General features: G+C 43.7%; 3 protein-coding genes across 3 annotated transcripts in view; 1 reads left to right on the top strand and 2 right to left on the bottom strand.

Annotated features, from left to right (window-relative positions):
- Positions 1-17,693: 17,693 nt before the first annotated feature.
- On the bottom strand, positions 17,694-23,389 carry bpnt2 (3'(2'), 5'-bisphosphate nucleotidase 2; the record flags this gene model as incomplete). The annotated part of the gene is given in 11 exon segments (XM_084182768.1): positions 17,694-20,452; positions 20,756-20,839; positions 21,699-21,717; positions 21,721-21,763; positions 21,765-21,792; positions 22,264-22,329; positions 22,332-22,358; positions 22,440-22,453; positions 23,152-23,320; positions 23,323-23,338; positions 23,342-23,389. Coding segments are annotated over 11 exon segments (927 nt in total). The 3' UTR covers positions 17,694-20,039.
- Positions 23,390-43,504: 20,115 nt separating this feature from the next.
- On the bottom strand, positions 43,505-92,538 carry LOC311146582 (protein FAM110B-like). The gene is made up of 3 exons (XM_084183099.1): positions 92,438-92,538; positions 54,667-54,766; positions 43,505-46,163 (listed from the first exon to the last, which is right to left on the bottom strand). Exon 3 carries the CDS (start codon positions 45,809-45,811, stop codon positions 44,576-44,578), a length of 1,236 nt encoding a protein of 411 aa, XP_084039225.1. The 5' UTR covers positions 45,812-46,163; positions 54,667-54,766; positions 92,438-92,538; the 3' UTR covers positions 43,505-44,575.
- Positions 92,539-140,125: 47,587 nt separating this feature from the next.
- LOC311147256 (cytochrome P450 7A1-like) overlaps positions 140,126-144,179 on the top strand; it is a 4,329-nt gene continuing 275 nt past the window's right edge. Inside the window, exons 1-6 of the mRNA XM_084183926.1 lie at positions 140,126-140,400; positions 141,115-141,355; positions 141,483-142,087; positions 142,907-143,037; positions 143,178-143,356; positions 143,480-144,179. The exon at positions 143,480-144,179 is cut by the window's right edge and continues 275 nt beyond it. Coding sequence (XP_084040052.1) covers positions 140,318-140,400; positions 141,115-141,355; positions 141,483-142,087; positions 142,907-143,037; positions 143,178-143,356; positions 143,480-143,779 — 1,539 coding nt within the window. The 5' untranslated portion in view covers positions 140,126-140,317 and the 3' untranslated portion in view covers positions 143,780-144,179. The remainder of the gene's footprint in view (positions 140,401-141,114; positions 141,356-141,482; positions 142,088-142,906; positions 143,038-143,177; positions 143,357-143,479) is intronic.

Genomic DNA, 144,179 nt, shown 5'->3' with positions numbered 1-144,179 from the left:
ACAAAGGGTATATAACAAAGTATTGAGAAACTTTTGTTATTGACCAAATACTTATTTTCCACAATAATTTGCAAATAAATTCATTAAAAATCCTACAATGTGATTTTCTGGAAAAAAATTATCGTTTTGTCTGTCATAGTTGACGTGTACCTATGATGAAAATTACAGGCCTCTCTCATCTTTTTAAGTGGGAGAACTTGCACAATTGGTGGCTGACTAAATACTTTTTTCCCCCACTGTATTTCTGTCGTACTGCTTTTCTGTATTTCTGTCATACTCTCTTTCTGTCTTTCTGTCGTACTGTCTTTCTGTCTTTCTGTTGTTCTGTCTTTCTGTCGTTCTGTTTTTCTGTCATACTGTCTTTCTGTATTTCTATCTGTCTTTCTGTATTTCTGTCTGTATTTCTGTCGGTATTTCTGTCTTTCTGTATTTCTTTATTTCTGTCTTTCTGTTGTACTGTCTTTCTGTTTTTCTGTCATACTGTCTTTCTGTATTTCTATCTGTCTTTCTGTATTTCTGTCTTTCTCTATTTCTGTATATCTGTCTTTCTGTATTTTTGTCAATCTGTATTTATTTCTGTCATACTGTCTTTCTGTCTTTCTGTCGTACTATCTTTCTTTCTTTCTGTCTTTCTGTATATCTGTATTTCTGTATTTCTGTATTTCTGTCTTTCTGTCTTTCTGTATTTCTGTCTTCTGTATTTTTGTCTTTCTGTATTTCTGTCTTACTGAATTTCTCTTTCTGTCTTTCTGTCTTTCTGTCTTCCTGTTGTACTGTCTTTCTGTCTTCCTGTTGTACTGTCTTTCTGTCATACTGTCTTTCTGTATTTCTGTATTTCTGTCTGTATTTCTGTCTGTATTTCTGTCTGTATTTCTGTATTTCTGTCTTTCTGTATTTCTATCTTTCTGTATATCTGTCTTTCTGTATATCTGTATTTCTGTATTTCTGTATTTCTGTCTTTCTGTTTTTCTGTCATACTGTCTTTTTGTATTTCTATCTGTTTTTTTGTATTTCTGTCTGTATTTCTGTCTGTATTTCTGTCTTTGTCTTCCTGACGTACTGCGGTACTGTCTTTCTGTCGTTATGTCTTTCTGTATTTCTGTCTTTCTGTATATCTGTCTTTCTTTCTTTCTGTCTTTCTGTATTTCTGTATTTCTGTATTTCTGTCGTACTGTCTTTCCGTATTTCTGTCTTTCTGTTGTACTGTCTTTCTGTATTTCTGTATTTCTGTATTTCTGTCTTACTGAATTTCTGTATTTTTGTCGTGCTGTCTTTCTGTTGTGCTGTCTTTCTGTTGTACTGTCTTCCTGTTTTTCTGTCATATACTGTCTTTCTGTTTTTCTGTCTGTCTATCTGTATTTCTGTCTTTCTGTATATCTGTCTTTCTGTATTTTTATCTATCTGTATTTGTTTCTGTCGTACTGTCTTTCTGTCTTTCTGTCGTACTGTCTTCATGTATTTCTGTCAGTCTTTTTGTATTTCTGTATTTCTTTCTTTCTGTAATTCTATATTTCTGTCTTTCTGTCTTTCTGTCTTTCTGTCTTACTGTTTTCGTTCTTTCTGACGTACTGTCTTTCTGTCATACTGTCTTTCTGTATTTCTTTATTTCTATCTTTCTGTCTTTCTGTCGTTCTGTCGTTCCGTCGTTCCGTCTTTCTGTCATACTGTCTTTCTGTCTTTCTGACTGTCTTTCTGTATTTCTGTCTTTCTGTCGTACTGTTTTTCTGTCTTTCTGTCGTACTGTCGTACTGTCTTTCTGTATTTCTGTATTTCTGTATTTCTGTATTTCTGTATTTCTGTCTTTCTGTCATTCTTTATTTCTGTCTTTATGTTGTTCTGTCTTTCTGTCGTACTGTCGTTCTGTTTTTCTGTCATTCTGTCTTTCTATCTGTCTTTCTGTATTTCTTTATTTCTGTCTTTCTGTATTACTGTCTTTCTTTATTTCTGTCTTTCTGTTGTACTTGTGACACTCTGGCTCCGGGACTTTTGTATTTGAGCCAGGGTGTATTTTGTGTTGTTGGGTTTTGGTTTGGTTATGTTGGGCATTTGGGTGTATTTCTATGTTGGTAGTTCTGTTGTGTGTATTTCTAGCTTTGGTCATTGACTCCCAATCGGAGGTAACGAGTGTCAGCTGTCGGCTCGTTATCTCTGATTGGGAGCCATATTTATTCTGTATGTTTTCTTGTGGGAATTGTGGGTTTTTGTTCCAAGTTCAGTCATTGTCATTGTCACTGTTGGACTTCACGTTCGTCTTTTGTTTTGTATTGACGTGCTTTTCTAATTAAAGTCATCATGTTCACTCGCAACGCTGCGTATTGGTCCGCTTCCTCAGATGATCGTGACAGAAAAACCCACCCTAAAAGGACCAAGCAGCATGTCAAGCGGCAACAGGATTTATGGACGCCTATCAAGGATTCATGGACTTGGGAGGAGATTCTGGATGGAAAGGGTCCTTGGGCACAACCGGGAGAGTATCGCCGCCCTCGTGAAGAGCTGGAGGCAGCTAAAGCCGAGAGGAGGCGGTATGAGGAGGCAGCACGGAGTCAAGGCTGGAAGCCCGTGGGTACTACCCAAAAATGTCTTGGGGGGGGGGCTAAAAGGGAGTGTGGCGAAGTCAGGTAGGAGACCTGCGCCTACTCCCTGGACTTACCGTGGAGAGCGAGAGTACGGGCAGACACCGTGTTACGCAGTAGAGCGCATGGTGTCTCCTGTACGCAGGCATAGCCCGGTTCGACACATTCCAGCTCCACGTATCGGCCGGGCTAGATTGAGCATTGAGCCGGATGTCATGAAGCCGGCCCAACGCATCAGGCCACCAGTGCGTCTTCTCGGGCCGGTGTACATGGCACCAACCTTACGCATGGTGTTCCCGGTTCGCCCTCATAGGCCGGTGCGGGTTATTCCACCTCCCCGTACTGGTCGGGCGACGGGGAGCATCAACCCGGGTAAGGTTGGGCAGGCTCAGTGCTCATGGGGGCCAGTAAGCCTGCACGGTCCGGTATGTCCGGCGCCACCTCCCCGCTCCAGCCCAGTACCACCAGTGCCTACACCACGCACTAGGCTTCCTGTAAGTCTGCAGAGCCCTGTGTCTCCTTCACGCACTAGCTGTATGGTGCGTGTCTCCAGCCTTTTCCCACCAGTGCCTACACCACGCACCAAGTCTCCTGTGTGTCCCCCGAGTCCTGTGCGTCCTGTTGCTGCTCTCCGCACTAGGCCTTATGTGCGTCCCCAGGGTCCAGCATGCCCTGTTCCTGCTCTCCGCACTAGGCCTTATGTGCGTCCCCAGGGCCCAGCATGCCCTGTTGCTTCTCCCCGCACTAGCCCTGAGATGCGTGTCCTCAGCCCGGTACCTCCAGTTCCGGCACCACGCATCAGGCCTACGGTGCGCCTCAGACGGCCAGAGTCTGCCGTCTGCCCAACGGGGCCTGAACTGCCCGTCTGCCCTAAGGCGTTTGAACTGGCCGTCTGGACTGAGCCTGCAAAGCCGCCCGTCTGCCATGAGCCGTCAGAGCCGTCCGCCAGACCGGAGCCGCTAGAGCCTTCCGCCAGACAGGATCAGCCAGAGCCTTCCGCCAGACAGGATCAGCCAGAGCCTTCCGCCAGACAGGATCAGCCAGAGCCTTCCGCCAGCCATGAGCAGCCAGATCCGTCAGCCAGCCATGAGCAGCCAGATCCGTCAGCCAGCCATGAGCAGCCAGATCCGTCGGCCAGCCATGAGCAGCCAGGTCCGTCAGCCAGCCATGAGCAGCCAGATCCGTCAGCCAGCCATGAGCAGCCAGATCCGTCAGCCAGCCATGAGCAGCCAGATCCGTCAGCCAGCCATGAGCAGCCAGATCCGTCAGCCAGCCATGAGCAGCCAGATCCGTCAGCCAGCCATGAGCAGCCAGATCCGTCAGCCAGCCATGAGCAGCCAGATCTTTCAGCCAGCCATGAGCCGTCCAGCCAGGATCCGCCAGAGCCGTCCAGCCAGGATCCGCCAGAGCCAGCCAGCCAGGATCCACCATTGAGTCCGGTGCTGCCCCTTAGCCAGGTGCTGTCCCGTATCCTGGTGCTGCCCCTTATCCTGGTGCTGCCTCTTAGTCCGGTGCTGCCCCTTAGCCAGGTGCTGTCCCTTAGCCCGGTGCTGCCCCTAAATCCAGGTGGGGTAAGTTGGAGGGTGGTCATGTGGAGGAGGCTAGGGAAGCGGGTGGTGACTAAGGTGGGGTGGGGACCACGACCAGGGCCAGAACCGCCACCGTGGACAGACGCCCACCCAGACCCTCCCCTAGACTGTATGCTGGTGCGCCCGGAGTGCGCACCTTTAGGGGGGGGTACTGTGACACTCTGGCTCTGGGACTTTTGTATTTGAGCCAGGGTGTATTTTGTGTTGTTGGGTTTTGGTTTGGTTATGTTGGGCATTTGGGTGTATTTCTATGTTGGTAGTTCTGTTGTGTGTATTTCTAGCTTTGGTCATTGACTCCCAATCGGAGGTAACGAGTGTCAGCTGTCTGCTCGTTATCTCTGATTGGGAGCCATATTTATTCTGTATGTTTTCTTGTGGGAATTGTGGGTTTTTGTTCCAAGTTCAGTCATTGTCACTGTTGGACTTCACTTTCGTCTTTTGTTTTGTATTGACGTGCTTTTCTAATTAAAGTCATCATGTTCACTCGCAACGCTGCGTATTGGTCCGCTTCCTCAGACGATCGTGACAGTACTGTCTTTCTGTATTTCTGTATTTCTGTATTTCTGTATTTCTTTCTTACCGAATTTCTGTATTTTTGTCGTGCTGTCTTTCTGTTTTTCTGTCATACTGTCTTTCTGTATTTCTGTCTGTCTTTCTGTGTTTCTGTCTTTCTCTATTTCTGTATATCTGTATTTTTGTCAATCTGTATTTATTTCTGTCATACTGTCTTTCTGTCTTTCTGTCGTACTATCTTTCTGTATTTCTGTCTTTCTGTCATTCTTTATTTCTGTCTTTCTGTTCTTCTGTCTTTCTGTCGTACTGTCTTTCTGTTTTTCTGTCATACTGTCTTTCTGTATTTCTATCTGTCTTTCTGTATTTCTGTCTTCTGTATTTTTGTCTTTCTGTATTTCTGTCTTCTGTGTTTCTGTATTTCTGTCGTACTGTCTTTCCGTATTTCTGTCTTTCTGTTGTACTGCCTTTCTGTATTTCTGTATTTCTGTCTTACTGAATTTCTCTTTCTGTCTTTCTGTCTTTCTGTCTTTCTGTCTTTCTGTCTTCCTGTTGTACTGTCTTTCTGTCATACTGTCTGTCTGTATTTCTGTCTTTCTGTCTTTGTCTTTCTGTCGTACTGCGGTACTGTCTTTCAGTCGTTTTGTCATTCTGTATTTCTGTATTTCTGTTTTTCTGTGTTTCTGTCTTTCTGTATATCTGTCTTTCTGTATTTTTGTCTATCTGTATTTATTTATGTCGTACTGCCTTTCTGTATTTCTGTCATACTGTCTTTCTGTCTTTCTGTCGTACTGTCTTTCTGTTGTTCTTTCTTTCTGTCGTACTGTCTTTATGTCTGTATTTCTGTCTGTATTTCTGTCTGTCTTTCTGTCTTTCTGTCTTTCTGTCTTTCTGTCTTTCTGTCTTTCTGTATTTCTGTATTTCTGTATATCTGTCTTTCTGTATTTTTGTCTATCTGTCTTTGTCTTTCTGTCGTACTGCGGTACTGTCTTTCAGTCGTTTTGTCATTCTGTCTTTCTGTCTTTCTGTCGTTCTGTCGTACTGTCTTTCTGTTGTTCTTTCTTTCTGTCGTACTGTCTTTCTGTTTTTCTGTCATACTGTCTTTCTGTATTTCTATCTGTCTTTCTGTATTTCTGTATTTCTGTCTTTCTTTATTTCTGTCTTTCTGTATTTCTGTCTTTCCGTCTTTCTGTCATACTGTCTTTCTGTATTTCTATCTGTTTTTATTTTATTTCTGTCTGTATTTCTGTCTATATTTCTGTCTTTGTCTTCCTGACGTACTGCGGTTCTGTCGTTCTGTCGTTCTGTATTTCTGTCTTTCTGTATATCTGTATATCTGTATTTCTGTATTTCTGTCTTTCTGTTGTACTGTCTTTAAGTCTTCCTGTTGTACTGTCTTTCTGTCATACTGTCTTTCTTTATTTCTGTATTTCTGTCTGTATTTCTGTCTGTATTTCTGTCTGTATTTCTGTATATCTGTCTTACTGAATTTCTCTTTCTGTCTTTCTGTCTTTCTGTCTTTCTGTCTTTCTGTCATACTGTCATACTGTCTTTCTGTCTTTCTGTCTTTCTGTATTTCTGTATTTCTGTATTTCTGTCTGTATTTCTGTCTGTATTTCTGTATTTCTGTATTTCTGTCTTTGTCTTTCTTTCGTACTGCGGTACTGTCTTTCAGTCGTTTTGTCATTCTGTATTTCTGTCTTTCTGTATTTTTGTCTATCTGTATTTATTTCTGTTGTACTGCCTTTCTGTATTTCTGTCTTTCTGTTGTTCTTTCTTTCTGTCATACTGTCTTTCTGTTTTTCAGTCATACTGTCTTTCTGTATTTCTGTATTTCTGTATTTTTGTCTATCTGTATTTATTTCTGTCGTACTGCCTTTCTGTCTTTCTGTCTTTCTGTCTTTCTGTCGTACTGTCTTCCTGTTGTTCTTTCTTTCTGTCGTACTGTCTTTCTGTATTTCTATCTGTCTTTCTGTTTTTCTGTCTTTCTGTCTTTCTGTATTTCTGTATATCTGTCTTTCTGTATTTTTGTCTATCTGTATTTATTTATGTCGTACTGCCTTTCTGTATTTCTGTCATACTGTCTTTCTGTTGTTCTGTCTTTCTGTCGTACTGTCTTCCTGTTTTTCTGTCATAATGTCTTTCTGTCTTTCTGTCTTTCTGTCTTTCTGTCTTTCTGTCTTTCTGTCTTTCTGTCTTTCTTTATTTCTGTCTTTCTGTTGTACTGTCTTTCAGTTTTTCTGTCATACTGTCTTTCTGTATTTCTATCAGTTTTTTTGTATTTCTGTCTGTATTTCTGTCTGTATTTCTGTCTTTGTCTTCCTGACGTACTGCGGTAATTGTATTTCTGTCGTTCTGTCTTTCTGTCGTTCTGTCTTTCTGTATATCTGTCTTTGTCACGCCCTGACTCTGGGGACTCTTATTTATTGAGTCAGGGTGTGATTTTCTATGTTGTATTTTCTATGTTATCTATCTAGTATGTCTAGATCTATGTTGGCCGGTGTGGTTCCCAATCAGAGCCAGCTGTCGCTCGTTGTCTCTGATTGGGGACCATACTTAGGCAGCCTATTGGCACTAGTGGGTTGTGGGATCTTGTTCCGTATGAGGTACTACCTTGGACTTCACATTTCATTTATTGTTTTGTCGAGTGTTTATTAAGTTTAAATAAACATGTATGCATATCACGCTGCGCCTTGGTCTGACCCGTCCTTCAACGAGCGTGACAGTCTTTCTGTCTTTCTGTATTTCTGTCTGTAATTATGTCTTTGTCTTTTTGTCTTTTTGTCTGTATTTCTGTCTGTAATTATGTATTTCTGTCTGTAATTATGTCTTTGTCTTTTTGTATTTCTGTCTGTATTTCTGTCTGTAATTATGTCTTTGTCTTTTTGTATTTCTGTATTTTTGTCTTCCTGTAATTATGTATTTCTGTTGTACTGTCTTTCTGTATTTTTGTCTATCTGTATTCATTTATGTCGTACTGCCTTTCTGTATTTCTGTCATACTGTCTTTCTGTTGTTCTGTCTTTCTGTCGTACTGTCTTTCTGTTTTTCTGTCATAATGTCTTTCTGTATTTCTATCTGTCTTTCTGTCTTTCTGTCTTTCTGTATTTCTGTCTTTCTGTCTTTCTGTTGTACTGTCTTTCAGTTTTTCTGTCATACTGTCTTTCTGTATTTCTATCAGTTTTTTTGTATTTCTGTCTGTATTTCTGTCTGTATTTCTGTCTTTGTCTTCCTGACGTACTGCGGTAATTGTCTTTCTGTCGTTCTGTCTTTCTGTCCTTCTGTCTTTCTGTATATCTGTCTTTGTCACGCCCTGACTCTGGGGACTCTTATTTATTGAGTCAGGGTGTGATTTTCTATGTTGTATTTTCTATGTTATCTATCTAGTATGTCTAGATCTATGTTGGCCGGTGTGGTTCCCAATCAGAGCCAGCTGTCGCTCGTTGTCTCTGATTGGGGACCATACTTAGGCAGCCTATTGGCACTAGTGGGTTGTGGGATCTTGTTCCGTATGAGGTATGTTGTTTGTGTCTACCTTGGACTTCACGTTTCGTTTATTGTTTTGTCGAGTGTTTATTAAGTTTAAATAAACATGTATGCATATCACGCTGCGCCTTGGTCTGACCCGTCCTTCAACGAGCGTGACAGTCTTTCTGTCTTTTTGTATTTCTGTCTGTAATTATGTATTTCTGTCTGTAATTATGTCTTTGTCTTTTTGTATTTCTGTCTGTATTTCTGTCTGTAATTATGTCTTTGTCTTTTTGTATTTCTGTCTTTTTGTCTTCCTGTAATTATGTCTTTCTGTTGTACTGTCTTTCTCTCTTTCTGTATATCTGTATTTATTTATGTCGAACTGTCTTTCTGTATTTCGTTCTTACTGTCTTTCTGTTGTACTGTCTTTCTGTTCTTTCTGTATTTCTCTCTTTTTGTCTTTCTGTATTTCTGTCTGTATTTCTGTCTCTTTTTTTGTATTTTTGTCTATTTCTGTCTGTAATTATGTCTTTCTGTAATTATGTCTTTCTGTTGTACTGTCTTTCTGTTGTACTGTCTTTCTGTTGTACTGTCTTTCTGTTGTACTGTCTTTCTGTTGTACTGTCTTTCTGTTGTACTGTCTTTCTGTTGTACTGTCTTTCTGTTGTACTGTCTTTCTGTTGTACTGTCTTTCTGTTGTACTGTCTTTCTGTTGTACTGTCTTTCTGTTGTACTGTCTTTCTGTTGTACTGTCTTTCTGTTGTACTGTCTTTCTGTCTTTCTGTCTTTCTGTCTTTCTGTCTTTCTGTCTTTCTGTCTTTCTGTTGTACTGTCTTTCTGTCTTTCTGTCTTTCTGTCTTTCTTTATTTCTTTCTGTTTTCCTGTCATACTGTCTTTCTGTATTTCTCTCTTTCTCTGGTGCGTGTTCCCAGTCCAGCTCCGGTCAGCTGCTCCACTCCGGAGCCAGAGCAGTCCGTTCCACTGGGGTTCAGCTCCGGTCAGCGGCTCCACTCCGGATCCAGAGCAGTCCGCTCCACCGGGGTCCAGTTCAGCTCCGGTCAGCGGCTCCACTCCGGAGCCAGAGCAGTCCGCTCCACCGGTGCCCAATCCAGCTCCGGTCAGCGGCTCTACTCCGGAGCCAGAGCAGTCCGCTCCACCGGGGTCCAGTTCAGCTCCGGGCAGCGGCTCTACTCCAGACCCAGACGTCAGCCCGTCTCCAGGGTCGGGGCCTCCCACACCAGGGTCCATACAGGGCTTGGTGCATCGTGGGAGGATTGCAGATCCAGGCCCAGACGTCAGCCTCTCTCCAGGTTCGGGGTCTCCCACACCAGGGTCCAGACAGGGCTTGGTGCATTGTGGGAGGAAGGAGAGGGGAAGCATCGCACCGAGGTCCAGACCAGACCAGGGGAGCAACGGGGAGGCAGAGAGGGAGAGGTCGTCACGCCCGGAGCCGGATCCACCTCTGAGGCTGAATGCCCACCCGGACCCTCCCCTAATGAGTCAGGTTAGTGCGGCCGGAGTACGCACCTTTGGGGGGGTACTGTCACGCCCTGATCGAGAGAACTCTTGTTGGTTGGGTCAGGGTGTGAGTTTTCTGTTGAGATCTATGTTAGTGTATTTCTATGTTGTAGATTTAGGTTGATCTTTCTATGTTTGGCCGGGTGTGATTCCCAATCAGAGGAGGCTGTCGCTCGTTGTCTCTGATTGGGGATCATACTTAAGTAGCCTGGTTGCCTACCTTAGTTGTGGGATCTTGACTCGTGTTTGTGTTCCTGTTAGGCTTGTGAGTATAGCCCATAGGACTTCACGTTACGTTGCTTTTGTTGTTTTGTCAAGTGTTTATCTTCTTTAATAAATATGTACGCATACCACGGTGCACCTTGGTCTGACCCGTCTCTCAACAATCGTGACTGTCTTTCTGTATTTCAGTCTTTCTGTTGTACTGTCTTTCTGTCGTACAGTTTTTCTGTATTTATGTATTTTTTATTTCTGTATTTCTGTCGCACTGTCTTTATTTCTGTCTTTATGTATTTCTGTCGCACTGTCTTTCTTTCTTTTTGTCTTTCTGTATTTCTATATTTATTTCTTACTGTCATACTGTCTTTCTGTATTTCGGTCTTTCCGTGTTTCTGTCTATCTGTATTTATTTCTGTCGTCTGTCTTTATTTATTTCTGTCTTTTTGTATTTCTATATTTATTTCTTACTGTCTTTCCGTCTTTCTGACTCTGTCTTTCTGGGTTTCTGTCGTACTGTTGTAGTGTCTTAGAGTCTAGAATATGCTGACCGTTGCAGAAAGTGTGTTAGAGGAAACTTGGCTCTAAGATTTTGCTGATGTGGCAAAATGGTGTAATAGATGAACTGTATTCTACTCTGCTGAAAACATCTGGAAATCATTACTCATGGAAAGATGATATGGGGAGCGAGGTAAAAAAGGCCAGGGATTGGTTTTTAGAATCACACCATATTACGTCATAAATTATATAAAACCATGTCTTGAACAATAGGAGTTGGAATAGCGAATTACAGAATTTGGCTTCTGCTGTCCCCAGATATCTGCAGGTGTCTGTCAAATTCCGATGCTGAGTATCCTTTGTTATAATAAACCTTTATAAACAGAGTACAGTGTCGGCGGATTCCTTATCATCACAAGCATGGACCAGCAAAGGTGTGTCTTTTAGACACTACACTGTCTTTCTGTATTTCTTTATTTATTTCTGTCTTTCTGTCATACTGTCTTTCGGTCTTTCTTTATTTTTGTCTTTTTTGTTGTACTGTCTTTCTATATTTCTGTCATACTGTCTTTCTTTATTTCTGTGTTTATGTATTTTTGTCTTTCTGGGTTTCTGTCTATCTGTATTTATTTCTGTCTGTCTGTCACACTGCCTTTCTGTATAAAACTAGATCGACCACACAATATAAAACACTAGATCCATACAATATCCCTCATCAGGAGACAACAGTTGCAAGGTTTTCTTGCCATCGGCCTCTAGAGAAGATCGGTGTATATAGTAGGGAGTAGGTCCAGGAAGGAGCATGGTGTTCATTTTCTGTTTGTTTCAGTCAAGGCATAAATGATGACGGAAACACCCTATCCTTTCTCACTCATGTCCCTCCTCTCCATGGAAGAGCAAAGAGTTTACCGGTCCCCCATTGCTAATATCTCTTTATGGTTCCTCCCCATGAAAAGCAAACAGCAGCACAGGAGGAAGTTAATTACTAGTTACAGTGAGGGGCCAATAAAGTGATGGACCGTGTCACCTGTACGATTATCATCTCTAAACGTGTGGCCAGGCACATTCAAATGTGTGTTTTGTCACTATCCAGGTGGCCTCCACCTTTGCTTAGCCTGTGAGGATGTGGAAATTTTCATTTAAAGAAGGGACGACATCATCTCAACTATCGGGCCGGGGCAATATTTAATTAAGCACGGTTAAAATATCAGCGCTTCAAAGCTGCTGTACTGTAGTATTAAAAATGTATGTCACCGGACAGATAGGACAGTCTCAGTGCTCAAGGCCCTGGAATGGGGACAGTATTGTAATGTAGTTCTAATGAACTTTAATGCCTGGAGCATGATAAAAGGAAATAGTGTTAAATAAGGTATTTCCACTTTGTAGGTGTAGGCTATCGAATACAGTCACCCACCAAAGCTCTTTGGGTGACTCTGTTGCTTAGAGAGCCATACTGTTGGATAAAACTAAATAAGTGAAAAATAGACTTACCTGATTGCATTTTGACTTGAGAGGATCACTGATCAGGTTGTTTATGGGGATCCCAGCAATTAAACAGAACACGTTCACTGAAACAAAGCTAGGAAACAGGCTAAACAGGTTAACAAAGGTTAACACATACAGTAGGTTGTCTTGATGTTTAAAAAAAAAAATCACCTCAGCTTTGCATGAACAGGTCAACAAGGTCTTGATAGGGGAATTGAGGGTGACTCATGGCCCTTAGCGACCTGAGCTCTTCACTCCTTGAAGCAGGGGGTTATGGTGGAGGGTGAAGGAGGGCTCACCCCCGCTGCTTCACCCCTCTCCCCCTCAGGCCACAGAGAGCTCTTCCACCCTCCTCATCCATCGGATTCTCCATCTCAAGAAGACCTCACCCTATGATTACAGTCCCTCTTCAGCTACGATTTTTCAGAGATGTTCCACACATGAAAATTTTAATTGTTTTCTTCCTTGGGAAAGGCCCCCTGGGAAGGTGATTGAATTCAATGGAATCACTTACAATAGCCACTTATGAATGAAGGATAAATAAGACAAGATCAATAAATAAAATCAAAAAGACCTTGGGGCCAAATTTGGGGGGGTATATCAAATTGAGACTTGTTTTAAATCACAGAATACAAAAACAATCCCTCCCGATAACAGATCAAGTCAGATTTTACAGTACCAGTCAAAAGTGTGGACACACCTATTCATTCATATTTCTTTATTTTTAAAATGTTTTACATTGAGGTATAATAGTGAAGACATCAAAACTATGAAATAACACATATGGATTCATGTAGTAACCAAAAAAGTGTTAAACAAATCAAAATATATTTTATATTTGTGATTCTTCAAATAGCCACCCTTTGCCTTGATGACCGCATTGCACATGGATCTCGCATTGTGCACGGGTCTTTGTGCATGCTGAAACAGGAAAGGGCCTTCTCCAAACTGTTACCACAAAGTTGGAAGCACAGAATCGTTAAGAATCCCCTTCACTGGAACTAAGGGGCCTAGCCCGAACAATGAAAAACAGCCCCAGACCATTATTCCTCCTCCACCAAACTTTACAGTTGGCACTATGCATTCGGGCAGGTAGTGTACTCCTGGCATCCACCAAACCCAGATTAGTCCGCCGGACTGCCAGATGGGGAAATGTGATTCATCACTCCAGAGAATGCGTTTCCACTGCTCCAGAGTCCAATGGTGGCAAGCTTTACACCATTCCAGCCGACGCTTGGCATTGCGCATGGTGATTTAAGGCTTGTGCGGCTGCTCGGCCATGGAAACCCATTTCATGAAGCTCCCGACGAACAGTTCTTGTGCTGAAATTGCATCCAGAGGCAGTTTGGAACTCGATAGTGAGTGTTGCAACCGAGGACAGACAATTTTTATGTGCTACGCGCTTCAGCACTCTGCAGTCCCCTTCTGTGAGTTTGTGTGGCCTACCACTTCGTGGCTGAGCCATTGTTGCTCCTAGATGTTTCCATTTCACAATAACAGCACTTACAGTTGACCAGGAAAGCTCTAGCAGGGCAGGAATTTGACGAACTGACTTGTTGGAAAGGTGGCAGCCTATAACGGTGCCACATTGAAAGTCACTGAGCTCTTCAGTAAGGCCATTCTACTGCCAATGTTTGTCTATGGAGATTGCATGGTGGTGTGCTCGATTCTATACACCTGTCAGCAACGGGTGTGTCTGATATAGCCGAATCCACTAATTTCACATACTTTTGGCCATGTAGTGTACCTCTGGACAGGTGGATGAGAGATAGGATTGGACAAGAGCCTGTCAATAATTTCAGATTAAGAAGATACATATTGAGCGCAATAATAATAAAATGGACAGCAATCACAACAAGAACTCCTCACAGAATCGAACATGATTTGTGTTCAGGGATAATTTCAGCAGCCATTAATGAAAGCATAAAACCTGTGTGCTGAAATCAATGACAACAACACGTCAATGATAGATAGACAGGGCATGTTCAATGACGGAAACATCTATAGACTAAATCGGATAGATTTAAACATTGCCCGACACAGTGACCTGGGTTTTGTTGCCAGGCAACAAACATACACTCCAGTCGATTGTTTTACCAGACCAGACCATTGTTTGCTGGTTTCTCGCTATTAGTGTTATAAAAAGGTATTCAGGGTTGAAACACTGAACCTCTGACATATACAGTGGGGGAAAAAAGTATTTAGTCAGCCACCAATTGTGCAAGTTCCCCCACTTAAAAAGATGAGAGAGGCCTGTAATTTTCATCGTAGGTACACGTCAACTATGACAGACAAAATGAGAAAAAACAATCCAGAAAATCACATTGTAGGATTTTTAATGAATTTATTTGCAAATTATGGTGGAAAATAAGTATTTGGTCAATAACAAAAGTTTCTCAATACTTTGTTATATACCCTTTGTTGGCAATGACACAGGTCAAACGTTTTCTGTAAGTCTTCACAAGGTTTTCACACACTGTTGCTGGTATTTTGGCCCATTCCTCCATGCAGATCTCCTCTAGAGCAGTGATGTTTTGGGGCTGTCGCTGGGCAACACGGACTTTCAACTCCCTCCAAAGATTTTCTATGGGGTTGAGATCTGGAGACTGGCTAGGCCACTCCAGGACCTTGAAATGCTTCTAACGAAGCCACTCCTTCGTTGCCCGGGCGGTGTGTTTGGGATCATTGTCATGCTGAAAGACCCAGCCACGTTTCATCTTCAATGCCCTTGCTGATGGAAGGAGGTTTTCACTCAAAATCTCACGATACATGGCTCCATTCATTCTTTCCTTTACACGGATCAGTCGTCCTGGTCCCTTTGCAGAAAAACAGCCCCAAAGCATGATGTTTCCACCCCCATGCTTCACAGTAGGTATGGTGTTCTTTGGATGCAACTCAGCATTCTTTGTCCTCCAAACACGACGAGTTGAGTTTTTACCAAAAAGTTATATTTTGGTTTCATCTGACCATATGACATTCTCCCAATCCTCTTCTGGATCATCCAAATGTACTCTAGCAAACTTCAGACGGGCCTGGACATGTACTGGCTTAAGCAGGGGGATACGTCTGGCACTGCAGGATTTGAGTCCCTGGCGGCATAGTGTGTTACTGATGGTAGGCTTTGTTAATTTGGTCCCAGCTCTCTGCAGGTCATTGACTAGGTCCCGCCGTGTGGTTCTGGGATTTTTGCTCACCGTTCTTGTGATCACTTTGACCCCACGGGGTGAGATCTTGCGTGGAGCCCCAGATCGAGGGAGATTATCAGTGGTCTTGTATGTCTTCCATTTCCTAATAATTGCTCCCACAGTTGATTTCTTCAAACCAAGCTGCTTACCTATTGCAGATTCAGACTTCCCAGCCTGGTGCAGGTCTACAATTTTGTTTCTGGTGTCCTTTGACAGCTCTTTGGTCTTGGCCATAGTGGAGTTCGGAGTGTGACTGTTTGAGGTTGTGGACAGGTGTCTTTTATACTGATAACAAGTTCAAACAGGTGCTATTAATACAGGTAACGAATGGAGGACAGAGGAGCCTCTTAAAGAAGAAGTTACAGGTCTGTGAGAGCCAGAAATCTTGCTTGTTTGTAGGTGACCAAATACTTATTTTCCACCATAATTTACAAATAAATTCATTAAAAATCCTACAATGTGATTTTCTGGATTTTTTTTTGTCAATTTGTCTGTCATAGTTGACGTGTACCTATGATGAAAATGACAGACCTCTCATCTTTTTAAGTGGGAGAACTTGCACAATTGGTGGCTGACTAAATACTTTTTTCCCCCACTGTAGCTGCATAGAGAGACAATGGGAGAGAGAGAGTCAGAGAGAGACAGACCGATACGAGAGAGATATAGACAGAGAGATGACAGAGACGAGAGACAGACAGAGAGACAGAGACATAGAGACGAGAGACAGAGAGAGAAAAGAGAGAGAGAGAGAGAGAGACAGAGATGAGAGAGAGACAGACAGTGAGACGAGAGAGTCGAGAGATGTAGACAGACACAAGACAGAGACAGAGACAGAGAGACCAAGCTAGAAAGAAGCCTTTTAACTCTACAGGAAAGTTGTTTCAATTAAACTTTGATGACAATTGTACTTTTTATCCACCCAAAAAGTTACCATCACTGTATGAACAAAATCACAGTAGATAAACCACTCTTTCGGTCCAAAAAGGGTATGAAAAACCAACCAATTTAATTCAACAAATTAATTTATTTAAAAGGACATTAATCTTGCTCAATTTCAGACATGGCAAGAAGAAAAATTGAGTGCTTCTGATATTCACAGTCAATCCATTCCATGCAAATCCACTCTATTCATATTTTTGGGCACATTTTAAGACAACCTGTCATCACAGCAGTTTCTAATTAACTTGTTCCATTCGAGGGCTATTGTGGAAGCAGAGAATGAAAGCACTTAAAAGCGAGCCAGGGTTCAGAGGGCGTGCGTGGGTTGGGGTTTGGTGTGTAAATTGAAATGAGAGAATACAGTATTGAAAAATGGTAGTCTGTGCCTCATAAACCAGAGATGGGTGCTGGAAGGTAGGACTTCGTAAGTGAATAGCTGTTGTTTGGGTCATTCATGAGTTTAGTTTTACCATGGCACGTCATGTGATTGTGTGCCTATACAGGGTTATGGTAAGATCTGCTACTTAAATACAGAGTTCAACCTTGAACAACAATAGGGTCATAAAATAGATGGACTCCAGTCCACTGAGAACTCAGCTAAACCAATTTCGTTTGATAAACAGAATGGGCATGTAAATCTCTCCATCTTCTGGTAAAACAGTCCACATTCTACTGTATTTTGGCCTTTTTTATGGTTTTACACTGAGTTGTTATTCAGTTGTTGGATTCCACCTTACATTGAGTGGAACTACTGTATGGAAGACATGTTTGTAACATTTCTTTATTTTGCTGTAATCCCTTCACAAAAATACATTATCTTTTCAAAACATGACCAGTACTTATAGCAAAGGGTTAAATTAATAGACAGGGATAGCTTTGAACCTGTAATTCTCATCAACAGTGCAACATAACCATTAATGCATGTAGTAGTAGTAGTAGTAACACCACACATCAAACAATCTAGATCACGTATGAAGTAGTCATAACCCAGTCACTGATTTCATGCACAGCACCACTTCATTTAAAACACAGAGTTGGAGAGAGACAGTTACATCATGACAGCTACATGTACAGGCTTAACATACACACATCCAGTTCAGATGCACAACATACACTCATGCTGTATAAAAATAGTCATCATTTTGAGAAAGCACAGTTGGACAATTAAGTTGAATCTCAAACTGAACACTTGGCCCCTGAGCCCTCTATCGATTGGCCACTTGCTGCATGTGTTCGATAGTGATCACTAGAGTCTGCAAATGTTTAGGCCTAAATGAGCATTGAGACGATGTGCACTCAACGTCCCAACTGCCACTTATCAATATTCCAAAATTATTTCTTTCAATTTATGTTTACTTATTCTATTTTTGAGGGCAAAGAAGTAATGACTGTAGTTCATTGGTGACAGATTCATGGGAAGAATCCCATGCCAAGGGCACCAAGACGGCACAGGATGCCCACATGATAGTGAGGCTTCCGAAGGGAGCAGTGGAGCCCTTCATGACTCGCCAACTAGCGTTTGAGATTGACTCCTGAGTGAGAGTGTAATGGAGTGCTCAAAGTGGTCGGTTTGACATTCAGCCTTAGTATTCACAGTGCTAGTGTGCTAGAGCAGGGATATCCATGTCTGAATGGTCTACTGTGAATCTGAACACCCCTACTGTATATGGACAAATCATCATTAATAAACATCTCAAAAATATTGATAAATTAGCATGTTTACCTAATAATCAAAGTATTTTTTATTGTAACATACCTTCAACAGAATGGTTTCTTATTTCCAAATATAGCGACTACACTAGCCACATATGGATTTAACACACTGTATAGCTTTTTCCCAGAGGTGGAGAGGCAGGAAGGCTCACACAGATGATCTTCATTTTTTACAAATGTGGAAATTGTACTTTCACATACATACAGTAGTACAGTAATGGTAAAAGGTTTTGAGAATGACACAAATACTAATTTTCACAAAGTCTGCTGCCTCAGTTTTGATGATGGCAATTTGCATATACTCCAGAATGTCATGAAGAGTGATCAGATGAATTGCAATGAATTGCAAAGTCCCTCTTTGCCATGAAAATGAACTTAATCCCCAAAAAACATTTCCACTGCATTTCAGCCCTGCCACAAAAGGACCAGCTGCCATCATGTCAGTGATTCTCTCGTTAACACAGGTGAGAGTGTTGACGAGGACAAGGCTGGAGATCACTCTGTCATGCTGATTGAGTTAGAATAACAGACTGGAAGCTTTAAAAGGAGGGTGGTGCTTGAAATCATTGTTCTTCCTCTGTTAACCATGGTTACCTGCAAGGAAACACGTGCCGTCATCATTGCTTTGCACAAAAAGGGCTTCACAGGCAAGGATATTGCTGCTAGTAAGATTGCACCTAAATCAACCATTTATCGGATCATCAAGAACTTCAAGGAGAGAGGTTTAATTGTTGTGAAGAAGGCGTCAGGGCGACCAAGAAAGTCCAGCAAGCGCCAGGACCATCTCCTAAAGTTGATTCAGCTGCGGGATCGGGGGCACCACCAGTGCAGAGCTTGCTCAGGAATGGCAGCAGGCAGGTGTGAGTGCATCTGCACGTACAGTGAGGTGAAGACTTTTGTAGGATGGTGTCAAGAAGGGCAGCAAAGAAGCCACTTATATCCAGGAAAAATATCAGGGACAGACTGATATTCTGCAAAAGGTACAGGGATTGGACTGCTGAGGACTGGGGTAAAGTCATTTTCTCTGATGAATCCCCTTTCCGATTGTTTGGGGCATCCGGAAAACACCTTGTCCGGAGAAGACAAGGTGAGCGCTACCATCAGTCCTGTGTCATGCCAACAGTAAAGCATCCGGAGACCATTCATGTGTGGGGTTGCTTCTCAGCCAAGGGAGTGGGCTCACTCACAATTTTGCCTAAGAACACAGCCATGAATAAAGAATGGTACCAACACATCCTCCGAGAGCAACTTCTCCCAACCATCCAAGAACAGTTTGGTGACGACCAATGCCTTTTCCAGCATGATGGAGCACCTTGCCATAAGGCAAAAGTGATAACTAAGTGGCTCGGGGAACAAAACATCGACATTTTGGGTCCATGGCCAGGAAACTCCCCAGACCTTAATCCCATTGAGAACTTGTGGTCGATCCTCAAGAGGTGGGTAGACAAACAAAAACCCACAAATTCTAACAAACTCCAAGCATTGATTATGCAAGAATGGGCTGCCATCAGTCAGGATGTGGCCCAGAAGTTAATTGACAGCATGCCAGGGCAGATTGCAGAGGTCTTGAAAAATAATGGTCAACACTGCAAATATTGACTCTTTGCATAAACTTAATGTAATTGTCAATAAAAGCCTTTGACACTTATGGAATGCTTGTAATTATACTTCAGTATACCATAGTAACATCTGACAAAAATATCTCAACACTGAAACAGCGAACTTTGAAGACCAATACTTGTGTCACTCAGAACTTTTGACCACAAATGTACACTAAAACCTATGTGAATATGAAGGAAGTACCATGCTTTTAAAAACAACCATTCAGACCCTCAAATTCAATTCACATTGTAGCAGCCCAAATCCCGCCCCTATTATGTAATGTGTTAAGCTATAGTTAAACAAATGATCCCCTCATAGTTACCCTGCCTAGCGTAATTTCAATGCTCTGTAGGAATGAGCAACTAAAAGAAGAAACCTATTCACAGGATCAAGGTTATTGTGCTACAATGAAAATAGCTTCTATTAAGAAAAATCAAATTGATTCATCCCTGTACCTTCACCAGCAATCATATCCCACAGGTGTCAAAAATAATGACAACTATAGAGCGCTCCAACACATTTGTTCCTTTTCACACTAGGCATTGACAAAGGTTTCATGTCAATCAAAGGCACCCATCTATTAGCAACAAACTGTTGAGCACATGGCTTTTCCTTATCCAACTTATTAGGACTTTCTATGACAGAGAATTCGAGGACTGAACTGTCTTTTTACAAATATTATTTTAAAAAATAGTGAAAGGAGATAGAAGGAGAAACTGGTGGGCTTTGTAATATATTGCATTATTGTCTTGTCCCAGATTGTGCGGTCCTCTCGTCTGGGTTTGTTTGGTCTTCAAGGCTTGTGGTCATCTTGTCTGTTTGTCCTTGATCATCTGTGTGCATGTGTATGCACATATGGGAGTGAGTGTAAATATCTATGTGTGTGTGTTTGTCAGCAGAGTCCCATGCCGGCAGTTTCTCCACCAGGGCTTGGTGGTCCACCTTGACGCTGGCTAGCAGACTGCCCGTGTTGCACGCCGCGCCCGAGTAGTCCATCTCCTTGCCCTTCAGCGTGGTCATGTGACCTCCCAGGGCTGTGAACAGGGCGTTGCCGGCACAGATGTCCCACTTCTTGATGAAGGTCACGTGGATGTACATGTCAGCCTTCTCAATGTCCTCATCACTGGGGTCCAGCAAAGCCAGCACCTTATAGCCTATGGAGATTGGAAAATACAAGATCATCACCCACAAAACAGTGAAATAAGTTGTGTAAATACCTGACAGGGTGAAATTCCAATCATATAACACATATAAAAAAACTGAAGCCCACAGAAATAGGTATGCTTCTAAAACAAAATAGAAATAGGTATACTTATAAATAAATGGCAAATGAAAGCCTAATCGTATGACGATTTCACGGCTCGCCCAATAGACTACTTCCATGGCCAGATAATGATTAAGAAATTATACATTTGGGTGAACTATTTTCTCACACACACACACACAAAATGCCGTACATGCGCCCCCTGCTGGGAGGATGACTATTGTGTTCCCAAAGGCCTCCTTGATGAAACCATTTACACAAGCAGCCCAATTCTGATCTTTCTAATTGGTCTTTTCCGCAATCAGAACAGCTCTGAAAAAGATCTGATGTGAAAAAGATGTGACATGATTGGTCAAAAGACAGTGGGAAAAATATAAGAATTGGGCTGCCTGTGTAAGTATCCCAGGTCTAAATCCTGATTAGAGGTTAAAATGAAATAATTTGCTTTGGGCCTTGACTGGACACCTGAATAGCAGAGCTGTGCTCTATGGCCAGTCTATGCCTCCTGTACCATCAGGACACAATGCAGCCATTCACCAACGAAGCCACCTTATAGTGACCTCCCCTCCTGGGTGATGTCTCAAAGGAGTGACTTAGCCCCTGATGTCACTAGTGGTGAACGACTCGATGATTTTTGGAGTCGACTCCGACTCTTGCTAACGGAGTCGACAATCTCTCGACAGACTCAAATTTGACAAAACAGACAAAGACTAGCTAAAATTAGCTACAGCTGCAATGTCAGAGTGTGTGCACGCACACTAATGAACTGGCTGATTGAGTAGCAATGCATATGGAGCCATCTGACAATCTCCACTAAGCAAAATATTCAAGGCTAATCAGTAGCCTACGTCAGCCTAGCTGCCAAGGCAGGTGGTCAAGGAGTTTGAGGAATCTACTCTTTTGGAGTAGACTCTCCACCACTAGCTGTCAACAGTCCACTCACTGGTATTTCATTCAGTAGAACAGTGTTGCTCTGTCCTGAGCCCTAATTATGTCTCGCCCCCCTTCTCTCCAAAACTTGCACTCGTTCACTCCCCTCACAGATGTAAAAGCACTAGACTGGTGTAGAAAATATGGTAGACATTTTGTCTACTCACCAATCCAATGCTTTAAACCATTGAGGGGGAGTGACACACCTGTGTATCCTGTGAAAGGTTAGTGGATCACGCCTATGACAGGTTTCCCATCGACAGCCACACACCATGGTCGTGACATACTTGAGCAGGTTCTCTTTCAAAGGGATACAGAGAAAACAATGGGATCAAGAAACAGGACACAGCTTAGGAAACAGAACACTGCTCAGGAAACAGGACACTACTAACATGGCTACACTGTACCAGACTCTAGGTAACAACCCCAGTCTCATTTGAAACACCCACATAAAGAGCAGTGGAGCTCACTCTTAGGCTGTGTCTAAATTGTCTTCTTTTCATTGTCCTTATCTACATTGAACACCGGAACAACAAGACTGGTGAAAGCTAGCCCATCTGTTGGCCTCCATATTGTTTTGACAGTAGGGCCCCATTTTGACATGGCATTTAACATTCACATTGGAGCCCTGAAAGGCTCTGCATTTGGCCAAAACATTGAATGGTCAAAAGCTGCCCTGAGGGCAGACTTATGTGATCCAGTCCATCCATACCAGTGTGTACTCCTGTAAAAATGCAAGCCTTGAGAGTGGATTTCTGCACAATACCATACCTGTGTACTCTTGAGTGGCGTCCAGGGGGTCTATCCAGACGGTGATAGGCACCTCCCTGCCCCCTCCATGCTTTGCAAAATGTCAGCTGGGATGTCTCATCATGCCCATCAGAGTTCACCTGCAAGGGGACAGAACATATTATTACACATCAGCTTGTAAAACACATTATGAATACTATGAAGACTAAGGCTGTCCTGTTAGACACGTGGTTATGTTAGTAGGGATGCCATTGACAACCTAAAAGAGAGACCAATGCCTATTATGGTGATTGATGCTGTAAAATAAAAGGGGCAAATATTGCCATATTACCTCAACTCCACGATGATTTCATCATAGAGTTTTTATGCAGTCGATAATGAAAATTATTAAACGCTTACTTTTTATGAAAAAGTATGGATTTCAGCAAACAAAGGAAGGCACACAACAACAGAGGACAACCATAGGTACAAAGTACGGGTTTAAGATCTGAAATGTTTTAAGTATTGACTGCATAGCGAGTCGGAAGTTCATTTAAAAAACTCTAGTCGGCGCTCAACTCCGTGGATAAAATCATTGTAGAGCTGAGATACTTCGCAAGGGCAAATAAGGGTGTGCCTTTGATTATATTACAACTCTCTGGGGCATAGGCTAGTGGTGTACCATAATCTTATATTGTTTACTTACCGGTAGTCAATGGAACTACTATCAGTTGTTGTATGAATCAGTAAGTAAAGAACAATTTGTGGTACATAGCTAAGTGAGAGCATCAACAAGCTACTCATGTCTCTATTGATTAACATAAATAGTATCTATTTGAGGTCCAATAACGTCCTCCTTACCTGTACATATGGATAGGTGTTCTTGATAAGGTAGTAATGTTACATCTGTCTGTGAGAGTTCAAGTCCGCCAGAGTGAGCTTTTCCCCTTGGTCTTCTCTTCTAAAGTGTTCTCTTCTCGGACTCTCTTCACCTCGCGAACGCCCAGAACTGCAGCCTCTACTGACAGCGCAAGCAGGTCACGGAGGTCCACGGTTCTCTTGGAAGTGTAAGCAGCTATCCGGCTGGATATCACTCCAGGTGGTAGATCACGCTGAGTCACAATAAGCAAAACACGGCCACTCCAAAACGGATTCCCATTGGAGCCATTGGTTTAGTGCATTAGCTAGCTAACGTAGGGTTTTGACCAGAGGTGGCGCCTCCTCTTGACAATGCTTTGCTCCGCTTGAAATTTGCATAAAGTAGAGCAGAGCTCAACTTTTTAGTTCCACTAGCAGGGTTCTCGGCGCTCACCCGCCCACAATCCCCCATATACACTGCTCAAAAAAATAAAGGGAACACTAAAATAACACATCCTAGATCTGAATGAATGAAATAATCTTATTAAATACTTTTTTCTTTATATAGTTGAATGTGCTGACAACAAAATCACACAAAAAATATCAATGGAAATCAAATGTATCAACCCATGGAGGTCTGGATTTGGAGTCACCCTCAAAATTAAAGTGGAAAACCACACTACAGGCTGATCCAACTTTGATGTAATGTCCTTAAAACAAGTCAAAATGAGGCTCAGTAGTGTGTGTGGCCTCCACGTGCCTGTATGACCTCCCTACAACGCCTGGGCATGCTCCTGATGAGGTGGCGGATGGTCTCCTGAGGGATCTCCTCCCAGACCTGGACTAAAGCATCCGCCAACTCCTGGACAGTCTGTGGTGCAACGTGGCGTTGGTGGATGGAGCGAGACATGATGTCCCAGATGTGCTCAATTGGATTCAGGTCTGGGGAACGGGCGGGCCAGTCCATAGCATCAATGCCTTCCTCTTGCAGGAACTGCTGACACACTCCAGCCACATGAGGTCTAGCACTGTCTTGCATTAGGAGGAACCCAGGGCCAACCGCACCAGCATATGGTCTCACAAGGGGTCTGAGGATCTCATCTCGGTACCTAATGGCAGTCAGGCTACCTCTGGCGAGCACATGGAGGTCCTCAGACCCTGTGTGAGTGAATTCCTAGATATTAGCTATACAAATTATTGCATTTTATTTAACCGTGCTTCCAACCACTAGATGTCAGCAAATACTACAAGGTCTATCACCAGTGTCCACTTATTTTACATTATTTGTAGAAGAGGACAGACTTGGCAGAGAGCAAACACTATATTGAGTTACCATGATCCATATGCAGGCTTGATTGATTCAGCAATACCTTCAATACATCATCCCTGTACATGACTCCCTGTCAAAAAATAAAAGGTTAAATATAAACCCCTCGTGTCTATTAGGATACATCAAATTTCACCAAGGCTGGAAACTCGACTCCTTCCCAGAATGGGTTAATTTGTGTCTTAGCACATAGTGATTCGTAAGGAAGGAAAACAAATTGATCCTGGCCTAAGACAATTCCCTACCTGGTCTGAACCTGTGTAGCTCATTTGTAAAAAATATATATATATATATATATATATATATATATATATATATATATATATATATATATATATATACAGTGAGGGAAAAAAGTATTTGATCCCCTGCTGATTTTGTACGTTTGCCCACTGACAAAGAAATGATCAGTCTATAATTGTAATGGTAGGTTTATTTGAACAGTGAGAGACAGAATAACAACAAAAACATCCAGAAGAACGCATGTCAAAAATGTTATAAATTGATTTTCATTTTAATGAGGGAAATAAGTATTTGACCCCCTCTCAATCAGAAAGGTTTCTGGCTCCCAGGTGTCTTTTATACAGGTATCGAGCTGAGATTAGGAGCACACTCTTAAAGGGAGTGCTCCTAATCTCAGTTTGTTACCTGTATAAAAGACACCTGTCCACAGAAGCAATCAATCAATCAGATTCCAAACTTTCCACCATGGCCAAGACCAAAGAGCTCTCCAAGGATGTCAAGGACAAGATTGTAGACCTACACAAGGCTGGAATGGGCTACAAGACCATCGCCAAGCAGCTTGGTGAGAAGGTGACAACAGTTGGTGCGATTATTCGCAAATGGAAGAAACACAAAAGAACTGTCAATCTCCCTCGGCCTGGGGCTCCATGCAAGATCTCACCTCGTGGAGTTGCAATGATCATGAGAACAGTGAGGAATCAGCCCAGAACTACACGGGAGGACCTTGTCAATGAGCTCAAGGCAGCTGGGACCATAGTCACCAAGAAAACAATTGGTAACACACTACGCCGGGAAGGACTGAAATCCTGCAGCGCCCGCAAGGTCCCCCTGCTCAAGAAAGCACATATACAGGGCCGTCTGAAGTTTGCCAATGAACATCTGAATGATTCAGAGGAGAACTGGGTGAAAGTGTTGTGGTCAGATGAGACCAAAATGGAGCTCTTTGGCATCAACTCAACTCGCCGTGTTTGGAGGAGGAGGAATGCTGCCTATGACCCGAAGAACACCATCTCCACCGTCAAAAATGGAGGTGGAAACATTATGCTTTGGGGGTGTTTTTCTGTTAAGGGGACAGGACAACTTCACCGCATCAAAGGGACAATGGATGGGGCCATGTACCGTCAAATCTTGGGTGAGAACATCCTTCCCTCAGCCAGGGCATTGAAAATGGGTCGTGGATGGGTATTCCAGCATGACAATGACCCAAAACACACGGCCAAGGCAACAAAGGAGTGGCTCAAGAAGAAGCAGTTTAGCCAGTCTCCAGACTTTAATCCCATAGAAAATCTGTAGAGGGAGCTGAAGGTTCGAGTTGCCAAACGTCAGCCTCGAAACCTTAATGACTTGGAGAAGATCTGCAAAGTGGAGTGGAACAAAATCCCTCCTGAGATGTGTGCAAACCTGGTGGCCAACTACAAGAAACGTCTGACCTCTGTGATTGCCAACAAGGGTTTTGCCACCAAGTACTAAGTCATGTTTTGCAGAGGGGTCAAATACTTATTTCCCTCATTAAAATGCAAATCAATTTATAACATTTTTGACATGCGTTTTTCTGGATTTTTTTGTTGTTATTCTGTCTCTCACTGTTCAAATAAACCTACCATTAAAATTATAGACTGATCATGTCTTTGTCAGTGGGCAAACGTACAAAATCAGCAGGGGATCAAATACTTTTTTCCCTCACTGTATATATATTTAAAAAACAGTATTTAATCTGAATGTCAAGCACAAATGCCGGCCTACGTGGGCCTCTCTATAATGATGCTATATAGGTTACCCCATGGGGATAGGGGCATCTTTTACTGTGTCTGTGGTAAACAGTCATTTGTCTGTTTCAGCCTCTTCCTGGCCTCCTGTCTTCCAGCCCCAGACATGTCATCCCAAGGAGGGTGCTGTGTGAAGAGGGGGTTTGATCTGTGTGTGTGTGTGTGTGACAGAGAGAGAGGGGACCATGTGTTTGCTGGTGTGATCAAGGAACAGTCTCGAGTCATTGAAGCAGTGTAGCCGTCAGGATTTCATAGCAATGATTGAGGCAGGAATAAGGTGAAATATGCACCCCTGCACCCATAGAAATGTGTATGGGTTTTTGACTTACAATCCTTTCAGCTGATGTAAAAGGGTCATAAGTCAAAAACCCATACACATTTCTATGGGTGCAGGGGTGCATATTTCACCTCATTCCTGCCTCAATCATTGCTATGTGAGAAGCTGTTGCTGAAAAGGGGGCTCTACTCAATTTGTTGACACACGGATGTCAAAATCATGTTGTACTCATCCTTACAGCATCACGTCATCTCTACAAGAGCTAGATTTTTACACTAAATATGCTACCAAGGGAAACTAGACATTCCCTCTATCCCAGTGGTTTTCAAACTGTGGTCTGCAAATTTCTTTAAAGATTATTTTGTAGAATTTTAATTTTAGTGTGTGATTTTCTTTCTTCCAATAATAATAAAAGTTGGGAGTATTAATGTCTCTCATAGCACCCTCCTTGGGATGACATGTCAAGCAATTTTACATTACTTTTCACAATACAAATTGTTTATAATAACAATAATAGGTATTTAATATGTTACATTCCCTGATCAAATTTAGTCTAAATTTGTTCGGCAAGATATTTAATGTTAAAAAAATTCTGCGACTCCGCGATAGTGGTTCTCTAGAGCTTTTGACGGTGATTTGTTGGCCCCGGAACAGAAAATGTTGGGAACCGCTGTTCTATCCATTACACATAGGAATGTTATGAAAGATACATCCTTAGAGATTCAACTTTTGAACCTGAGACCTTTGATTTCTTCATTGTTTACATCAAAGGAACACACATTTGGGTGCAACAGAGACCATAAAGTATCATCCGAACACTGGTATTGTCTACCCTCCTATGGTTCACATGACCTGCTCACCTGATGGCAAAATACCCTATCACTAGGACCTAGAGTTTTTCCTGGTCAGTTAATTTGGTCAGGCATAACTCTTGGCCTTACTTATAAGACGTCTCATTATATATGGAGCCTTCTCAACAGCTAAAACCTGACTGAGTGACTGGGGCCCTAAAGCAATAGTGTAGGGAACCTCAATGGTTAAAGTAACTGTCCAGTGTTTCCAGATTTCTATGAAATATTATCTTTAATTAATTACAATATGAGTGAAATAGTTTTCCTTTCAATTAGTTTTAATTAAGTACGTACAGTGCATTCTGAAAGTATTCTGACCTTCACTTTTCCACATTTTCTTACATTACAGCCTTATTCTAAAATTGATTAAATACATGTTTTTCCTCAATCTACACACAATACCCCATAATGATGAAGCAAAAACAGGTTTTTAGAAATGTTCGCAAATGTATTAAAAATAAAAAACAGAAATACCTTATTTACATAAGTATTCAGACCCTTTGCTATGTGTCACGATCGTCGTAAGAAGCGGACCAAGGCACAGCGTGATATGCGTACATATTTTAATGAGTACTTTCAACACGAACAACAAAACAACAAAACGATACGTGAAGTCCTAAGGTTAACAAACACAAACCTCTCCGGAACAAGATCCCACAAATGACAAGTGCAAAACAGGCTGCCTATGTATGGTTCCCAATCAGAGACAACAAGACACAGCTGCCTCCGATTGGGAACCACCCCGGCCAACACAGAAACACACGATCTAGAAAAGAACACATAGAAAACAAAACATAGACACTACACATATAAACTAACACCCTGGCTCAACATATAAGAGTCCCCAGAGCCAGGGCGTGACAGTACCCCCCCCCCCAAAGGCGCGGACTGCGACCGCGCCAACTAAACCCAACAGGGGAGGGGCCGGGTGGGCATTCCGCCTCGGAGGGGGATCCGGCTCCGGGCGTGACCACCACCCTCTAACTACCCCCCCCCCCCCCGTAGCGCCCCTGGTCTGGTCCCGCTGGCTGGAGCTGGACTGGACATCGGTGGAGCGGATTGCTTAGGCTCCGGTGTGGAGCAGCTGACCGGTACCTGACCAGGGGGGGGTACTTTGGGGGGGGGGGGGGGGGGTACTGTCACGCCCTGGCTCTAGGGACTCTTATATGTTGAGCCAGGGTGTTAGTTTCGATGTGTAGTTTCTATGTTTCGTTTTCTATGTTCTTGTTCTAGTTTATGTGTTTCTATGTTGGCCTGGGTGGTTCCCAATTAGAGACAGCTGTGGCTCGTTGTCTCTGATTGGGAACCATACTTAGGCAGCCTTTTGTGCACTTGTCATTTGTGGGATCTTGTTCCGTGTAGGTTTGTGTTCATGACCGAGGACTTCACGTTTCGTTTTGTTGTTTTGTAATTGTTGTTTAAGTACTCATTAAAAGATGTACGCATATCGCGCTGCGCCTTGGTCCGTTGCTTACAACGATCGTGACACTATGAGTCTCGAAATTGAGCTCAGGTGCATCCTGTTTCCATTGATCATCCTTGAGATGTTTCTACAACTTCATTGGAGTCCACCTGTGGTAAATCCAATTGATTGGACATGATTTGGAAAGGCACACCTGTCTATATAAGGTCCCACAGTTGACAGTGCATGTCAGAGCAAAAACCAAGCCATGAGGTATAAGGAATTGTCCATAGACCTCTGAGACAGGATTGTGATGAGGCACAGATCTGGGGAAGGATACAAAAACATTTCTGCAGCATTGAAGGTCCCCAAGAACACAGTAGCCTCCATCATTCTTAAATGGAAGAAGTTTGGAACCACCAAGACTCTTCCTAGAGCTGGCCGCCCGGCCAAACTGAGAAATCGGGGGAGAAGGTCCTTGGTCAGGGAGGTGACCAAGAACCCAATGGTCACTCTGACAGAGCTCCAGAGTTCCTCTGTGGAGATGGAAGAACCCTCCAGAAGGGCAACCATCTCTGCAGCACTCCACCAATCAGGCCTTTATGGTAGAGTGGCCAGAAGGAAGCCACTCCTCAGTAAAAGGCACATGACAGCCCGCACCAAAAGGACTCTCAGACCATGAGAAACAAGATTCTCTGGTCTGATGAAACCAAGATTGAACACTTTGGCCTGAATGCCAAGCGTCATTTCTGGAGGAAACCTGGCACCATCCCTACGGTGAAGCATGGTGGCGGCAGCATCATGCTGTGGGAATGTTTTTCAGCGGCAGGGACTGGGAGACTAGTCAGAATCGAGGGGAAGATGAACGGAGCAAAGTACAGAGAGATCCTTGATGAAAACCTGCTCCAGAGCACTCAGGACCTCAGACTGGGGCGTAGGTTCACCTTCCAACAGGACAACGACCTTAAGCACACAGCCAAGACAACGCAGGAGTTGCTTCGGGACAAGTCTCAATGTCCTTGAGTGGCCCAGCCAGAGCCCGATCAAACATCTCTGGAGAGACCTGAAAATAGCTGTGCAGCGACGTTCCCCGTCCAACCTGACAGAGCTTGAGAGGATCTGCAGAGAAGAATGAGAGAAACTCCCCAAATACAGGGGTGCCAAGCTTGTAGCATCATACCCAATAAGACTCGAGGCTGTAATCGCTGCCAAAGGTGCCTCAACAAATTACTGAGTAAACGGTCTGAATACTTACGTAAATGTGATATTTCAGTTTTGTATTTTTAATACATTTGCAAAGATTTCTAAACCTGTTTTTGCTTTGTCATTATGGGGTATGGTGTGTAGATTGATGAGGGGGAAAAAATAATTGAATCCATTTTAAAATGAGGCTGTAACGTAAAAAATTGTTTGGAAAAAGTCAAGGGGTCTGAATACTTTCCGAATGCATTGGATATATATATTTTTTTACCCTTATTTTACCAGGTAGATTAAGTATGTTAAAAAGCATCTTTTCTGTGTTGGAATGGTGTGGGCATACTCTAACGACAGAATGGCGTGGGCCTATACAAGTTATAAAAAAATATTCATACGAGTAGACCGCTGATTGGCCAGCTCATTTTCCTCGATGACATCATCCTCTATGAGAAAATAGCAAGCATTTTTGAAATGGTCTGTTTGAGATACAAGTTTGAGGTGGGTTTAAAAAAAAAAAGAAAATCTCTGATTTTATGCTTTGGCCACAAATACGAGCATAGGATGAGTCAACAAAATTATTTGGGTATGAGTTAACTTTTAAAAGTGAGATTTTCACTGGACAGTTACTTTAACACTGGGAGTGGCCTTTTTCCCTGCCAGTTAAGCGGCGCCTCACTGAAAGATTGATTATTCCCACCACTTAACACACAACTGCAGCTATGGAGCTCAGTGGAGGAGACTCCATGATGGTGGTGGTGACAGCATGTTTCTGAGTTAAGGAGATAAGGAGTCTGTCAGCTGTTTACTCAGAGCTAAACGTCTCCTCTCTGTTTCGCACAGCGGATGGGCTTTGGCTAAGCTGCCGCAGTTGAGTAGAATGACTCAGAAGGCTTAAAAAGAAGGGTCCATCTTTCTACTGTGTGTGCAGGAGTGTGGGAGGAGAGAAGCTGACGAATCCAATAGCCTGCCAGAGATGCTAGAGTGGACCCTCAGCACAGAGAGTGGGTTTTTACACAAAAAAATAAATAAATATAAACCCAACATGCAACAATTTCAAAGGTTTTACTGAGTTACAGTTCATATAAGGAAATCAGTCAACTGAAATAAATTCATTAGGCCCTAGTCTATGGATTTCACGACTGGGAATACAGATATGCATCTGTTGGTCACAGATACCTTAAAAAAAAAAGTAGAGGCATGGATCAGAAAACCAGTCAGTATCTGGTGTGACACCATTTCATGCAGCGCAACACATCTCCTTCGCATAGAGTTGATTAGGCTGTTGATTGTGGTCTGTGGAATGTTGTCCCACTCCTCTTCAATGGCTGTGCGAAGTTGCTGGATATTGGTAGGAACTGGAACACGCTGTCATACACATCCAGATCCAGAGCATCCCAAACATGCTCAATGGGTGACATGTCTGGTGAGTATGCAGGCCATGGAAGAACTGGGACATTTTCAGCTTCTAGGTATTGTGTACAGATCCTTGCGACATTATCATGCTGAAACATGAGGTGATGGCGGATAAATGGAACGACAATGTGCCTCAGGATCTCGTCACGGTATCTCTGTGCATTCAAATTGCCATCAATAAAATGCAATTGTGTTCATTGTCTGTAGCTTATGCCTGCCATTCCTGCAGTCAGCATGCCAATTGCATACTCCTTTAAAACTTGAAATATCTGTGGCATTGTGTTGTATAACCAAACAGCACATTTTAGAGTGGCCTTTTGTTGTCGCCAGCACAAGGTGCACCTGTGTAATGATCATGCTGTTGTTGTGTCGAGTAAACATTGCTAATTATGCTGTGAAACCAAGGAGTCCGCTTATACTGTACTTTGATTATAAGTTTTATTTATATCACAAGATTTCAGCATAAGTTTACAGACGTCTGCAGCATCTGGAGAACAGTGTCCCAAAATAATATGTCTGTTCTGATCTTCTTTGTCTCAAACCAAGTATTTATAATCTTTACCAGGATATGAGTGGTTTCCCATACTGACCAATCAACTGTCTCCACACAACAGACTTCCTCTGTTCTACGGGGTGTCCCTCTAAAACTGCTCCCCCTAAAACTGAATAAACATCCTCTCAGGTTCCACTTTGAAAACATTAGCAAAGTCATAATTCCTCAGACACTACATATTCCCCCCTTCGAGACAAATTAAGTCTCGAAAACAAACAGAATAGGATTATGACAAGCAATAATTTATCTTATTGAGTATCTTTAACAATAAACCAAAAACACTTTTCTATGGAGTGTAAATACATTTCTATGAAATATGAACAAATCTCTATGGAGTGTGAGAGCGAAAAACCTGACTGGCAGCCTTCTTTCCAAATATCCATCCATCAATCAAGACAGTAAAATTATATCACGGCCCCTCTGCCCCAGGCAACCACCTAAGTACTCCAGATCAATTCATAAATCTTTATCAATGCATTTGAAACTATGATGCAACTAAATACACATGAAAGCCTCAGCAAACAAAATACTATCAAAAATGTCCACATTCAGGCTGGTCGACCCATCGAACCCTACTGTGGATTCTCTCTATCCCTGCCTAGACCCAATATCCCTAAGCATTCACGAAATAAACAAAAACATCTGAGATCCCCACATGTACCCAATAACAGCAAATATCATTCTGCAAAAATGTATACCAAAAGAATATGACACAAATTATGTATTACACATACAAATATGTCTATATATCATTGCAGACACTGGAATGTAGTCCACTACACTTCATCTCCTCAGCAGTGTCGACTTCCAATGCATCGTCGATGATGGAATCGGAACATTTCCACACCTTCCTTGTTCCATTTCCTCCAGTCCCTTCATATTGTCCTTTCATATTGTCCTTGTTTGAGCATTTGAATCTCTACATATTCCCCCATATGCTTCTGGAAGAAAAGAAAAGACCAAACAGTATCTTTTGCAAAACAACACATTCAAATTAAAACATCAATATCAACTAAGAATATAAAAATGATATATAAAATGAATCACATTCTATTTCCCCCCTTTGATTCATAACAAAATACGAAAATCACACTAATATTGAAAAACATTTGAAAAATGATCAGATAATCAAAATGGATATTTATCCATCAATACTCCATCCAGTCCCACTTGTCCATCTTCATCCAGATCAGTAACAGTCAACAACGGCATCTGAGTGTTGTCTCCAGGCATCACAACTCCAACCCATCTCAATATCATAGCCTTCGCAAAAGTCAGTAACAAAGTACAAAAGCAAAACATCACACACAGTGCTATCAGAGCTGCTACTAAAATCTGAACCATCACTGCTCCCACTGGGCCTAACTGATCTTGCAACCAAGTCTTCGCTGACCATCCAGCTCCTTCAGATCTACCAAACGCATCCCTTATATTCTTCAATGCATCTATAACACTAGTGATATTATCGGAACTATCTGGGATCAAAGTATAACAATCATCCCCCGTCAAATTCGTAGCCAAACATAAGCCACCCTGTTTTGCTCAAATATAGTCAAGAGCCATGTCATGTTTCAACAGCGTCAGTCTGTGACTTCTTTGAGTATTCGACAGAAGGTTAAACCCTCTTATCGTTTCATTTGCAAAACCCTGCAAAGTATAGGTAATATTATCAATATGATCTGCCAAAAATGTTACACCATACCATGGAAAAAGTCCCAGTCCCCACTTCTCTCCTAGACTTATCCTCCAATGGTAGGCTTCCAGACTATGAAATTCCTCTCTTTCAGAATCAGATTTATCTATGTCCCTTTCTTCCCCTCTCTTAATTTTAAAACCTCATATGGAAGCTTCAACATGTAACAACATCCTATCCATCCATAGGCAAGAATATATTCTCTCTCACCACAAACCCCTGATGTTTTCTCTAAAATCCCCAATATTCACATTACCATTCAAAACTTCTCTCCACATGAGAGGAATCTCACCTCTACACATTCCTTCTCTCACATCTACAAGGAAGATGAGCTGTATCACCCATCCTAACCCTAATAACAGTCTTTCCCTCTAAAATTGGTGCTGGAGCGATTGGCTCCCTTGTAATCAAATGTGATATAGTTATAGCTTTAATAACTGTCAATGTTGAAAGAGTTAAATTTCTTCTCACTATTGTTATAATATGCTAAAGTGTTGATGTCATTGTCGTTGTTTCATCTATTTTCCCCAAAGCTTTGAACTCTTGACTTGTATTTCCATCTATCACCACTAGTATCACCACATTAACTCTCAGTCCTAACTCTAATCCCTTACTTTCAAACTGTTGATTATAAAAAATACACTTATAATCACCTTGATCTTCCTGCTGGGAATTGTAAATATAGCTACTACAATCACCCTCAATCTTCTCTTATCATTCAGCAACGCATACTTTCTCAATGCAACTGCTCCTAACAGATCTAAACTCCTACCATATCTATCTTCCCACTAAACTCTAAATTTCCCTTCACCACTGTTCTCTCTCTCTTCCTACTAACTAACATTGAAGCTTAGCTTACTGTCCTAGAGTTCCTTCAACCCTAGTTTTCTTAACTTTTTAATCTGACTTTTCTCCTAACTTTTTCTAAAAACCATTTCACTGATTTATCCACAAAATCCTCTCCCTCTAATTTTAAAATATGTGATCGGGAAGTCCCCACCTGCTTATGACTTCTTTACACACAGACTTGGCAAACGATTAAGCATCTTTTAGCCTAGTTTGAAATCTCATTCACCTCTTGGTGTAGGAATGTAACCAAGAATAACAGTCACCCCCTGTAAACATTATTTTTCAGACAGATTGTCCTCCTTCCTATGATATAATCTTTTCAAGCAAATATGATTCCCAAAATCCATACTCTTTTATAATCTTCTACCAGACAGCCGTCTGGTGTACATCTTATTGTACAGTTCAACTTAGACAATGCATCTCTTCCCAACAATGCAATAGGTATATGTTCTGATACCAGTATGGGTATTGTAATTTTTTCTTTTTGATTTTTATAGCAGAGCTCAATTGGTTCCTTAAGAGGAATCAGCTGTTTTACTCCCTCGAATCCCTATCCTAATTAGTTGATTTTACATAGTGAGATGTGTAACCTCTTCAGGCTGAACACAGATAAAAGCTGTTCCGCTATTCACCATCACTTCCCATAGTCCTTTGTTTATTTTCACTTCAATTGTGGGATCTTTTTCCCTAAACTGGTGCTACCAGCTGACACCCCCCTTTCGGATCTTCTAGGCACCCCTAGAATCCTTGCTCCTTTAAGGGTTCACCTGTCCTCCAGATGATCTTCACTTGCTCCTGTATCTTCCTCTGAAATTCTCTCTTTCCAGAAACTATCTATGGATATGAAACAACTTGTACCACTAGTTGTGGCTGGTACAATTGCATTTGACCTTGTTCAGTTGAAGCTGTGATTGTTGATTTGGTGCACACTGATTCTTCATAACCAAAGCTTTTCTTCTCCTTCTTATTCTCCCCCAGTTGTATTTCATCAAGTTTTCTGAGAGTTTCTTGGTCCTGTTCTTTCTTGTTGTTGACATATCGGTATTCTTTAAAGGCTTATATTCTAAGTTTTGTCCTCGAAATATCATCTTCCATCATCTTCTTACTTGTGCTCTCTTTCCTTTCCTCAATGTATTATTATTCTCCTCCAATTCCTGGGATCCTTTTCTCAGCAGTTTTTCCTCTCTTCTGTATCTTCAGCTTCTTGAGTTGTTGTTCCAGTTCTCTTTGTCTCTTCTAAATTATTCCCCTTATCCAGGCATAATACACATCAGTCTATATCTCTTTCTATTTCTTCTTTACTAATCATTGTAGAATAAAATCCTCTTGAATGTGAAGCACCTTTAATCTCCAAATCTTCATCGCTGTCTTCATCTTCCATCAGGGATCGAATCTCTAGTATCCTTCTTCTTTCCTCTCTTGCCAACTTCCGTCTAATCACAGAGTCATATCCACCCATGATCTCTTCTCAATCACTCTGATCATCATCATCTTCATCTTCTTCATCTTCAAGTTCCTTCTTCCTTAACCTCACTCTTCTCTTAGTTTCCAGACATCTCATTTTCTTCTTACTTTTGGAGTTTTGGATTCATCTTTATGGTCCTTTCTGCTTCTCCTCTCTCTATTATTCAATCACTTTCATCATGTTGATGACGTCAGGGTTAAGATTCCCTTCCACTGGCTATGGTTGTTCAATATCAGGCCAACGTTTATTCCATTTTCCAGATAACCTTTAGTTAATGGTATTGCAAGGTTTACTATTTTCAACTATATCAACAGGTGTAATTACTTTCATAGTTCTGATGTCCTTTTCCCCCCTTGTAACAACTATTTTATATTCCTTTATTGTAAAGTATTTCTATTTTAGACTATATAGCCTATAGGTCCCTTTTTTTTTCTTTCAAAAATTTTTTTTTCTTCCCCAAATTAATGAATTAATTTATTCATCAATTTATTTATCTGTTCATTTTATTTTATTTTACCAAATTATTTATTAGTGGCAATCTTACCACATCCAATCAGGAAATTAAATGAAAGTAGTCAACTTCAGAGCAATCCAAAAAAAGAAAAGACTTCTAATCCTACAACACTACAGTTCTCACAAACGAATTGCTTAATAAGCACCCAATTACCTTAATTTTACAGAATAATGTCAGTACTCGATTCCCCTCATATCTAATCAAACCCACTCATTCACAAAAACTCCAATATGCAATTACGTCAATTTGATCAGTCTGTTGTCAAGTCCCTGTCAAATTGTCATAACATCAATTATGCTAGGCACACAAAATATCCTGTATGGGAAGGTAGGTTTTTGTAAATAAAACAGTACTAGCCTTGATTTTTACTTGATCCTGTCGCACCAGACTCTGTCGCATCACACCCTGTCGCATGATGTACACGTCAGCACTTCCGCTCTCTCTCTGTCTCTCTCCTTCCTCTTATCGTCTCTCATATGACAGAATAACAAAGAAACAGACAAGAATTTAGTAGTTTATGCAGTCACTAAGTTATTTCAACCATTCAATATTCCTCCGTTCACATTTGCGCTAAGAAATAAGCAAACAACTTAACTCAGGAATATTATAAATAACTCAATAACATTTTATTTTATATATTTTTAATCCGTCAACATATCTCTAGTTTATCAATTCAATAGGTCTCAAGAAAACAGTTTCATCTTCAAACAACAGCCGATGTAACAACCAGAATACACTATTAGCCTCTAAATCTCTATCTCGTTGTTCGTCTGTATCTCCCCGCAGAGGAGTGTAGGCAGAGGAGTGGCATATTTACCCCTACGTAACTCTAGTCATAAAATCACGCGCATGCGTAGTTCAAACATCAATACGATTTCACAGTGGAATGACCTCTCTCCCAGCTCTCTCCACGCCAGACAACAGAAAGTTAACAGTCCCGCTATACCTCCTCTCTTTTACCCCTCATAGACAAACAATAACACTCAACAGAGCTCACAAACCATAGGACACAAATCCCACATTATTCTAAACACAGTTTTGGAGGCTCGATCCATTCCTATGGACCTCCAAGGTAAAAATGTAGCATGTAGCATGTATCATTTAGCATGTAGCATGTAGCATTTTACCTCCGCTGCGCCGTAAAATTCCTTTGTTCCCTAAATTTTTGCTACCACGAGTTCCGCGGAAATCCAATGAGCGGTCACGTCAATCAAATGATTCGTCAACCACATGTTGAGAGGTAACATACAATCGAATATATACCACAGCCTCAAGCCCCATGGACTTACCTCAATCAATCAATCAATTTTATTTTATATAGCCCTTCTTACATCAGCTAATATCTCGAAGTGCTGTACAGAAACCCAGCCTAAAACCCCAAACAGCTAGTAATGCAGGTGTAGAAGCACGGTGGCTAGGAAAAACTCCCTAGAAAGGCCATACTTACCTAACTTCACCTAACGTGTTATTAGGATTTTTGGCCCATCCTAGTGATCACCTCCTTTAAGAGGGCTACCGTAGATCCGCAACGGTTCTAAGTTATACACATATACCTTGGCCTTATTCCTTTCAATCTATTCTTCTTGAACTTTATTCAAGCAAAATATCCCTATAGACACTCCCCCCTATTTGCGTCGTTTACCAGCGCAAACATCAGCACACACAAGTACTTTACACGGTACATCTCACCCAGCGCACACACCCATAACTAAGCGAACCACACCCCACACAAGATTGTGAGAAATCTCACCTTATGAGCCGGCGTCTTGAGCGGGAGTCACTTCGCTGCTCATGAATGTAACACAGGAGAGATGCAGACCGCCCCAATCACTCGTCGCCATTTTGTTGTGTCGAGTAAACGTTGCTAATTATGCTGTGAAACCAAGGAGTCCGCTTATACTGTACTTTGATTATACGTTTTATTTATATCACAAGATTTCAGCATAAGTTTACAGACGTCTGCAGCATCTGGAGAACAGTGTCCCAAAATAATATGTCTGTTCTGATCTTCTTTGTCTCAAACCAAGTATTTATAATCTTTACCAGGATATGAGTGGTTTCCCATACTGACCAATCACCTTTCTCCACACAACAGACTTCCTCTGTTCTATGGGGTGTCCCTCTAAAACTGCTCCCCCTAAAACTGAATAAACATCCTCTCAGGTTCCACTTTGAAAACATTAGCAAAGTCATAATTCCTCAGACACTACACTGTTGAATCAGCTTCTTGATATGCCACACCTGTCAGGTGAATGGATTACCTTGGCAAAGGAGAAATGCTCACTAACAGGGACGTCAACAAATTTCAGCACAACATTTGAGAGAAATAAGCCTTTTGTGCGTATGGAGCATTTCTGGGATCTTTTATTACAGCTCATGAAACATTGGACCAACACTTTACATATTGCATTTATATTTTTGTTCAGTATATTCAACTTTCTGTGACTATTAGAGCTACAGCTTTGTCAGGTTTCACTTCATTTTAGTGTCCAACTAACCAAATAGAAGCTGTTTGTTTTGCGTCTTATGAGGTTGTTGTTTGATCCTATGACGTTGAAATAGGCCCTACTTTAGCTGAATGTAGGCTACAGTTAATTTAAAGGTTCTACATTTTCTGGGCATCCAAGCTCAGGGGGTTGTCAAACACTCATATTTACTGTCTTGGCAGCTGTACTTTTCCAGATACTAGGCCATCTAAACGGTATCCTAGAAGTATCCTGGCAGCACACCAGGAGACAGAAGCTACCATTTGAGACTCCAGGGTGGGGCTGAGGTCATGGTGAGGTCATGCTGTTCTTAAAACAACCAGTTGTGAGTAGATGATGACCGGGAATGTCTCTCCAGAGAATACTGTAGCTAGCAGCTATAACCACATTGACCACGTTTACATGCGCACAGTATTCCGGATAATAGCTCATATTCCTGTTAAAGGTGTAATATGCTGAAATCTCTCCACCATTTCCTGGTAGTTCGCCTAATTTTGGTTTATGTGGCAAAACAAGCAAGCAGTGTAGAGAGTCATTGTACCATCTAAACCGCTGTGGAATTTCTTTTCAATTTTCATAGAAATAGCGCACATAGAACAAATCTTCCGCTTCTTAGACTTTCTTTCAATGAGAATGACAGATCTATAACTCACATGTATGTGAATTTGGTCAGGTCGCCCAAAAAGTTACATATTGGAGCTTTAAGGTCTAATTCAGGATAAACTGTTTAAATGCATCTTTGATATCCCGCTCACAAGTATCCCTGTATCCATGAATAAACAGAATATTCTTAATATGCCCAGGGACAGCGGAATGATTTTTTGACACAGGGTGCGGGGGAAAAAAGTTAAGCCTAGGTTTCTGCTTAAGATTTCCGACATTAGGTAGGCTATTTGTTAGTCAACTTGTCTATAATTAGATACAGTACATGCAGTTTCATCATTACTTGATGCTCTACAAAAGGGATCATCAACTATTTGGCATGGGTCCTCAAATCCTCAAAAAGTTATACAGCTGCACCATCAAGAGCATCCTGACTGGTTGCATCATTGCCTGGTATGGCAACTACTCGGCCTCCGACCGCAAGGCACTACAGAGGGTAGTGTGTACGGCCCAGTACATCACTGGGGCCAAGCTTCCTGCCATCCAGGACCTCTATACCAGGCACTGTCAGAGGAAAGCCCTAAAAATGTCAAAGACTCCAGCCACCCTAGTCATAGACTGTTCTCTCTGCTACCGCACGGCAAGCGGTACCGGAGCGCCAAGTCTAGGTCCAAAAGGCTTTTTAACAGCTTCTACCCTCAAGCCATAAGACTCCTGAACAGCTAATCATGGCTACCCAGACTATTTGCACTGCCCCCCCCCCAAACCCCCTCTTTTAAACTGCTGCAACTCTGTTTATTATTTATGCATAGTCACTTTAACTCTACCCACATGTACATATTACCCGGTGCCCTCTGTACCGGTACCTCGTTATTTTATTTTACTGCTGCTCTTTAATAATTAGCTATTTTTAATTTTTTACTTAACACTTTTTTACATTTTCTTAAAAACTGCATTGTTGGTTAAGGGCTTGTAAGTAAGCATTTCACTGTTGTATTCGGCGCATGTGGCAAATAAAATTTGATTTGATTTAGATTCAGTCGCGTGACGATTTTTTCTTGAGCGGATGGCCAGAACATAATTACAAATAATTTGTAGACTGCAAATTGACTGCAAGAAGCCCAAACAGATATAATATTTGACTAAAACAATCATTTCGAACCTTGCTTATATGATCATATATCTCGCTATTATACGTGGGAATACTTTGGAACAGATTTCCCCCCAAAAGAATCACTTGGAGCTGATTTGCTGGTGGTTTTACAGTCTTTTATGTCCAACAATATACATTTTTTTCTCAGAAAACTTAGTGGGACAAATAAAATCACCAGCATGCACGGTCCGTGGGCCGCCAGTTGGGGAACACTGCTCTAGAGTACTAAATAAAGCCTTGCTCACCAGAATGTCATAAATTGATAGAATTAATGCATTATCAACAATATAGTTGACATCAGTAAAGTTCTCTCTTTAATTTCTGCTTCTCTCGTGGAGCGAAAGACGGTTAGGGACCAGGGAGATCTTCAGTGCAAAATGTCCAAATGACATCAGTTTGTTGACCGGTTTTAAGGAAATGAAAATCTGTGAAAACGATCCAACATGTTTCTGATAGTATTTCACTTAATCTTGGATGCATATGTTATGTGGTTAAATGTGAAATACTGTCAGCTTTTGTGTTGCTGAAAAAAAATGGCACGTTTAGGCTGCACAACGAATATTCACAGCCGGAGAGGGACAATTACATAAAGAAACTGCCGCATTACCCAGACATATCACTCTCCTGACATTTCCCACAGCCTTGTTTGTAAACCTGGAACACGGAGAGCGAAGATTGGAGTGTAAACCAATTATTTTTTAATAATAATAATAATAATAATAATAATGCCATTGAGCAGACGCTTTTATCCAAAGCGACGTACAGTCAATCGTGCATACCAGTGGAGGCTGCTGAGGGGAGGACGGCTCATAGTAATGGCTGGAATGGAGTCAATGGAATGGTATCAAACATGTGGTTTCCATGTGGTTGATACCATTCCATAGACTCCATTCCAGGCATTACTATGAGCCGTCCTCCCCTCAGCAGCCTCCACTGGAGCATACATTTTTATGCATGGGTGGCCCCGGGAATCAAACCCACAATCCTGGAATTGGAAGTGCCATACAGTTTTACACACTAGCTCAGGTTCCTTGTACAGTCAGTGAAGCGATACATAGAAGCATGGAAAATCCATCTCGACAGTTTTTCGCTTTCCAGGACCGCCCAAGGAAGATGATATTGGTCTCCTCTGAACTATGAGCTAAAATCAGACTCCACTCACATGGGCAGGGCTGTACACTGATCTTTTTTTACAAGGAGCACGTGTGAGTCTACATTGATAAATATTTGTGCACAAAAATATATTTAGGAGCACAATGCAAAATAATTGAGGTAATAAAGCTAGAACCCTTAATTTTTCTAGGTGCACTGGTGCTCCTAAATAAAAATTCCAGGTCACACAGCAAAATATTAGGCGCATATGCAAGTAAAATAGATGCATTGTAGAGCGGTTAGATGGATGACATAATGGTAACCCTGAAATGCAATACCCTGCAGTAACCATAAATATTGTAGTACAGAAAATGATCAACGCGCACCTTTTCATCATCAAATAAACGACATGACCAAAAGTATGTGGACACCTGCTCGTCGAACATCTCATTGCAAAATCATGGGCATTAATATGGAGTTGGTCCCCCATTTGCTGCTATAACAGCCTCCACTCTTCTGGGAAGGCTTTCCACTAAATGTTGGCACATTGCTGCAGGGACTTGCTTCCATTCAGCCACAAGAGCATTAGTGAGGTCGGGCACGGATGTTGGGCGATTAGGCCTGGCTCGCAGTCGGCGTTCCAATTTATCCCAAAGGTGTTTGATGGGGTTGAAGTCAGGGCTCTGTGCAGGCCAGTCAAGTTCTTCCATACCGATCTCGACAAACCATTTCTGTATGGACCTCGCGTTGTGTAAGGGGGCATTGTCATGCTGAAACTGGAAACGGACCTTTCCCAAACTGTTGCCGCAAAGATGGAAGCACATAATCATCTAGAATAGCCCGAACCATGAAAAACAGCTCCAGACCATTATTCCTCCTCCACCAAACTTTACAGTTGGCACTATGCATTGCGGCAGGTCTCGTTCTCCTGGCATCGCCAAACCGTGATTCATCACGCGTTTCCACTGCTCCAGAGTCCAATGGCGGCGACCTTTACACCACTCTAGCCGACGCTTGGCATTGAGCATGGTGATCTTAGGCTTGTGTGTGGCTGCTCAGCCATGGAAACCCATTTCATGAAGCTCCCAACGAACAGTTATTGTGCTGTCGTTGCTTCCAGAGGCAGTTTGGAACTCGGTAGTGAGTGTTGCAACCGAGGACAGAATTTTTACGCGTTACATGCTTCAACACTCATCGCTCCCGTTCTGTGAGCTTGTGTGGCCTACCACTTCGCGACTGAGCCGTTGTTGCGCCTAGATGTTTCCACTTTACAATAACAGCACTTACAGTTGACCGGGGCAGCTCTATCAGGGCAGAAATTTGACGAACTGACTTGTTGGAAAGGTGGCATCCTATGACGGTGCCATGTTGAAAGTCACAGCTCGTCCGTAAGGCCATTCTACTGCCAATGTTTGTCTATGGAGATCACATGGCTGTGTGCTCGTTGCTGACAGGTGTGGCTGAAATAGCTGAATCCACTAATTTGAAAGGGTGTCCACATACACATTTTAATGAAATAATACTCACAAAACTTTCCGAAGTAGACGGCAAAACAAGCCATTTATTGAAATAATGCAAAATAAATGAAAGTGAACACAATTCATTGCCTTCATTTTTAAGTACTGAGTACCAAAACAGTTCCAACTCCAATATACTGAACATGTATGTCATCATAACGTCGTAAAAATGTGATCATGAACTGGGTTTGACGCAGTCTCACAGTCAAGCCCAGAGAGAAGACTGAACAATGTAGTAAATTAGCTTAGCAGGCGCCCTCTGACAAAAATCTAACTGTTTTGAAATTATATACATTTTCTTACAGCATTTACACATATCATAAAGAAAAGCAAGTACCACAAAATCCAACTGCCAATGAGAATGTTATGGACAGCAAACTAAACAGACGCAAAAACCACGTAATGCTGAATGATTTCATGATGCTGCCTGAATGTTATCACCATAGTAACACTGAAAGAGGGGATTAAGCTGGGGTTTCCTCGTGAAGGGGGCAGGGTCTGGGTCTGGAATGTACCAAAAAAACTATCCTGGTACCAAAGGGGTGAGGCAGGTTTGGACTGTACCATGCTTTCACAGCCCTTTTTTCAAGGGAGTTTTGTTCTATAGACACTCAAAGCTCAGATGCATCAGATAGAATTATCAGACTAAAGACTGGTTACACACTGAAGCGCTGCATTCACACCCGTATGGCTTCCAGGCTCAGTGTTGTTCAGAAAGAAAGGACATTAAGAAGACACATCTAAAAAGAGCTGGCATCATTGTGCTGGTTTAAACAGACAGAAAGCAAAACAATGAGAGAGAGCTGTACTGCTCGAAGAGACAGAACTGAACTGCTGCCATCTTGAAAAAGGCTATTTTTTCCTAAACCTGTTACTTTAGCTGGAGGCCGCAGTGGCGGGTGGGTAGGAGGAGCCATGCAGATTCAGAGGACAACAAACACTGAACGCAAAAGCGACTGCAAGAGCCATCCACGGGCGTCTTGCCAGTCAATACTTTGACATTCAGAGATTCAGAGTGTCCAAAGACCATTCCATCTGAAGTCTTTTTTTGTTTTGTTGCAAGGACCGTATAATAGTTTGTTTCTTCCTTCTCTTTTAGACATGAGACACTTTCTGCGACTCGCGCGCCTGTTTGATGCTGTAGAGCCATTTGATGACGCGGGCGTTGCGTTCCACGGCAGAGATCCCGTACGGCACGCGTTCGCTCGCGTCTTCCTCCTCGTCCGTCATGTCTTCGTTGCTGTGCCGTGATTGGTCGCAGTCCGAGCTGATCATGCTGGCGCTGCGGAAGTTGAGGGAGATGATGTCGGAGTTGGCGCGGGCAAAGCTCTCCACACCCACACTCTCCAGCTCCTCGGGGTCCAGCCCACAGTAGTTAAAGAAGCGTTCCACGTCGGCGCCGGCCCGCGCATACCGGTCGCTCAGGTCCGACTTGGAGCGGTGCAGGGAGGGCCGGCGGGCCAACGAGCTCCCCAGCTCTAGCTCCAACTGCTCAGCTGGGATGGCAGGGCTGGGCTCCCTAACAGGGGCCTGAGGGGCATTGTCGCAGAGGGGGGCCAGGACTTTGGGACTGGGCTTGGGGGGTAAGGGAGGTGCGGAGCTGCTGCTGCTTCGGGCCGCCCTTAGAGGCTTACCGTTGCACAGCCTGCGGATGTCAGAGGAGCTGTGGGAGGCGTGGAGGGGTGAGCGGTTGCCCTCGCCCCGCTCCTCCAGCAGCCGGCGGCTGAGGTTGAGGTTACCCCCCTGGGGGCTCCGTCGGCCAGGTGCTGGGGGAGGCACCTTGAGGGACTCAGTGACGGAACGGAGGCTGGTGGGCTCAGTGCAGTCTGTGGTGGGTGTGGGGGTGGAGCAGTGGGGGGCCCAGCTTCTGGCCCCAGGCTTTAGAGTAGCACTCTTAGCGTGGCCCTCAGAGGCCGAGCCGGAGCTGTTCAGGAGGTTCTTGAGGATCTCCAGGTTAAGGTTCTCCCGTTTGCTGGTGGTGGCACACGTGTCCGACTTGGAGTTGTTGTTGAATGTCTTGAGGGCCGCCCCACCACAACCACCCCCATTTGCCCCTCTCTTGGCCACGGCGGGGCAGACAGGTGGCTTGGCCAGCAGCTGGGGCTTGACAGGCTCCTGCTTGGCGTTGATGACCTCCTGGCTCTTGACGTACTTGGACTTGTCCGCCTCCAGCCGCTCCACGGCGCTCAGCCGCTTAGGGTTGGGCTCCACCTGGCGCCGGAAGTACTCAGGTCCCTTGTTGAGTATACGCAGGGGGACGGCGGAGACAAAGGCCGCCCCGGGGCCAGTGGGTTTGCTATCTGCCAGCAGCGGCAGGGTCTCGGTGGGCATGTCTGGATGGCTCGGGGTAGCCGCCGTGGCTGACGCGGGGGGGGGTGGCTCTGCTGCGCGTAGGGCAGCCTGCAGACACGCACATGAAGCCAGGCGAGCGGAGAATGGGGACCGTCTCCACTGGCCTTCAGCAGCCAGGTCTCATCCCCACAGAGCATCAATCAGCCCTTACTGCTGCCCTGATCCTACTGCCCCACAGCCTCCCCAGGGAGGGGGGGGGAGAGCGAGCGAGCGAGAGGGCAGAGCGAGTGCAGGGGCAGTGGTCCGGATCAGTAAGCCCAGGGGCTGAAGGATTGTGGGAAGGATCAGCCTCGTCACCCCTCCTTTGTTCGCACGACTGGAGGCAGCAGATCTGAAACACAGATGGACCAATTGCGTTAGAGGATCAGGGGACATCAGGTCATAGCAACAACATGAACATATTACTTCAACTACCTCAACTAGCCGGTGCCCCCGCACATTGACTCTGCACCGGTACCCCCATGTATATAGCCTCCCTACTGTTATTTTATTTTACTTCTGCTCTTTTTTTCTCAACACTTTTTTTTGCTGTTGGTTAAGGGCTGTAAGTAAGCATTTCACTGTAATGTCTGCACCTGTTGTATTCGGCGCATGTGGCCAATACAATTTGATTTGATTTGATTTGATGAAGAGCTGGGAGACATGCATGTACTTCTCTGTTGAGGGGAACACTATATAAACACATAGGAATATATGCAGACGCAAGCATGCACACACACACAAATGCAAATGACACACTTATACACTGAGAAATATGTTCTTAGTCAAAGGAAGAAAGACTGAGTATTAAAGCACAGTCAGCCAGTAACCTCTTTTCCGTATATTTTGCTCTAACATCGGAAGTGTTATGAAGGATAAGATGTCTTTCAGTGAGAGGAGTCATATTATTCCAACTCACTCTCTCTCTTTCTCTCCCTCAGACAGACACACATACACGAGAAAAGTGCTGACAGCCACCAGTGGTGTGCTTTTTTCCCACCACAGGGAGAGGGAGGGAGAGAGAACGCGGGAGAGGGGGAGGGAGGGGGAGGGAGGGGGAGGGAGAGGGGGGCAGAAAGAAAGAGAACGTAAGAGTGACAGAGTCATATAGAGTGCAGAGTGACATAGAGAGTGCAGAGTGACAGAGACAGAGTGACAGAGAAACATAGAGTGACAGAGTGCAGAGTGACATAGAGAGTGCAGAGTGACAGAGAGACATAAAGAGTGCAGAGTGACAGAGTGCAGAGTGACAGAGAGTGCAGAGTGACAGAGACAAAGAGTGACAGTGCAGAGTGACATAGAGACATAAAGAGTGCAGCGTGACATAGAGTGCAGAGTGTTGCTATAGACTGAAGCACTCAGCCTTGACCAGAACAGAACCTCAGGGAACTTCAGGGAAAAATTAAAGTGACATTCTGGGCTGTCATAAATAAAAGTAATTCCAGTGGCATCAGGGAGAGGGCTGTTTGTGTGCCCGCCGATGGACAGGGCATCAGGGAGAGGGCTGTTTGTGTGCCCGCCGATGGACAGGGCATCAGGGAGAGGGCTGTTTGTGTGCCCGCCGATGGACAGGGCATCAGGGAGAGGGCTGTTTGTGTGCCCGCCGATGGACAGGGCATCAGGGAGAGGGCTGTTTGTGTGCCCGCCGATGGACAGGGCATCAGGGAGAGGGCTGTTTGTGTGCCCGCCGATGGACAGGGCATCAGGGAGAGGGCTGTTTGTGTGCCCGCCGATGGACAGGGAATCAGGGAGAGGGCTGTTTGTGTGCCCGCCGATGGACAGGGCATCAGGGAGAGGGCTGTTTGTGTGCCCGCCGATGGACAGGGCATCAGGGAGAGGGCTGTTTGTGTGCCCGCCGATGGACAGGGAATCAGGGAGAGGGCTGTTTGTGTGCCCGCCGATGGACAGGGCATCAGGGAGAGGGCTGTTTGTGTGCCCGCCGATGGACAGGGCATCAGGGAGAGGGCTGTTTGTGTGCCCGCCGATGGACATGGAAATTGCAGTGACAAACCAGTTTTATGGCCCCACCATGTGTATGTGTCTTGAGGCTGCATTGCCTGCGACACGTCACACATTACTTAGGGAGAGGGAGGGAGTCTGGGGTGTCGCGGAGCAGACACCCAGACTGACTCAGTCAAACCGAAAACACATGGCTGGTGGTGGCCCTAATGTCTGGCTTACTAAAGATAAGGAGTTCATTTTCAAAGGTACAATCTGTAGTTTATTTTGTAATTTTCAAGTGGTGGCACTGCCTGGACTCGTTTGTAAACGGAGGGTGTGACGGGGTCTTGGACCAGGGCAAATCTATCTTTGTTTTGGGTTTTGCTTCTAGATTGAACGGGGTTGTGGTACCTCAATTTGACACTATGGAAATGTAATGAATAGAGGCACCTTTGAATGCTACTGTTTTTAATTTGTGAATCCCCTCACTTACTGAAATCAGGAGGGTTGTTACTACAACAAAATGTAATCACAATCTGCAAACAACATGTGACTTTCCCCACCCCAACCCGCCCCATCATATCAGTAAAGATTGTTTCATATACACATGCCTGAATGTAATATCTCCGAATTTATCCACCCGAATCACTGTAATTATACTTGTTTTTTCATAGTCAAAATAATCCACAAACGAGACGGGGTGAGAGCAGACTATAGTCCAGACTAGATTGAGATCCAAAGCCTCACTCCCAATCCCCCCTGTCGTGCAGCATAGAAAAACACCACTAGTTTATATCCTGACCCGTCACACACAAAAAGACCTGAGGCGAGCCTGCTTCCCTCTATTTAGGAATATAAGCACATTAGTGGTCTGGGGACTCCCACAGCAATCTGCACAGGAATATTTACATAATTCAATCGAACAACGACACTATGAGACTCCCAGCTCCAGCCGAGACACGCCATTGGCCGCAGGGTAACCGTGGGGACCCATTTCATCATCTAACGGTTAGACACTTCAGGAGAATAAACCAAAGCATTGTAGTCCCAGTGGTTAATACGGAGGGACAGTGTTTCCCCTTATTATTAATTAGGCAAGGCGGGCTGCCTTGCCCAAAGGCCAATTGACCCCGCCTACATTTTTCTTCAATCAAATTAGTTTCAATGGAAGAAATTAGTTTGGTTAGCCCCGGATGCAGATTCGGGGACCTCTGCAACACGCCTATATGAAAATACATAGGGGAAACACTGCAGGGTCAGAGGTGGGCCCTAAAAAGTGTCAAAGACTCCAGCCACCCTAGTCATAGACTGTTCTCTCTGCTACCGCACGGCAAGCGGTACTGGAGCGCCAAGTCTAGGTCCATGAGGTTTCTAAACAGCTTCTACCCCCAAGCCATAAGACTCCTGAACATCTAATGAAATGGCTACCCAGACTATTTGCATTGCCCCCCCACCCCTCTTTTACGCTGCTGCTACTCTCTGTTTATTATCTATGCATAGTCACTATAATAAATCTACCTACATGTACATATTACCCCAATTACCTCGACTAACCGGTGCCCCCGCACATTGACTCAGTACCCCCTGTATATAGCCTCGCTATTGTAATTTTTACTGCTGCTCTTTAATTATTTGTTACTTTTTTTTCGTATTACTTTATATTGTATTTTTTTGTTGTTGGTATTCTTAAAACTGCATTGTTGGTTAAGGTCTTGTAAGTAAGCATTTCACTGTAAGGTCTACACCTGTTGTATTCGGCGCACGTGACAAATAAAATGTGGATGGAATACTGTTCTGCCTTCACTTACATCCACAGCATGACGTTTGAATGAACAGAAAATCTCCCAGGCCCCATTTCCTCAAGTATTTACTATAGAGCTAAAGGACCCTGTAGATAACCTATATTTACATTTTAGTCATTTAGCAGACGCTCTTATCCAGAGCGACTTACATGAGCAATTAGGGTTAAGTGCCTTGCTCAAGGGCACATCGACAGATTTTTCACCTAGTCGGCTCGGGGATTAGAACCAGCGACCTTTCGGTTACTGGCACAACGCTCTTAACCACTAAGCTACCTGCCGCCCATTATAATGTAAACACGAGAGGCATATATAACTATGACTATGAATGTTATGGGAGACAGAGGACCGTATAAAACAGCAGGACAACAGGCAACTGGTCTCTCATTAGAAGTGGGTGGGTCGGTGGCAGGGCCCATACATACAAGGCCGCAGTCTGCCACCATACGGTCTGCAGTCTCTCACACACACACACACACACACACACACACACACTATACTGTAATTAAGGAGCAGGAGGGGGTCAGAGCCAGCACTATACACAGTAATACCAGTGAATGAAGCCAGACTCTCCTCAACCCAATATCCCAAATGACTATAATCACCCCCCTGGACTACTAGGCTACAATCTTAAACTCCCCCTTGCCCAATACCCTTACCCACCCCCCTCAACAGGGCTATGTCAACCAACCAGCTGTGGTGCCCTTTTGTCCCGTCTGCCCTGCAACACTCTCCTTGTTTGGTGGGGGGTTGTAGAGTGAGTTTGTAGTGTATGTATCTGCATGATGTTAGCACAGAGTTTAGTACTTTTTCACCTGACATTCAACCAGCGCCTAGAGAATGGATGACATAATGCACATGTTTTCAGTCAGTGACCTACAGTTTGGATTCAATTACTCAAAGCAAAAGTCACTAGATCAGATAAGTCCACACACACACACACACACACACACACACACACACACACACACACACACACCCCTCTCATTCTCTTTCCCCCCTCTTCCTGTCTGAGGAAACCGATTCCTCCTAATAAATACCATATGCCCTGTCTTTCTCCCATACCATGTGCCAAGTCTTTCTCCCTAACAGGCTACCTCTTATTAGACATATATTCTCCATGGATATTATTATGATTGAGCAACACAGGAGATGCATAGTGTCCTTTGACCAGAATGACCACATCCATAACAGCGGTGTGTGTTTGGAATGTTCGACCCAACAGAATCCTTCATTCTCAGAACCGCATTAGCCTAACATTCTATTCTCTTCCTCAAAAATAAATCAAAAGGCCAATAGAAAACCCCCACATCAGCTGAGAGCTCAAATCCATGATCCTTTTAGTTTCTCACCCCCAAACACATGGTCGTCATGCGAGAGGGTGTTACGTACTAGGCAATAAGTAGGCAGCCAGACATTTGGGGATGACTGCACTGACATGGCTAGAGGCCCATGTTCAGTTAAATAATGGTATTGTTGCGATGAATTGAGACAGAATAAGAATTACATACAGTATAGCTGAATGACTAATGCAGCATGCAGAGAGAGAGTGAGAGAAGTACTGCACATGCAAAATCACAACTCATTACAAACTACAATGAAGTTCACAATGTTACTACTACTTAATTATACTGTGGTGATCTAAAGCATCTTCCTCATTCACTTTGTTAGGGCTAAACTGATTGAGAGTGGATGAAGAGCACAAATGGCTTGATAATAAAAATTACAGTCAGCTTTGAGCTGCACAATGAGGGTTGGACGAGCTTTGAGCCATCGCTAATTCTCAAGACTCAGATGTTTGCAAACCCCAACATTACATTTTTACATTTTTGTCATTTAGCAGACGCTCTTATCCAGAGCGACTTACAGTTAGTGAGTGCATACATGTTTTCATACTGGCCCTCCGTGGGAAACAAACCCACAACCCTGGCGTTGCAAGCGCTATGCTCTACAACTGAGCTACAGGGGACTACATTACGACAGTCTCGGAGTGTTGAGTCATTCAACTGGCGGTTGAGTTTAATAGGGTTTGGAAATCTAACAATCTGCCAAGGTCTTGTACACAAATCTGCAACAGAGACGGACGACCCATTCCCTCTCATCTCTGTGTGTGGTTCTCTGAACATGGTTAAAACCATCTACTCTATCTGGAGTTCACATGCAGATGCTGTTACCAGGTTTCTCCTCTCAGGGGGGTTGAGGGGGGCTGGTCTTTGGGGGACGGTTGTTATTTCTTGGCTGCAGGCCCAGAGAGGTGCTTTAGGATAAAGGGATGGGCTCACCCCTTTTATTTTAGGGAGTCTAGAAGAGTGGGTAAGATTTTAGGCCAGAAAGTCTTTGGTAGATTTTGGGGTAGCATAGAATAGAATACAAAATAATTCTGTTATTTCCCCAAAACTATTGTGCAACACACTGTAGGAACTACTTTAGAGTTACTATGTACAATGTGCATACAGTCTATTTAGGTTAGAAAGGGGACTGGTATCTAAATCAATGTCATCTAATAAGGCAAGGAAAAACATTTAATAATTACTGAAGGAAGAATACAGCAAGTACTCAGTGATAAATGTTTTAAGTTGAAATTAATCGATTGTTTAATTTTTTTATGTTCAAAGATCAATGCACATTCATTCACAACAATAGTTTTGTACAGTTTTGACCAATACAGTAAGAACAAAATAATAAACTGGTTACCCAATGAAAATAAAATGTGAGTGCATTCAAATATCTCAGTTCAGTTCCTTCCAGGATGTACTAGTCAAATTTCCCTCTATAAAAACGAAGCGACAATGATGATTCTAGAAGCTGTAGATGAGGCTCTTTAGATGGCAAAGTAGTTTGTAGAAGATGGCTGTAGGTGGCGCTGTTGCCGTAAAATCAAGATGCAGTGCACACATCAAAAGGGGGGCACAAAACCAGTCAGGATTCTCCGTTCACAAATGTCAAAGGAAAATATGTTTAAATTCCCTTCTGGTTCATCACACTGATTATCTAAGCACTCGATTCTTCTTTAGTAGTAAAAATATACTTTACAACTTTGTTTTCTAAGTTATCAACATTCAATATTTCTAGGTTTCTTTCTGCCTCACAGTTCGTGGGCGCTCTCTCCAATTAGTGTAAAAAAAATAAGTGGAACACTTTAGGGACTGTCAAACATTGCAGTGACAGTTATCAACTGCCAATACTTTCCAATGTCAATACGAGGCTTTGGAAGATCTCTATTGCTCTGAGGAGATATTGACGGCAGCCAGGGCTGTGTCTTAAGCCAACAGACACTACAATAGATCTGTAACAGAATAGGTCTGTTGTTCTTGTACACTTCAGCTATTCCATTACATCTTGACCGTCCCCACCGTATTAATAAACGCTCAATCTTCCAATCGGAAAACTGATTAGAATTAATCTTGCGCAACAGGAAAAGTCTGTTTCGGGTCGAGTGTCAGTCTATTGAATTTGCTACTCTTTGGAAGAACGGAGAGAAACTGTAAAAGCGTTTGTTGGACCGAAACTGCCAGTTTTTCCATTAGAACATATTTGCGCCGATACGACTGTACTAGCAGGCCTATGTTACTTATTTTGGATGGTGAGATAAATCAATATTGATGGTACAAAGATCAATCTAGGAATTCATCACTGAGGTCTCTGTGTTCATCTGTGATCCCAGGCAAACGGATGCAAAGGGCATTAGGGCAGAGAGGCAGGGTTCCCTACAGAGACAGAGAATGACAGAGAGAGAGAAACACACAGACACAGTGACCCACTTTAAACTGAGTCTCATGTGGTGCTCAGGCTTGGTCCCACAAACAAAGGCTTTATATAGTATGCATAGTCTTCATTTAAACTACACAGATGCTTCACAACCTGATTCAACTGATCATCAAGTCTTTGACTAGATGTGTTAGTGGTGGGCTAGAACCATAGATGCTACTGTGAGTGTGTGTGTGTGTGTGAGACAGAGAGAGAGAGAGAGAGAGAGGGAAGAGATGGTCAGTATTCTCTCCTAAAATAATCTCTTCTCACTCCCTCACACACACCTCCCCTCTCCCCCACACACACTTACACATTCACAGTGGGTCAACACACACACACACACACACACTCAGTAAATGTGATCCCACCATCAGCAAGCCTAACGGCTGTCAAACAGATATTGCTAATGGGATTGCAGAGGGAGGCTGTTTTGGGACACTTCTTTACAATGCTGCTGCCTGCCAGCACATCACCTTATCCAGCTCTATTTACACTAGCAGTTATGTTTTTTACTAGAAGAACTGGGCTAGGTACAGTGCATTCAGAAATTATTCAGACCCCTTGACTTTTTCCACATTTTGTTACGGTACAGCCTTATTCTAAAATGGATTAAATAGTTTTTTCCCCTCATCAATCGACACAGAATACCCCATAATGACAAAGCAAATACAGGTTTTTAGAAACTTCAGCAAATGTATAAAAAAAATAAAAATGAAAAACCTTATTTACATAAGTATTCAGACCCTTTGCTATGAGACTCGAAATTGAGCTCAGGGGCACCCTGTTTCCATTTCTCAAACTTAACTGCCACTGTTGGCTAATTCTGTATTGGTTATGGACGACCACTCTCTTCTGGAAAAACACTTAGAGAGATGTCGTATTCTATCATACACCTCGTTTTAAGAGCGTGTAATGGAGTCGATAGCCTAGACAGAGACCACTGCTTGTACGTACTGATTGTATGCTATCAAGACAGGCTTATTCAAACACAATTATCCATGCAAGTCCCATCCCAATATCATCAAGATCAGTGGACAGGTTAACCACTGCATGAACATACTTATTAACATTCTGCATTGTAGCTGCTGTACACAACATAGCCTAATCAGCACTAGGAAGATAGGCTACATAGTAATATCGGCCTAGCCATAACAAGCATACCAAATCACAAAAGGTAGGCTCTAGTCAGGCAAACCATAAGCATACAGTCACAAAAGTGTACTGTGTATAATATTACTTTGTGACTGATAAGAGCTGGTGCAGTAGACTGACTTAGATGAAGTTGTTTGGGGGAAGCTGGTAGTGGGTCGCAGAAGGCTTCTGTGGCTGTATACCAGCAGACTCTGAGAAGATGATGGTGCTCACCTGTTCAGAGCTCAGGTGTTGGCGAACTCTGGTCCATTGGCCAACTCGGGAGTCCCCCTTGTCCTCCAACTGCTGCAGGCTGTCAGCAGGGGAAACAGCTCTGAAACAACACAACCAACACAGTCTGGTTAGATCAGGAACCACTCTTCGGTGACACATATAGGCTATATAGTACAAGAGACATACTCCCGCTCCAAGCATCAAGTAGTAGGACAGTTAAGAAAATGTTTTAAAGTGATAGTTCACTTTTTCATTTAGGCTACACAACAGATGGTGTGGGACATGGACTCATGTCATTAGACTATGTATGAGGTCTGAAAAGCATCTGTTAAACTTTGATTTATGAGAGAATGTAGGACTTTTTGAGTAAACTATCACTTTAAGGAAAATCCTGAATTTCATAAGTCTATGGTAGGCAAGTCTCAAAATGTTCTCAAACACAATTTAACTGAGTCCTCTAGACGAGAGCTTCCATGGGGACTGTGCAGCAGCCTGAACGTTTGACATCCCCATCTATGGAAACAACTCCTGCATCTTCGCTATTCAAACTCAGCCTAGTCAGGTTCAGTGACAGAGTCCATCAACCAGTCTCCTAGACACAGATGCTGTCGCTGTGTGAGCCACACTCATGCAGGCCGATCAGACACTGCAAGTTACCTTGAGGTGGGGTACACAGAGATACATCAAACTCAGAAGAAATAATAAAGTCTCCACTCTCCAATCTCGTCAGTAGAAGTTGTGGCATATCAGAAAACAAGTTTGAGAACACATTTCACAGGGAATGTTGTAGAGAGGTGCTATGGACTTGCGTGCGACATCATTCTGAAAGCCTGTTACATTTCAAAGCTGAGTGTTAGGCCTTCATCTCAATCACACACAGGGCTATCAAAGGAGGTTATTTACGGTGCATTCGGAAAGTATTCAGACCCCTTAACCTTTTCCATATTTTGTTATGTTACAGCCTTATTCTAAAATGGATTAAATCGTTTTTTCCCCTCATCAATCTACACACAATACCCCATAATGACAAAGCAAAAATATGTTTTTAGACATAAACAACAGAAATACCTTATTTACATACGTATTCAGACCCTTTACTATGAGACTCGAAATTTAGCTCAGGTGCATCCTGTTTCCATTGATCATCCTTGAGATGTTTCTACAACTTGATTGGAGTCCAGCTGGTAAATTCAAATGATTGGACATGATTTGGAAAGGCACACAATCAAGAATAAGACTAACGTAACAAAATGTGGAAAAGTCTGAATACTTTCCGAATGCACTGTATCTGAAATCTAAATCTGACTGCACTGCAGCTGTTCAAATTCAAACAGGGAAACTAGTGTGTTAGTATTAAGTTTGTTAATGCTGGCCTGGAGAATAAGTGTGCAACCAACAAGCAATGAAGCCCTCCAGGATCTCAGTTGCCCACCCCTGCTAAGAGAGGAGAAATAGCCTGTGAAAGAGTACACAGTGTCCTTAGTGCTCTACTCTTGAGACTCTACCGCTTGAACACTGAGTCAAACAGTCACAGTTTAGCCTAATGCTTCTCTACAATGACAATCTACAATGACTAACCTGTAACAACGAGGCAGCTTCAGTTCCATATAGCACAAATATGGCCCTGAACTAAATTACTGCAATGAAGCCGGTTAGTTATTGCAATATATATATATATATATATATATATATATATATATATATATATATATATATATATATATATATATACACACACACAGACACACACACACACACAGTGAGGGGGAAAAAGTATTTGATCCCCTGCTGATTTTGTACATTTGCCCACTGACAAAGAAATGATCAGTCTATAATTTTAATGGTAGGTTTATTTGAACCGTGAGAGACAGAATAACAACAACAAAATCCAGAAAAACGCATGTAAAAAATATTATAAATTGATTTGCATTTTAATGAGGGAAATAAGTATTTGACCCCCTCTCAATCAGAAAGATTTTCTGGCTCCCAGGAGTCTTTTATACAGGTAACGAGCTGAGATTAGGAGCACACTCTTAAAGGGAGTGCTCCTAATCTCAGCTTGTTACCTGTATAAAAGACTCCTCATGTCTTTGTCAGTGGGCAAACGTACAAAATCAGCAGGGGATCAAATACTTTTTTCCCCTCACTGTATATATATATATATATATATATATATATATATATATATATATATATATATATATATATATATATATATATATATATATATATATATATATATATATATATGATATTCTACTTATTCATAACTTATTTTACTTTAGTTTCACATGGAGGGCTTTTGAGAGAATACAATTAAATTAACAGAGATGTGGCATGGGCCATTTTGTTGACAAATAAGCCTAATAAAGAAAACACTTTTTCAATTTGGCTGCAAATTAAGGCTAAAGCTTTATAAAATCTGTTCTCTCAATTTTGTAAGAGTACGGGGGCATAGCTTCATAATATAGGTTCTTCTTCCCACATAAAAAAACGCAGATTATCTCATTCACTGCGGAGAGCACAGCCTCCACACGATGAACCTCAGCATCCCACGATGCAGCAGTGTAGGCAGGGATATTTATAAACAGGGTTCCTGGCAGACCACGCACACACGTGCGCCCGCCTGACTTCGCCTCTCTCCCCCTCCCTCCCTCCCACTCCCAGCATGCTGTGTGTTTCAGTGGTGTTAATTATGGTCAGGCCACAGAAAACAGGAGGAAAACAGGAGAGTAGCCTCCCCTCTTCTTCTTGACACCACCTCCACAAAAACACCTCCTCAGCCTCCGTCCTGTAAAAGTAGGACAGTAGTAGTCATAGGATAAATAAACTGGCTGAATAACGTCCTTTGATGTAGGAAAGTAGGTTCAGGATCTGTTTCCCAAAACATTACATAATGACCATTAGAAGGGGCATAATGAAACTGGCCTTAGGACTCAGCCTTGGTGCATTCCATCTGTTAGGCTAGACCTTAACAGTAAAAACTTTGACCCTCTGCTGTTTAGCTACACATAACAGTTAGCCTATTTGTCTAAGGGTTTGCCATTCAGGTAGTTACACTGAACCTTTCCTAACCAGCAGGCCTCTCTCTGCCCACCGTGATCACTTAATCTAGGACGAAATGACTGTTCAGCATACATTTAGACTATGTAGGCTAAAGGTTACTGTTACTATGACTGTTTAGAACCGAGCAAGGCAGTCCTCTTGGACATTAAAGCTTTTGGTCCACCGCAGCACCTAATCATCATCTTGACAGAACTGGTTCAAAACCACAATTAGTTGAGGCAGGTTTAGGGTTCTGGGCTGGAACAAAGGATGTTGCACCACATGCACCATATGGCCGTCCAGAATCATTGGCTTCCGCTGTTCCCTGTTCTTAACACTGCAGGTAGAAGATAGTAGACCTACCTTCTCAAACCTAAACCTAACGCAGAACTGACTTAGATCAGTAGCATCCTACTCTGTTCTTAACAGCTTGCCTTCTCACAGTTGTGATAAATCCATCCTGTTCTTAGCAGCGATAGTCACAGTTGGGATACATTATCTATCTGTTTGTTTACTAACACCAGCAGAAGCAGCAAGGTGGGCGTGTTTGAGAGTCCCTGCTTCTTGGCACAGTGGGGGATCAGTGTATTGCTCTGTCAGCTATACCAGCTTACAGTACTGATACTAGCTTACAGTACTGATACTAGTTTACAGTACAGATAGACAGGGATGCCGTCCCAGCCATGGATAGAACACTGTCTCAGCTGAAAGCAGATGCATCTCAAATGCAAGATAAGTTCTCCTTTTAGCCAGCCAAGTTAAGTTCCAACCAGCCTCAGTGTCTAACAGTGGAAAAGCGTCATCATCACCAGTGAGTGACGAACTTAGTCCACTGGTCTTTTCCTCTGTCCTGACATTAGCTTAAATACATTGGAATAAGATTTGGGTCTGTATTTCTTCTTCCACAGAAGACTGCTTCTACCTTGCTGCCTGTTAGCTTAGCTGCCTGTTGGCCTCGGTGGTAGAGTGGAAAACCACTATGGCACTGAAGCAGTGAAAACACTGAAGCAAGGAAGGAACATCTGGGATGATGCTCCTCTGGTCAGCAGTGCTAGGTCTAGCTAGTTAAATTATTTCAGGGATTGGCAGGAGAGGGTGTGTACTGGGAGAAAGGAATGAGGGCTGCTTAGGATCTCTGAGGGAATGTTAAATCACAACTACTTTGAAGGTGTTTAGTCGAAGAGGCGAACAGATACGGTTTTAGGGTTGATGGACGACACGGAACACTTTATCCCTGGATCCTGTGTTTTGAGTTAGGGAGACAGTTGGAGTAAGTTACAGTGGTTGGATTTGATAGATTGCTCCTTTTCATGGTTTTGATCAAAGAGGAGAATGTCTTGAAAAATAGTTTGAATAGGCACCAAATCTCCAGTCATTAACGTTGCTTTGAATACAAAAATACCAGGCTGCAGAATATAACCAAGGCTACTGAACCTGCTGTCAAGAAATCCTTCCTTTGTATGTCATCTATAATGGTTTGTTTTGTAATTATACTGCATTGAATAAGCTCTACAGCCATTACTTTCTTTCCTATCCTAGGCTTGGATGCTTCAAAGCTTTTCTAAGTGAAGTTGCTTATATTCTTATTAGCTAGGCTATTCGCTGCAGCAGTGTCTGATCTCTCTGTCAGACAGACTGGCAGCATCGGAAAAGAGCCCATCACACAACAGACAGGGGAGTGTTTAGACTGCAGAGTAAGGGGAAGGTGGTGTGTGTGTGTAGTGTTGAGTAAGGCCTACTCCCGTTGGAGGAACTAAACTCCCATCATCATTCAGCTGGAAACGTCCATCTGACTTTGAGAGACTCTCTTTTTACTTATTAAGTCAAACAAATCAAGGTAGGCTTGGCCTGCTCTACTACAGTAGTTAATAGTAAAAATCCCACCGTCGTGCATGAACATGAAATTGATGCAGCCTTGATCAGAATCTTGCGACAAACATAGTCATTCTTTGATCCTTATTTATATAATCAAGAAATATTCTCATTTGTTTACAAGAATCTGTTTTCACAAATCTGGCGCAGAGAGGAGTAGCGCTGTTTGCTGCCAGTTTCAATGCAACAAGACCGGCCAAAACTCCTGGAAACATGTCATACACACACACACAGACACACACACACAGACACACACACTTACATCATCTTGGAGAAGGGGCTAGCTACGATGAATAATTACACACAAGCCATCAAAATAAGCCAGCTCTGGCATGGAAACAGTGGTCTTATTCAACCAAAACTTGATACATGATGTGGCGTATCCTCTAACATGAGACCGCAGTCAGAGTCACATGTCCAAGGACATTTAAAGAGGAACAACATGCTGAATAAAATATTAGGTTTAGTTCAGTCAACTATGAAATAGCGGCAGGTAAAAACATCAATGGTTCAATCCATAAACAATTACTACAATTACGCTAAGTCATTACGTTACATAATTTATGATAATACTAAAATAAACAACCAAGATAAAGCCTCAATGAATTTCCATTACACAGCTTCAGCCGCTTTAGATTAAGCTCTGCAGCAGTATTAAGTAATACTCCCCATCCCACACACACAAACACACCCACAGTACTGAAAACATATCAGCACCCTCTGAAAAGTGCTTAGGGTTATGAATCTAGAAGCTTCCAGTGCTGAAATATACACATAAACAGTCACTTGACACACATACACACACACATGCCTGGAAATAGGCACCCACTCAGACACGATAGGACACACTTGAATTAAAATATACCACATTGTGTGCCTTACCACATTGTGTGCCTGATTACATTATATTGGACATGGTGATGACATTTCTACATTTACATTTTAGTCATTTACAGGAGCAATTAGGGTTAAGTGCCTTGCTCAAGGGCATCAACAGATTTTTTATCTAGTCGGCTCAGGGATTTGAACCAGTGACCTTTTGGTTACTGGCCCAATGCTCTTAACCACTAGGCTATCTGCCTAACTCAGGTTGTGGCCCAGTATCTCGTTACCGACCACACACACACTAACTCTTACCGCCGCCGCTGAATACTTTATACTGACCTTTAAAAACAGTCACCCCCATTCACCTCCCTCCTCCTCCCCTTTCCCGCCCACGGTTTCCCCGCAGGCACCGGGATGGATGGCCTGCACCAGCAGCGAGGACCCGCAGTGTCAGGATGAGAGCACTGAGGGGGTGCGGTCCACCTGTCAGACCGTGACATCAGCTGGCGCGTGCCACTGACACCTGCAGCACCAGGCAAACACATGATGCTGAGATCTAAGAGACTACAGGCTGCAGCACAGCCCCTCTTTCACCCCTCGCTCTCGCCTCTTCTCTTTTTCTAATCTAGTTACAGGTCTTCAGTGGACCGTTACGATAGTGTGGTGGGGTGAGGGGAAGGGGGTGCAGCCAGGGTATCAGCAGCAGTATTATACCTTTATAAATGGAATCCTCAGAAGACGACGTGAAGCAGCCATTCTTAATAACGCTGTCGAGAGGACAGACACAATGAACTCAATCCAGCCCCGTCGACAGAGAGCCTGTGTGTGTGTTTAGTCTAGCCAGCCCAGACATAATGGCGACGGATACTGTGTCTGCCTGCCATGACCTCATGAAGCAGTGAATGCTAGTGTAACAGCACTCCTATGCATGTGTGTGTGGTATCGTGTGTGCATGGGAGTAAGATTGTGAAAGACACGGCATGACTGAATGTAGGCTATTCTTCGTTGAAGTAAAATATTTGTTCTCCTTATAAGATTTTCATTTTGCACAGTGACCCAAATGAACACATCTCAGAGTCATTGCACTGGTTCAGGTCTGCCCAGAACATCTGTCTTAGATGCTCCTTAATCGTAACCATAGCTGGTTCATTAATAGCATAAAGTACTGGGTAACCTTCTGGGCAACAAAGACCCTACAGGACCACAGGAAAAGAACCATATGTGTATTAAGAGCCAATACAGCCACCCCTTTGTGAGGTAGACCTTAGTTATTGCCCTCAACTGGAAGCCATTGTGGGCAGATTATCTTCTCATATAAAAAATTAGTTTAGTCTGATCAATCAAATGCGTAATGATCAATCCATCATCTAAACCAGCGCAGACACTTCTCTGTATTCCACTGGCTAGTATTACCTCTAACTTTCTGCTTTTATTTCTAAGGATACTAAGGATAGAGGGATGTCTCCTGACCTTCGACAGTTGTACTGAGCCACAATGAAATCAAGATAGACAAGATGCTGGCAGACAGTATTCAAACAAAACTGGTATCTAGAAGTTGACAGGATATGAGAAAATAACACTTCACTTCAGCTGCACATTTGGATACATAAACAGGCTATGGAGTAAAATAAATATGTTGCCTGCATGATTGTCAATTTCATGCACTTTTTTATTTATTATTTCACCTTTATTTAACCAGGTAAGCCAGTTGAGAACAAGTTCTCATTTACAACTGCGACCTGGCCAAGATAAAGCAAAGCAGTGCGATAAAAACAACAACACAGAATTACATATAGGGTAAACAAAACATAAAGTCAAAAATACAACAGAAAATATATATATAGTGTGTGCGAATGTAGTAAGTTATGGAGGTAAGGCAATAAATAGGCCATAGTGCAAAATAGTTACAATTTCGTAATAACACTGGAATGATAGATGTGCAAAAGATGATGTGCAAATAGAGATACTGGGGTGCAAATTAGCAAAATAAATAACAATATGGGGATGAGGTAGTTGGGTGGGCTAATTTCAGAAAGGCTGTGTACAGGTGCAGTGATCGGTAAGCTGCTCTGACAACTGACGCTTAAAGTTAGTGTGGGAGATAAGAGTCTCCAGCTTCAGAGATTTTTGCAGTTCGTTCCAGTCATTGGCAGCAGAGAACTGGAAGGAATGGCGGCCAAAGGAGGTGTTGGCTTTGGGGATGACCAGTGAGATATACCTGCTGGAGCGCATACTACGGGTGGGTGTTGCTATGGTGACCAATGAGCTAAGATAAGGCGGGGATTTGCATAGCAGTGATTTATAGATGGCCTGGAGCCAGTGGGTTTGGCGACGAATATGTAGTGAGGGCCAGCAAACAAGAGCGTACAGGTCACAATGGTGGGTAGTATATGGGGCTTTGGTGACAAAACGGATGGCACTGTGATAGACTACATCCAATTTGCTGAGTAGAGTGTTGGAGGCTATTTTGTAAATGACATCGCCGAAGTCAAGGATTGGTAGGATAGTCCGTTTTACGAGGGCATGTTTGGCAGCATAAGTGAAGGAGGCTTTGTTGCGAAATAGGAAACCGATTCTAGATCTAACTTTTGATTGGAGATGCTTCATGTGAGTCTGGAAGGAGAGTTTACAGTCTAACCAGACACCTAGGTATTTGTAGTTGTCCACATACTCTAGGTCAGACCCGCTGAGAGTAGTGATTCTAGTCGGGTGGGCGGGTGCAAGCAGCATTCGGTTGAAGAGCATGCATTTAGTTTTACTAGTGTTTAAGAGCAATTGGAGGCTACGGAAGGAGTGTTGTATGGTGTTGAAGCTCGTTTGGAGGTTTGTTAACACAGTGTCCAATGAAGGGCCAGATGTATACAAAATGGTGTCGTCCGCATAGAGGTGGATCCGAGCGTCACCAGCAGCAAGAGCGACATCATTGATATTGATAGAGGAATTATGATTATGACTAAAATTGTTAACCCCAATACTGATGATGACTGTGTGAGCTGTGTTAGGGTTATCATTATAAACCCACAAACAGAGGGGGTGAGTTAGAAACTGCTGAGACAAACATTCCAGGATGAAGGGGACTGAGAAACTGGTTAAAGGCCTCCTAAAGGTGGGCGGAGCAAAGTGCCTTTGTGTGAAGTGGTATAAAAGCTGTATATGTGTTTTTTGGCGGCAGAGCTCTCCATGATTAAACATACAGATCATTCTTGCCGGTTGTGGACCTTTGTTTAATTCATGATTAAACCAGAGCCTTACACCCTCTGGGAATTATTCATTGCATTAAGTTTGATTAATTAGAGATATAAATTCTTGTGACAGATATACACAGAGAATAGAGTCAGCCCGAGAATTGAACCCTGTGGCACCCCCATAGAGATGGCCAGAGGTCCAGACAACAGGCCCTCCGATTTGACACATTGAACTCTATCTGAGAAGTAGTTGGTGAACCAGGCGAGGCAGTCATTAGAGAAACCAAGGCTATTTAGTCTGGCAATAAGAATGCGGTGGTTGACAGAGTCGAAAGCCTTGGCCAGGTCGATGAAGACGGCTGCGCAGTACTGTCTTTTATCGATCGCGTTTATAATATCGTTTAGGACCTTGAGCGTGGCTGAGGTGCACCCATGACCAGCTCGGAAACCGGATTGCATAGCGGAGAAGGTACGGGGGGATTCGAAATGGTCGGTGATCTGTTTGTTAACTTGGCTTTCAAAAACTTTCGAAAGGCAGAGCAGGATGGATATAGGTCTATAACAGTTTGGATCTAGAGTGTCACCCCCTTTGAAGAGGGGGGTGACCGCGGCAGCTTTCCAATCTCTGGGGATCTCAGACGTTTACGAAAGAGAGGTTGAACAGGCTAGTAATAGGGGTTGCAACAATTTCGGCGGCTAATTTTAGAAAGAAAGGGTCCAGATTGTCTAGCCCAGCTGATTTGTAGGGGTCCATATTTTTCAGCTCTTTCAGAACATCAGATGTCTGAATTTGTGTGAAGGAGAAGCGGGGGGGCATGGGCAAGTTGCAGCGGAGGGTGCAGAACTGGTGGCCGGGGTAGTGGTAGCCAGGTGGAAAGCATGGCCAGCCGTAGCAAAATGCTTGTTGAAATTCTTGATTATTGTAGATTTATCGGTGGTGACAGTGTTTCCTAGCCTCAGTGCAGTGGGTAGTTGGGAGGAGGTGCTCTTATTTTCCATGGACTTTACAGTGTCCCAAAACTTTTTGGAGTTAGTGCTACAGGATGCAAATTTCTGTTTGAAAAAGATAGCCTTTGCTTTCCTAACTGATTGTGTATATTGGTTCCTGACTTCCCTAAAAAGTTGCATATCGCGGGGGCTGTTCGATGCTAATGCAGTACGCCACAGGATGTTTTTGTGCTGGTCAAGGGCAGTCAAGTCTGAGGAGAACCAGGGGCTATATCTGTACTTAGTTCTGAATTTTTTGAATGGGGCATGCTTATTTAAGATTTAAAAGTGCTTTCCTCTCAAGAACAACCAGGCATCCTCTACTGACAGAATGAGGTCAATATCCATCCAGGATACCCGGGCCAGGTCAATTAGAAAGGCCTGCTCGCTAAAGTGTTTTAGGGAGCGTTTGACAGTGATGAGGGGTGGTCGTTTGATCGCGGACCCATTACGGACGCAGGCAATAAGGCAGTGATCGCTGAGATCCTGGTTTGAAGACAGCGGAGGTGTATTTAGAGGGTAAATTTGTCAGGATGATATCTATGAGGGTTCCCATGTTTACAGATTTAGGGTTGTACCTGGTAGGTTCGTTGATCATTTGTGTGAGATTGAGGGCATCTAGTTTAGATTGAAGGTTGGCCGGGGTGTTAAGCATATCCCAGTTTAGGTCACCAAGCAGTACGAACTCTGAGGATAGATGGGGGGCAATCAATTCACATATATTGTCCATGGCACAGCTCGGGCTGAGGGGTGTCTGTAGCAAGCGGCAACAGTGAGAGACTTATTTCTGGAAAGGTGGATTTTTAGAAGTAGAAACTCAAACTGTTTGAGCACAGACCTGGATAGTATGATAGAGCTCTGCAGGCTATCTCTACAGTAGATTGCAACCCCACCCCCTTTGGCAGTTCTATCGAGACGGAAAACATCAGGGTTGGCGGAGTGTGCTAACGCAGTGAATAACTCAAACTCAGGGAGGAGGCTTCGGATGTTAACGTGCAAGAAACCAAGGATTTTACGATTACAGAAGTCAACAAATGATAACGCCTGGGGAGTAGGAGTGATACTGGGGGCTACAGGGCCTGTGTTAACCTCTACATCACCAGAGGAACAGAGGAGGAGTAGAATAAGGATATGGCTAAAGGCTTTAAGTACTGGTCTTCTAGTGCGTTGGGTACAGAGAAAAAAATGGGCAGGTATCCGGGCGTTGTAGAATAGATTCAGGGCATTATGTACAGAAAAGGATATGGAAGGATATGAGTACAGTGGAGGTAAACCTAAGCGTTGGGTAACGATGAAAGAGATAGCATCACTGGAGGCACCGATTTGAGTCGGTCTCCGCGTGTATGGGGGTGGGACAAAGGAGCTATCTAAGGCACTTTCTTGCAATGTCGGAGGAATTGCTATTTTGCCTTACACTTAAAACCCCTGAATATCGGTTTAAGTTGAACAGTCACAAATGTTCTACTAGCCTGTATCAAAATTAAAAACTTTCAACACTGTCAAACTATGTGCCACATCTTACTAGGAAAAAAATTATAATACTGAACAGGTTGTTGTCCCTACACCATGCCTGATACAAGAAACAAGCAAATTAGCAGACAAACTTACTGCTTGAGCAGATCTTTCTGGCAGCCCAAACGTTGACAAGTACTTTCCAGAGCTGCCGTATCAGGAAACACAGAATCACGGTACAGAATGGGAGCGTTTTACAACCCTAACAGTATAACCACACGTAGGAAAAGAACTGAGCAGGACATGAGCTAACCTGCTTTCAGACCCCATTAACCTAATACAGTGTGATCTACCTGGGGCCTTAATCACAGTTCAACATCCTGCCTAAAGATAATGCTAGTACTGCTAGCCAAACCACGTGGCAAGACTGTAAGACCCTTGTAACCATACCTTAAAGCTGGATTCCCTAATGGTGAAACTGACACGTCCGTTTGCGATATTACAACAAAGAAGATACTGCAAACAACAAACAGTTTCTTCCAAATGTATAAAGCCCTTTTACATCAGCAGAGGTCACAAAGTGCTTATACAGAAGCTCAGCCTACAACCCCAAAGAGCAAGCAATGCAGATGTAGAAGCACGGTGGCTAGGAAAAACTCCCTAGAAAAGCAGGAACCTAGAAAGAAACCTAGAGACGAACCAGGCTCTGAGGGGTGGCCAGTCCTCTTCTGGCTTTGCCCAGTGGAGATAAGAGTACATGGCCATTAAGGCCAGATCATTCCTCAAGATCATCATTGCACGCATGATAGAACAGCAGCATATGTACTGCATTTTTTTACTTGATGCGTGACGCTCCCCAGCGCTCCCCGTCTTTGATTCGTCAACAAAGCAAAAACAATAACAGTGCCCGTGGGGCGACAGTGGCGCTGTTTCCCCCTACTGCGGATTCCATCATTAACCAAGTCAACACAGAAAATGGTACAGGACAAGCAAAAGTAGCTTAATCTTTATTTTCAGCATGGAAAGGATAAGATCACTTGGACATTATGCAAAGGTGTACGAGAGAGAAATAATCCTCTCACTGCATTCCTCAACACAGATTAGGCCAATGACTCTCAGGGTAATGATCTCTCCAAAGTGGGATGATGAAGGGTTAACGACATTACAAAGGCCAAAGCTTGACCCTGTCCACAGGTCCAAAAGACTACATGAGGTCAAGTCTGAGGAACACAACCTAATTCACTAACACCTAGACTAGAGAACACTCAGACCAGAGAATGGTGTTGCCAACTGAGCTAAGAAGCACAATGCAAAGCGCTTTCTATTTACACTGGCAAAGTAAGCATGGTTAATCTGAAACCAACTGGTGTGGGCTAATATATTTCAGAAATAACAGAAAATAAAGACTTCAGGAGGTAGATGAGAAACTTAAAAAGTTGTCAGGCCACCCTGTACCTGACTTCGCTAGCCTAATTGCTTCTTCAAATTTAGCGATCCACTTTTTGCACAACCTGACCCTGCTAATAGGCCTACCCTTCAGAGCCATTTCACTCAGGGTAAAAGTTGTCCATAGGCACAGATCTAGCAGCAGCTGGCCTTCCCTAAATCCTAACCTGAAACATTTATGGGGAAATGCTTAACAGTCAGTGTCTGTAGGAGAAACTGCATCCTACTTTAACTGACATTGCTTAAAGTTTACTACACTAACTAACTATGAGAGACAACCAGATCGACCAAGGTGGACCCACTTCAGTACTAGACTACATTTAGCCTTCCCTCCAGACATAGGGTCCATTAGCCAAACAACTGGCCTTGCTTTTACCAGCGGGGGTACTCTCCATCTTAAGAGTTGGTGCACGCCAACATCTGAACTCCGTTCTAGCTACCACCGCTACATGTTAGGCCTAATGCTCTAGCTACTGTAAAAAAGTAACTTGACCCTAACCATGAGCTCTGATTTGCAATGTTTAGGCTAAGATGTTAATGGAAAAGATTCCAAAACTATAGGTCCTAGCTTGTCAGTACAGTGTTGTAAGTTGATAGCATTAATTTTTTTTTATATAAAAAAATGATATGTACACCACCAGTCAAAGGTTTGGACACACCTACTCATTCAAGGGTGTTTCTTTATTTTTACATTGTAGAATAATAGTGAAGACATCAAAACTATGAAATAACACATATGGAATCATGTAGTAACCAAAGAAAGTGTTAAACAAATCAAAATATATTTTATATTTGAGATTCTTCAAATAGCCACCCTTTGCCTTGATGACAGCTTTGCAGACTCTTGGCATTCTCTCAACCAGCTTCATGAGATAGTCACCTGGAATGCATTTCAATTAACAGGTGTGCCTTCTTAAAAGTTAATTTGTGGAATTTCTTTCCTTCTTAATGCGCTTGAGCCAATCAGTTGTTTTGTTACAGAGAATCTTGTTTCTCATGGTTTGAGAGTCCCTTAGGTGGGAGTACAACAAAGTACTGAGTAAAGGGTCTGAATACTTATGTAAATTGAATTTATTTATTTATGTATATTTATAAATATGCAAACATTTCTAAAAACCTGTTTTTGCTTTGTCATTATGGGGTATTGTGTGTAGATTGATGAGGGAAAAAACGATTTCATCAATTTCAGAATAAGGCTGGCTGTAACATAACAAAATGTGGAAAAAGTGAATGGGTCTTAATACTTTCCAAATGCACTGTGTGTGTGTGTATATATATAAACTGAAGACAGGCCTTTTATGTTATATTGAGTGTGCTGCTGAGCGAAAAATACATGATGTATGGCAAATCTTTATAGAGGAGATACTTGACCTCCAGTCAATTCCTATTCTCAACTATTTTTATGCAGCAGTTTACTTCAGGAATACCAAATACTTGATGGACAGTGGCCAGTGGACACCACCTAAAAAAAGTTTTGTCTTTAGAGACAGCTGCCCTCGTTATGACCTATGTAGGAGTGATTGAATGAGAGAAAAAGGTCTGATGTAGAAACCCAAAAACACTTGTTCTAGTGCCTGGTACAGTACCCCCCCCCCCCCCGTGCAGAGGATTTGGGTCACCCTGTAATCCCCTTGTCAGACTGATCTCACTGGCCCTGGTGTTAATTCACCAAGATCGACTGTACAGCACAGTAATCACTGCCTATTGTCCCAATACAGCGGGTTACGGAGTTCACTTATTACATTTGCAATCGCAACAAATAATCTGCTCAGACCCCAACCAAGGAGCATCAAAAGTCGTGCTATAAATTCTCAAACAACACAAAAATTCATTGATGCCCTTCCAGACTCCTTCTGCCTACCCAAGGACGTCAGAGGACAAAAATCAGTTAACCACTTAACTGAGGAACTCAATTTAACCTTGCGCAATACCCTAGATGCAGTTGCACCCCTAAAAACGAAAAACATTTGTCATAAGAAACTAGCTCCCTGGTATACAGAAAATACCCGAGCTTTGAAGCAAGCTTCCAGGAAATTGGAACGGAAATAGCGCCACACCAAACTGGAAGTCTTCCGACTAGCTTGGAAAGACAGTACCGTGCAGTACCGAAGAGCCCTCACTGCTGCTCGATCATCCTACTTTTCCAACTTAATCGAGGAAAATAAGAACAATCCAAAATTTCTTTTTGATACTGTTGCAAAGCTAACTAAAAAGCAGCATTCCCCAAGAGAGGATGGCTTTCACTTCAGCAGTGATAAATTCATGAACTTCTTTGAGGAAAAGATCATGACCATTAGAAAGCAAATTACGGACTCCTCTTTGAATCTGCGTATTCCTCCAGGGCTTAGCTGTCCTGGATCTGCACAGCTCTGCGAGGGCCTGGGATCGGGAGAGACACTTAAGTGTTTTAGTACGATATCTCTTGACACAATGATGAAAATAATCATGGCCTCTAAACCTTCAAGCTGCATACTGGATCCTATTCATACTAAACTGCTGAAGGAGCTGCTTCCTGTGCTTGGCCCTCCTATGTTGAACATAATAAACAGCTCTCTATCCACCGGATGTGTACCAAACTCACTAAAAGTGGCAGTGATAAAGCCTCTCTTGAAAAAGCCAAACCTTGACCCGGAAAATATAAAAAACTATCGGCCTATATCGAATCTTCCATTCCTCTCAAAAATTTTAGAAAAAGCTGTTGCGCAGCAACTCACTGCCTTTCTGAAGACAAACAATGTATACGAAATGCTTCAGTCTGGTTTTAGACCCCATCATAGCACTGAGACTGCACTTGTGAAGGTGGTAAATGACCTTTTAATGGCGTCAGACCGAGGCTCTGCATCTGTCCTCGTGCTACTAGACCTTAGTGCTGCCTTTGACACCATCGATCACCACATTCTTTTGGAGAGACTGGAAACCCAAATTGGTCTACACGGACAAGTTCTGGCCTGGTTTAGATCCTACCTGTCGGAAAGATATCAGTTTGTCTCTGTGAATGGTCTGTCCTCCGACAAATCAACTGTACATTTCGGTGTTCCTCAAGGTTCCGTTTTAGGACCACTATTGTTTTCACTATATATTTTACCTCTTGGGGATGTTATTCGAAAACATAATGTTAACTTTCACTGCTATGCGGATGACACACAGCTGTACATTTCAATGAAACATGGTGAAGCCCCAAAATTGCCCTCGCTAGAAGCCTGTGTTTCAGACATAAGGAAGTGGATGGCTGAAAACTTTTTACTTTTAAACTCGGACAAAACAGAGATGCTTGTTCTAGGTCCCAAGAAACAAAGAGATCTTCTGTTAAATCTGACAATTCATCTTGATGGTTGTAAAGTCGTCTCAAATAAAACTGTGAAGGACCTCGGCGTTACTCTTGACCCTGATCTCTCTTTTGACGAACATATCAAGACTGTTTCAAGGACAGCTTTTTTCCATCTACGTAACATTGCAAAAATCAGAAATTTTCTGTCCAAAAATGATGCAGAAAAATTAATCCATGCATTTGTTACTTCTAGGTTAGACTACTGCAATGCTCTATTTTCCGGCTACCCGGATAAAGCACTAAATAAACTTCAGTTAGTGCTAAATACGGCTGCTAGAATCCTGACTAGAACCAAGACATTTGATCATATTACTCCAGTGCTAGCTTCCCTACACTGGCTTCCTGTTAAGGCAAGGGCTGATTTCAAGGTTTTACTGTTAACCTATAAAGCGTTACATGGGCTTGCTCCTACCTATCTTTCCGAGTTGGTCCTGCCGTACATACCAATACGTACGCTACGGTCACAAGACGCAGGCCTCCTAATTGTCCCTAGAATTTCTAAGCAAACAGCGGGAGGCAGGGCTTTCTCCTATAGATCTCCATTTTTATGGAACAGTCTGCCTACCCATGTGAGAGACGCAGACTCGGTCTCAACCTTTAAGTCTTTACTGAAGACTTATCTCTTCAGTAGGTCATATGATTGAGTGTAGTCTGGCCCAGGAGTGTGAAGGTGAACGGAAAGGCTGGAGCAACGAACAGCCCTTGCTGTCTCTGCCAGGCCGGTTCCCCTCTCCACTGGGGTTCTCTGCCTCTAACCCTGTTGCAGGGGCTGAGTCACTGGCTTGCTGGTGCTCTTTCATGCCGTCCCTGGGAGGGGTGCGTCACTTGAGTGGGTTGAGTTACTGACGTGATCTTCCTGTCTGGGTTGGCGCCCCCCCCCCCCTTGGTTTGTGCTGTGGTGGAGACCTCTGTGGGCTATACTCGGCCTTGTCTCAGGATTGTAAGTTGGTGGTTGGGGATATCCCTCTAGTGGTGCGGGGGCTGTGCTTTGGCGGAGTGGGTGGGGTTATATCCTTCCTGTTTGGCCCTGTCCGGGGGTTTCTTCGGATGGGGCCACAGTGTCTCCGGACCGCTCCTGTCTCAGCCTCCAGTATTTATGCTGCAGTAGTTTATGTGTCGGGGGGCTGGGGTTAGTTGGTTATACCTGGAGTACTTCTCCTGTCTTATCCAGTGTCCTGTGTGAATTTAAGTATGCTCTCTCTAATTCTCTCGTTCTCTCTTTCTCTCTGAGAACCTGAGCCCTAGGACCATACGTCAGGACTACCGGGCATGATGACACCTTGCTGTCCCCAGTCCGCCTGGCCTTGCTGCTATTCCAGTTTCAACTGTTCTGCCTGCGGCTACGAAACCCCTACCTGTCCCAGACCTGCTGTTTTCAACTCTTAATGATCGGCTATGAAAAGCCAACTGAGAGACCTGAGCCCTAGGACCATACGTCGGGACTACCGGCCGTGGTGACTCCTTGCTGTCCCCAGTCCGCCTGGCCTTGCTGCTATTCCAGTTTCAACTGTTCTGCCTGCGGTTATGGAACCCCTACCTGTCCCAGACCTGCTGTTTTCAACTCTTAATGATCGGCTATGAAAAGCCAACTGAGATTTATTCCTGATTATTATTTGACCATGCTTGTCACTTATGAACATTTTTGAACATCTTGGCATGGTTCTGTTATAATCTCCACCCGGCACAGCCAGAAGAGGACTGGCCACCCCTCATAGCCTGGTTCCTCTCTAGGTTTCTTCCTAGGTTTTCGCCTTTCTAGGGAGTTTTTCCTAGCCACCGTGCTTCTACACCTGCATTACTAGCTGTTTGGGGTTTTAGGCTGGGTTTCTGTACAGCACTTCGAGATATTAGCTGATGTAAGAAGGGCTATATAAAATAAAATTGATTGATTGATTGACTGAGGAAGATCAGACAAATTGTCCCATCTATGAATAATAGGCTAACAAAACAACCCTGGCTCAAATCAGAGAGGGCTAATAACAAACTCACGCAAACTCAAATAATTCTGAGCCTTCTGAAACAGCCATGGTCTCAGTCTAAAAGTCTTAGACAGCCAAGAGGATCATGGCCCCAAAAGGTCTTAAGAGCTTACGATGTTATACCACACAGATAAACATTATGGGTACTGTGTAGTGTACCAGGTCATGAAGTGACCTCAAATTAACCCTCCGGCAGGGTTGGGGTCAAGTCAGTTCAGATGCTGAATAGAAACAGCTCATTTCTTTCTATGAGGATCTTTTGTTAAAATGGTAGTGACGCCAATCCTTGTCCCAGGCAGACCTGTCTCCATTAAGAGCAGTTCTGTCAAATATTTTGACTACTATGCACACTTCTAGGTGGAAGGTGGGTTTTTGTCAGTTTTGTTTTGTCCTATTCCTGTCATATGTCCCTTGTTAGTATTGCAGAGATCACAACTCATCGTCAAAACAACACTAGAAAGGATATCTTTGTCCCTGTGCTACTGGATATGGGCAGGTGCAGTTGTGGATGGAAAGTCAGGGAGGCAGCCTTAGGATGCAGGGATACTGATACGGTCCTTGGGTATCTATTTTACCATGAGGGACAACAGCAAAACAAATGTCAACAGGAGGAGAAGGCTGGGCCAGGGAGGGGCAGGGAAGAGCAATGTTCTAACTCCCATCTTGCGAGCTAAACATTTTAGCTGCCCTCCACTAGACAGCAGAGAGAAAAAAATGGAGTTAATTTCCTGCAACGCTACACATTTTTACATAGGGTGGAGAGAAATGTTTGCTGTTTTTAATGTGATATCTGAGTGAGAGTGACTAACAAAATCCATGGGGGCCCCCCGGTCGGTAATTCGACCATGATTACTACAAGTTTAGATAGCTGGCTAGACTAACTTACCAATCTAAAAAAAGTTAGTGACTGACATAACAAGAGAAAAACTGCTGATGCACAACCAAAGTTCGAAATTGCACCTTGTGTATTATACAATAACAGTAAATTGAGACCGACTGAGTCTCCCCTCCCTACAGGCCTACAATAGATCTGCAGGCCTACAAAAGGGATCGCCAGTTGCCCATCCATGTTCTAACTTGTTTGAGGTCAAGTGCTCGGTCAGCTACAAGCCTACTACAAGAAGGAAAACATGGTAAGGACAGGTCTTCAGTCATCAACAACACCTGGAGTGAGAAGACCAGTCCTACTGAAGAGAGGAGTCCATTGAGGAGCACCAGGTGTGTTTACCTGTATGCATCCACCTGCACCTCACCTCCTATGACAGGTGAGAAGGTTTTCAAAACGGAGGGGAACAATAACAGATTTAGGCATTTTGACACAAATTGTAATAGTCCTTTTTGTCAGTGGACAACAGACAATACATTTGTAAATCAGGCACTATCTTTAACGTCCTCTGTATTTCATGTATCTGCAGCAATGTAGGGTCTGGTCTAAAATTATAAAGCAACGTTCCAACACTTGGGCAGGGTGACTTAATTCGAAACCCAAATCAATTGGCCCTTCCAGGCAGAAAGCAGTTAGTGACTTTATCCGAATACTGTCAATGTCACAATCATCCGCAGTGCTACTGTAGACACAGCTCTTCTCTGTCTCTCTGCGCCGCTTGTTTGTGTTTGGGAAATAGGGAACTGCTCGTTACCTGGCACCCTTCAACTGTTCCTGTGGAGACCTTTGGTTGAGACCATCTGCTCAGGCTCGGTACTATAGGGTCCGTCTCATCAGTACCTTCTGGTGGGTCGTTCACACTCACAGCAGTGCTGCCGTATAATCCCCCTTCATTCGACCTGATGTTGGAATAATCTCACGACTCTGGTAGCAATCCCAGCCATCTGTAAATAAGCCTCTACATCAGTGGTCACAAACCTTTTCTGAGTCAAGATCACTTTCTAATTCAAAATGCAGGCTGAGATCTACAGCTCAGATTTTTTTATTTTTACGTGACTGAAAAAACGTAAGCCTATGCAGCATGAACCTATTTAAAACAGTTCTGTAGCAATGAGGTTTGTACAGTAGGCTATAGGCCCAATACATTATCACTACATATTGGCTACGCTTGAATTGCCCTGCCAATGTTGTTCTTCTCAGACCATTTAGAAATTATATTTCAACATTGTAGGTATTTGAGCACACTGGTATAGATCATTTGTTGTATTACTTGTGAGGCACAGCTGAGTGAGCATAATAATTTCCTTTTTTTTACTGGACTGATGGCCTGCATCTGATGGTCAGTCTGAGGGGATGGAGTGAGAAAAAATGGGACACAGTCTTCCAGCTGATGGAGAAACTTAAGTCGCACTGCATTATTTCTGCCTCAGGCACCAATTCATGTTGTTACTCCTATGACCAGAGAAAGTGAAATATTCCTCGATATTAAAAAAGACAAGACGATAACAATAACAACGCAAGCTTATCGAAAAACACATTGCTATACTCATTCATTGCAGCTGCAGTGCTGAGTGAAAGTAGGGAGAAATCACATTTTATGGCTTATAAAAAAGGTGTTGAACAAGGTGTTGACAGTGCTCAATAACTTAAGCATGAACTTACTCATACAAAACAGCAGCTCTTTGCTGTATTCGTTGAGTCTCTCTCTAGTCATGGTTTAAAAGTTTTTAAATCTTACATTATCAACGTTGCTGTGCGTTCGAGGCTTCGTTTGTCAGTCTATGGCGCGAGGAAACTGTGCAGACACAGTTATTGGAGTTATCAGATTGGCCAGCGGTAGGCCTATAAGTGTACTTGATTTGCTCTCTGGGCCTGCCGGATTTCTATTGGAGTTCTACCTTCACACACATGAAATGGTTCAAAATGGGAACACTTTCCCTTACAGGCGTTAGGGCTGCTGAATCAAGCGCACCTACCCCCAACAGTGCGAAACGAAAAATAAAAAAAAGGAACGCAAGGCTTTATCTTTGGGGTTTTTACAGAAATGTTTGGAGATCGACCAGTCAATCGCAATCGTATCGTCTGGTTGGTGACCACTGCTCTACACAATACCTAGACGAAGTTAGAGCACAACAAACACATACACCTTACAGGGTGCAGACACAAATAAAGCACAGTTACAGGGTAACACTGCTACCTTTACAGGGTAATATTGCCACTTCCTTAGGACAGTTATTTACATTTGACATTTTTGTAATTTAGCAGACGCTCTAAAAGGCGCTGCATGGTTAATCCGACGTCTGCATTGACCGTGCAGCATTTACGGTGATACGGCCTCTGCAGAAGTCAGGGTATTCATACTTCTTGTGCTTCGCCGAGCAGTGCAGAGCTGTTGTGAAGGAAGTTGTCAAGGAAGTGAGTTTGTGTTTATACAGGCCTCCCGCCCTCACCTACAGTCAACCAATCATGTCAATGCGGAGCTATACGGAGCCCTCCACATTGTTTCAAAATTTGAGAGGAGCACGGCAATGCGGTACGGAGCTCAATTTGGCCTCTGCGTTCCTCCGGACGCGCCGCAATTGCGTCATACCATCAATACGGCGCCTCCGACCAAATTTTCGGATCAAGCATAACTTGGCTCTTATCCAAAGCAATTTACAGGAGCAATTAGGATTAAGCGCCTTGCTCAAAGGGCACATAGACAGATTTTTCACCTAGTTGGCTAGGGGATTCGAACAAACAACCTTTCGGTTACTGGTCTAGTAAGATCACTTTCGCAGTCAAAAAAACAAGCTGAGATCTACCACTCAGATGTTTTTATTTTTAAACATGACTTTAAAAAACGTAACAACCTAATAAAAACAGTTTTGTAAGAATGAGGTTTGTGCAGTAGGCCTAATACATTATCACAGCATATTGGCTACATGCCTGGCCTGCCAATATTGTTCTTCTCAGACCATATTATATTTCAAAACTCAAGCTTTGATTACAAAATAGATCAGTTGGTGTAGCACTTGCGAGGCACAGCTGAGCATAAATTGAAATAATTTGCAAATAATTTGGGTTTGGTCAAGGTGCTTTCGAGACAACTGGGACCTCGGAAAGAAACAAGGTAAAATCATGACATCAGTGATCTTCAGGTCAGAAAGACAGAGGTCTAGAAAGATGCCAGAGTTTCTGACTTGGAATTCCGAGTTGGATGACCGTTCAAAACGATTTTCCCCAGTCGTCTTGAACACACTGAAGTCTGAGATTTCTGAGTTCCCAGTTGTTTTGAATGCAGCATTAGCCTCAGCGGAGGGAGGGAGAGAGCAGCAGAGGGTCCGCCTCTCACGGTCCCTGCTCTCTCTTTCCTTTCCTCTGGTGAGACTGACCAGAGAGAGGGGGCACAGTCTTCCACCTGATGGCGAAACTCGAGTCGCATCGCATCTGCCTCATGCACAAATTCATGTTGTTCATTTGAACAGTGAAAGTGAAATATTCCACAATATTAAAATACACACGACAAGCTACTAATAATAATAAAAACGCAGGGCTATCGATAGGCCTACACTTGGCTACTCATTCATTGCAGCTGCAGCGCCAGTGGAAGTAAGGAGAAGCACGTTTTATAATAGTGTCAAATAAAAACAGTGTTGACAGTCCTGAATAATTGTTTGCTGTATTCTTTGACGGTCTCCCTGTGGTCATGGTTTTAAAAGTTATTACATCTTACGTAGGCTAGTAGCCTATCAAACTTTGCTGTGGCCGGGGTCGTGGGAGCTCTGTAGGCACGGTGATATGAGCGATCCAATTGGCCAGCGCACTCAATTTAGTTACAGATCTCCCGGTCTGCCGGGTAGTCGGAGTTCATCTTTTCAGTCAAATTAAATGGTTCAAAATGTGAACACTTTGATTACCCGGTGCACAGGGCTTATGAATCAAGTGCATCTACTGCCAAAACCGCAACACAAATTAAAAAAAGAGGAGCGCTAGCATTTATCGTTGGCTTTTCCACAGAAATGTTTAGTGATCGACTAGGAATGCATTGAAGATCGACCAGCCGATCGCGATCGACCGGTGGTGACCAATGCGCCAGGTTTAATAATCTCAATGGGATCACGATTTAGAAAACCAATAACAATACTTGGGTTTTATGAATGTCATACAAAACATATAGGATGATACATAGCCATGAATGTCACACAAATCGCCCAGCCCTATGTAGGCCAGGCCTATCAGTGTTTGTTGTTTCTTGGAGGGTGAAAACAATAGAGATTGCCATTTGAACTTATGCATATGAACAGGTCTGCCTGAGGCCTTTAGAGGCCACAACATAACAGCCTGAGACCCAGGAAGGGTTAACGCCAAGCAGAAGCAGGCCAAAAGGTCAGGCATAAGCACAACCTCAGCAGGACAGAAATGTCACTCTGGATCTAATCCTAAAATGAGCCTATTCACTGTCAAGGCTTCGGTCCTTTGAGAGTCAGTCAGTGTGCACAAAGGGATGTGATGTGCACCCTCCTCACATAACAGCACAGCAGAAAGTCAAGTAGCTTAGAAGTACACTAACTGAAATGACAAGGCATTGGCCTAGGCCCACACCCAGAAAAAAGGAGGTTCCTATATCCTGAATGTCGCAGAAAGTAGCTCTCCTCGCAATCAAGCGCAAATAAACAGCGTCTGCCAAGGAGTCCTTGTACAGGGCTCTACACTAAATGTGTACAGTATGCAAATGATTAGTGGGCCTATTTTCCAGGGCTCAGGTGTGTTTGATTGGCATGTTATGTGTTGGATGGTCATCAGAGGTATCAGGGTTTTGGAAGTCAAATGACCATCCGGTAGGCCTCACAATGGTGAGTGTCAGGCCACATGATCAGATCAGCTAGTTCTCTTGTCGCTCTAGAGCAGGGGTGTCAAACTCATTTTAGCTCAGGGGCCACATGGAGGAAAATCTATTCCCAAGTGGGCCGGACCGGAAAAATCATGGTATATATAACTTAAAAACAACAACTTCAGATTGTTTTCTTTGTTTTAATACGATCAACATACAACATAAAGTTGGAGCCTGAGGACAGTGTGTCCAAATTAGTACAAGCACAACATCACTATTAATCATAAAACACGTCAAGTTTATTTGAAAATTCTAAAGAAAAAGAACACAAACACACAATGCCTCAGTGATTAACAGAACTGTTTCACAGATCACAGAACTATATCAGGATGTCTCATGTAGCACTTTAAGTGGGGTTGCATAGTTTATTTGACTCCTGATACCTGGCATCTTTTAGCTTTCACCAGCGCATCAATATCAGGCGTCACATCCTGAGTGGCAGCCAACTTCAGGATGTGATTCAAGTGCTTGTGCGTGAGCCTTGAGCGCAGCTTTGTTTTATTTATGCTCATTACAGAGAAAACTTGCTCACAAAGATATGTGGTTCCAAACATGCACAACAGTTTTGCAGCGAGGGCTGTCAAGTTGGGGTAAGCTGGCAACAGATTCTGATTAAATGTGTCCAAGCCAGCTGCGGCAAATTTGCCCTTCAAATCCGAGTCACACTGCAAGTCTATTATTTCAAGTTGGATGCTGACGGGCAGATCAGAGGGATTCACGGTGAATGGCGAGCAAAAAACGTTGAAGTCTTTCTCCAGTTCACCAAATATCTGAAAGCGTTGCTCAAACTCCCGTAACAGTCCCATTATTTTATCTTTGAACCGCTTCATGTCTGCCACATGTTGGGTCGCGCACACATTTTTCAGACAGGGGAAGTGAGCTGCATCACCACCGGCAAGTTGCGTCTCCCACAATGACAGCTTCAACTTGAAAGAACGTATGCTGTCATAATACTGCGTGACAACTTTGTTGCGTCCTTGCAGATGTTTGTTCAAGTTATTCAGGTGCTCTGTAACATCCACCATAAATGCAAGGTCCTGCATCCATTCTGCGGAATGGAATTCTAACACTGTTCAATTTCTTCTCGTAAATCAAAGAAACGCCTCAGCACCTCGGCTTAACCATCTTACCTCAGTGTGGTATGGCAGGCCATAGATGTGGTCTTTCTCTCTGAGAAGGCTGTCAAACTGACGGTGATTCAGGCTTCTGGATCGGATGAAATTAACAGTTTGGATGACCACCTTCATGACGTTATCCATCTTTAATGACTTGCAACACAAAGCCTCCTGGTGCAAAATACAGTGAAAAGTCAAAAAATCACGTCCTCCATTTGCAGATTGCACTTTCTCTCTGAACTTTGTCACAACGCCTGCTTTTTTCCCGATCATTGAGGGCGCACCATCTGTAGCCAGGCTGACAGCGCAGGACCAGTCCACTCCGACCCTGTCCAGCGCGCCGACGAGTGCGGTAAAAATATCAGCTGCTGTCGTTGTATCTGTCATCGGCACCAACTCCACGAACTCCTCGGTGACGGTCAATGTGTCATCAACTCCGCGGATGAAAATGGCCAGTTGTGCAACATCTGTAATGTCCGTGCTTTCATCAATTGCAACCGAAAACGCAATAAATGACTTTACTTTTTGCTTCAACTGGCTGTCCAAATCCACTGAAAGATCGGAAATCCTGTCTGCAACTGTGTTTCTTGTCAGGCTGATATTTGCAAAAGCCTGCCGCTTTTCAGGGCACACAATCTCAGCTGCCTTCATCATGCATGTTTTTACAAATTCACCCTCACTAAATGGTTTTGAAGCCACTGCGATTTCATTAGCAATGAGGTAGCTAGCTTTCACTGCAGCGTCACTGATGTCTCGGCTGTGAGTAAACACAGACTTGACCTACTTGCTCTGCCCCGGTATAAACAGTTTGCTTGCTTAACACAATTGCTATTGCGCCATCCAGTGGACGCAATTGGAACAGCAGTTTATTTTATTGAAAAATTGCAGCGCATTTTTATACTTTACAAAATCATCTCGCGGGCCGGATTAAACCCGTTTGCGGGCCTGATCCGGCCCGCGGGCCGGACGTTTGACACCCCTGCTCTAGAGGAAGATGCACTCGACAAGCAGCAGGTAGGGCAACCATTGACTGGAGGCAAAAGACACAACAAACACACACACAGTCGGGAAAAGGCCTGCAGGGGCCACAATGCAGCTGCGTCTCCTCTCCATTGATGTGTCAGGAATCAGACAGATGGGTCTAAATTGCCTCCAGAGGATTCACGAGCCGGGAAATATGAGACTAGGGCCACACTATCACAACCGAAAGATGAAACTATCAACACAATATCACAACCTAGCCTAAATGGCCAGACTATCACAAACGTGACTTAGTAGTACACACTAACATAACTGAAACAAGAGACAGCCACATTATCATAACTAAAACGGCCACACTATAATCTCCGATACGACTCAACGGAGACTGTATCTGTAACAAAATGCAGACATAAGCTACATTACCATTACCATAACCAATAGACGCATTATCACAATCCTAAATTGACACTGTACAGCCACATTTTCACATTGCCTAACCTTCCAGAGAATTCTAATGAGCCACAATGTTCTCACCACAGCAAATCTCAGAATTAGCACAGCCAACTCAAACAGCCCAGGCATAAAAACCCCTAGCCTAGCAGAGACTACAGCCACTCTTTAACAACGCCTATAACAGTGACACTATACAACCTAGGCAGTAAATGCCACTATCATACAATGTAAACAGTAAATTAACTCAAGTATAGTACAACCACCAGAGAAAATTCCCGAGCATCAGCAGCAGCTGCAAGGCTTTATCACAGCTAGTTTAGTTTTAATACATTACAGCTGCAATATGTAACTTTTAGGGCGACCCGACAACATTCAAAACTGAAATGTGAGTTATAGATCTGTCATTCTCATTGAAAGCAAGTCTAAGAAGCAGTAGATCTGTTATATGTGCCCTATTGCTACGCTTTCCGTTTTAAAGTTTCGTTTTTGTGTCTTTCACTTTCGGTTTTGTACACCAGCTTCAAACAGCTGAAAATACAATATTTTTGGTTATGGAAAATATATTTCACAGCGGTTTAGATGGTACAATGATTCTCTACACTACAGTTAGAGATGTCTTTGGTCAACCTTCAAGGCTCCCACTGTCTACAGTAAATGCCCCCTCCCAAAATTGTTTGTACTCTCTCTCCTCTCCCTCTTTCCCCTCCTCTACCTCTCCTCCTCCCTCCTGAGTGCCAGTCTCAGTAAAACTCCACCCGTTTTTCCCTCCTCTTCCCACGTTCACCCCCTCTCCACCCGTTTCTCCCTCCTCTGCCCACGTTCACCCCCTCTCCACCCGTTTCTCCCTCCTCTGCCCACGTTCACCCCCTCTCCACCTGTTTTTCTGCTCCCTCCAGGATCATATCAGTGGAGCTGTCCTAGTGAACGCTGTCTGACTGACCCAGTCTCTCTCTATTGCTCCTCAGACTGCACGCTAACAGACACTGTACTGTACTCATGTACAAGAGTGCACTATTGTTTGAGTACAGAAACTGAGGTTTGTTGGTTAGCAGTATTTGCTGGACCCCAGGAAGAATAGCTGCTGCCCTTAATAAATACAAATACAATTGTACTTATACTGCCTGAACATAACTGCTCTTAGAGATGCTGCTATGACTGTAATTTATGTGCAGTCATAGTTATCTCCAGGAACCAGGCATATTTAATGTCACTGCCAGTGCCAACCATACTTTGACTCCAAATGTTCATGAGACAAACATAGCCAAACGCACACTCAACAATTAAGGCCCAAATAATGAAGTCTTAAAATGTCCTTATCAAAATGTGTGACGTCTTGCTTACCACCACATCATGTCTGTGACTGCTAACCTCTAGCCCTGGGCTGAGGAAGGACCTGCCTACATTATAGAAAATAGGAAATGTGGTATAGGTCCTGCTGAACATAGCACATAACTAGCTGTTTGATGTGTAATTCAAGGACCCCAGACTAACCTTCGTACCAGTCAACCATAAACTGCTTTGTGTCCTCTGAGATTAGAATGAGATGAAATGGACCACCATGTACATGGTAGATTTACATCTGCTATTTCATATAGCCAACGCATCATCTGTTAACCCTATCCTTTATTGATTGGCAAGTGATTGTGTTGCAATAATCTGTTAAATGTTTTATAATTACTAAAACCAGTATATACTTCAGATGGCTACTATGCTCTTTGGTCCTGATCTGAAAGCTCTGGACAGGTGAAAGAAAATTCCCAGTAGGCATCCAGGGACTTAATTTCACCTACCCTTTCTTTTCAGATCAGTGCCGATGAAGAGGAGAGTGAGAGGAAGCCCCTTTTAGACTATTAAGATGCACCCCATGTTGCGTCCGACAAGGATGAGGGGGATAGAAGACCTGACTGTCTGGTCATGCCTGTTGGAAAACAGCAGAAACTCAACCTCTCACAGCTGTAGCAGGTCACTGTTCAACAAGACGCCAAGCAATAAAACAGAATGTTGGGCATAAAACGTCAGCATCCCAAAAGACCTGCCTCTCTCTTCCAAGGCAGAACACTAACTTTGGAAAAAAAAAGTAAGCTAACTAATGTTTTCAACCATCTGGTCCGATGACCAGCGCCGGTCCATGTGATGTTGCTAACTGCTCTGTCAGATAGTGAGTTGACACTATTTAATCAGTTCTCAACTACTCGTTTTAAAATCTCAGCTATAAGGCGGAGAACCACAGCTTGCCAGTCCCTGGCACAGAAAAGGTTGATAAACACAGGTGCAAGATCCACACAGTCCCTCATTGGAATGCTGGTATTTTATGTCGGCTAATACTCTCTGCTTTAGTAGTCTGCTGATTCTCAGTGTATGATGTAAAGATGCTCATGTGATTCGCAGATTGCTCCAGGCCAGGCATTTGCAGCAGCTTAGACCTTAACTTCTAAAGATCGCTTCACGCAAACTTGATGTAATTAAAATCACGCTCCATCGTGTGACTCAGACTCACCTCCGCTTCACATATCGCTGGAATGCAGACAACGCAGGGAGAGTTATCAGCTTTTGAGCAAAGAGCTCTCCCCGGATGGCCTATTGCAGGGATGGGCAACTAGATTCAGCCACGGGGGGGGGGGGGGGCTTCCTCAGAAAGCCAGGGCTCCACCATCCCCTGATTCAGTACCTCACAACAACACAGTGCCTCCATTTTAAACATGCCAAGGACTTAGGCTAAATGTCGGAATACAGTGCCTTCAGAAAGTATTCACACCTCTTTACCTTTTCCACATTGTGTTGTGTTACAGCCTGAATTTAAAATGGATTAAATTGAGCTTTTTTCGTCACTGGCCTACGCACAATACCCCATAATGTGAAAGTGGAATTATGTTTTTATAAATGTTTACCAATTAAATTAAAATTGAAAAGCTGAAATGAGATGATGGCGCCGGAGAAGATGGCTGCCGTTTTACAGCCCTCTAACCAATTGTACTATTATGTGTGTTTTTTCGCGTTATTTGTAATTTATTTAATGTTTCTGCCATCGTCTCTTATAACCAAAAATATCTTCTGGATATCAGGATAGCGATCACTCACCTCGTATTGGACTAAGATTTTTTTCTTCACCGAGGCGGCCGCGAAGGATATCCTACAGACACCCGACAAGGCCCAAATCCCCGTCATTCGCAGGAGAAAGAGACGGAGATATCGTGGACGTAGGTCGGGGTGCCTCGTAAGGATCCGACGGCGAGCGAGTAAACTGCCTCTTCCATCAATCCTATTAGCCAATCTTCAATCATTGGAAAATAAATTAGATGACCTACGATTACGCTTATCCTACCAACGGGACATAAAAAACTGTAATAACTTATGTTTCACCGAGTCGTGGCTGAACAACGACATGGACAACATACAGCTAGCGGGCTATACGCTACATCGGCAGGATAGAACAGCTGACTCCGGTAAGACAAGGGGTGGCGGTCTGTGTATATTTGTAAACAACAGCTGGTGCACAAAATCAAATACTAAGAAAGTCTCAAGGTTTTGCTTGCCTGAGGTAGAGTACCTTATGATAAGCTGTAGACCACACTATTTACCAAGAGAGTTTTCATCTATATTTTTCATAGCTGTCTATTTACCACCACAAACCAATGCTGGCATTAAGATTGCACTCAATGACCTGTATAAGGCCATAACTAAACAGGAAAACACTCATTCAGAGGCAGCGCTCCTAGTGGCCGGGGACTTTAATGCAGGGAAACTTAAATCCGTTCTCTCTAATTTCTACCAGCATGTTAAATGTGCAACCAGAGGAAAAAAAACTCTAGACCACCTTTACTCCACACGCAGAGACGCATACAAAGCTCTCCCTCGCCCTCCATTTGGCAAATCTGACCATAACTCTATCCTCCTGATTCCTGCTTATAAGCAAAAACTAAAGCAGGAAGCACCAGTGACTCGGTTAATAAAAAAGTGGTCAGATGACGCAGATGCTAAGCTACAGGACTGTTTTGCTAGCACAGACTGGAACATGTTCAGGGATTCTTCAGATAGTATTGAGGAGTACACCACATCAGTCACTGGCTTCATCAATACGTGCATCGATGACGTCGTCCCCACAGTGACCGTACGTACATACCCCAACCAGAACCATGGATTACAGGCAACATCCGCACTGAGCTAAAGGGTAGAGCTGCCGCTTTCAAGGAGCGGGACTCTAACCCAGACGCTTATAAGAAATCCCGCTATGCCCTCCGACGAACCATCAAACAGGCAAAGAGTCAATGCAGGACTAAAATTGAATCGTACTACACCGGCTCTGACGCTCGTTGGATGTGGCAGGGCTTGAAAACTATTACAGTCTACAAAGGGAAGCACAGCCGCGAGCTGCCCAGTAACACAAGCCTACCAGACTAACTAAACCACTTCTATGCTCGCTTCGAGGCAAGCAACACTGAAGCATGCATGAGAGCACCAGCTGTTCCGGATGACTATGTGATCACGCTCTCCGTAGCCGATGTGAGTAAGGCTTTTAACCAGGTCAACATTCACAAGGCCGCAGGGCCAGACGGATTACCAGGACGTGTACTCCGAGCATGTGCTGACCAACTGGCAAGTGTCTTCACCGACATTTTCAACATGTCCCTGACTGAGTCTATAATACCAACATGTTTCAAGCAGACCACCATAGTCCCCGTGCCCAAGGACACTAAGATAACCTGCCTAAATGACTACCGACACGTAGCACTGACGTCTGTAGCTTTGAAAGGCTGGTCATGGCTCACATCAACACCATTATCCCAGAAACCCTAGACCCGCTCCAATTTGCATACCGCCCCAACAGATCCACAGATGATGCAATCTCTATTGCACTCCACACTGCCCTTTCCCACCTGAACAAGAGGAACACCTACGTGAGAATGGTATTCATTGACTACAGCTCAGCGTTCAACACCATAGTGCCCTCAAAGCTCATAACTAAGCTAAGGATCCTGGGACTAAACACCTCCCTCTGCAACTGGATCCTGGACTTCCTGACGGACCGCCCCCAGGTGGTAAGGGTAGGTAACAACACATATGCCACGCTGATCCTCAACACGGGGGCCCCTCAGGGGTGCGTGCTCAGTCCCCTCCTGTATTCCCTGTTCAACCATGACTGCATGGCCAGGCACGACTCCAACACCACCATTAAGTTTGCCGATGACACATCAGTGGTAGGCCTGATCACCGACAATGATGAGACAGCCTATAGGGAGGATGTCAGAGAACTGGCCGTGTGGTGCCAGGATAACAACCTCTCCCTCAACGTGACCAAGACAAAGGAGATGATTGTTGACTACAGGAAAAAAATAAAAAGAGGACTGAGCACGCCCCCATTCTCATCGACGGGGCTGTAGTGGAACAGGTTGAGAGCGTCAAGTTCCTTGGTGTCCACATCACCAACGAACTATTATGATCCAAACACACCAAGACAGTCGTGAAGAGGGCACGACAAAGCCTATTCCCCCTCAGGAGACTGAAAAGATTTGGCATGGGTCCTCAGATCCTCAAAAAGTTATACAGCTGCACCATCGAGAGCATCCTGACTGGTTGCATCACCGCCTGGTATGGCAACTGCTCGGCCTCCGACCGCAAGGCACTACAGAGGGTAGTGCGTACGGCTCAGTACATCACTGGGGCCAAGCTTCCTGCCATCCAGGACCTCTATACCAGGCGGTGTCAGAGGAAGGCCCTCAAAATTGTCAAAGACTCCAGCCACCCTAGTCATAGACTGTTCTCTCTGCTACCGCACGCCAAGCGGTACCGGAGCGCCAAGTCTAGGTCCAAAAGGCAGCTTCTCAACAGCTTCTACCCCCAAGCCATTAGACTCCTGAACAGCTAATCATGGCTACCCAGACTATTTGCACCCCCACCCCATCTTTTTACGCTGCTGCTACTCTGTTAATTACTTATGCATAGTCACTTTAACTCTACCCACATATACACACGTACATATTACCTCAACTAGCCTGTGCCTCCGCACCGGTACCCCCCCTGTATATAGCTTCCCTACTGTTATTTTATTTTACTTCTGCTCTTTTTTTCTCAACACTTTTTTGTTGTTGTTGTTTTATTTTACTTTTTTGCATTGTTGGTTAAGGGCTGTAAGTAAGCATTTCACGGTAATGTCTACACATTCTATTATTTTTTTTATTGTCATTTAGCAGATGCTCTTATCCAGAGCGACTTACAGTTAGTGAGTGCATACATTTTTTCATACACCTGTTGTATTCGGCACATGTGGCAAATAACATTTGATTTGATTTGAAATGTCGTCACGCCCTGACTCTGGGGACTCGTATTTGTTGAGTCAGGGTGTGTATTTTCTGTGTAGTATGTTCTATGTTGCATTTTCTATGTTTAGATCTAGATTGTGTAGATCTATGTTGGCCGGTGTGGTTCCCAATCAGAGGCAGCTGTAGCTCGTTGTCTCTGATTGGGGACCATACTTAGGTAGCCTATTGGCACTAGTGGGTTGTGGGATCTTGTTCCGTGTTAGGTATGTTTGTTTTGTGTACCTTGGACTTCACGTTTTGTTTATTGTTTTGTCATTGTGTTTATTCGAAAAAATAAACATGTACGCATATCACGCTGCGCCTTGGTCCGTCCCGTCTGTAAACTAACGTGACATGTCTTGAGTCAATAAGTATTCAACCCCTTTGTTATGGTAAGTCTAAATAAGTTTAGGAGTAAAAAATTGCTTAACAAGTCACAATAAGTTGCATGGACTCACTCGGTGTGTAATAATAGTGTTTACCATGATTTTTGAATGACTACCTCATCTCTGTACCCCACACATACAATTATCTGTAAGGTTCCTTAGTCAAGCAGTAAATTTCAAACACAGATTCAACCAAAAAAAGACAAAGGCGGTTTTCCAATGCCTCGCAAAGGGCACCTATTGGTAGGTGGGTAATATTTTAAAAAAAAGCAGACATTGAATATCCCTTTGAGCATGGTATTGACCCACTTTGGGTGGTGTATCAATACACAAAGTCACTACAAACATACAGGTCTCCTTCCTAACTCAGTTGCCGGAGAGGAAGGAAACTGCTCAGGGATTTCACCATGAGGCCAATGGTGACTTTAAAAAAGTTACAGAGTTAAATGGCTGTGGTAGGAGAAAACTGAGGATGGATCAAAAACATTGTAGTTACTCCACAATACTAATCTAATTGACAGGAAGCCTGTACAGAATAAAATATTCCAAAACATGCATCCTGTTTGCAACAAGGCACTAAAGTAATACTGCAAAAAATGTGGCAAAGCAATTCACTTTTTGTCCTAAATACAAAGTGTTATATTTGGGGCAAATTCAATACAACACATTACTGAGTACCACTCTCCATATTTTAAAGCATAGTGGTGGCTGCATCATGTTATGGGTATGCTTGTAATCATTAAAGACTGCAAAATCCTAGAGGAGGGCCTCCTGAGTGGCGCAGTGGTCACTACAGATCCGGGTTCGATCCCAGGGCACAATTGGCCCAGCGTCGTCCGGGTTAGGGGAGGGTTTGGCCGGCTGGGATGTCCTTGTCCTATCGCGTTCAAGCAACTTCTTGTGGCGGCCGGGCGCATGCACGCTGGCTTCAATCACCAGCTGTACGGTGTTTCCTCCGACACATTGGTGCGGCTGGCTTCCGGGTTAAGCAAGCAGTGTGTCAAGAAGCAGTGCGGCTTGGCGGGGTCATGTTTCGGAGGACGCATGGCTCTCGACCTTCGCTTCTCCCAAGTCCGCACGGGAGTTGCAGCGATGGGACAAGACTGTAACTACCAACTGGATATCACGAAAATTGGGGAGAAAATTTTTTGTAAAAAGTCAATTAAATAAATAAAAATACAATCGTTGAGGAAAAACTGCTTCAGTCTGCTTTCCACCAGACACTGGGAGACAAACTCACCTTTCAATCACTTAAAACACAAGGCCAAATCTACACTGGAGTTGCTTACCAAGACAACAGTGAATGTTCCTAACTGGCCGAGTTACAGTTTTGACTTAAATCTACTTAGAAATCTATGGTAATACCTGAAAATGGTTGTCTAGCAATGATCAACAACCAATTTGACAGAGCTTGAAGAACTTTGAAAAGAATAATGGGCAAATCGCTGCCAAAAGGTGCTTCTACAAAGTATTGACTCAGGGGTGTGAATACTTATGTAAATTAGATATTTCTGTATTTCATTTTCAATACATTTGCTAACATTTCTAAAAAAAAAAGTTTTCACTGTCATTACGGGGTATTGTGTGTAGATGGGTGAGAGAAAAAATATATTTAATTCATTTTGAATTCAGGCAGTAACACAACAAAATGTGGAATAAGTGAAGGGGTATGAATACTTTCTGAAGGCACTGTATGTCCTCAATGTTTTAGGAACATGCCTACATTTCCATGCAAGTGATATTTTCAAGTGACTTACTGGTGGTTTTCCCTGTGCAAGAAAAATTGTAGGCTAATTTATCATCTTTATGCTTTGTTTTCTTAATTTAAACCAACAGATGTTAAGGTGGTAATTTTGATATATGTTTATGGCATAGTCATGACTATTAGGAGTGAAGGTAATGAATCCCTAGTTAAGGTAATACAATTTTGCGTTAGCATTTACTGCATTTCTGTGTTCCTCTTGACATTGTCCCTTGCTGCTTGCCATTGCAGAGTGTAGGCTAGCCTAAACTATATCCCTTTGCAGGGGGCAACAAACATGTACTGTATAATAGCACAGCCTACTACTCCAGATAACTGGGAATAGTGAGATTCATATAATTTATCACACTGACCTGGCATTGATCGTGAGACCCATATGTTAGACATCTCCCTCCCTCCCTCTCCCTCTCTCTCCCCAATTCTTCAAGGTTCAGCATTCCTCACAACTAACACGTTTTAGTGATAAACACTAGAATCAACAGCTGCTGTTGTCTTGCCTGGTCATTTACACAGCAGGGACAGAATGTGTCGACGGTGTCATAATGTGTTGTTTCGAGTCGGTAAACTATGACGCACACAGTCAGGTTTTATCCTAAAATGTGCAATCTGCATCACAACAGTGTCAAGCTTTAAAGGGATACTGTGAGATTCTGGCAAGTAAGTCGTTTTTCTACAGTTAGATCAAATCAAATCAAATCAAATTTTATTGGTCACATGCGCCGAATACAACAGGTGCAGACATTACAGTGAAATGCTTACTTACAGCCCTTAACCAACAGTGCATTTATTTTAAACAAAAAAGTAAGAATAAAACAACAACAAAAAAGTGTTGAGAAAAAAAGAGCAGAAGTAAAAAATAAAGTGACAGTAGGGAGGCTATATATACAATAGAATAAAGTGACAGTAGGGAGGCTATATATACAGGGGGATACCGTTGCATAGTCAATGTGCGGGGATGAACTTGTGGATACCATTTTAATGTCTCTGCGTGCAGTGTGAAGGAAGTTAGAGATAGTTTCGCGAGCCAATGCTAACTAGCGTTAGCGCAATGACTGGAAGTCAGCATACGCTAGCGTACCTGTAGAGATAATTTACAGAATCTCACAGTATCCCTTTAAAATGATTAGGGACAAATGCATCTTTTTTAAAATGGTAGCCTACCTCTTAATGCACACATTAGATTTGTAATAAAAGTGACTTGGGGCTTGACATTACGTTTATGACTGCTTGCTTCACTCTGTTGGTCTCTGTCATAAACCTGTTATAAGCCTATCATGCTTCACATACTGTCAATAGGCAACTTATTATGTCAAGCTAAGTCATGTTTATGATTTATGCTGGCAGTATGACGGAACATTCAAATAAAGTGTTTCTGCGAAATTCATCCAAGCCTAATGCTTTTCCCTCGTATTTGAGTGAGAATCTGTTCACACTGACACGAAATACCCAAATGCGTTTTCCACCCCAGCCTCCCAACGAACACACAAACACTAATCCCAATATTTAGCTTTTGACACTAAACCTGTTGTGTGCAGCTGTGTACCAGGCACTGTAGATCAAATTATTCAGCCTGAGTTTTAAAAGGTCCGGCAGCTATTTACTGTGAAGTGTGAGGAAAGGGAGTGTGTATACAGACATGTACACTAATGGATAGGACAAACGGAACAAGTGCACATGGTATACCCTACAGCAATGGACCAGGATGCAAACTGAGGGCTTTGAAAGACAATTTTAGAAGTTACTTAAAGGCAATCAGCAGTTGCTACATACATTTTTTTTCTTCTTATAAATGAATTATATTTATCCATTGATTCTTGAAGAATGTAACCTATAAATGCCTCATGAGCTTAGTTCAACTGTTGTACCCCATCAGACCCAGAATATAGGCTTGTTTTAATCCAATGTTTGCAAACAAAGTAAATGTAAACAAAAACTATATAGGAGCCTCAAAACATGGTTAAAACTATAATGTTGATATCAATGATGGTCAGTGCTTACATCCATAGCGCTGTCTATGAATTTGAGAGTGGTTACAATTCTCCAGCTCCATCCCTCATCTTTTTACCATAACAGCGGCGGGGAAACACTTAGTTAATCTTTCAACTGCTGATTGCTGCTTTAAACTATTTGCACTCCATGCTTACAGACCTAATATCTAATCAATGCAATACACTTGCACTTAATTTCCACTTATTTGTCACTTGTGTTACGAAGACAGTGTCTCAGCCTAAAAAAAAAAAAGAGTCAGAACAGACAAACACCACAATATCTCAGAAGAGCCATAACATTGTCCTATATGCCATGTTCTCAGTGGACTGGCGAGTCCAAGTTTCCCTGCTTGTTAGTGGGCAATTACTCGAGTTATGTCACATCTCATAACCCCATACAATCATAAAATAACAATGCTGACTACGCAATCCCCCTGCGCTCGAGCTACCCAAAACATCATAATGACAATGTTAAAACCGCAAAAAAGAGCAACACTGATGTTTAGCTGCATCGTTTCGTTGCTGTTTCAGGCTGATGTAATGATGCAATGTTGTAGCACTAGTTCAGCTACTAAATTATAGCCACCAACAACCTGTATGGTGCAATGTGAGCCAAAAAAAACAAGAGTAGGCACGAACGTTGGCTGGTGCTTGCATGGCAGTTGAAACACGACGTCGCACATGTTCACCAATATATTCTGAAATTGACCCTATTCAGACTGACATTTCCATATTTTTGTCGTGAAATGTTTAATGACTTGTTAGCTAACGTTAGTTGACATCATTCAAACAATCCATTTAGCCTACGTTGATGGAGAATTGAGGAAAACGGACTAAAGAAGTCAAGAATGTCTGTGCAGAATATATCGGCTACTAGACAAGCATCTCGTAAACCATAGGTCAATTACTTACCTTGATACCCAGCAAAGGAAAACAAAGGATGCTGCAGTATCTTTCCGTTATATGGAACGTGTAGGGATGGCCTCAAAGCTGCATTGGCAACACCAAACAGCTAATTCAACGCAATCTGCAGCGCACTGTACAGTCCGTATCAAGACAATTCCGGCGCCAGGGAAAGGGGTGACAAGGGACATTTTCCAAATGTTCTTGCATATTAATCTTCGTATAATGATATAAATTCATATTTTTTGATTATTATAAGATAACTGTTGATGAATTGTTAACGATAAATAATTGGTGCTAGAGATATGATTATATTTTTCATTCTCAGTCGATTTGTGCACCCTTACCATTGTAGTTGTTGCGCTCCATTTTCTCTTAAAGGAGACGCGTCCTTTTTATGAAGACGGGTCATGCTGGCTGGCATACACGTTAATCAAAGCAATAATGGAGCAAACGTTTCATTTTTGATATAGTTCTGTGACATTATCATTTAATGATAACCATTTCCCTAACCATAACCCAGTGATCTTCAGGCATTGGCATATACATTAGTTTATACATTAATATTAATTTTGTCCATATCATGCTCACTTTAATCTGCCTAATTGAATTAATTAGGGAGCATGATCCAGTCTGTGCCTTGAATTGAAAGATGTGCACTTTTTAACAAAAGTAGATATGATAATGTGCCTCTTGAAGTTTTTCTTCATGCAATAATGAAAGTGGTCACTTATAAGTAAACTACACAGAGGGGGAATACCTCCAAAACACACACACACACACACGCACACGCACACACACTCACACAGTCAGTGCTGTGCCCAGTCTCTACCACATCCATACTCACCATCATCAATCCATGCTTGCTTACACAATCAGAAATAAACCAATGCTATCCTTGAAAAGTAAAATCCTCAAATTATATCACTGTGAATACAAGCAGACTCACTTGATAACTCTTAAGAGTCTGGTTTCCTTGTCCTTTAGTCAGGCCAGTCAGATATTGGTACAAATGACCTATTTTGTCTTAGGGCCCTCAGTAAACATCCCATCTGCCTTTTCACCAGCCTCTTTGATGTTAATTGCTGCAGGACTTATGGAGATGCAACAGGATTACGACTCCTTCATTCCCCCTCTCACTAAAGGGATCTTCAGAAACACATGGCGCTGATCTCTGTTCCATTGTCACACAAATAACCATTTAGGACGCCCTCCCTTGTGTGCCCCATGCCAGGCCTGCTGGAACCCTACCAGTGCCAGGCTTGTCTTACAATGGCATCAGCTCCCTCTGAGCTGAGGGGGATGGGTACCATGGGCACAGACACCCAGGGGTTTCCATGACTGCATGAGGGGCGGGGGTATTGTTGGGAGACTGTCAGAGTGAAGAACAATGAAAAATGAAATGCATAAACAATGCTTGTACTGAAATCCACAAAGCATCTTACTGGATATTCAGACTCACTGAGTCGTTCCTTTCTCGAGGATATCCTTAGATGCTTCTCAGACAGATGACATCTCAGGACAGACATTGAGGCATATGGTATTGAATATCTAATATAATGGGGAAGGGTTTCAGATACCATTCTCTCATTGTGCATCTCAATTCGCAACCTATTCTGTATCTTATAATGCACTACTTTTGACCAGAGCCACATTAGAGCTCTGCAATGCACTATGGGCAACAGGGTGCTATTTGAGATTTTATGTATATCTGGAGAAATGGGCACAATAGAACAACAGGAAGTGGGACAACCACATCTGATGATTCAGAGGCGCATGGCAAAGGAGTCAGGAAATGTAAGGTGGCACCACAACACCACTGATTCTCTCATGAAACACAGCAAGAGAGCAGGGCATTGATAATAACTGCTTCTCTCAGACATACAGCACAGTAATGTCAAGGGTCCCCACTCAAATAATCCTAAATAAATAATGAAGAGATCATAAATCGGCTGTAAAAGGGCCTTTAATCAGTCAAGCTTCGACAGTGTGTCTGGTATCATCACATCCATTAGATACAGCAACACCTCAGAGACCAGACAGTGAGATCCCCCTCTGCTATGCTAACACTACCATCTCACCTCCCTCACATGTGGCTGCTGGCAATACTAGGTCTGACCTAGGCACAGGGTGTCATTGTAATCATTGTGACCAGCTGCTGTGTGGGATAAAGAGGGGGCGGAGGGGTATGTTTTGGGGGGGGGGAATGCCCTCCCTCTGAGGAAAAGTCAAAGATTGTGTGGAATTTAATCAGAAGCGAGGCCCCGCGCACCCACCCCCACGGTCTCATTGTCCTCTTGTCTGGAGGAGGGTCTTCAAATCAATCCTGATGGCACGCTGCCATGCCTGGCCCATGACTGTGCAGTGATTAGAGAGAGAGATGAGAAAGAGATAGATAGTGAAAGGGAGGGATAGAGAGTGAGATGGAGAGAAAGAGAAAGGGAGTTACAGCCAAACCTATTTGATTTAATGTGTGTTTGTTGTCTATTAATGGCCAAGTGAGGCAGCTTATTGTCTGTCTACAGCCTTAATTAGACAGCAGGGTATTTCGAAAAAGGCGTGTGCTCTCATCTCTTTTAGACAAATCACAGAGAGGGTCTTCGGTGAAAATGTTGCATACACTGAGAGGAATTAGATATAGGGAAATTTACATCACCAATACAAATGCCTCATTGAAGCTATAAACTGCAGTTGTGCCAAGAATTGGCGTCATCTTGATATTGTGGTCTAGGATTATGATCTTGTGGTCTCGTCATGCTTGTGGTTTTGGTGTCATGATCACATTCATTGCATAGTATGGCTCTCACATTGGCAAAGAAATCATGTTCCTCTCAGAGCCTATAAGAAGTCCTAATAAAGAGAGATCACAGTTTTGATAAAATGTCTGTTTATTCAACCAATAGACATACTATTGCAGCTACACATCTCTAGATCCCTTATCTTGTAATGTTGTAACATGACCCACTGTGTTATTGAATATTGTGAAAGCAGACAATATACAGACAGGAAGTCCCATAGTATCAACACAATATCTCCTTTCATTTAGATTTCCCCTCGTAGCCTTTCAGTGTAGAGCCCAGCCTCCATTCATTTTGGAAGGGGAGATATAAAGGAATGGGGAACGTGTCGAAATTCATTAAGTACACGCGCTGGGCTGAAAGGGAGGGCTGTTTCCCACTGAGCTCGCCTGCTTCTGAGGGCTCTGTTTCTGGCAAACCCTATACACTGTTACTTAGCAACAACAAAAGCAGGCTGGAACACCTGAATTCTTGTCATGACAGACGTACACACAAAAAAGGTCAAACTATATGTTGATCAAGAAAACAAAAACATGTCACATGATGTTAGAAAGATGTAACATGGTGTTATGGGGACATAAACGACACTTGAGGATAATTGTCATGTTAAAATGAAGAGGACCCATTTCCAATGATGCTCATTTTACATTTACATTTTAGTAGACACTCTACAGTATTGAGTCCATACATTTTCATACTGGTCTCCCTTGGGAATCAAACCCACAACCCTGGCGTTGCAAGCGCCATGCTCTACCAACTGAACTACACAGGATTTCAATGACGCTTATATTACAACTAATTATTTCTAATTGTCATAAATGCTGTAGGTGGGTGTAGTGGTGGAATCAAGCGCAGGACACCGAAGTATAGTCCAAAATACTTTAGTGGAATATCCAACAAGGAAAACAGAACAAACTTGCCCGAAGGCGAAACTACGCACGTAGGCGACAAACAAAAGGCGCACTACACAGGTGCGTAAAACGCTCCAACACAGTGGAGTAAAGCTCAACCGAGCGAATAAGGAAATCGACAAGCAAACATACGACAGGAACAATCACACACAAACACAGACACACCCAACGAGACTTAAATAGAACACTAATGAGGACTAACTAGACACAGGTGTACAACATCAAGACCAAACCAAACGAACATGAAACATAGATCGGTGGCAGCTAGTACTCCGGGGACGACGACCGCCGATGCCTGCCCGAACCAGGAGGAGGAGCAGCCTCGGCCGAAACCGTGACAGTACCCCCCCCTTGACGCGCGGCTCCAGCCGTGCGCCGACCCCGGCCTCGGGGACGACCAGGAGGACGCGGAGCAGGGCGCGCGGGATGGTCCCGGTGGAACTCCGACAGGAGAGATGGGTCTAGGATGTCCCTCCGCGGCACCCAGCACCGCTCCTCCGGGCCGTACCCCTCCCACTCCACGAGATACTGGAGACCCCCCATCCGGTGTCTGGAGTCCAAGATGGACCGAACGGTGTACGCCGGAGCCCCCTCGATGTCCAATGGGGGCGGAGGAGTCTCTCCTATCTCATTGTCCTGGAGTGGACCAGCTACCACCGGCCTGAGAAGAGACACATGGAACGAGGGGTTAATATTCTTATATTCAACAGGTAGATGTAACCTATAACACACCTCGTTCAATCTTCTCAGGACTTTAAAGGGCCCCACAAACCGCCGACCCAGCTTCCGGCAGGGCAGGCGGAGGGGCAGGTTTCTGGTAGAGAGCCAGACTCGATCTCCGGGTGCGTACACCGGCCCCTCACTGCGGTGGAGATCGGCGCTCGCCTTGTGACGAAGGACGGCCCGCTGCAGGTGGACGTGGGCAGCGTTCCACGTCTCTTCCGAGCGCCTCATCCAATCATCCACCGCAGGGGCCTCGATCTGGCTCTGCTGCCATGGTGCCAGAACCGGCTGGTAACCCAATACACATTGGAAAGGGGTTAGGTTAGTAGAGGAGTGGCGGAGAGAGTTCTGGGCCATCTCAGCCCAGGGAATGTAACGCGCCCACTCCTCAGGCCGGTCCTGGAAATACGACCTCAGAAACCTACCCACATCCTGGTTAACACGTTCTACCTGCCCGTTACTCTCCGGGTGGTACCCCGAGGTAAGGCTAACCGAGACCCCCAAACGCTCCATAAACGCTCTCCACACACGGGAGGTAAACTGAGGGCCTCGATCAGACACTATATCCTCGGGGACCCCGTAATGCCGGAAGACGTGGGTAAATAGGGCCTCAGCGGTCTGTAGGGCAGTAGGAAGACCCGACATAGGGAGAAGACGACAGGCCTTAGAGAACCGGTCCACAACGACCAGGATGGTGGTATTCCCCTGAGAGAGGGGAAGGTCTGTTACAAAATACACCGAGAGGTGGGACCATGGTCGTTGTGGAACGGGTAGGGGCTGTAACTTACCCCTGGGCAGATGTCGGGGCGCCTTACACTGGGCGCACACCGAGCAGGAGGAGACGTAAACCCTCACATCCCTAGCCAAAGTAGGCCACCAGTATTTAGTGCTAAGGCAATGCACTGTCCGGCCAATACCCGGATGTCCAGAGGAGGGTGACGTGTGAGCCCAGTAGATGAGTCGATCCCGAATCTCGAGCAGAACGTACCTCCGACCCTCAGGACATTGTGGAGGGCTGGGGTCGGTACGCAACGCTCGCTCGATCTCGGCATCGACCTCCCACACCACCGGTGCCACAAGGCAAGACTCCGGTAGTATGGGAGTAGGCTCAACGGACCTCTCCTCCGTGTCATACCGCCGGGACAGTGCATCTGCCTTACCATTCTGGGACCCAGGGATGTACGTGATTTTAAATACGAACCTGGTGAGAAACATACTCCATCGAGCCTGGCGAGGGTTCAGTCTCCTCGCTGCCCGGATGTACTCCAGGTTCCGATGGTCAGTCAAAATGAGGAAAGGGTGTTGAGCCCCCTCAAGCCAATGCCTCCACACCTTAAGGGCTTGAACTACAGCTAACAGCTCCCTGTCCCCAACGTCATAGTTACGCTCCGCCGGGCTGAGCTTTTTGGAGTAAAAAGCACAGGGGCGGAGTTTAGGTGGCGAGCCGGACCGTTGAGAGAGAACGGCCCCTATACCAGCCTCAGACGCGTCCACCTCAACCTGAAATGGAATTGTGGGATCCGGATGCGCCAGCACCGGAGCCGACGTAAACAGGTCCTTCAGTCTCCCAAAGGCCCTGTCCGCATCAGCTGACCACTGCAGGCGCACCGGACCCCCCTTCAGAAGGGACGTGATGGGAGCTGCCACCTGTCCAAAACCCCGGATAAACCTCCGGTAGTAATTCGTAAAGCCCAAGAACTGCTGCACCTCTTTTACAGTGGTTGGAGTTTGCCAATTACGCACAGCGGACACACGATCCACCTCCATTCTCACCCCTGACGCGGACAACCGATAACCCAAAAAGGAGACCGACTCCTGGAAAAACAGACATTTCTCTGCCTTGACATATAGGTCGTGCTCCAACAGCCTCCTCAATACACGTCGCACCAGGGTTATATGCTCGGCTCGGGTAGACGAGTACACCAGAATATCATCAATGTACACGACCACCCCTTGTCCCTGCATATCCCGGAAAATGTCATCTACGAAGGATTGGAAGACTGATGGAGCATTCATCAACCCATATGGCATGACAAGATACTCGAAATGACCTGACGTGGTACTAAACGCCGTTTTCCATTCATCGCCCTCCCTAATGCGCACCAAGTTATACGCGCTCCTGAGATCCAATTTTGTGAAAAACCGCGCCCCATGCAATGACTCCGTTATGGTCGCAATCAGAGGGAGTGGATAACTGTATTTCACAGTAATCTGATTGAGACCACGGTAATCAATGCACGGGCGCAACCCTCCATCTTTCTTTTTCACAAAAAAGAAACTCGAAAAGGCGGGGGAAATGGAAGGCCGAATGTATCCCTGTCTCAAAGATTCGGCTATGTAAGTCTCCATAGCTTTCCTCTCCTCTTGAGACAAAGGATACACATGTCTCCGTGGGAGCGCTGCTCCTGCCTGGAGATCAATCGCACAATCCCCCTGTCTATGGGGAGGCAACTGCGTCGCCCTAGTTTTGCTAAACACAAGAGCTAAATCCCCATATTCAGGCGGAATGTGCAGTAAGGGCACTTGGTTTCGACTTTCCACCGAAGTCGCCCCCACGGAAACACCCAGACATCGCCCCTCACACTGAGCAGACCACCCATCGATAGCCCTCTGTTGCCACGAAATAGCAGGGTTATGGGTGCTTAACCAGGGAATCCCCAGCACCACTGGGTACGCAGGAGAGTCGATCAGATACAACTGTATAGTCTCTTCATGACCCCCCTGCGCACACATCCTAAGTGGCGCTGTGACCTCCCTGATCAACCCCGACCCCAACGGGCGGCTATCTAAGGCATGTACGGGAAAAGGTTTGTCAACAGGTAGGAGAGGGATCCCTAACTCTAAACAAAACTTTCGATCAACAAAATTCCCAGCTGCGCCTGAATCTACTAGCGCCTTATGCTGGGAATGAGGTGCAACCTGTGGAAAACCAACAGGTATACAAAATTGCGCAACAGAAAGCTCTGGGTAAGCGGGGCGTCTACTCACCTGGGAGGCCCCCCCAGTGCGTGGCCTGTTGTCCTCTCCCTCGGAGAACCCTCCCCAGCACCTGGCCGCAGTGTGCCCTCCACGACCGCACTTGGTGCAGGAGACAGGCCCCCTCGGGCTCTTCCTCCTCCGCTCTCTAGCGCCAGCGCCCCCGAGCTCCATGGGGCACGGCTCGGAGGCGCTGGAGGGTGAAATGGACGGACCCCCCTCGGAACGTCCGCGGGTAGCTAGCAGGTTATCCAGCCTGATGGACATGTCGACCAACTGGTCGAACGAGAGGCTGGTGTCCCTACAGGCCAGCTCCCTACGGACGTCCTCGCGTAGACTACATCTGTAGTGATCGATGAGAGCCCGCTCATTCCACCCTGCATCCGCCGCTAGAGTACGGAATTCTAAGGCGAACTCCTGGGCACTCCTCCTCCCCTGCCGGAGGAAGACCAGACGCTCCCCCGCCGCTTTCCCCTCCGGGGGATGGTCAAACACTGCCCTGAAGCGGCGGGAGAACTCGTCGTAGGTGATGGTGTTCGCGTCGATCCTCCTCCACTCTGCGTTGGCCCATTCCAACGCCTTCCCGGAAAGGCAGGAGATCAGGGCGGACACGCTCTCATGTCCCGAGGGCGCCGGGTGCACGGTGGCCAGGTAAAGCTCCACCTGGAGAAGGAATCCCTGACACCCGGCCGCGGTCCCATCGTAGGCCCTCGGGAGCGAGAGTCGAACTCCTCTGGGTTCCGGAGCGGGAATGGGCTGACTTCCCGATGGGGCTGGCAGAGAGGATGGCGGTGTAGGAGTCCCCCAGCCTCGGATGGTGGTGATCACCTCCTGCAGTGCGGACCCCATCTGCAGGATCTGGTCACTCTGTTCACGGACCCTGTCCTCCAGCGTCGCCTGGGCTGCTGCGGCTCCTGCTGATTCCATTCTTATGGTGTGTGATTCTGTCATAAATGCTGTAGGTGGGTGTAGTGGTGGAATCAAGCGCAGGACACCGAAGTATAGTCCAAAAGACTTTAGTGGAATATCCAACAAGGAAAACAGAACAAACTTGCCCGAAGGCGAAACTACGCACATAGGCGACAAACAAAAGGCGCACTACACAGGTGCGTAAAACGCTCCAACACAGTGGAGTAAAGCTCAACCGAGCGAATAAGGAAATCGACAAGCAAACATACGACAGGAACAATCACACACAAACACAGACACACCCAACGAGACTTAAATAGAACACTAATGAGGACTAACTAGACACAGGTGTACAACATCAAGACCAAACCAAACGAACATGAAACATAGATCGGTGGCAGCTAGTACTCCGGGGACGACGACCGCCGATGCCTGCCCGAACCAGGAGGAGGAGCAGCCTCGGCCGAAACCGTGACACTAATAATTTAAGTTGGTCAATGACCCTATTGATATCATGATGAATCTATTCTAAACTTCAGACCCGAGGGGTGTGAAAGTAGACTAACACGGTTGAGTGGGTTTAACATGGTTTAATGGGTTTAAACCGGTTGAATGGGTTTTCCCATATCGATCGGCCCAAAGCACGTTGTTGGTTCATTGAACGCTGATATGGAGATCAAATTAAATCAGTGTTCTGGAATGCAGTGAGATATATAACAAACTAAAAACACCAGACACCCTTTAAAGGCCCATTAACCTTAGTTAGTTAGGAAAATCAATCCAATTTTAAAACATCTGGAAATGTTATTGGGTGACATCCCTTCATCCAGGTGTGTGGGGTTTACTGTACGTTTTGAATTATCTGCTCCTTATGTGAGATTATGTCAGAAATATCATCCTTTTTGTGTTCAGGAAAACCTCACTCAACCATGTTATTCTATAAACCATGTTAATAACCATATATTCATGTAAGTCATTTGGCAGTGACGTTATGAATAGATTAATCATACAGGCTATTAACAGGGTCATTGACCAATTTCAACAGGGCCATTGGCAGAGGATCTTCGGGGTTGTGGTTGGCTATACAAGTCGTAGAGCAGCATAGGCATCCTTGCTCGTTGGTGAGCATCATTGTGGCATGTTTTCCCTGGCAAAGCAGTTAACCAGTTGCAGTCTGAATGTGTTTAAAATCCCTGAAACGATTGTGGTTAAAGGAGCTATTAGACAGCCGTCACAGCAGCATCATTAGCTGTCAATAGCTATACTACAGTACAGTAACTACAGTGTGTGGTACATTCCGGGCCCCATTCCCAATCCGGTAAATCCTTTTCCATGGAAAACGGCCCGTGGTTCATTTTTCCAGCGGAGAATTGAACTCAATGGCAAACCTTGTGGAAAAGGGAGTGCTTGGGAAAGAAGGGGATACAGGTTATATGAGTCATGAATTTTGCGAACAGAGGGTTGTTTTAATCCAGAAAACTTGGAAAGCAACACATGACAAATTATGTCACCGTCACCACGGTTACCTCTACAATAAACTGTTTATGTTGTTGCAAAAACTGTGCAGAAGTCTGTTTTTTACTGACTGGTCTCTTGTTGAGGAAATGTCTCACGTCGCACATGAGTTTGTTGCAGTAGGTTTATATGGAGATGTTGTCTCTATGGACACAAGTATTATGACCACATGTTATTTTAGTTGGAAAAAATGGTAGCCTTAACAAAAACCAACTGATCAAAATAAGCAACCTGATGAGAGATATCCACAAATTCCCATAACCTGAGAATTACTGATTATGTTTTAATGAATGAACTCATATCACATGGATGAAATTACAAGTGTCTTGTGTCTTACACATATATCAGTGTGAGGGCATTTCATGCAAGAAAGCAATTTCTACTTTATGCACTGCAGTAAAATGTATCTCGTGATGGAAGCTCACTGTCTCTCTCTCTCTCTCTCTCTCTCTCTCTACTTCTCTTCCTCTCTCCGTCTCCATCTCTCTCTTTTTCTGTCTCTCTCCTCATAGTAAGATAGAGGACACGTAAGGAGACGTCCAGACCTCCCAGAGAGAAATCTTGTGCTTGGGGGCAAACCTCAGAGGAAGCCTGGGTTTTTGCTGATTCAATAGCAGCTCCCTGCTACAACAGCACGAGGTTGCATCTGCAACCAATCTCCAGTATAATGTAGGTCATGTTCCCACACTCTCTGCGCCCAGAAAACTGGCAAGACAATGGTACCGAACGGATGGTCATGGCTAGAAGTGATCCATCTTTTGTTAAAATAACGTCAGTCAGATTTGACTTTTTGTAGCAGGTTAGGAGAACAAAACACAGCCGGTTAGGAAAATTAACGTAGCAGGTTAGGAAAATTAGGTTAAGGTTAGGAAAAGGGTTAGGGTTATGTTAAAAAAAAAAATTGACTTTAATTTGACAAAATCTGGATCCCTTCTAGCCATGACCCGAATGGACCCCACTCACAGAAACTCCCAGATCCACCAATCAGGGCTGGCGCTGAGCTCTGTCTGGTATTCATAAAGTAGAGATGTTCTCTAAGGTCACTAATGATTTGTGAGTCTGGAGCACTTCTGATGTTTTTTTCATAACTTTGGGTAATGCTGGAGACCGGAGGAGAATATCTGAGGTGGCTCATCATGTCCCTGCTTGGATGTTGTTTTTAGATAAACCTGCCGACACTTACTTTATTGTAAGAGAGTACAAATACACAATACAGAGATATGATGTTGGTGAATATGGTGCAGTGGAGGATGCTGAAGGGAGGACGGCTCATAATAATGGCTGGAATGGAGTTTAATGGTTGGACTGGAATGGTTTCATACGCATGTTTGATACCATTCCATTTACTCCTTTCCAGCCAATATGCTGAGCCGTCCTCCCCTCAGCAGCCTCCACTGATATGGTGGTATCTTATGGCATGTGCAGCATACAGGAATACCAGCTAGTTAGAGTAGTTCAAATCCATGTTCATATTCACAGTGTCCTGACCATGCAGTTCAGAGGATCAGAGTATTGCCTTGGAGGGAGAGAAAAGGAGAGAGCAAGAGACGAGAGGGAACAAGAGAAGGAAAAGGAGGGCCAAGGATATTCTATAGAGCGATAGAGGTGAAAAGGAGAGGGGAAAGAACGAGAGAGAGGAGAGTGAAAGGGAGAGAGAGAACGAGAAAGAGTGAAAGGAAAAGAGAGGGAGAGAGGGATCATTGTGCTGACGCTCTCCTCCTTTCCACATTCCTCATAACAGCCACCCCACTGATCACAGAGCACAGTTAGAAAGATATGGCATACCGGATGGACATCATGAAAATGATTGGAGAGGTTGAGGGTAGAGGAAGTTCAGGATTAAAAACAAACAAAATATAATTATTGTAAAATTGACTGTGTCCATAAAATGTATATAGTATGTATAAACTGGAAATAGAGGCCTAAGCATTGTTGTTCACTAGTTTACTCCAATTAGGGAAGGGGTGGTGGGGTTGGAAGTAATAAAGGGAAATATATTTTTTTAAAGGTTATGTATATATATATATATATATATATATATATATATATATATATTTATTTGCGAGAGAAAAAAACAAATGGGGGATTGGAAGTGATGCAGACAATTACATTGCTGGAAGTTACAATCTATCTGCAATATTAAAGCTGATCTACCCCTAAAAAAAAAAAGGAAAAAAAAGAACGAGAGAGGGGAGAGTGAAAGGAAAAGAGAGGGAGAGAGGGATCATTGTGCTGACGCTCTCCTCCGTTCCACATTCCTCATAACAGCCGCCCAACTGATCACAGGGCCCCGACGAGGAAGTGTTCATTCAGGAAAGAAGCGTCTGCTGAACCAGCACTAGGAGAAAGAGAGGGAGGAGGGGGGGGGAGAGAGAGAGAGAGAGAGAGAGAGAGAGAGAGAGAGAGAGAGAGAGAGAGAGAGAGAGAGAGAGAGAGAGAGAGAGAGAGAGAGAGAGAGAGACCGCAGGAAGCATGCATATTACCACGATACACAAGGCTTATCTACGTAACCTAAATTCTACCATGTTAATCTAATTTGGAATGAAAAAGTAGAGTCAAAATCTGTTTGTTTTGGTCTGAATACCATTATATTAGCCTCTTACAGGGTTTTTCTTCTTTTACCAAGTTAAGTATCTATCTCAGTCTGTCTAAAAGAGCTGAAACAAGTATGACAAAGGTCATATATGGGGTTAAAGGTTAGAATTACAGTAACAAAGGAAAAGGGTGGTTGGGCTGTGCTAAGCTGCATGGCCAACATCAATAGACACACTGCTTCCCTCTGCAGTTATTCAATACTACAAGCGAGCTGAGGAACTGTACCATGCCTTCTCCCTCAGCTCAGCAGAGATGATGGGTTTATAAAGAGGGGTCAGAGAGGACATCCAGACGACGTTCTGGGCAGAGAGAGACTAGACAGAGTGTATTGAATCATGAAAGATTTATATCAAAACAGTATTGTGGCTGAAAATTGCATGAGCCTCCCACAATGCACTCACCGAAGGTTTGCTTTTAGCGGCACTCCAGACCTTTTCACTCCTCTATTCATTGCATGATATTTATCTTGTCCTTCCATAATGTGTGTATTTGATATTTACACTGTGGTAAAAGGTAAGTCGAAATATGTTTCTATGAGAGACAGAGGTTATTGTGGGACCGTAATTGGATGATCTTTATTTTGATACCGGATGCTATTGTTCTGGGTATAAAGAGCAGAGGTTTCTGGGATAGTTGTTCAATTTATGGTTTGGTGCCAACTGCCAAGCCAGGTGCCAGCTCTCTGCTCATATGATTTCTCATTTTATTTTATTTGTCCCTGAAGTTGTGTTGCTCTAATTATACCATGAGTCTTATCTGAAGTCACAGTGTTCATGGATGATCATTCTTTACCCTGGCCTTACAGAGTATTGGGGCCTGATCTTCAAACTCTGAATCCAAGCTAGTGACAGGCTCTAAGGGCATGGAGTTCCTCCTTGTCAAGTCACATGGTCAGAAACAACTCCCTGTATTAGTTTCTTCTACACCAGGAGTTCAGGATTTTCCACTGGTGTGACTCCATATAGTTAGTTAGAACAGGAAGTGAGTAAATTGGCATGGAGCTGCAGTCAGCCCATATGGAGATCATTAGTGATGATGAGTGGTGAGACCCTGACTCTGAGCAAGGCAACATTTCTGCCTTACTCAAAAACTTCCACAGCACTTTTCCACTGAGGAGAAGAGCATGGTACAGTACAGACAGTCAGTACCAGTCCAGGAGAGAGGATGACTAAACTGTTCATGGAGTTATAGGTCTATAGCTTGTCTGCACAGGAGATCAACAGAAAAAACACAATTCAAGAGGGAAAGGTTTAGTCAGACAATTCCAGAATGGGAGTATTGCCAGAGAACTTTACTTTATAAATTATATCAGACAAGGGTTGCAAACATTTTCTAGAAATTCCCTGGTTTTCCCGAAATCCCATTTGGACGATTCCTGGAATCAGGAGGGAATAAGAAGGAAATACGGAATCCTCCAAGCAGGATTTCTGGAAAACCAGGTAATTTATTGAAAGCTCCTGGAATTTTGCAACGCTAAGTCAGACAATAGTATTAGAGAGTATTTCATAAAGAAATATATTCCAAAAAGAAGAGTACTGTCAAACAACATGATCTTAATCTAGATCAACTCTTCCCTGAGTCATAACCTACTGGCTTGGGGTAGCCAGTATGGGCGTAGGCAGCCAGCCTTGGATTCCTATGAATTGTTCATGTAATCTACCCCAAACATATAGAGTATTTTAGCGTAATCTCCCCTCCACAGTAGAGCTTGTTCCCTGGCCAGTATCACCAGGATCAGCACCACCAGTCTGATAACACAGGAATGCTATGAAGAGTGGGGAGGACATTATTCTGCAGGAAGTTAGGGCTACTTATCTGGTATGAGGTCAATACCTTATCTGAGTGTAATCATTATGATCATTCAACGGTTTCTTCTTGTTTCTCTTGGTTGTATATCTTGTCAGTGTTTCTGCATAAGTAAGCCTATCTATTACCTCCTTTTAGAGGTTTGTTTGCTGTTTAGCAGTAATATCCATTTTGCAACATGATTTACATTTAGGCCTTTGCCTCTGCATTGTAAAATTAGGGGTTTTGTTCAGATTTTTATGATGATTTGTAATAATCACATCTGGTCATCTTATCAATTGATGGTATCATTCACTTTCAGCTTGCCTTTCAGTAAAAAGGAATTACATATTGTACTTCTGCTCGTTTCTTGTACGTCTGCTCGTCAACAACTCCATTCTGAAGCAAAAAGGTTAACCTCAAAAATGCTAAATGACTTCAACAGATGAGTGCTATAGATCTTCCATTACTATGCAAAAGCCTCCGCAGATATTTCACTCAACACCACGTCTCGTTTGTGTTGTTACGTAAAATTGTCTGAGGAGAAGTCAGGAAAACACTTCAAAAACAATGCAGACAGACAGGCAAACAGACGGAATAATGGACATACAGACTGGCAAACAAGTTTGTGGGCCACGCCAATGCCATGTCACTCAGTGGGTCTATATACCAGTTGATCAGATGCAATATGGTGTGAAACTTTCCTAATGGAGTGAAGTATTGAACTGTTACTGTAAACATGGCTGGGAGGGGAATTAACTATCGAATTCATCAAAAGCCATTTGGCTCCAATGCTGTTGCAGGGTGAAGCTGTGGAGATGGCAGCCTCATGTATCATGTTGTTTCCGCTGTAAGTGTTTCTGTCGCCAGAGGGAAAAACACAAGATTAATGTGATGTCGCTGCGTTTGGGTATTTCACGAAACCATGGTTACAGTGACACAATTTTTACCCAGCAAGGAATACATGGAGATACAGCAGAGGTGCTCAATAATAACTGCATGGCTAAGGCTACCATGATATTAGATGGTCTCATTATATGATTGAGATAATCCATGTGATTTACAGTATATAGATTAGATATACATTTTAATACATATTATGTAATATGAGTGTTGTTAGTTTCTAGACTTAGGTTGGATGCAGATGTTGCAATTCCATTATGCCTACTGGTGTCCCACTGGGCATAGAGGTCAATTCCAAGTTGGTTCAACGTAATTTCATTTAAATTATGTGGAAACAACGTTGATTCAACCAGTGTGTGCCCAGTGGGATATGATTATGTTTTATGTAAAATCATAAATGGCATTAAATCTAATGACTGATGGGTGAATTTAAGCTCATGTCCTGCTGTTTTTATCATACTATAACAGAATCAGGATATGCAAAGAAACAATACAATGTGGTTTCAGACTAGACTACTGAGACTACATACTTTCCCAGAAACAGGATTCCCTGCAAATGTCCAAGGATTCCAAAGAATTTCCATGATGCTCTGGAATACTACAGGAAGGTGCATCAGAATTACGGACCGTTAGATGCAGTTTTTGAGGAAATGGCCTAATCATTCTGAAATGACTAGATGATACACAACCAACCGCCACTGGTGCAGATGCCATCTGTAAACACACTGAAAGATAAGGCCAGTGACTGTTATTTAGTGGCTGTTAAGAGAATGTGACCACTGACCACAGCCTTGTTAGGATGTCAGTGGGTGATAGGCGATGGATTGATGGGTAATTCCCTAGTGGAATTGGTGTATCTGTGTTTGGATACAAACACAGTATGTTTGATCAGGACCACCAACGATGCAGAGTTTGTTTGTGAAAATTAATTGTTTACATGATTGTTTTCAACACTACCTCACATTCAAAATGAAATGTATAATTCAAAGGAACCTCAAAAAGTTAGATCCATTAGATTTTTGACACATGTACAGTACCAGTCAAAGGTTTGGACACACCTACTCATTCAAGGGTTTTTCTTTATTTTTTACTATTTTCTACTTTGTAGAATAATAGTGAAGACATCAAAACTATGAAATAACACATATGGAATCATGTAGTAACCAAACAAGTGTTAAACAAATAAAAATATATTTGAGATTTGAGATTCTTCAAATAGCCACCCCTTGCCTTGATGACAGCTTTGCACACTCTTGGCATTCTCTCAACCAGCTTCATGAGGTAGTCACCTGGAATGCATTTCAATTAACAGGTGTGCCTTGCTAAAAGTTAATTTGTGGTTTCATGATTCCATATGTGTTATTTCATAGTTTTGATGTCTTCACTATTATTCTACAATGTAAAAAATAGTAAAAATAAAGAAAAACCCTTGAATGAGTAGGTGTGTCCAAACTTTTGAATGGTACTGTATGTATTATTCATATTGTATGTACTTTTTCTTAATTGTGTCCATGTTAGCTTGGTATATGGTATGTTTCTCAGACAGACTGGGAATTGATGCGGTTGTGTGTCCACGGTCGCTGAATACTGGAGGGGCAGTCATGCAGGCTATAATTTACCTAAAAATCAAAATCAAAAATCTAATGTATTTGTCACATGCTTGTAAATGACAGGTGTAGACTAACAGTGAAATGCTTACTTACGGGCCCTTCCCAACAATGCAGAGAGAGAAAAATAGATAAATAATAGACAAATAATAACACAAGGAATAAATAGGGTAAGCGTACCTAAGCCCACGTACCCTTTAAGCCCACTTGCATCTTGGATTCAAAGAAAAAAAGAAACATTTTCTGCTGTTTAATATTTCAACCAATTCATCTGGTTGTTATATTCATAACCGTTTATATTCTAAGCCAATCAGATGTTTTATTATTAAGCTATTGACAGTTATGTCAATATGATCAATACTAACTTTGCATAATATTGTAGAATATAGTGTATATATACCCTAAACCAGGGTTTCCCAAATTCTGTCCTACAGCCTAGGGTCTGCATTGCTTGCTGTTTAGAGTTTTAGGCTGGGTTTCTGTATAGCACTTTGTGACATCTGCTGATGTAAAAAGGGCTTTATAAATAAATTGGATTGATTGATGGGGGGATTGTCATATTGTTGTCCTTCATTCATCCAGATGATTCTGTTTTTTGGTCCACCACCTGTACGTTTGTAATACAACAGTAGAGAGAGAGAGTTTTGAACAAATTAGCAAGAATAGCAATACAGAAAATGTGAATCAGCTTTCAGATAATTCATTGAAAGTTGTGAGTGTTATGGTCTTTGCGCATGGCTTCTAATCCACAGAGGGCCAGTGTGGGTGCAGGTTTGTTTAATTAACCAAGCAATAATACACCAGATTCAACTAATCATGTCTTGATTGAAGTCTATGATTTGTTGATTAGTTGACTCAGGTGTGTACTGGTTGGCAAGAACAAAAGCCTAAATCCACATTGATCTCTGTCCAGAGTCCAACCCTATACTCTGCAAAGCTTATAGCAACAAGATAGCATTGGACTGTATCAAAAAGCACCCAAATGGTGTATTAATTTGACATCTTCAGTTTGATAACATATTGAGTTGACAAAGTGCAAATTTGGGCATCAAATTTTAGACTAAATAATTAATCAGAGATTAATCATCTACAAGCAAGTTAGTAATCGTAGCTACTGTTTATTTGGTAAGTACTTTTTTAAATATAGGCAACAATACTTTGATTCTGACTTTAATGGACATGTTCTTTAAACTTGAAGGTCATGAAGGCCCCGTATAGCTCAGTTGGTAGAGCATGGCACTTGCAATGCCAGGGTTGTGGGTACGATTCCCATGGGGGGCCAGTATGATTTTTTTATTTTTTATGTATGCACTCACTAACTGTAAGTCTTCTCTGGATAAGACGAGTGGCGCAGTGGTCTAAGGCACTGCATCGCAGTGCTAGCTGTGCCACTAGAGATCCTGGTTCGAATCCAGGCTCTGTCGTAGCCGGCCGCGACCGGGAGACCCATGGGGCGGCGCACAATTGGCCCAGCGTCGTCCAGGGTAGGGGAGGGAATGGCCGGCAGGGATGTAGCTCAGTTGGTAGAGCATGGCATTTGCAATGCCAGGGTTGTGGGTTAGATTCCCACGGGGGGCCAGTATGAAAAAAATAAAAAAAATAAAAAATAATGTATGCACTCACTAACTGTAAGTCTCTCTGGATAAGAGCGTCTGCTAAATGACGTAAAATGTCAAATGTTAAAATAAGAGCGTCTGCTAAATGACTAAAATGTAAATGTAATGTCACACTGATGGACAAACACACAACATTGGAACAGCTATGCAATGTTTAGAGTACAGAGATGTTGACTTTCAGCACACAGGGGGTGTCACTGCAGTACTCTTCTCTATCCTCACTTGGACATCTGGATGGATAGGCTGTAAGTACCGTCTGTATCTTTGTGGAGTTCAGGACTGTTTCACCAGAAGAGGGCAACACACACAAAGAAAAAAACAGTCTGTAACATGACAATTCAAACCAGAGGCCCTGAATGACAATCTCCTGGGTAAAGTTGCTTTTTGCACTGATGTAGGATCAGCTAACTTTCCCCAAATCCTAACCTTAACCGTTAGGGAAGGAAATGAGATACTGACTTCAGATCAGCAGCTACAAGGAATGTCATCCTACTGCTCCTGAAACAGGTGGTCCATTACATTGAATGAATGTGCTAATCCAGGTTTTTGATAATACCATTGGTACGAATCCCTAATCCCAAGTATCAGAAGAGTGCATATTTTAGATTGAGACTATTTAGCAAATAAGATGCTTATTTTGAAAAGGGTCACGTTGTGTTACTGTAACTGTTCTAAATAAACCCTTGGTTTGCAATATTTACTAAGCTAACATATTGAATTGTTTTGAGATGGTTATACCATGGATAATTTAAATATTTGACTTTTAATTTTATGACCCCTGTAGGTATAAAAAATATATTGAAAAACGATTTGATAAAATATAGAATTTGGCCTTTACTGCTATAGCCCATAGAAACTCATTGAATAACACATTCATAAATGGCAAAAGACTGTCAAAAAAATAATTTTAAGGAATAACGTTTTGAAGTGTCTGTCCTATACCTAGGAGATATAAGAAAACACTGGGATTTTTTTGTTGGTAGATCCATATTTAGTCACTTTGGTTATGGCACTTTTTTACACACTAGCCCAAATGCACATTAGCCCAAAGGCCGGCAGATGGCAACATTGAGTCGTGTTATCGTACCGTCCAAATGCATTGTTGATGAAACGGAACCCCCTGCTCTGATAGTTTCAACCTGATTGGCTGAACGCGATACACAACATCCGGGATTTAGCCACTCTAGCGTGGTGGTGGAAAATGGTGTTTCATGAAGAAAGTATGCATATTTTCCCTGGGTTTTTTTCAGTCTTCTCGCCATTAAATAAAGTGAAGGAGGAAAACAAAGCATATGCAGCCTGAATGGAGAATGTTTTAAGTACGAACCGGTCCACGAGGGATACGAATGTATATCCGGCTGCATAAAATGCATTTGGACGGTAAGATGACACGACTCAATATCGCCATCTGCAGGCCTTTTTTTTATTATTTTTTTATTTCACCTTTATTTAACCAGGTAAGCCAGTTGAGAACAGGTTCTCATTTACAACTGCGACCTGGCCAAGATAAAGCAAAGTAGTGCAATAAAAACAACACAGAGTTACATATGGGGTAAAAAACATAAAGTCAGAAATACAACATAAAATATATATACAGTGTGTGCAAATGTAGCAAGTTATGGAGGTAAGGCAATAAATAGGCTATAGTGCAGAATAATTACAATAGTATTAACACTGGAATGCTAGATGTGCAAGAGATTATGTGCAAATAGAGATACTGGGGTGCAAAAGAGCAAAATAAATAACAATATAGGGATGAGGTAGTTGGGTGGGCTAATTTCAGATGGGCTGTGTACAGGTGCAGTGATCGGTAAGGTGCTCTGACAACTGATGCTTAAAGTTATTGAGGGAGATAAGAACCTCCAGCTTCAGAGATTTTTGCAATTCGTTCCAGTCATTGGCAGCAGAGAACTGGAAGGAATGGCGGCCAAAGGAGGTGTTGGCTTTGGGAATGACCAGTGAGATATACCTGCTGGAGCGCAGACTACGGGTGGGTGCTGCTATGGTGACCAATGAGCTAAGATAAGGCGGGGATTTGCCTAGCAGTGATTTATAGATGGCCTGGAGCCAGTGGGTTTGACGACGAACATGTAGTGAGGACCAGCCAACAAGAGCGTACAGGTCACAGTGGTGGGTAGTGTATGGGGCTTTGGAGACAAAACGGATGGCACTGTGATAGACTACATCCAATTTGCTGAGTAGAGTGTTGGAGGCTATTTTGTAAATTACATCGCCGAAGTCAAGGATCGGTAGGATAGTCAGTTTTACGAGGGTATGTTTGGCAGCATGAGTGAAGGAGGCTTTATTGCGAAATAGGAAGCCGATTCTAGATTTAACTTTGGATTGGAGATTCTTTATGTGAGTCTGGAAGTTGAGTTTACAGTCTAACCAGACACCTAGGTATTTGTAGTTGTCCACATACTCTAGGTCAGACCCGTCGAGAGTGGTGATTCTAGTCGGGTGGGCGGGTGCCAGCAGCGTTCGATTGAAAAGCATGCATTTAGTTTTACTAGTGTTTAAGAGCAGTTGGAGGCTACTGAAGGATTGTTGTATGGCATTGAAGCTCGTTTGGAGGTTTGTTAACACAGTGTCCAATGAAGGGCCAGATGTATACAAAATGGTGTCGTCTGCGTAGAGGTGGATCTGAGAGTCACCAGCAGCAAGAGCGACATCATTGATATACACGGAGAAAAGTGTCGGCCCAAGAATTGAACCCTGTGGCACCCCCATAGAGACTGCCATAGGTCCAGACAACAGGCCCTCCGATTTGACACACTGAACTCTATCTGAGAAGTAGTTGGTGAACCAGGCGAGGCAGTCATTTGAGAAACCAAGGCTATTTAGTCTGCCAATAAGAATGCGGTGGTTGACAGAGTCGAAAGCCTTGGCCAGGTCGATGAAGACGGCTGCACAGTACTGTCTATTATCAATCGCGGTTATAATATCGTTTAGGACCTTGAGCGTGGCTGAAGTGCACCCGTGACCAGCTCGGAAACCGGATTGCATAGCGGAGAAGGTACGGTGGTATTCGAAATGGTCGATGATCTGTTTGTTAACTTGGCTTTCGAATACTTTCGAAAGGCAGGGCAGGATGGATATAGGTCTGTAGCAGTTTGGATCTAGAGTGTCACCCCCTTTGAAGAGGGGGATGACCGCGGCAGCTTTCCAATCTCTGGGGATCTCAGACGTTATGAAAGAGAGGTTGAACAGACTAGTAATAGGGGTAGCGACAATTTCGGCGGCTAGTTTTAGAAAGAAAGGGCCCAGATTGTCTAGCCCAGCTGATTTGTAGGGGTCCAGATTTTGCAGCGCTTTCAAGACATCAGCTGTCTGAATTTGTGTGAAGGAGAAGCGGGGGGGCATGGGCAAGTTGCAGCAGAGGGTGCAGAGTTGGTGGCCGGGTTAGTGGTAGCCAGATGGAAAGCATGGCCAGCTGTAGCAAAATGCTTGTTGAAATTCTCGATTATTGTAGATTTATCGGTGGTGATAGTGTTTCCTAGCCTCAGTGCAGTGGGCAGCTGGGAGGAAGTGCTCTTATTCTCCATGGACTTTACAGTGTCCCAAAACTTTTTGGAGTTAGTGCTACAGGATGCAAATTTCTGTTTGAAAAAGTTAGCCTTTGCTTTCCTGACTGCTTGTGTATATTGGTTCCTAACTTCCCTGAAAAGTTGCATATCGCGGGGGCTATTTGATGCTAATGCTGTACGCCACAGGATGTTTTTGTGCTGGTCAAGGGCAGTCAAGTCTGAGGAGAACCAGGGGCTATATCGGTTCTTAGTTCTGTATTTTTTGAATGGGGCATGTTTATTTAAGATTGAGAGGAAATTACTTTTAAGGAACAACCAGGCATCCTCTACTGACGGAATGAGATCTATATCCATCCAGGATACCTGGGCCAGGTCAATTAGGAAGGCCTCCTCGCTAAAGTGTTTTAGGGAGCGTTTGACAGTGATGAGGGGTGGTCGTTTGACCGCGGACCCGTTACGGACGCAGGCAATAAGGCAGTGATCGCTGAGATCCTGGTTGAAGACAGCTGAGGTGTATTTAGAGGGTATGTTAGTCAGGATGATATCTATGAGGGTACCCATGTTTACGGATTTAGGGTTGTACCTGGTAGGTTCGTTGATAATTTGCGTGAGGTTGAGGGCATCTAGCTTGGATTGTAGGATGGCTGGGGTATTAAGCATATCCCAATTTAGGTCACCAAGCAGTACAAACTCTGAGGATAAATGGGGGGCAATCAATTCACATATGGTGTCCAGGGCACAGCTGGGGGCTGAGGGGGGTCTGTAGCAAGCAGCAACAGTGAGAGACTTATTTCTGGAAAGGTGGATTTTTAGAAGTAGAAGCTCAAACTGTTTGGGCACAGACCTGGATAGTATGATAGAGCTCTGCAGGCTATCTCTACAGTAGATTGCAACTCCACCCCCTTTGGCAGTTCTATCTAGACGGAAAATGTTATAGTTGGGGATGGAAATTTCAGAATTTTTGGTGGCCTTCCTGAGCCAGGATTCAGACACTGCTAGAACATCAGGGTTGGCAGAGTGTGCTAACGCAGTGAATAACTCAAACTTAGGAAGTAGACTTCTGATATTTATGTGCAAGAAACCAAGACTTTTGCGATTACAGAAGTCATCAAATGATAGCGCCTGGGGAGTAGGAGTGATACTGAGGGCTGCAGGGCCTGGGTTAGCCTCTACATCACCAGAGGAACAGAGGAGGACTAGAATAAGGATACGGCTAAAGGCTTTAAGAACTGGTCTTCTAGTGCGTTGGGTACATAGAATAAAGGGGGCAGATTTCCGGGTGTTATAGAAAAGATTCAGGGCATTATGTACAGACAAGGATATGGAAGGATATGAGTAAAGTGGAGGTAAACCTAAGCGTTGGGTAACAATGAAAGAGATAGCATCGCTGGAGGCATCAATTGAGTCGGTCTCCGCGTGTATTGGGGGAGGGGCAAAGGAGCTATCTAAGGCAGGTTTAGCTAGGCTGGGGGGTCTACAGTGATATAGTACAATTAGAAATAACCGAAACAACAATAAACTAACCATGTTTGGGCTGAGGCTAAACATAAACAGGATGTAGTACCGTAAAAAGGAACAGTCCAGCAGATATCAGCTGTATAGCTGAGTTATCATAAGGTCCGGTGGTGAAGTACTAGTGAGTAAGAGGCCACGGCTAGCGTGTGCTAGCGGGCCAGGGCTAGCAGATGGATGGAATCTTCGTGGTTAACGTCGTAACCACATCAGACGATTTCGTCGGCAGACCAGTCGTGTAGGATCGGCGGGGCTCCGTGTCAACACTAGGTGGTCCCGTCCGGTTGACAGAGAGGTAGATAGCCGGGAGATGGGCCTAGCTCAGGATGATTAGCCAGACCACAGCGTCCGTTTTGTTGTAGCTAGCTGGCAGGTTTAGCTAGGCTGGGGGGTCGTAAAAATGAACAGTCCAGCAGATATCAGCTGTATAGCTGAGTTATCATAAGGTCCGGTGGTGAAGTACTAGTGACTAAGAGGCCACGGCTAGCGTGTGCTAGCGGGCCAGGGCTAGCAGATGGATGGAATCTTCGTGGTTAACGTCGTAACCACATCAGACGATTTCGTCGGCAGACCAGTCGTGTAGGATCGGCGGGGCTTCGTGTCAACACTAGGTGGTCCCGTCCGGTTGACAGAGAGGTAGATAGCCGGGAGATGGGCCTAGCTCAGGATGATTAGCCAGACCACAGCGTCCGTTTTGTTGTAGCTAGCTGGTAGCGACGAATCTGGAGTTAAAGGTCCAGTGATTCAGTGATTCCGGCGGAAAAACTGATATGTTCTGGGTCGATAACGCGTTGTGCAGACTGGCCGAATATCCGGTGATCAATGTCCAGTGATTAAAATTAATCCCGCAGAAAAAAATCCAATGTTCTGGGTGAAACACCGCTAGCTGTGGCTAATAGCAAGTAGCTAGTTAGCTGGCTAGCTAGTTTCAACTGGAGATTCTAGATTCTAGATAAAGGTAAGTCAATAATAGAATCCGTTCCACATTGAGTGAGGCGGGTTGCAGGAAAGTATATCTTGTAGAAGGATGAAAAGTCTGATAGGGAAATATGTACGAAAAATAGGGTATTTACAGGCTATTTACAGACATTTACAGACATACGATAAAAACACAACTGCACTACTCCGCCATCTTGGAATCTTTGGGCTAGAAGCTTGTGTGCATCGAAGAGAAAAACAAGTGAGTGCTGCTAAATGTTCGTTAGTCTTACCTGTCGATGTGGGTGTCTTATTATTCTGGTTTTACAGACTATTTCGTGATGATTTTCTTGTCTGGATCCTCTCGAGTATAAAACACTGCTTTCACCACACACACACACCTTATATGAAAACTTCAATCACCCATTAATGCAGTCACTACAAGCAAGAATCTGAGGATGTTCTTGTCTGGATCCTCTCGAGTATAAAACACTGCTTTCACAAGTCATGGAATAGGCGTTTTATATCGGCGGAAAGAGGAGATTGAGCTGCAGCCTCTGCAAGAAACGATAAGTCTCTAGCATAAACACACAGTCAAACACGGAAATGGTTCCAATCATTTTTTTCCAATGAGGGATTTTAGAAACACTTAAAATAAGGGCTGTGTTTCATGTAGGCTCACCCTGGTGTGACATTTTGATAACCATGTAAATCTCTCTCGGACAAGGTGACTTTTATCAATACATTTGCCTCTATTTACTCTCAGATTCTTAAATGCTAATTATTAGCATCAAAGTAGACATCATGCAAGACTACAAATCCCTGCAAGCTCCTGCACGTTATCTCTAGCTGACACCTTTGCTAACAGGTATTGTATCAATTTAAAACTTACACAGGACAGCTCACAGAATTGGCTATTTAAATAAATGTTGCCAATTTACTCATTACTACATTTAGCTAACATTATATAGTTAATCCAGAGATTCTTACCTTTGCCTCTATTCGCCAGGGTATGCCTACACGGAACACAAGCCCTTATTTTAAGTGTTTCTAAAAAACTCTATGGGAAAAATTAATTTTGAAAAAACGATTGGAACCATTTCCCTGTTTGACTTCTACGTTTTATGGGTATTATGACTCATACTGTGGTACTCTATTTGAAGGGATGTAAATAAAATCAAAAGTAAGGATGCCACACAGTGATCTCACTGTCACTCTCTATCTTTGATAAACACAGATATAAAACTATTTTCCAAAATTCTGTTGTCCCATCTTAAAACTTACTTACCCAAATTGGTACACCCAGACCAAAGCAGGTTTGTTAAAAATCTATTATCCTCAGATAACCTCTGTCGTCTACATACAGTATCTTACATGAGTCATCAGAAACCAAAGTTCTTGGGCAGTTCTATCTCTCGACGCAGAAAAAGCTTTTGATAGACTAGAATGGTCATATCTTTGGTCGGTTTTGGAACATATGGGACTTGGCTCCAATTTCATTAAAATGATTAAAATACTATATGCCAATCCCTCAGCAATAGTAATAACAGGCAATAACTGCTCTGCTCCGTTCAGAATAACTAGAAGTAGCAGGTAAGGTGATCACATCTCACCTCTTGTTGTTATTGTCTATTTTTTTATTTTTTTATTTCACCTTTATTTAACCAGGTAAGCCAGTTGAGAACAAGTTCTCATTTACAACTGCGACCTGGCCAAGATAAAGCAAAGCAGTGCAATAAAACCAACACAGAGTTACATATGGGGTAAAAAACATAAAGTCAAGAATACAACAGAAAATATATATACAGTGTGTGCAAATGTAGCAAGTTATGGAGGTAAGGCAATAAATAGGCTATAGTGCAAAATAATTACAATAGTATTAACACTGGAATGCTAGATGTGCAAGAGATGATGTGCAAATAGAGATACTGGGGTGCAAAAGAGCAAAATAAATAACAATATAGGGATGAGGTAGTTGGGTGGGCTAATTTTAGATGGGCTGTGTACAGGTGCAGTGATCGGTAAGGTGCTCTGACAACTGATGCTTAAAGTTAGTGAGGGAGATAAGAGTCTCCAGCTTCAGAGATTTTTGCAATTCGTTCCAGTCATTGGCAGCAGAGAACTGGAAGGAATGGCGGCCAAAGGAGGTGTTGGCTTTGGGAATGACCAGTGAGATATACCTGCTGGAGCGCAGACTACGGGTGGGTGCTGCTATGGTGACCAATGAGCTATGGAGCCCCTGGCCCAGGCAGTTCAAAAATCAAAATAAATTACACCAATATCTCTCAATTCTACCGATCATGTCATCTCATTATACGCCGACGATAGCTTACTGTCACGGATTCTGCCGAGGCTGCTCCTCCTCCTTGCTCGGGCAGGCTTCGGCGTTCGTCGTCCCCGGAGTACTAGCTACTGCCGATCGATGTTTCGTTGTTTGTCTTGTTTTGTCTTGAGTAGTTACACCTGTTGTCTATTATGTTTGATTGTATAGCCTATAATTACCCTTGTCTCACGTTTGGTATTTGTGTGTTATTGTTTTGTGTCTAGTCGGTATTCGGCATTGCTGTATTTTCCATATTACGTGTATGGTGTTTTTCCCTCCAGGTTCTGAGGTTTTGTTTTGTGCTTTACATTCAGTAAAGTAAGTCTGCTAGTATCTCTGTGTCCTGCGCTTGACTTCACTCGCCGCATACACATCGCACCTTGACAGAATAACACACCTCACCATGGAGTCAGCAGGATCAGCGGTACCAACGGGATCATTGGAGGAGCGAGTAAGCAGCCAAGACGCCATGATCCAGAGACTGGGCACCGCCATGCAGGATGTTATGGACACTTTGAGCCGATGGGAGAGAGGAGGTTTGCCCATACCTCCTCCAACAATACCACCACCCTCGGCCATACCCATCGTTCCATCTCCGGAGTCCAGTGGGATTCGGCTCTCGCTCCCGAGGGCTTATGATGGCACCGCGGCCGGGTGTCAGGGTTTCCTGCTCCAAGTAGAACTCTACCTGGCAACCATTCACCCGGCGCCCTCGGGATACGAGAGCGTTTCCGCCCTCATCTCCTGTCTGTCCGGCAAGGCACTGGAGTGGGCTAATGCCGAATGGAGGGGAATAGACGCCGCTACAGTCAGTTATGCGGAGTTCTCCCGCCGCTTCAGGGCGGTTTTCGATCATCCCCCAGAGGGGAAAGTGGCGGGGGAGCGTCTGTTCCACCTCAGACAGGGGAAGAGGAGCGCGCAGGAATTCGCACTGGATTTCCGGACTCTGGCGGCCAATGCGGGATGGAATGAGAGGGCCCTCATCGACCACTATAGGTGCAGCAGCCTATGGGAGGACGTTCGCCGAGAGTTGGCCTGCAGGGACACCAACCTAAGCTTCGATCAGTTGGTGGACATGTCGATTCGTCTGGATACCCTGTTGGCTACCCGCGGACATCCGGAGCTGGGGCCGTCCATTCCATCCCCCAGCACCTCCGAGCCGAGCCCTATTACATTTTTACATTTTAGTCATTTAGCAGACGCTCTTATCCAGAGCGATTTACAGTTAGTGCATAAATTTTTTATTTATTTTTTTATACCCCCTGTGGGAATCAAACCCACAACCCTGGCGTTGCAAAGGCCATGCTCTATCAACTGAGCTACATCCCTGCCGGCCATTCCCTCCCCTACCCTGGACGACGCTAGGCCAATTGTGCGCCGCCCCATGGGTCTCCCGGTCGCGGATTCGAACCAGGATCTCTAGTGGCACAGCTAGCACTGCGACATCGCTCGGGGGTGCTGGTGCTAGAGAGAGGAGGAGAGAGACCAGGAGAGAGGCCGTCCCCTGCACCAACTGTGGCCGCAGAGGACACACTGCGGTTCGGTGCTGGGGAGGGTCTCCTAGGGATCGAGGCAGCAGGTCACGCACTGATGAGTCATTCCAGGTGAGTAAGCTCCCAACTCACCCAGAGCTCTCTGTTGTCCACATGTGTATCCAAGTTGTGTTTCCCGAGGTTTCTTCTCACTCCCAGCATAAGGCGCTAGTCGATTCAGGCGCAGCTGGGAATTTTATTGATCGCAGTTTCTGTTATAAGTTAGGGATTCCCCTCATACCAGTTAATGTGCCCTTCCCTATCCATGCCCTAGACAGCCGCCCTTTGGGGTCGGGATTGATTAGGGAGGTCACAGCGCCACTTAAGATGAAGACGCAGGGGGGTCATGAGGAGATTATACAGTTGTATTTGATCGACTCTCCTGCGTTTCCCGGGGTGTTGGGGCTTCCTTGGTTAATATCTCATGACCCCAACATTTCATGGCAACAGAGGGCTCTCAGGGAATGGTCTGATCAGTGTGTCGGGTGGTGTATAGGTGTTTCCGTAGGGGCGACAACGGTGGAAAGTCCGAACCAAATGCCCGCACTGCGCATTCCCCGGAGTATACTGATTTGGCACTCGTCTTCAGTATGAAGAGGGCGACTCAATTACCACCTCATAGACAGGGGGATTGTGCGATAGACCTCCAGGCAGGCGCTGCACTTCCGCGTAGTCATGTGTATCCTCTGTCTCAAGAGGAGACGGCGGCTATGGAGACATACGTCACCGAATCTCTGGGACAGGGATACATACGGCCCTCCACTTCTCCTGTGTCCTCAAGTTTCTTTTTTGTGAAGAAGAAGGATGGAGGTTTGCGCCCGTGTATTGATTACCGTGGTCTCAATCAGATTACCATTAAATACAGTTATCCTCTCCCTCTGATTGCGAGTATGACGGAGTCATTACACGGGGCGCGATTCTTCACAAAATTGGATCTCAGGAGCTCTTACAACCTGGTGCGCATTAGGGAGGGAGCTGAATGGAAAACAGCATCGGGTCACTATATACCACCTCGGGTCACTATGAGTATCTCGTCATGCCCTACGGGTTAATGAATGCTCCTTCAGTCTTCCAATCATTTGTGGACAAGATTTTCCGGGATTTGCATGGACAGGGTGTAGTGGTGTATATTGATGACATTCTAATATACTCCGCTACACGAGCCGAGCATGTGTCCCTGGTGTGTCGGGTGTTGGGTAGGCTGTTGGAGCATGACTTGTATGTGGAGTCCATCTCCTTCCTGGGACATCGGTTGTCCGCGTCAGGGGTGGAGATGGAGATTGACCGCGTTTCAGCCATGCGTAATTGGCAGACTCCCACCACGGTTAAGGAGGTGCAGCGGTTTTTGGGTTTTTCCAATTACTACCGGAGGTTTATCCGGGGTTTTGGACAGGTAGCAGCTCCCATCACCTCCCTGCTAAAGGGGGGCCCGGTGCGTTTGCAGTGGTCGGCTGAGGCGGACAGGGCATTTAGACGTCTGAAGGACCTGTTCACCTCGGTTCCGGTGCTGGCACATCCGGACCCCTCTTTGGCGTTCCAAGTGGAGGTGGACGCGTCAGAGGCGGGGATTGGTGCTGTACTGTCTCAACGCTCGGGCACGCCTCCTAAACTCCGTCCCTGTGCCTTTTATTCTAAGAAGCTCAGTCCGGCGGAACGTAATTATGACGTGGGGGACAGGGAGCTGCTAGCGGTGGTTCAAGCCCTAAAGGTGTGGAGGCATTGGCTTGAGGGGGCTAAACACCCTTTCCTCATTCTGACTGACCATCGTAACCTGGAGTGCATCCGGGCAGCGAGGAGACTGAACCCTCGTCAGGCTAGGTGGGCCATGTTTCTGGCCCGGTTTGTATTTAAGCTCACGTATATACCAGGGTCACAGAACGTGAAGGCAGACGCCCTGTCCCGGCGATACGACACAGAGGAGAGGTCCATTGAGCCCACTCCCATACTTCCGGAGTCTTGTCTGGTGGCACCGGTGGTGTGGGAGGTCGATGCGGAGATCGAGCGGGCGTTACGTACAGATCCTACTCCTCCTGAGTGTCCAGAGGGGCGGAAGTACGTGCCGCTCAAGATCCGTGATCGACTGATATATTGGGGTCACACATCACCCTCCTCTGGTCATCCTGGTATTGGCCGGACAGTGCACTGCCTTAGTGAGAAGTACTGGTGGCCAACCTTAGCCAAGGACGTGAGGGTTTATGTTTCCTCCTGCTCGGTGTGCGCCCAGTGTAAGGCACCTAGACACCTGCCCAGGAGGAAGTTACAACCCCTACCCGTTCCACAACGGCCGTGGTCTCACCTATCGGTGGACTTTGTCACGGACCTTCCCCCCTCCCAGGGGAATACCACGATTTTGGTCGTTGTGGATCGGTTTTCTAAGGCCTGCCATCTCATTCCAATGCCAGGTCTCCCTACTGCCCTACAAACTGCTGAGGCCCTGTTTACACACGTCTTCCCGCACTACGGGGTGCCTGAGGATATAGTGTCTGATCGGGGTCCCCAGTTCACCTCTAGAGTCTGGAGGGCGTTTATGGAACGTTTGGGGGTCTCGATTAGCCTTACCTCAGGTTTTCACCCTGAGAGTAATGGGCAGGTGGAGAGAGTAAACCAGGATGTGGGTAGGTTTCTGAGGTCCTATTGCCAGGACCGGCAGGAGGAGTGGTCGGGGTATATCCCCTGGGCAGAGATTGCCCAAAACTCACTTCGCCACTCCTCCACTAATCTTACTCCTTTTCAGTGTGTGTTGGGGTATCAGCCAGTCCTGGCACCCTGGCATCAGAGCCAGATCGAGGCTCCTGCGGTGGATGAGTGGTTTCGACGCTCGGAGGAGACATGGAACGCTGCGCATGTCCATCTGCAGCGGGCTATCAGTAGGCATAAGGCGAGCGCCGATCGCCACCGCAGTGAGGGTCCAGTGTATGCACCTGGAGATCGAGTCTGGCTCTCGACTCGAAACCTGCCCCTTCGCCTGCCCTGCCGGAAGCTGGGTCGGCGGTTTGTGGGGCCATTTAAAGTCCTGAGGAGATTGAACAAGGTATGTTATAGGTTACAACTGCCCATAAATTACCGCATTAACCCCTCGTTCCATGTGTCTCTCCTCAGGCCGGTGGTAGCTGGTCCACTCCAGGAGAATGAGATACGAGAGGCTCCTCCGCCCCCACTGGACATCGAGGGGGCTCCGGCGTACTCAGTCCGGTCCATCGTGGATTCGAGACGTCGGATGGGGGGTCTGCAGTATCTCGTGGAGTGGGAGGGGTACGGTCCGGAGGAACGGTGCTGGGTCCCTAGGAGGGACATCTTAGATCCCTCCCTCTTGACGGAGTTCCACCGGAGTCATCCGACTCGCCCTGCTCCGCGTCCTCCTGGCCGTCCCCGGCGCAAGGCTGGAGCCGCGCGTCGGGGTGGGGGGGGTACTGTCACGGATTCTGCCGAGGCTGCTCCTCCTCCTTGCTCGGGCAGGCTTCGGCGTTCGTCGTCCCCGGAGTACTAGCTACTGCCGATCGATGTTTCGTTGTTTGTCTTGTTTTGTCTTGAGTAGTTACACCTGTTGTCTATTATGTTTGATTGTATAGCCTATAATTACCCTTGTCTCATGTTTGGTATTTGTGTGTTATTGTTTTGTGTCTAGTCGGTATTCGGCATTGCTGTATTTTCCATATTACGTGTATGGTGTTTTTCCCTCCAGGTTCTGAGGTTTTGTTTTGTGCTTTACATTCAGTAAAGTAAGTCTGCTAGTATCTCTGTGTCCTGCGCTTGACTTCACTCGCTGCATACACATCGCACTTTGACACTTACTTTATCTAGAAAATGCATCTCAATCTCTCCCAAACGCTTTGAAGATCATAGACAAATTCAGCTCCATCTCAAGTTATAAAATAAATCAAACCAAATCTGCCCTACTCCCCTCAAGAACCTGACAGAGGACCCCATCTCTATTTATGGAATCTCAATCGTTTCCTATTTTAAATATTTAGGAATAGATATATTTCCTTCTTTAGATAAAACCATTGCCAAAAACTTCAACAGAATGCTCAAATCAATTCAATCAGACATCAGTATGTGGATTAACATCCCAGTCGCTCTAACTGGCAGAATGTACAGTGCCTTCAGAAAGTATTCAGGCCCCTTGACTTTTTCCACATTTTGTTATTCTTATTCTAAAATGGATTGTAAAAGTAATATTCCTCAGCAATCTACACACAATACCCTATAATGACAAAGTGAAAACAGGTTTTTAGACATTATTGCAAATTTATAAAAAACAGAAATACCTTATTTGCATAAGAATTCAGACCCTTTGCTATGAGACTCGAAATTGAGCTCAGGTGCATCCTGTTTCCATTGATCATCCTTGAGATGTTTCTACAACTTGATTGGAGTCCAGCTGTGGTAAATTCAATTGATTGGATATGATGTGGAAAGGCACACACCTGTCTATATAAGGTCCCACAGTTGACAGTGCATGTCAGAGCAAACACCAAGTCATGAGGTGGAAGGAATTGACCGTAGAGCTCAGGATTGTGTCGAGGCACAGATCTGGGGAAGGGTACCAAAAACTTTCTGCAGCATTGAAGGTCCCCAAGAACACAGTGGCCTCCATCATTATTAAATGGAAGATGTTTGGAACCACCAAGACTCTTACTAGAGCTGGCCGCCCGGCCAAACTGAACAATCGAGGGAGAAGGGCCTTCGTCAGGGAGGTGACCAAGAACCCGATGGTCACTCTGACAGAGCTTTAGATTTCCTCTGTGGAGATGGGAGAACCTTCCAGAAGGACAACCATCTCTGCAGCACTCCACCAATCAGGCCTTTATAGTAGAGTGGACAGACGGAAGCCACTCCTCAGTAAAAGACACGACAGCCCGCTTGGAGTTTGCCAAAGGGCACCTAAAGACTCTCAGACCATGAGAAACAAGATTCTTTGGTCTGAAGAAACCAAGATCGAACTCTCTAACCTGAATGCCAAGCGTCACGTCTGGAGGAAACCTTGCACCATCCATACGGTGAAGCATGGTGGTGGCAGCATCATGCTGTGGGGATGTTTTTCAGCGGTATAGACTTGGAGACTAGTCAGGATCAGTGAATACAGTGAAATCCTTGATGAAAACCTGCTCCAGAGCGCTCAGGACCTCAGACTGGGGCGACGGTTCGCCTTCCAACAGGACAACGACCCTAAGCACACAGCCAAGACAACGTAGGAGTGGCTTCAGGACAATCTCTGAATGTCCTTGAGTGGCCCAGCCAGAGCCTGGACTTGAACCTGATCGAACATCTCTGGAGAGACCTGAAAATAGCTGTGCAGCAACACTCCCCATCCAACCTGACAGAGCTTGAGAGGATCTGCAGAGAAGAATGGGAGAAACTCCCCAAATACAGGTGTGCCAAGCTTGTAGCGTCATACCCAAGAAGACTCGAGGTTGTAATGGTGGCTCCCATTGCCCTGGAAGAAGTGATGTTCATTGACGGGCCACAGTGTCCCCCGACCTCCCCATCTCAGTCTCCAGTATCTATGCTGCAATAGTCTATGTGCCGGGGGGCCACGGTCTGTCCTATCTGGTATAATTCTCCTGTCTTATATGGTGTCCTGTGTGATTTTAGGTATGCTCCCTGCGGATATGGATCCTGACCTATTCACCGGACGTGCTAACTTGTACCGGACCTACTGTTTCGACTCTCTCTCTCTCTCTCTCTCCCTTTCTCTCCCCCTTTCTCCCTTTCTCTCTCTACCGCACCTGCTGTCCTGACCTTTGAATGCTCAGCTATGAAAAGCTGACATTTACTCATGGATATGAGGTGCTGACCTGTTGCACCCTCTATAACCACTGTGATTATTATTTGACCTTGCTGGTCATCTATGAATGTTTGAACATATTGAAGAAAGATCTGGCCTTAATGGCCATTTACTCTTATAATCTCGACCCGGCATAGCCAGAAGAGGACTGGCCACCCCTCAGAGCCTGGTTCCTCTAGGTTTCTTCCTAGGTTCCTAGCCACCGTACTTCTACATCTGCATAGCTTACTATTCAGGTTTTTAGGCTGGGTTTCTGTATAAGCACTTTGTGACAACTGCTGATGTAAAAAGGGCTTTACAAATACATTTGATTACATTGTTTAGGAGATAGATCAATCAAACTACAGATGAAGATGCGAGAGGAGGGGGGTTAGGCGGTTTGGAAATGGGTGGGAAACATGGTTTCTGGGTGGGGAGGGAGTATGTGGATGGGGAATGAGGGGGTTGGGGGAAATGGGTTGGGGAGGGGAAGCCTTTTTTGTTTATTTTCCTTGCATACAGAAAATTACAAAACTGTTGATGCTGTTCTCTGTCTTTGTGAGCATTCCTCTGATCTTTTTTTAAATTATTGTTCTTTCGAGGGGCAGCCCACAGGTACAGGAAAGTATGAAATATGAAAGGCAAATATTATACCTGAATACATGAATATATCTGAATTAATGAGTTTGAACGTTATACCTGTACCTATAACCCCTTCTGAAAAATAAAAATAAAAATATATATATACAGTGGGGGGGGGGGAGTATTTAGTCAGCCACCAATTGTGCAAGTTCTCCCACTTAAAAAGATGAGAGAGGCCTGTAATTTTCATCATAGGTACACGTCAACTATGACAGACAAATTGAGAAAAAATTATCCAGAAAATCACATTGTAGGATTTTTAATGAATTTATTTGCAAATTATGGTGGAAAATAAGTATTTGGTCACCTACAAACAAGCAAGATTTCTGGCTCTCACAGACCTGTAACTTCTTCTTTAAGAGGCTCCTCTGTCCTCCACTCGTTAACTGTATTAATGGCACCTGTTTGAACTTGTTATCAGTATAAAAGACACCTGTCCACAACCTCAAACAGTCACACTCCAAACTCCACTATGGCCAAGACCAAAGAGCTGTCAAAGGACACCAGAAACAAAATTGTAGACCTGCACCAGGCTGGGAAGACTGAATCTGCAATAGGTAAGCAGCTTGGTTTGAAGAAATCAACTGTGGGAGCAATTATTAGGAAATGGAAGACATACAAGACCACTGATAATCTCCCTCGATCTGGGGCTCCACGCAAGATCTCACCCCGTGGGGTCAAAATGATCACAAGAACAGTGAGCAAAAATCCCAGAACCACACGGGGGGACCTAGTGAATGACCTGCAGAGAGCTGGGACCAAAGTAACAAAGCCTACCATCAGTAACACACTACGCCGCCAGGGACTCAAATCCTGCAGTGCCAGATGTGTCCCCCTGCTTAAGCCAGTACATGTCCAGGCCCGTCTGAAGTTTGCTAGAGTGCATTTGGATGATCCAGAAGAGGATTGGGAGAATGTCATATGATCAGATTAAACCAAAATATAACTTTTTGGTAAAAACTCAACTCGTCGTGTTTGGAGGACAAAGAATGCTGAGTTGCATTAAAAGAACACCATACCTACTGTGAAGCATGGGGGTTGAAACATCATGCTTTGGGGCTGTTTTTCTGCAAAGGGACCAGGACGACTGATCCGTGTAAAGGAAAGAATGAATGGGGCCATGTATCGTGAGATTTTGAGTGAAAACCTCCTTCCATCAGCAAGGGCATTGAAGATGAAACGTGGCTGGGTCTTTCAGCATGACAATGATCCCAAACACACCGCCCGGGCAACGAAGGAGTGGCTTCGTAAGAAGCATTTCAAGGTCCTGGAGTGGCCTAGCCAGTCTCCAGATCTCAACCCCATAGAAAATCTTTGGAGGGAGTTGAAAGTCCATGTTGCCCAGCGACAGCCCCAAAACATCACTGCTCTAGAGGAGATCTGCATGGAGGAATGGGCCAAAATACCAGCAACAGTGTGTGAAAACCTTGTGAAGACTTACAGAAAACGTTTGACCTGTGTCATTGCCAACAAAGGGTATATAACAAAGTATTGAGAAACTTTTGTTATTGACCAAATACTTATTTTCCACCATAATTTGCAAATAAATTCATAAAAAATCCTACAATGTGATTTTCTGGATTTTTATTTCTCATTTTGTCTGTCATAGTTGACGTGTACCTATGATGAAAATTACAGGCCTCTCTCATCTTTTTAAGTGGGAGAACTTGCACAATTGGTGGCTGACTAAATACTTTTTTCCCCCACTGTATATTGGTCACAAAAAATGTATCTGCCTGTCTAAACGCAGCCTGTGTGTTTTTGTTCATTGGCTTTCACGTAACTGATCAAGGTGATTGATTAGCTAGGAAGTCTACACACCTGGGTTTCCTGCTCTTAATCAGACACTAAAGGAATTCATTAAAATCCGAAGACACTGGAGCCCTCCAGGAATTTACTTTGACTTTTACACCCTTGTCATAGCGAAACCCAAGAAGATATCTGAAAGAGGCAATGAAGAAATGCTCCATGAGGCATTTCTTCTTCTTGCCTGCTGTACAGTTCTTCTGTATTCCAGAGGAAGTATATCTAAAGGTGTAGTTGACAGATAACTCAACAGCTTCATATCTGTCAATCAGCATTACCATCAAGGTCAATTATCCTCCACGGCAACAGCTATAATCTGGTCTATGTGTCAAGGTGCAGGTGTGTGTGTGCGCGCATGTGTGTCCTCGTGGATGGGTGTGTGTGTGTGCGTGTCTTCGTGGGTGGGTGGGCGGCCTTTGGGCGTGGGTCAGAGTGTCAAAAGAAAGGTTGTTCAATGGGACAGAGAACATCTCATAGGTATTCCCTTCAATCAAACTTTCTGAAAGTATGAATATGTCTTATGTAATCATAAATTATCATGTAACAAGATCAACATGGTAACAACACAGTAATTAAATAATTATTACCCAAGACAGATACAAATGTTGTTAATTCATCTCAAGTAATTACCATAAAGTAGCTTGACCACAAAATTAACATTTTGCAATGGCCATCTCAGTCTCCGGACTTGGAAAGCTGTGGTTAGAATTGAAGAGGGCAGTCCATAAGCACAAACGAAGGATATCAAGGATCTGGAAATATTCTGTATTGAAGAATGGTCGAAGATCCCTCCAATCTCATAAAACATTTTAGAAAAATGCTCAGTGCTGTTATCCTCGCAAGGGGAGGGTGCAGGTGTATTGAAATCAAGGGTGCCAATCATTTTGACCCCTCTCTTTTTAGAGAAAAAATATTATTACTCCTTAAAGAAAATCTATTTCTCTGAGCAATTGTAATTTTTGCTAATCTTTATCAAGTGTGTCAATAACTTTGGTCATGACTGTATTTACAGTACTGACTTACTAACTTACTAACGTGAAGTTCAAATAAGTTGTCTATCATGTTGTTATCAAGTAACTTCCTTAGAAATACTAGGTATATACTAGCTACAGGACTAATAATGATTTATTGTAAACTCTAACTTCAATATGATTGGAAAAAGTATCCACATCAATACTGTTTCAAATCATCCTTCTCTAGTAAAACAAAATACAGTATAATACCACTGATATAATCCCCTCAAGGGTAATGTAGGATTCATCTTCAGTAGTACATTATAGCTCTTCTCAATTAGTAGGCCTAGCTCTCATAGTGATGTGTATGATTTCATAACAGTTCCCTTGGCTGCTTGCTTATCGCTGTGACTGTCGATCGGGGAGTAGAGTGCAGCAGGTTATCTCTCTCCATCCAACCAACAGTCTGAACCAAAGTTCCATAGCAGCCCGACAAGGGACACATCAGATCGGAACTGGCAAATATTTGTTTAACCTCACCAGGAATCAGAAAGTTAATAAGCTTGATTAACAGACATACAGTAATACATTTTTTGTCTTGAGTCTTGTTGTTCCATTGATCGGGTGGAGGTTGTTGAATGTGTATTTAGTCACTCTTCTTGGAAAGCATAGTTGGATCAGAATCATGTTGTGAACTGGGTAATACGTCTACCAGTTGACACAGTTACAGTACAAAGATTTTGGGGTGACACTGGTTCCCCCTAAATATATAAATCAAATGTATTTTATAAAGTCCTTTTTACATCAGCAGTTGACACAAAGTGCTTTACAGATAGATACCTAGCCTAAACCCCCAAAGAGCAAGCAATGCAAAGGCAGAAGCAAAAACTTCCTAGAAGGCAGAAACCTAGGAAGAGACCTAGAGAGGAACCAGGCTCCGAAGGGTGGCCAGTCCTCTAATCTCTGCAACCCTGTAAATAGGAAGGGACCTCAGATCTAGCCATATTTTAATTCCCAAGTAACTTATATTGGTACCAGAAATATCAATAGTACTTGGCCTTGAACATAGGTTTCATTTGCGTTCTTATCAGCCTCAGAAGAGAAAAATCGATATCCCATTCAGGGTTATCGTGCAGTCAAACAGGTGAGGCCAAGGACGAGACATTACCTTGCTACCATGGCAATTCTATTGCTTACAGTTAACACGCTGAGTGCAGGTCTACATGAGATATGGGAGACAGAGTAGAGTATTATCGGTAAGAAAAGGCGGGCAAAGCAGCTGATAGAATGTTCAGTGTGGTAGAATTCTCCCTATAATGTACAATGTAAATAATTGAAAGGCAGGAGATGTAGCCCTTTCCTGTAACTCCTGAGTGGCGCAGTGGTCTAAGGCACTGCATCGCAGTGCTAACTGTGCCACTAGAGATCCTGGTTCGAATCCAGGCTCTGTCGCAGCCGGCCGCGACCGGGAGACTCATGGGCGGCGCACAATTGGCCCAGCGTCGTCCAGGATAGGGGAGGGAATGGCCGGCAGGGATGTAGCTCAGTTGATAGAGCATGGCGTTTGCAACGCCAGGGTTGTGGGTTTGATTCCCACGGGGGGCCAGTATAAAAACAAATATGTATTCACTAACTGTAAGTTGCTCTGGATAAGAGCGTCTGCTAAATGACTAAAATGTAAATGTAGTCAAATGACCTAGTGGCCTCATGGGTAGAATGTTATTAATATTTTTCATAATTTCATAATTAATAAACATACTTTCAAAAAAGCCGCAGAAATTTGGGTGTTATATTTCAGTCGTCTGTGGTGTATATAAAGTGTAATATTGGGATGCAAACTCAAAATTGAATACATTTCAACTCTATATCTGACATGGTACTGGTGTCTTCTTTTTTTAAGCCCATAACCATGTGTGTGAGGTGTATACTTTTTTGTTTCAAAGTAGATTTGTTTAAGACTACCAAGAAACCCTGATTTAACCCACTGCTGTAAAACATTAATAACATACAGCACAATATCTTAGAACTGTATACATAAATCATTGAAACTGATTAAAAGAAACTGCAGATTGTTATTTTCATGACATGCTCTGCTACTTTGTCAATCATACATAGAAAATATTTGATGTATACACTCAATTAATTAAATTAATTATACATTTAAATTAATATTTAGTGTTGTGATTCATTTATTTTTCATTGTTAGGTCTGCAGCAAGTACACTTTGTTCTGTGATGCTCACTGCTCCAGACATATTGCCAGTTAGCCCAGTTACCTGACAAGGATATTCTTTGTAGATTTCTTAGGTATAATTAATTTTCTATTTTCATTGACTTCTGCTTCAGACTCGTTTGCATAGTTAACTTAAAGGTCAAGCTAACGCCCTGCCGAGGAAGTGTTAATAATTCAAACTAATGAAGTTGTCCTTCAGCTATCTTCTCTTATCACCAAAGTGGTTAACTCATTTCACCATCCACAACGTCATACACAGTCAGATTGAACTGCCATTCACAGATAAGATCTTCTGTCAATGGGATACTGGTTTAAACTGGACATGAACGTTTGATCCCAATTTGATATAAAAAAAAAAAAAAAGGTGTCCGTGTCCGAATACCCTAGGCCTACTTGCGTTCTAAATATTAGGCATTATGGGTATGCAAAAATAGAAAGTGTGACATTTCAAAAATGTTGTATGCTTTAAATGCTTTATAAATTATTGTATATTCTTATGAATCACATTGCTTATAATGCTTAGAAATATTTACTAATCAGGAATACTTATTCATTAATAGTTTATTGATAATTTATTAGTGCTAATTTATGTACAGTACCAGTCAAAAGGGTGGATACACCTACTCATTCAAGGGTTTTTCTTTATTTGGACTATTTTCTACATTGTAGAATAATAGTGAAGACATCAAAACTATGAAATAACACATATAGAATCATGTAGTAACCAAAAACAAATCAATATGTTTCTTCAAAGTAGCCACTGTTTGCCTTGATGACAGCTTTGCACACTCTTGGCATTCTCTCAACCAGCTTCACCTAGAATGCTTTTCCAACAGTCTTGAAGGAGTATTCTGAGCACTTGTTGGCTGCTTTTCCTTCACTCTGCGGTCCAACTCATCCCAAACCATCTCAATTGGGTTGAGGTCGGGTGATTGTGGAGGCCAGGTCATCTGATGCAGCACTACCTTCTTGGTAAAATAGCCCTTACACAGCCTGGAGGTGTGTTTTGGGTCATTGTCCTGTTTAAAAACAAATGATAGTCCCACTAAGCACAAACCAGATGGGATGGCGTATCACTGCAGAATACTGTGGTAGCCATGCTGGTTAAGTGTGCCTTGAATTCTAAATAAATCAAAGACTGTGTCACCAGCAAAGCACCCCCACACCATCACACCTCCTCCTCCATGCTTCACGTTGGGAACCACACATGCGGAGATCATCCGTTCACCTATTCTGCGTCTCACAAAGACACGGCGGTTGGAACCAAAAATCTCACATTTGGACTCATCAGACAAAAGGATAGATTTCCACCGGTCTAATGTCCATTGTTCATGTTTCTTGGCCCAAGCAAGTCTCTTCTTCTTATTGGTGTCCTTTAGTAGTGGTTTCTTTGCATCGATTCGACCATGAAGGCCTGATTCACGCAGTCTCCTCTGAAGAGTTGATGTTGAGATGTGTCTGTTACTTGAACTCTGTGAAGTATTTATTTGGGCTGCAATCTGAGGTGCAGTTAATTGCCGATTTCTGAGGCTGGTAACTCTAATGAACTTATCCTCTGCAGCAGAGGTAACTCTGGGTCTTCCATTCCTGTGGCGGTCCTCATGAGAGCCAGTTTTATCATAGCGCTTGATGGTTTTTGTGACTGCACTTGAAGAAACTTTCAAAGTTCTTTAAATTTTCCGGATTGACTGACCTTCATGTCTTAAAGTATTGATGGACTGTCATTTCTCTTTGCTTATTTGAGCTGTTCTTGCCATTATATGGACTTGGTCTTTTACCAAATAGGGCTATCTTCTGTATGCCAACCCTACCTTGTCACAACACAACTGATTGACTCAAACGCATTAAGAAGGAAAGAAATTCCACAAATTAACTTTTAACAAGGCACACCTGTTAATTGAAATGCATTCCAGGGGACTACCTCATGAAGCTGGTTGAGAGAATGCCAAGAGTGTGCAAAGCTGTCATCAAGGCAAAGGGTGGCTACTTTGAAGAATCTCAAATATAAAATATATTTTGATTTGTTTAACACTTTTTTGGTTACTACATGATTCCATATGTGTTATTTCATAGTTTTGATGTCTTCACTATTATTCTACAATGTAGAAAATAGTAAAAATAAAGAAAAACCCTGGAATGAGTAGGTGTGTCCAAACTTTTGACTCAAAGACAAATCTTGTGATATTTTATGAAATCTTCGACATGCCCCCATTTTTAAACCCAAACCACTGAAAACGATTTTGACTGTACAAAACACCATATCAGTGTAAACATGGTACAGTTAGGGTAGTATATAAATGCATTATTGCCACATAAAATTGTGACAGTTCCACATTTCCTGCACTGATTTCATCATCTGACGTTTGAATCACTAGCTGACACCCTTAGTAGAGCAACATACGGTAGTGAGTTCATACATTTTCGTACTGTGGAAATCAAACCCTTAACCCTGATGTTACAAGCATTATGCTCTACCAACTGAGCCACACTGGATCTGACCATCTGGACCAGACTTCCAGTCACAAGGGCCTGCTTTAGCCACAAACTCTTTGTCAGCAGACAGTAAACAACACCCTCCCAAACCTAATAGAAACATTAACAGCATCACACCCATAAGCCTAAACGTCAGTCAGTCATGACACATCAGTGATTGTATAAAAGGACTCCCACATCAGCAGCATGGTTCTCTGAACAACTTATGTTGCTCTTGCATTCCCCCAGCTGCATTATCCATTTTGTTTTCATCACACATTAGGGGATTGCTAAAATAAAGGAATACTGTACGTCCTGACTGTAAATGATATTAGACCTCAGCCACACAGCCAGCCACAGTCCGCCACACCCACGATACGGGAGTAACATTCTGTCCAGGAGTGACCTGTGTGAAGGTGGATGGATTAAGGTTACTACAGTCTAAACTCAAAGGACAGGCTGGCAGGAGAGTGGTGATGCAATGCCACCACATCACTGGTCACAAGGGGTTTTGGTTGACAACTATTTTGTTGTACCTCTGAAGTTATTTAAATAAATAAGTTAGTTACAAAGAGGAAGGAAGAAGCTGAAAATATCAAAATAGATGAAGAACTAAACAAAGGGTTTGATATAAATGATATAATTTGGTTTAAACACAAGGGCAGAACTGGGCAGAAGTTTTCATGGATTTATCTGATTTACTGATTTGACTATCAGTTTTATGTACATTTAATAGGGAACGTTTTCAAAGTTTCACATATAAAGTTTACCACTACAATTTAGAAAAACTCCTCTCACCGAAGAGACTACAAGTGATAAAACTCAAAGAATGAACAAGACCTTAACCTTGAAACTATGAGTTGACATGACGCCAGGGATAAAGGCAAAACCAACAAGTATTTTTTTCCCCGAAGAATGTATAAACTGATAACTTCATGTTAAATCAAAAACATGCACATGCCATCACAGGTGTTGCAATGTTCCATCCTGTTCACATCTTTACCTCTTCGCTGGGTTAATTTAAACTTTTCCTCTTTAATTAATGATTCTCATGATTTAATCTTGAACTGTCAGTTGTCTGCTGTGCGTGTGATGAATGCCTAGGAGCTACATTTGGTGAGATGGGAAGAAAATGGCTATGTAGACAGAGAAACATGTAGGCAAATAGATGAAAATCTTAGTTGCTTATTGTTATCAGAGAATCATCGTGTGGTTAAGAGAATATAGGGGAAATGTATCTGAGTAAAATGTATGTGTAAAGATGCAACAATCCTGCTTACAAGTTCAAGATTGTTTATTTAGATCCTGAAATTTCACACACTAAATTCCCATTAACAATTACAGCTATTCTCTGTTGAAAATGAATAGAAATTAATATTGAGAAAGCAAACCTACACAAAAAAAATGGAACCCAAAAGAGTTTTACATTGGACCAAAAAGGGTTCAAATCAAATCAAATGTAATTGGTCACATACACATATTTAGCAGATGTTATTGGGGTGTAGCGAAATGCTTGTGTAGAAATAACAAACAAAAAAACTAAATACTGCTAAGTTGCTTAGGAGCTTGAAGCAGAGCTACCATGTCTGCCGGCGCCATCATCTACAGTATCTGGAACCAAAAAGGTTTCTCCTTTGGGGACAGCCGAAGAACCCTTTTGGAAACCTTTTTTCTAAGAGTGTATTTTAAGGGCAGGTGTCACTCAGTGTCACCCCAACATAACCTTTGCTGATGAAATGTCACGTAATTTTCGACTACAAAGAGCTTCACATGACATGACACCCATTGTTCAAGCATGTGTGTCTGACTCACACTAATATGGGTGGACATAGTCACTTGTCCAAAACAACCCTGTGGAGAGGCTCTCTCCAAGAAGCTTACATCATCCATAATACATTTTAATGTTCTGTCCTGAGGGTTCATGGAAGAGTTCAGGGATGAGTTCATGGCTAAATGTATTGTTCAAGATAATTACATCTTGAGTGCGAACATATTTATTGTTTTGATATTTATGTTGTAAAAGCAACTGAAAAACACTACCTCGCGTCCTCCACCTAGTTACTAGGCTCAACAATTTGTCAAAACAGGTCACAACAAGCACACACACACACACACACAGACACACACACACACATACACACACGAGAGAGAGAGCGAGAGAGACAGAGACAGACTCACATACAGTGCAATCGGAAAGTATTCAGATCCCTTCGCTTTTTCCACATTTTGTTACGTTACAGCCTTATTCTAAAATTGATTAAATAAAACATTTTCCTCATCAATCTACACACAATACCCCATAATGACAAAGCAAAAACAGGTTTTTAGAAATGTTTGCTAATTTATACAAAATAAAAAACAGAAATACCTTACTTACATAAGTATTCAGACCCTTTGCTATGAGACTCGAAATTGAGCTCAGGTGCATCCTGTTTCCACTGATCATCCTTGAGATGTTTCTACAACTTATTTGGAGTCAACCTGGGGTAAATTCAATTGGTTGGACATGATTTGGAAAGGCACACACCTGTCTATATAAGGTCCCACAGTTGACAGTGCATGTCAGAGCAAAAACCAAGCGATGAGGTGGAAGGAATTGACCCGTAGAGCTCCGAGACAGGATTGTGTCAAGGCACAGATCTGGGGAAGGGTACCAAAAAATGTCTGCAGCATTGAAGGTCCCCAAGAACACAGTGGCCTCCATCATTCTTAAATGGAAGAAGTTTAGAACCACCAAGACTCTCCCTAGAGCTGGCCACCCGGCCAAACTGAACAATCTGGGGAGAAGGGCATTGTTCAGGGAGGTGACCAAGAGCCCCAGAGTTCCTCTGTGGAGATGGGAGTAAATTCCCGAAGGATAACCATCTCTGCAGCACTCCACCAATCAGGCCTTTATGGTAGAATGGCCAGACGGAAGCCACTCCTCAGTAAAAGGCACATGACAGCCCACTTGGAGTTTGCCAAAAGGCACCTAAAGGACAACTATGAGAAACAAGATTCTCTGGTCTGATGAAACCAAGATTGAACTCTTTGGCCTGAATTCCAAGTGTCACGTCTGGAGGAAACCTGGCACCATCCCTACGGTGAAGCATGGTGGTGGCAGCATCATGCTGTGGGGATGTTTTTCAGCGGCAGGGACTGGGAGACTAGTCAGGATTGAGGGAAAGATTAATGGAGCAAAGTACAAAGAGATCCTTGATGAAAACCTGCTCCAAAGCGCTCAGGACCTCAGACTGGCGCGAAGGTTCACCTTCCAACAGGACAACGACCCTAAGCGTACAGCCAAGACAACGGAGGAGTGGCTTCGGGACATGTCTCTGAATGTCCTTGAGTGGCCTAGCCAGAGCCCGGACTTGAACTCGATCGAACTTCTCTGAAGAGACCTGAAAATAGCTGTGCAGCGACGCTCCCCATCCAACCTGACAGAGCTTGAGAGGATCTGCAGAGAAGAATGGGAGAAACTCCCCAAATACCGGTGTGCCAAGCTTGTAGCATCATACCCAAGAAGACTCGAGGCTGCAATCGCTGCCAAAGGTGCTTCAACAAAGTACTGAGTAAAGGGTCTGAATACTTATGTAAATGTGATATTTCATTTTTTCATTTTGTATATACACTGCTCAAAAAAATAAAGGGAACACTAAAATAACACATCCTAGATCTGAATGAATGAAATAATCTTATTAAATACTTTTTTCTTTACATAGTTGAATGTGCTGACAACAAAATCACACAAAAATTATCAATGGAAATCAAATTTATCAACCCATGGAGGTCTGGATTTGGAGTCACCCTCAACATTAAAGTGGAAAACCACACTACAGGCTGATCCAACTTTGATGTAATGTCCTTAAAACAAGTCAAAATGAGGCTCAGTAGTGTGTGTGGCCTCCACGTGCCTGTATGACCTCCCTACAACGCCTGGGCATGCTCCTGATGAGGTGGCGGATGGTCTCCTGAGGGATCTCCTCCCAGACCTGGACTAAAGCATCCGCCAACTCCTGGACAGTCTGTGGTGCAACGTGGCGTTGGTGGATGGAGCGAGACATGATGTCCCAGATGTGCTCAATTGGATTCAGGTCTGGGTAATGGGCGGTCCATAGCATCAATGCCTTCCTCTTGCAGGAACTGCTGACACACTCCAGCCACATGAGGTCTAGCATTGTCTTGCATTAGGAGGAACCCAGGGCCAACCGCACCAGCATATGGTCTCACAAGGGGTCTGAGGATCTCATCTCGGTACCTAATGGCAGTCAGGCTACCTCTGGCGAGCACATGGAGGGCTGTGCGGCCCCCCAAAGAAATGCCACCCCACACCATGACTGACCCACCGCCAAACCGGTCATGCTGGAGGATGTTGCAGGCAGCAGAACGTTCTCCACGGCGTCTCCAGACTCTGTCACGTCTGTCACGTGCTCAGTGTGAACCTGCTTTCATCTGTGAAGAGCACAGGGCGCCAGTGGCGAATTTGACAATCTTGGTGTTCTCTGGCAAATGCCAAACGTCCTGCACGGTGTTGGGCTGTAAGCACAACCCCCACCTGTGGACGTCGGACCCTCATACCACCCTCATGGAGTCTGTTTCTGACCGTTTGAGCAGACACATGCACATTTGTGGCCTGCTGGAGGTCATTTTGCAGGGCTCTGGCAGTGCTCCTCCTGCTCCTCCTTGCACAAAGGCGGAGGTAGCAGTCCTGCTGCTGGGTTGTTGCCCTCCTACGGCCTCCTCCACGTCTCCTGATGTACTGGCCTGTCTCCTGGTAGCGCCTCCATGCTCTGGACACTACGCTGACAGACACAGCAAACCTTCTTGCCACAGCTCGCATTGATGTGCCATCCTGGATGAGCTGCACTACCTGAGCCACTTGTGTGGGTTGTAGACTCCGTCTCATGCTACCACTAGAGTGAAATCACCGCCAGCATTCAAAAGTGACCAAAACATCAGCCAGGAAGCATAGGAACTGAGAAGTGGTCTGTGGTCACCACCTGCAAAACCAGTCCTTTATTGGGGGTGTCTTGCTAATTGCCTATAATTTCCACCTGTTGTCTATTCCATTTGCACAACAGCATGTGAAATTTATTGTCAATCAGTGTTGCTTCCTAAGTGGACCGTTTGATTTCACAGAAGTGTGATTGACTTGGAGTTACATTGTGTTGTTTAAGTGTTCCCTTTATTTTTTTGAGCAGTGTATTTGCAAAACCAGTTTTTGCTTTTTCATTATTGTCTATTGTGTGTAGATTGATGAGGGGGAAAAAACTATTTAATCAATTTAGAATAAGGCTGTAACGTAACAAAATGTGGAAAAAGTGAAGGGGTCTGAATACTTTACGAATGCACTGTACACACACACAAAGACACACAAACACTTGTGTACGCACACACAGACACACACAGAGAGAGACACACACAGAATTATCAAAGACCTTGAAAGCTATTTGCCAACCCAGTGGTGCTATCAGGTTCTGTCTGCTGTCCTTCAGGTGGAGTTGTCCATGGACTACAGTCAAGGCCATTGTACACACACACACTTCCATGGATTTCCTAGAGACATCTAGTGTAACAGGTTACACTGGCAAACATGTAACAAAAACAGGAAGGCGGTGTCTTGGCTGCACCTGCCAATCGTTCATTGCCACTGCTTTATTGCTTCATCTCCCATCCCGTGGCTTGTGTGGAGCACTGTATAAATAGCTGCCTTAGACCTAAGGATGCCACAAGCACGGTCTCCAGAACCTCTACTGTCAGCTAGCTGTGTTCTCTCTGCTAGGGAGTCAACACTGAATCTGACCATTAGACCTCTCTAAGGCAGCTTGTGATCTTTTCACTGCACTGGCATTTGCCACTAGCCTTTTGGAGCATCTTTAGCAACCATGATCATCACCATATCTTTGATTTGGGCAGTGGTGATTGGCTTTTGCTGCTGTCTGTGGCTTGCTCTGGGGATCCGCAAGAGGTAAGCAGAGACCCATGCATTGTATAGTAAAATGCCTTTACGTGTAACATTTTAAAAGATAAGAAATCAAATGTGGAATGTAGACAATAACATCATATAATGGAACTCATTGTAATAATAATAATGTAAGGATTTGGGAGATGTAGAATGTGGGTTATGTAGTTATATTCCTTTTAAGAAAACTAGAGAGCAGCTGACTTTTAATTGTTTTCTTTCTTGGAGGTTATATGGTTTTATTTGTGTCACCTGTCATTGCTCTTAAAACTCAGATTGCTTTCAAGTTTTGTTCACTGTGGTAGGTTTTTCATTTTTATTGAGACTAGTGTTGTTCACATGTCAAAAAATCCGGAGATAAATCAGCGTCTTTGACATGTGGTACTTTAAAACCAGATAGTTATGTATAAGTGGTAATGTTATTCTTAGATTGCTGCAGTGTCATTGGGTTTCACTCTGCTGGATGTGATTCATTACTTTCAAAGTTGTTTGAATTGACCTTGTAGTTTGAGTACATCTTGTTTTAGCACACACTTATTTATGCATTACTATGTTGTTGTTTGGGTTACTTTGTTGCTGTTTAAGTCAAGTGTTTTAACATCTCTTACTGTATGTCTAAACATCACCTTTGTGTTTCATATGTACAGCTATCTCTGTTGGCTTGTTTGGGCATTGCTTTATCGTTGTTATTATGTTAAATGTGTGTTGTTGCTCTTCCAGACAACCAGGTGAGCCTCCAGTGGAGAATGGTTTGATCCCGTACCTCGGCTGTGCCCTCCAGTTTGGAGCCAACCCCCTGGAGTTTCTCCGGAGCCGACAGAAGAAATATGGCCACATCTTCACTTGCAAGATCGCTGGCAAATACTTTCACTTCCTGTGTGACCCTTTCTCCTACCATGCCGTCATCCGCCAAGGCAGGCATCTGGACTGGAAGAAGTTCCACTTCTCTACCTCGGTCAAGGTAAGGACAAACCTACCTATGAATTGTTGTTCAACTAAACATTTGCTGATAATGAGTTCATATATCTATCTCTGTCAATCCAGACTTTCAAGAGTATTAAATTAAACCTCTCTCTGTCTCCCCCCAGGCGTTCGGCCATGACAGCATGGACCCCAGACACGGCTACACCACAGAGAACCTCCACCAGACCTTCTTGAAGACCCTGCAGGGCGAAGCCCTCCCCTCACTCATTGAGACCATGATGGAGAACCTACAGTCGGTCATGCTGCAGTCCGACACCCTCAGCCCCAGCAAGGACCGCTGGGACGTGGACGGCATCTTCGCCTTCTGCTACAAGGTCATGTTCGAGTCCGGCTACCTGACGCTCTTCGGCAAGGATCTGGGCAATGACAAGAATGCTGCGCGCCAGGAGGCCCAGAAGGCTTTGGTGCTCAATGCTCTGGCGAACTTCAAGGAGTTCGACAAGATCTTCCCGGCTCTGGTGGCCGGCTTGCCCATCCACGTGTTCAAGAGCGCCCACTCTGCCAGGGAGAACCTGGCTAAGACCATGCTGGCCGAGAACTTGAGCAAACGCGAGAACGTATCAGACCTGATCTCGTTGCGCATGCTTCTAAATGACACGCTGTCCACCTTCAACGACCTGAGCAAGGCCCGCACCCATGTGGCTCTGCTGTGGGCCTCGCAGGCCAACACACTTCCTGCTACTTTCTGGAGCCTGCTCTACATGATCAGGTATGTAGGGCTTAGGCTCATTCCCATCCTTAGTGTCTCCTCTATAGACTTGTGTCATAAGTTTGGCCAAGCTCACTCAATGTGAGACTAGTTAGGACAGACTAGGTAGGCCAGAAAGTGTTACAAAGAGTTTAGTCTCTGTTAACCCAGAAGTAAAATCTTGCGTAATGTGGTCAGCTGCGTGATTAACTTCTGTGTTCGTACGTGTTGAACACCCCCACCGGCTTCGCCCAATGCTGATACATAACAAGTAAAAAAATATATATATGTACTAATGCTGCTCGGATATCACACATCCCATTCAGTCCTGGCAGATTCTCTCGATCTACACGCAGAATCTTCCCACGGGAGATTACAAAGAGTTGAACTGAACAGAACAGTTAGTCCCGAAGAGAATACACAGAACAGTGCACACAGACACGGCAGTACAGTACAGGGCATCTGAGGATGTTCACTGCCAAGATAGCTGTTACAACAAGCTATCTTGTTCTAACTGCTGAATATAGATAATGTGCTCATTGTGGTGGAGTTAAGGCCAGAGTAATGTATTTTGTAACAGTCCTGTACAGTACATCGGAATCTCAACAATGCTCTGACTGCGACTTAGCACTGGCTCACAGTAACTCTTGCGATAACAGAGGTGTCAAGAACCACTGATTAAATACAGTTGGAGAAACATAGCATTCCCTTTGTCATAGAGCTGCATAGAACAAACTTATCCACCTCTACCAAAGTGCACGTTGAGAATATTGTGATTCATCAATCTGTATAGTCTGAACTTGATGGTTTTACTGACCCTCTATCTTGTCTTGTCTTCAGGAGTCCAGAGGCTATGAAGGCAGCCAATGAGGAGGTGAAGAAGATTCTGGAGAGTTCAGGTCAGCGTGTCGACCCTAGCAAACCACAACTCACTCTCTCCCGGGAGGACCTGGACAACATGCCTGTAATAGGTAAGGGGAAGTTGCAATATACCTGGTGAAATAAAGCCAAAATTATCTAATAAATATTGTAACTAAATCATGTTTGAGACCAAAGTCAAGCTATCCAGTGAAAATTTGATTATAAAGAGTAATGTCTTCTTGCCCTGCAGACAGCATCATCAAAGAGGCCATGCGACTGTCAAGTGCGTCAATGAACGTCCGAGTGGCTAAAGAGGACTTCCTGCTTCACCTTGACAACCAGGAGTCGTACCGCATCCGCAAAGATGACGTCATCGCCCTCTACCCCCAGATGCTCCACTTTGACCCCGAAATTTACGAGGACCCCTTGGTGAGTGATGCTCAGGCTCTTTCCTTTAAAGATGAAGGGGGTCTAGTATGAAGGCCTCATAACTAGGGCCAGTTTTACTTGACAGTACATTTTCCTAATACTCCTCTTTCTGTGAATCCATAGACCTACAAATACGACAGATATCTGGATGACAGCGGCCAAGAGAAGACAACGTTCTACAGGGAGGGGCGCAAACTGCGGTACTATTACATGCCTTTCGGCTCAGGGGTGACAAAGTGCCCTGGGCGCTTCTTTGCAGTGCACGAGATCAAGCAGTTCCTAGCGCTGGTGCTTTCCTACTTCGACATGGAGCTCCTAGACTCAGCCGTTAAAGTGCCTCCTCTCGACCAATCACGTGCAGGCCTGGGGATCCTGCAGCCCACCTATGATATTGACTTTAGATACAAACTGAAAACTCAGTAAGACAGACTCCACTGATCTACTTTCTCCATAATGTGAATTGTATATATTGGATATTTAAGAATTTAAGCCACAATGATCCCACTGGGCACACACTGGTTGAATCAACATTGTTTAAATTTCAATGAAATGACATGGAACCAATGTGGAATAGACGTTGAATTGATGTCGGTGCCCAGTGGGATGTAAATACACTGCGATGTATTGTTATAATGTATTTTTTAAGTTGATACAGAGGGGTTTGTCTTAGCCTCACAAAGGTAGCATTGGTGCCACAGTCCCATTTCAAAAGTGACATTAATGGAACTCCATATAAAATGTTATCAGTAATATTTACTGAATCTTCCACGTAAGCATCATTACTGTATCACGATTGCCAACCTCAATCTTTGAACTGTGAAAT

Source organism: Coregonus lavaretus (genome assembly GCF_964263955.1).
Source record: "Coregonus lavaretus genome assembly, chromosome: 19".
NCBI lineage: Eukaryota > Metazoa > Chordata > Actinopteri > Salmoniformes > Salmonidae > Coregonus > Coregonus lavaretus.
This window is presented reverse-complemented; position numbering and strand designations above follow the sequence as displayed.

Coding starts and splice junctions, on each gene's coding strand:
- LOC311146582 (XM_084183099.1), bottom strand. CDS start 45,811: ATGCCCACCGAGACCCTGCCGCTGCTGGCAGATAGCAAACCCACTGGC.